Source organism: Dermacentor silvarum, chromosome 8, assembly GCF_013339745.2.
Source record: "Dermacentor silvarum isolate Dsil-2018 chromosome 8, BIME_Dsil_1.4, whole genome shotgun sequence".
NCBI lineage: Eukaryota > Metazoa > Arthropoda > Arachnida > Ixodida > Ixodidae > Dermacentor > Dermacentor silvarum.
In genome coordinates, this window is record NC_051161.1 from 148,185,459 (window position 1) to 148,329,637 (window position 144,179).

Consider the following 144,179-nt stretch of genomic DNA (forward strand, 5'->3'; position numbering starts at 1 on the left):
CCGCGTGGCTCACCATCGTCGGCGACGTCACCTGCAGCCGCGCACGATTTGCGCGTCCCAACGCGCAACCTCGTGTGTTCCCTGCGGGATTGCATCGTGCGACGAGTGGATTTGCTTCAGTGTTGTGCTCCGCGAGTGGCGTGCCCAACCCGACATCTGTGCCGCGTCCCCGGCTGTGCCGCCTCGTGCGCGCATCGCGTGGTCGGTGCTGTGCGCGCGACGTGCGTGTAGTGTGTTTGCCCCCTGTGCCGCGCGGTTCGCGTGTTGACTGCAGAGCCGAACGGCATGGAGGGCTTCCGCAGGCCAGGAGAGCGCCCGCCACACGCGGGCCATCGTCGAAGTGCGAGCGCGTCTCTCGCGACCCTTGTGCCCGTGACGCTACAAGCGCTACAAGCGTCGCGTGAGCGAGGCGAACTAGAGGTGCGCGCCGCCGAGATCGTGGACGCGTGGATAAAGAAACAGGCCACCACCACCCAAGCAGCTGCCGCCGCGGCCGCGCCCGCCGTCACCGAGACACACGTAGCGCCGGCGGCGCCTTCCCCCCAGGCGAGCTTTCTCCCCGCTGAGCAAGTCGCCGCCATTGCAGAGTTGGCCAGCGCCGCCCCGCTGCCCCCTTCGGACGACGAGGAGGCCATGGACTCCTCCTCCTCGCGCAAACGCACGCGCGAAGCAGAGAGCGAGGAGGAGGAGGAAACCGGTCGCCGCAAGCTGCCGCCGCCGACCGCCCCACCTTGCCCGGAGAGCAGGGACGACGGCGACGCCATCTCCCGGCGCCCGGGGGACTCAGCCGCCTCCTCGTCACCGCCCGCGGCAAGAGATGGCGCCCCCGCCGATCCGCCGCCTGCGCCGGCTCTCCTGCTCCCCTCGAGCACCAGCGCTGCCCCTCGTACGCCCGGCGAGTCGTCCGCTGCCTCCTTCGCGCTCTCCCCGAGGGAGGGCGCGCGCATCAACACGGTCGCTCCTCCGGCTGCCGGCGAGGCTGGCGCGAGCCCTGCTGCGTCGTCTGCTACGGCGGACGCTCGTGACGCGCCCGAGTCTGTGCCGTTGGGGCTCGCGCACGATCCCCGAGCAGACACAGCCCCAGCCGGTCCGACACAGCACGGCCTCGCCCACCCAGCGGCGAGGTTCCTAAAGGATCCCCCCCACCCCACTCTACCGAGGCAGGAGGGGAAAAACAAGAAGAAGAAGCAGAAGAAGGCGGGGAAAAGCTCTGCACCCAAACAGGCTTCCCCCCCTGCTGCCCCTCCGGCCCCGAGGCCCACTCTGGCGGGCTCCGGCACACCCACAGCCAAGGCTGCTGCACAGGAGGCCCCATCCACCCATGCACCACCAGCTGAGGGCTTCCAGCTGGTGCTGTCCAAGGCCGATCGCCGCCGCGCAAGGGCACCAGTGAGTGCTGCCATTCCGGTGGACCCCGCCGTCATTGGCACGGCCCTCTTCCGCCCATCTGTGGTGGGTGGCACCTTCAGAGGAGCACCACGCCTCTCTCTTGCGGCGGTGCTCTCAGCGCGGCCAGGTGTTGCCGCTGTGAGAGTTAATCACAGGCGCAACATCGTGGCCGCCGACGCCACCACCCAGAGGTGCTTGGAGGAGCTGCTGGCCACCACGGAGCTCCGGGGAATACCGGTGACTGCCCGGCAGCCTGCCGAGCGAGGCAGGAGCACTGGTTTTGTCCACGGCGCCGACGGCATCCCCGCAGACGCGGACCTGCTGGGGGCCATCGAGTCGGGAGTCCCAGTGCTGGCTGCTACCAGGGAGGCCGACACCATCACCATCCGGTTCGCGGGGCCGGTCCCCCCTGAGCATGTGAGCCTCTACAAGCTCCGGTTCAGGGTGCGGCCGTCCAGACCGCGTCCGCTGCAGTGCCAGCAGTGTGGCCGCTTTGGGCACGTGGCTGCCTCCTGCGACTCGCCATCCAGCTGCCGTCATTGTGGGAGGTCTCACGAGCAGGGTGACAGCTGCCCCAACGCGGCCCACTGCCGCAACTGCGGTGGCCACCACCCCGCAAATACTCCTGCCTGCCCCAGGTGGCAGGAGGAACGCAGGGTGGCCACCATCTTGGCAACTGCCCCTGCTCCCCTCTCCCGCCGGGCAGTCCGCGCTGGTGTCCGGGAGGAGAACCTGCAGGCCAAGGCCACCTCAACGCCTGTGCAGGGCCTGTCTTATGCACAGGCACTGGCCGGCCTACCACAGGCGCCCCAGCAGAAGGCAGCCCCCCCGGACGGCCCCCCACACCGGCCCCACGGAAGCAGCGACGCCAGCCGCCTGCCACCCCTGGGAGCGAGCCCACCACAGCCCCAGCATCACTGGCAATGCCTGGCCCGGACCCTCGGGACCAGATCATTGCCAGCCTGCAGCTCGCCCTGAAGGCCATCGGGGAGATGCTGCCTGCCGAGAGCCCCCTCCGAGCCATCTGCCTGCAGGCAGTGGCAGTCCCGACCACAGTCAACCAGCATGGCTGATCCCTCACCAGCCACAGCTGGGAAATGCCGTCGCCGCCCGAGTGTTCTCCAATGGAACACCAACTCACTGCGGCGGCGGCATGCAGAGCTGTGCGCGCACCTCCTGCGGTGTGATTTCGACGTCCTCGCACTGCAGGAGGTGTACACTGTGGCCGAGGACCTGCGGCTGCCGGGATACACGGGCTACTCTGGCGCCACCACCTGCTCGACGCAGAGCTGCACGGACGCTCCCTGCCTGGAGGGTGCCCACAAGAAGGGGAAGCCGAGGACTGCCATCTACGTCCGCAGCAGCCTGGCCCACTCGGTGACCCCAGTCTCGGACGTCGTAGGCGGCGCCATGGAGTGCTGTGCTGTCACGGTACGCCTTGACAGACAGGACACGACCGTGGCGAGCGTCTACGTTCGCCCTGGACAACAGTGGGACCCCTCCAGCCTGGTGCGGCTTGCAGCACGCCTCGGCGGACATGCAGTCCTGTGCGGTGACTTCAACGCCCACCACACCGACTGGGGCAGCCGCAGGTGCACCCGCCGAGGCAGGGACCTCTGCAACGCCATCAGCCGAGCAGGCCTGGTGGTACTCAACAAAGGAGGACCCACGTACGTCCGCCGTGGGGTAAGCACAGCCATCGACCTCTCCCTTACCACCGAGCAGCGCTCCTATGACTGGGCTACAACTCCCGACACTTGGGGATCTGATCACTTCCCCATCTTGATCACCCCTGGGTGTGGGAGAAGGCCGAGGTCACGAACATACCACGTCACAGACTGGTCCTTGTTCAGGAAGCGCTGCAGTGAGTTGGAGGATGGCTGTGACCTCCTGAGTGCCATCATGGAGTGCGCCCAGGCAGCCACAGTCCAGTGCTCTGCTCTGCCCGATACTCCTGCCCCGGATCTGCTCCTGCTCAACCTCCGTGCGTCCAGGCGACGCGTGGAGCGCCGAGCAATCCGGACGGGCAATGCAGAGCACTGGACCGAATACAGGAGAGCGGATGCCCGCTGCAGACGACAGGCCAGGCGCAGAAGGAGCCAGAGCTGGGGGAGCCTCTGCGCCACCATCGAGAACCGCTGCAAGGGCCCCCTGGCCTGGCGCCTCCTAAAGTCCCTGACCGGCAGGAAGGTCAACCGCCACCCCGTCCTCGCGGTGGCTATCTCGCTGGGCATCAGCGAGGCGGCCCTGGCGGAGTTGCTAGCGGACCACTTCGCCCCCCCGGCTGCCCTCGCTGCGGCCATCCTGCCGGTCGGACTTCCCCCTGCCAACCCGCCTACCTGCCTGCTGGAGCTGCATCCGGAGTGGGCGACCAGCCAGATCGCGGCCATCTGCCAGGACCCACTGACTCTCCACGAGCTGCAGACGGCCCTGAGGAGGGGCAAGCGTCGCAGTGCACCGGGAGCAGACGGAGTGACACTCCAGATGCTCCGCAACCTGGCCACCAGTGAACAACGACGCCTGCTCGACTGCTACAACAACATCTGGTGGTCAGGACAGGTGCCGGAGGCCTGGCGCACAGCCATCGTGGCCCCCATTCTGAAGAGCAATAAGCCGGCTAACGAGCTGTCCTCATACCGACCGGTCTCTCTCACCTCCGCTGCCTGCAAGGTGATGGAGGCCATTGCTCTGGCACGGCTCGAATGGGTGGCCCGCGCCTGCGGGTTCCTCGCGGACCAGCAGACAGGCTTCCGGCGCCGAAGGTGCACTGCGGACTCCATCGCAGACGTCGTCTCCACCCTGGAGGACGCCAGGGCCAGCGGAGACCTCGCCATGCTCCTCCTCATCGACGTCAAGGGGGCGTTCGATGGCCTCCCACATGCGGTCGTCCAGCAGGCTCTGGACCTCCTGGGCATTGGCGGCAACCTGCGGCGGTTCCTGTCATCGTTCCTGAACGACCGCACCCTCAGGGTCCGCGTGGGCCATGCAAGGAGCACTCCCCGTCCGGTCGCAGCAGGCGTACCACAAGGGTCAGTGGTGAGCCCGTTTCTCTTCAACCTCGCCCTGGCCCGGTTGCCTGCTGCACTGCCGACCGACCCTCACTACAAGGTGGAGTGCTCCATCTACGCGGATGACATCGCCCTGTGGGTGCGGGGACCGCCGCAGTCAAGCCGCCACGTGTGCCTGGCCCTACAGAGAGCCCTGGACACCACGGCCGCCTACCTGGGAAGCATCGGACTCTCGGTTTCGACGGGGAAGACGGTGGCCCTCCTCGTGCACCCGAGAGCAGCGGCACGGCGCTCAGCTCCCCGGCTGCAGCTGGAAGGCGTGCGCATCCCATGGAGTACGACTGTGTCGTACCTTGGGCTGCGCATCGACCACCGGCTAACCTGGCGACCGGCAGTCGGGGCCATGCAGACCCAGACCATCAGGGTCCGCAAGGCCGTGTCGCAGCTCCTTGCTCATGGAGAGGGCTGCTCGGTGAAGTGGGCCCTGCGGCTCTACGAGGCGGCGGCCACATCACGCCTGCGGTACGCCCTCCCGCTGGTGGCGCTGCCGCCACGCCGCCTCGAAAAGTTGGAGCTGCAGCACCGGGCGGCCATCCGACTCTGCCTGGGCGTCCCCCGGAGCTCCCAGATTGCCGCTACCCTTGCGGAGGCTGGAGCATGGCCCCTGTCGCTCCTCTTCCTGCAGCAGGGGCTGAGGCACGTCGACCGCCTCCACCATGCTCCTGATGGCAGAGGCCTGCTGCGTCGCCTCCAGTCCCGGCCTTCCTCAAGGATGGGTCAGCTGTGCCGCCTCTACGAGGAGGTGGTTGGCAACCCACCGCCGAATGCGGTACAGCTGCCCCCACCGCAGAGGCCTCCTGTCCCCATCGCCACGCAGCTGCCCGGGATTTCGAAGAGGCGCTCGCCCGCTTGCGCCCTGCAGCAGACGGCCGCCTGCCTCCTGGACGAGACCCTCAGAGACCACCTCCTGGTGTACGTCGACGGTTCGGTGGTACCGGACACCGGCTCTGCCACGGCGGCCTGCACGGCACCAGCCCTGCAGAAGAGCAGGCAGTGTCGACTGCCCAGACACGCCAGCTCGACTGCAGCGGAGGTGGCAGGCCTCCACCTGGCCGTCGACCTACTCTCCGAGGAGCTTCCTGGGGTACCAGCGGCCATCCTCTGCGACTCCAAGGCAGCCCTCCTCGGCCTGCAGAGGCCAGAAAGCGCCAGCCTTGGAGTCGCACTGCTGTCTACCCGGCTGACAGCGCTGCAGGACGCAGGCCACCCGGTGTCCCTGCACTGGATCCCCGCCCACGTAGGGATCCCGGGCAACGAGGCAGCCGACACCCTGGCGAAGGACGCCCACCACACCACTGTGCCCCTCAGTCGGGCCGTGACGGAGGGCGACTTCACTGGACTGAGGCTGCGGCGACACCTGGCGACCCACCACCCAGACAAACGGGTGGCACTGGGATGCCCCCCACGACCACTCCCCCAGCGAGGCCTGGCTCGCAGGGAGACCTCGCTCCTTCTCCGGCTCCGCATCGGCTGCAGCTGGACGGCAGCACGCAGCTACCGACTGGGACGAGCGACGTCCCCGGCCTGCAGCTCCTGCGGGGAGCCGGAGACGATCGAACATCTCCTGCTGGCCTGCCCGGCGTACCTCCAGCAGCGGGGCCCACTCCTGCAGGAGTTCCGCCGCCTGGGCCTCCCCTCTGGCAAGGAGGAAGATCTCCTCTTCCCCGGCCGACACCACCTTTCTGCACTTCGAGGCGTCGTGGAGTTCCTTGACTCGTCAGGGCTCTCCGCACGCCTCTAAGGACATTTCTACAAGCGGGAAGGCCTCACGGCCTCCCACCCCACCCCGGGCCTGACCGGCTTGGCACAACACCCCTGCAGACTCTGCAGCACACCAAGGCCTTCCATCTCGGCCTGATACGTGCCGCCTATGCCTGCCGGTTTTGCTTCGCCCAGCCATGGCGACTCCACTCTATCCCTTCTTTCGCTCCCACTTACCCCTCCCCGTTGGCGCTGAGCCGTGCTCCCTCAAGGGCTGCAGAAGATAGCGCCAACCTTTCCCTTTCCCTCAAGAACCACTTATCTATCTAAGGGAGCGCGGCGCAGAACGCGCGTTTGTTCTCCGCCGTGCGTTCACTCCCCATGAAAGCGCGCGCCCCTCGCACCCTTTCACTCGCACATACAGCGTTCGGCGCGCGGCGACGATTTCATCTCCATTGACGTCATACGGAACCTCACGGTGACGGCGACGATGACGGCGACGCCGACGGCAGAAATCTGCTTTTGAGTGTCCATATAATTGCTATCCCAATAAAAAGTTTAAATTAAATTAGGGGCTTTTGCGTTCCAAGACAACGATCCCATAATGAGGCACGCCGTAGTGGGTGTTTTCGCATGTCGAATCTCGGCCCATCGAATCTCGGCCGTGGCCGATATTCGATCTCGCAACCTGGAGCTTAGCAGGGTTTCGTACGGTTACGAGTGTCGAGCTGTAAATGTAAATCATCGAGCTGTAAATGGTCGAAGGATGGAATTATGCCGTCAATATACACAAACTTTCCACTAAATACACAGGACCGCAGCTTAGTGTTGTACAGCAAGTGTGTTTCACGCTTACCGACAAAATGCCTAGAACGAAGCATGTGGTTATTCTGAGGAACGTTATAAGGCTATAACAAGTGTCACTACTACAATTCATTCGAAGGTAAGGCGATGCCATTCATCGTTTGCATTCGCGATGTAAGCAAGCATTCAAAATTTCCCATAACGATACAGAATTGGTATATTGAATAATAATGGATCATATTGAGCACAGACGAAACTATGAACAGGAAAACAAACAGAAGGCTCCGTTGTCCTCAGGTTCCATCACCCCTGCTCAACATGTTCCATTTTGCTATTATTATTATTAATACTATTATTAATACTATTATTTGGTATGTACACATATACATACAAAGACACGAAGGAAATAGGGAGGGAGCAAGCTGACAACTGCCATCGAGAGGGGCACAACGGCTGCCTACTCTTTCAGGAGGAGGGAATAGAGGAAATGAAAATAACAGGAAAGAAAATTGGAAATAAAGAAAATGACGGAGAGACAGACAAACAAAACAGAAAAACACAGATAATGCCTATAAACGGGAGGCCGAGTCAGTATCCTTCAGAAATGTTAGGAGGGCTCGGTGGGTCTGGTCACGTTGAGCAGCGCACCGCCTTGGAAACAGGCAATCGTGAAGGGTCGCACATTGCAGTCCAATAAGTCTATATTCCTTAATTTGCAATGTGCGCTGCACAACGAGTGCAGGACAGTCTAAAACGACATGGAACAGTGTATCACAGGAGTAACAAAACGTACACGATGGGCTGTCCACGCGTCCTTGTCGGTATAGGCGTTCGCGCACCAACCCAGATCCAACCCTTAACTTAATTGTGTAAGAGTGCTCTATCACGAAGGGACAAGCCTCGACCACGAACACGGGGAGAGAACGATCCGTTTGCAACACGCTGGTCTGGGTGATGTAGGAGGTGTCCGCGTATCAGAAGACGAGCGTTTTCAAACATATACGAAATGTCAGGGCAGTCACGTTCGTGGTGGGCACAACTTGAAGCGAGGCGATCAGCCTCTTCCTTTCCAGCCTTGCCCACGTACGAGGGTATCCACTGGGCAATGAGGGACACTCCACGCGAAGTAATTTTGCCGGCAGTTTCTAGGATAATGCATACGAGTAGAATTGGGCTATCGGCATCTTGTCTCAGTCTGCTGGTGGCAGCACGGGAGTCTGTAAGAATGACGACCATCAGTGTGTTTAATTCCTCGTGTACGTACTTCAGAGCAACATCAATCGCGGCGAGTTCTGCAGTTGTTGATGAGGCTGGATGAAGTATTCTAAACACCCGTCTGATGTCAGTCGAAGGGCACAAGAAAGCTGCAGAAGCGCCGTGGGCACCGCTGCGTGCAGATGCGTCCGTGAATACATCATCATCATCATCATTTATTTTCCCTTAAGGAGCCCTGTCGGGGTATTACATAAGGGGGGGGGGGTTACATACTTTAATATAATATCCAATTTTTTCAGATAGTGCCGAAGCAGGCTGGCTAGACTTTTTGTGTATTTCGGGAATTGACTAATAAATGGGGAAGCAACATTTGTTGTGCTTTTTTGGAGCTGTCAATGAGGTAGTGTCTTCTGAACTGCGAGTGATGTCAACAAACAATGCCGCCATATTCCCCATGCGAGAGAACGCGTGGTGCTGAATCAGCCGATTATTGAGTGCTTAATTGGCCGTCTGATGCTCGGTACAAACGCTCGATGTGGTGTAGCGCTCTCTGGTCTGCTTGCAAGCTCAGCGGTAACTGGTGCGCTTCTGTGAGTAGTGGAACAGATTTCGCTTAACGAGGTAAGCCACTCATGACTCGGAAGGCAACACGATGGTCCCGTTCCAATTGAGACATCACATTTGGCGGCGCGTTCAAAACTGGCAAGGCATACGTCACGCCAGAGAGGAAAGATAATTGATATACCTGAAGGGCTGTCGTCTGGACGCAGCCAGCGCGCCTAGTAGTCAAGGCGGCCACATACTTGAGTAGCGACCGGGATTTGCACCGCCCAGAGGTAATGGCAGGGCGCCAGAGAGGCGATCATCGATAATTACGCCCAAGTAGCGGTCATGTTATAACCATTGTATTGGTGTCTCTCCGAGGTACAGCCGGCTCATGCTTCGACGAGCGCGTTGCCTTGGATACGCGATTGCAGCTGACTTAGCTGGTGAAATCTGCAGACCAACTTTCTCCAGGTACTCTGAAGTCGCATTCAGAGCTGCCTACAAGGTTCCACGAAGACGTGGACCGTTGTGTGAAGGACCACTGATCTACAGTGCAATGTCATCAGCATAGATTGCTATGCTTATTTGAAAGTCACGTTCCTGAGGCAATTGGCTTGGAAATGCAGCAAGTACGCTGTTGAAGAGAAGCGGCGACGAGACGCTGCCTTGCGGTACACCGCACTCAACAGGGCGAGATTCACTTGTTGCTCCTCCAACACGCACTTTCATGTTATGCTCCAATAGGAAGTTATGCACGGAATGAAGCAGTCGACCCGAAATTCCCGCATTCATAAGGGTGAAAATAATCACTTACGGGGAACCGAATTAAACGCTTGTTGTATGTCTAGGAAGAGCATATATGCAGAGTGCTTGTTTTCTCATGCAGACTCTAGAGATGATACTGTAGAAGGGACGTGATGGCGGCTGTACGAGCCGTGCCATCGTCCCTGGTCAGAAGGGCGAAGGCGGCGAGCCGAGCGACGGGGCTGCGACGACCAGCGTGGCTGGCTTTTGGAACGACACTGCGCATGCCGAGCTTGCGCCCCGAGCACGCGCTGCGCTTCTTTTATTTTCTCCTTCGACAGCCGGCGCCAAGGCACCAGCTGAGAGCGCCGAACGAAGCGCTCGGCGCTGCGGCGTCGGTGGGCGCTACAGGGCCCCCCGCCCAGACGGAACGTCGAAATGGCGAGCCAGTTGAGTACTGATTGAAAAATGTCCGTGGCCAGTCCGAGTCGTCAACGTGAAGGCATCGGGTCACTGCCACCATTCAGGCGGGCGGCACTGGGAGCTCCGCAAGGGTCGAGGGACTCGCTGAACGGACGCTGTTGGGAGGGCCGCGTCCAGCCGGCGATAGAATCGGCACATGCGTCTTGAGGAAGGAGGAACTAGTAGGCCTTTGAGGCGAATGGCGCGTCGACGGTACCAGTACGAGCGTTGCCGGTGTCGTATGACGGACCGCACCGCTGCATGGCGTGTAGGGTCCGCGCACGAGCGATGCAGTCGAAGCCCTGGACGGGCCACGACGCTTGCATTACATGTGGACGTGGCACAACCTGTTGGGAGGCGACAACGATCCCATGCGTCCGGCGATGGGGTGCTTTGCGAGGAAGCCACGGACTGGCCGGAAAAAGTGGGGTCAGGGCCTGCATGAGCGTCCGGTGGTTCTTTGAGGACGCCTGACGTGGGATGCAGCGGGGGTCGCAGAAGGTCGTCGTGACCCACGTCCGTGGTGACGTTAGCCGGCAGAGTCGTAGGCAGTGGGATCGCTGCGGTGCCGAGCTCGCGCGCCGCCTCGGAGACCGGCTCAGCGGACCGCGTGGATGGGTCGGGTGTCGTTGTTGGAGGAGCATTGACGTTGGAGACAGACCCGATGGCGTGGGGCACGGTAGCCGGCGTTGGGTCGGCGATGTCTCCACTGTCGCCTGCCATCGTTGGGGGCGAGAAAGGCGGTGACGTGGCAGGTGTCATGGTCGTGACGATACCTTCAGCGACAACATTGTGCGCGTACTCGCACGAAAGAGACCCCTGGAGAGAGCCGGAGGCCGGGGACTGTGCGGTAGCGCATCGGGTGGTCGCCGAGACGGTATCGGGGCAAGTCGAGGGAGGAAGGCTTGCCTGATAACGGGCGCAGGAGCAGACGCGTCTGGTGCTGGCGGTGAGGGCGCCGGCAGTGATGACTCGCGCACCGCGCGGACTACCTCTGGAAGATGGTGGTAGACAGCACCGAAGAAGTCGAGCACGCGCTGCCGCAGTTCGTCGTACGGGCGCGGGCTAGGCGATGGACCGCCGAGGTGGAGCTGGAGAGCAAGCGGCAGGACGTCGAGGAGTACCGCGTGCTTGAACTCCTGGATCCAGATGTGGTTAAGCTCCAAAGCCGCCTCGAACTGAGCGAACCATGCGCCGACGTAGCTGGACGAGAACGGCGGCAGTGGTAGGTCGAACTGCGGCTCCGGCCAGTGAGCCATGGCAGCGTGTCGCTCGATGGAACGCGCGTTCTCCCGGGTCACCAATGTAGGAGGGACGTGACGGCGGCTGTACGAGCCGTGCCGTCGTCCCTACTCAGAAGGGCGAAGGCGGCGAGCCGAGCGACGGGGCTGCGACGACCAGCGTGACTGGCTTTTGGAACGACACTGCGCGTGCCGAGCTTGCGCCCCGAGCACGCGCTGCGCTTCTTTTATTTTCTCCTTCGACAGCCGGCGCCAAGGCACCAGCTGAGAGCGCCGAACGAAGCGCTCCGCGCTGCGGCGTCGGTGGGCGCTACAATACGAGGTCTGCTGTGCTATCGAGGGCTGAACGGTGACAACGAAAGCCGCTTATGACATCAGGAAAGAAATTCAGCGCTTGTAGCCTGCCATCTAGACGAAACAATACAATTGGTTCCATCAGCTTCATAACATTAGAAGTTAGCGATATTGGCCGGTATGACTTTAGGTGGTTTGCAGAGCGTCCGTGCTTTAAGACTGGTATCACCACGTGCATATTCCCTCCTCCTCCGTTCCACTGTCACGCTCGGCGCTGCCAGCATGAAGTAACATACGGATTTCAAGAGTGGCCACTCTAGCCTAAAAGCGGCCGAGCTACGCAGCTTCATGCCGCCCGCTAGAGGGCATTACAACGCTCCCTGTCTCCAAGGGAACGCGCGTACTAGTTATCTACTGTACTAACTTTTCTAGTGCACTATACGTCTACTTGTCTGTGGCTGTAGACGTAGACGTTATCAACGGGATCAGCCGGCCGTGAGCGGTGGATGATAAGACTTGTATATAGAATAAAGCATATGCATCGCTACAAAATATCGGCCATGGTGTGATCAGGCAAGACGACGCTACAAAAGATGTGCTATAACGTCTGCGTGGTCTTTGCTGGGTTCGTCTCCCAGAACGTCTGTCTGCTTGGCTGCTGCTTGGTAAGAAGAGCTTCATTACGTTCTTTTTTCGCTTCATTACTTTGCAAATTGCTTATGTATTTGTCACTTCAGCCGTAAGTTGACATTTGTCGCATTGTGCTGTTGGGCGAAGAGCTTTTTAACACGAAAGTGTTTTATGCCGGGGTCCACCAAGACTTCACTGACGTATTTCCGTCACGGAAATACGTCATAGAACATAATACAAAGAAAGAAACCAGAAGAAAAAGTTCCACAAACATGCAAAATTTGGAAATCGAACCCACGACCTCTCGGTCCGCGACGATAGATCGCCGAGCGTTTAACCCATTGCGCCACAAACGCATTTGCAGAGAGCTACACAGACGCGCCTTATATATCTAATACTCCTCCGTGTACCCGCACTCTTGCTCGGGGCGGTGCCGCCGCCTACGAACAGAAAAGAGAAGTACTGCATTATGACACTAACGCGCACCGACAGTGAACGCTTCGGTGGTCTCAGCACTACGACGCCTCGATGCGAGCATTCGAAGGGACGCTGGCATCAAGAAGCACTACCAACGCCGTAACACGCTAGCACAAACGCGTTAGAAACGCGCTAGGTGGCGTTCACCGTACTCAGCACAGCGGAGCGTGGCCTCCGCAATTAGCTCTGAAAATGTTTCTGAAGTTGATCGCGGAGGCTGCAATTACGACGTGCTGTACGCGCTGATTTGACTCGGTGACGATTCAGTTACGTGCTTTGTCTTGCGCGTTGTATTAGTGTGTCAGTTACGTGCTTCGTCTTTCGCGTTGTGCTAGCGTGTGCAGCGTAGTGCAGCTTCCATATGCACGACGGTTGCTCATGGTCATTGACGTTGGTAGTCGTGATGGAGGAGACGTGCCACCAGGCGTCAGCGTGGGTGCATCAACGCCTAAGGGCGCTTTAGCCACAAAACACCAATAGACATTATATATCAATGTGCAATAAACATTACACTACTTCTGTGAAGACACGTTTCACTTTCGTGTTCTATACCGATTCCTATATAAGAGGGATCAACCACATTTTTTTGTGTTCTTCACTTCGCACATGATGTTCGTGGATTGATTCCCATTATGTAAGAAACAGCAATTTGGAATGCTGCGCAGCACGTTGGCGAGAAAATCTTTTCTTGGCGCGAGAAAGTGACTCGGCACACGCCGGTATACGTAATCTGAATTCAATGCACGTGTGTGCAATTGTGTGAAAGAATGCAGTTATGCTTAGGATCGTTATTTGTGGCGTGCGCAGATTGCTTGAAGCCTTTGTTACGAGCGCAATTAGAAAGAACTTTCGAATTGAGAAGAAACAATAAAACAACAAGGTGCTTATAAAATGGGAAAACAAGGTATCTGGGCCTATAGAGATACAGCAGGGGCTTAGGCAGGGGTGCCCTTTGTCACCTCTGTTGTTCATGCTGTATTTACAAGGATTAGAGAAAAAATTAGAGAGGAGCGGACTTGGCTTCAACCTTTCCTATTTCAAGCAAGGAGAATGGATTAAACAGTCATTACCAGGACTGATGTATGCACATGACATTGTACTTATGGCTGACAGCAAGGAAGACTTGCAGAGATTAATGGACATCTGTGGTAAAGAGGGAGATAGCTCAGGTTTGAAGTTTAGTAAAGAAAAATCGGCAGTCATGATTTTTAATGATAATCAGGGCAGCGAGCATAGGATACAGGAGGTTACGCTGGAGGTGGTGGATAAGTACAAATATCTTGGAGTGTGGATAAACAATGGGGCTGAGTACCTAACGGAACATGAAAAATATGTAACGGCTAAAGGTAGCAGAAATGCAGCTGTGATGAAAAATAGGGCACTGTGGAATTACAATAGACTTGACTCCAACCAAATAAGGAAATTTACTAGCGCGACGTTTCGGAACCAATTCGGCTCCTTCTTCAGGGGGTATTCTTCGGAGCTGGCGGGGTTCCGCTTTTAAAAGGTCTGTCGTAACAAAGGAGAGGAAGAGGGAGAGAGCGTAAGGTGCGGAGACACTTGGCAGGGCACCTGCTCTAGACAGACAAAATAGGTGGTGGAGGTGGGCTTCGGCGTAGCTGGTCGGCTGGGTTGACCGATGCTGGGCGCCCTTTAGTCGCGGGAATGCGTTGACGAGAGACATGGGGGGGGGGGACGAGTTGTTTTGGTGTTGCTGACCTAGAGCGGGGGGTCCTTTCTTCCCTTCGTCGCGTCTGCACGGCCATGAACAATGAACATACAAAGAAGGAATAATGCCCTTCACGCGGTTTATATTACCCGCCGTGTTCTGAATGTGCCAAGACTCGAGTAGTAGCCTTTTTCGCGAGTTTGTCTCTGTTTGAAGGATTTGGGTTTCTTGGAAAGAAATCTCGTGGTCGGCGTCTTCGGAATGTTCGGCGACGGCGCTGCGTATTCGGTTGAATGTTCTGACGTCGTTTTCATGTTGTCTGATTCTTTCTTTTAGATTTTTGGCTTCCCCGATGTACGACGCCGGACAGTCGGCACAGCTGATTTTATAGACGACGCCCTGAGCTTTTTCTTTTGGTGGACGACATGGTTTAGGAATGAGGATATTCAAAGTGTTCATCGGTTTATGCGCGACTTTGAGGCCTTCTTTTTTCAATATTCGGCTGAGAGCTTCGCACCTTACGCTCTCTCCCCCTTCCTCTCCTTTGTTACGACGGACCTTTTAAAAGCGGCACACCGCCACCTCCGAAGAATACCCCCTGAAGAAGGAGCCGAATTGGTTTCGAAACGTCGGGCTAGTAAATTTCCTTATTTGGTTGGAGTCAACCTCTAAGTCTTAATCAATTTTCCCAACCAGACAGGTAATTCTGTCGAAATGTTTAGCTTCAAGTCTATACGTCCGGAATTACAATAGGTACGGAGTGGTGAGAGGGATTTGGAAAGGGGTGATGGTCCCTAGTTTGACTTTCGGCAATGCGGTCCTGTGCATGAGATCAGAGGTTCGAGCAAGGTTGGAAGTAAAGCAGCGAGGGGGGGGGGGGTAGGTAGAATGGTTCTGGGAGCACACGGAAATACACCAAATCAGGGGGTACAGGGTGACATGGGATGGACGTCATTCGAGGGCAGGGAAGCCAGCAGCAAGATAGAATTTGAGGAGCGATTGAGAGAAATGGCAGAAAAGCGGTGGGCAAGGCGAGTTTTCAGTTATTTGTACATGAGGAATGTTGATACAAAATGGAGGAAGCTGACCAGAAAACTGTCAATCAAATATTTGGACTGCAGGAGGGGTGCAAACCAGGAAACAGCGGTTAAGAAAAAGGTTAAGGAAACAGAGAGGGGTTTGTGGAAAACAGGGATGCAGACGAAATCAGCACTGGGAACATACAGAACTTTCAAGCAAGAAATTGCCAAAGAAATTATCTATGATAATTCTATGGGAAGCTCTTTGTTGTTTGAAGCCAGGAAGGGAGTAATGCGGACTAAGATGTACCGAGTCAAGTACCAAGGTATAAAAACGGCTGAACACCTCATACTTTTCTGTAAAGGCCTTAACCCTACAGTGCAAAGCAACTGGGCTGATTTTTTCAAAGCATTGGGGCTTAGGGACAGTGAAGACAAAATAGACTTTAAGCGGGTAGAAATAACCAAACAGAGGTTATCTGATTGGTGGATAAAATCAAGGCAGGGGTGAAATTTCACCCACCACAAAGTACAAAATATGTTCATAGTCATGGCTAGGTGGCCTATGCCACCGCCTGATTTAAAGGGTTCAGCCTCATCCATTCATCCATCCATCCATCCTGCCTTAATAGACGATGGCTAACGCGCTACCAGAATAAATCCGCGGAAAACTTCGATCGTGCCCCGCGGAACAGTTTTTGAGGTGCGATTTTGCTTCGTCAGTCAGTAACTGGCGAAACCCCCCTCGAGTTGAACTCGTGAGCATGGCGGTGGCAGCAGCAGCCTGTGTCATCGCATCCAGCGGCAGTAAGCGTCAGTATGACCGTCTGGACCCGTTCCCCTACATGACCGACGTAGAGTTTCAGCGTCATTTTTGCCTTTACAAAACGTGAGTGCGCTGGCTGTGTGACGAGTTAGGCGAAGGCCCTCGTCTGCGGAGACAGCGTGGCGGGAAAATTATGCTTTCCGAGCACAGAGTGGTGTGACTAGGCTGCGGAGGAAACGTTCGTGCGACCGCTTCGGCTCTCTCCTGTTTCAAGCGCTGCTCGTTCACCACGCCCCAGCCTCAGGCTAGGTCCGGCGTCGTCATCGGAGTGCTGGGGCACCTGCGAGCAGCGGGGGTTCAACCCGGACCAACCAATCTGCGCAGGCGAAGTGGTCACATTATACTGGAAGACTCAGAATGGACGCCGGGCTGCCCTCCGATGCAAAAGCTGCCGAAATCAGAATTGGTAGTTACACGGTACCTATGCACTGCACGGGCAGAGAGGGGAAGGAAGTTACTTCGCCAACACGGACCGCTTCGGCTGTCCGAACGACCACCTCTCCAGGCGGCAAATATTTGGCTCACGTACTGCGTGAGCAAAATCGTAGACATGTGGCTGTTGAAGTAGATGACCGGTGACTTGTTTCCTCTATCGGAGCACGCCATCGCCGACTGGAGGAACTACCCCCGTAAGGTCGCGAGGGACGAGCTGCTGGCAAGACCTCCACTCGGTGGCCTCGGGTAGATAGCGCAAATTGACGAGTGCCTTCTTCGCGGCGAGCAAAAGTAAAATCAAGGCCACCTAATGACGGGCGACAACTTTCCGCCGAGCCGCCAAAATTACGGCGGTGTGAGAGATGGTGGCCCATGAATATTCGGCATGTTCTGCGCTACCAGAGGGGTGCTGCGACTTTCAAGGTCGACCGACGAAAGGCGGCGACCTTAGGCGCCATTATTGCAGCCAATGTTCAACCGGGGACCATTATTCATAGTGACGAATTGGCCGCATAAAAATGTATCCCAAATTTAGTGGAGGCTAACGGGGCTATGCCTCAATCTGCATTGGAAGATACTCAACCACAGCGTGAACTTTGTGGACCTCATCACTAGAGACCGGATTTTAGGCAAATGCCTTTTTTGTTCCTTACGTTCCTATCGCCCCACTTTGATATATCAGCATTAATTAGAGGTCAAGAAGGGCTTTTAGAGTGTTTTTATAGTGCCTAAAATGCCTATTTTTGCGTTTGTGCCTAAATGTCTATAAATGCCTATTTTCAATATCGGCGCCTATATGAACACTATTTAGCCTCAAGTTTCGCTTTCGAGTGCAGTTAGAGACCGTTATTCATGTTACCGGGCAACATTGACTGTTCGGAACCTTATGGGGTTCAACCTAGTCCTTTACCAACTCCCGGAAAACAACTGCTAGCAGCATTGAAATGGGACGCGCCGGCCAGCATACGCCGACGCGCTGACATTGCGCGAGCGGTTGGCGAATGCGAAACCTCGGAGAGCCGTCAGGCGAAAGGAGAGTGAAGAGCAAAAGAAGAAAGAAAAATGTGATGTGCACGCCGCTTTTGTTTTGCTTGTAATTTACTTTTTAAGGTGTTCACCGCCGTCGGGCGTTCCTTCTCAGCGTATGAGATCATTCTCAGTGACAAGAGGCACAATTTTGAATCCAAAATTCTGGAGTTGGTGGTAGTTTGCTATTGTTTCCACAATCTTCACATTGATTCTTAGACTACGTTCCGCGTGCTCTCCATACATATTTCTTCAAACATGTGCACTTCAAATGGGCCGAAGTGTATTTGGCAGTGTTGGGACATCTTGCCTGTACAATTCGGATAATGTCATTGTATATGAGAAAATTGCGAAGAGTTGTACCTAACAGTCCTCATGTAAGGACATGCTAATTTGTTAATAAATCGTAGTCTCTCTTGCATTTGTTATTTGTCTCTTTTTGTTGTGTCGTAATTTAATTGCGTCAGGCAGACATAAAGTATCGGCTTTTTTAAAATCAGTATTCCCAGATTTGAAGTATTCTTTTTCATGCCTGTTACACTATATGCGACGCTCGAGTACAGTGGCCATTGAACATGAATATGAGCAGTGTGCTATTGAATGAAGCCAATCGATCGTCATTAGTCCAGCAGCTTTATGGGACAATTACACGGCTGTGTTCAACTGTTGGCGCCTTTGTGCCATCATAGACAAAATTTATTGTTTTCCTGTCGTAGATATAGGCCACGCACGTCTTCGTTTGAAATTATTTGCATTTATGTAAAAATTTATTGCGCCTATATTTACGACGTGGGAGGCCTAAAAATGTTGTTTTTTGCCTGCCTATTTTTGGCGCCTAAAATGCGCTTTTTTAATGCCTAAAGATCCGGCCTCTACTCATCACGGGCGTTATCACGCAAAAAATAGAAAGTTATCGTCAAAAAGTGAAGCGCCACCTCGTCAGCAGTGGGTAGAGGGTAACTGCACCGATGCTGGAGTCCCAGCTGGGATGGATGTGGTGGCACTCAACGGCCACGTGCTCTGCAAGGACCCTCTCTTGCGTTTGTTAGAAGTCACGGATCGCTCGGGCTACTCAGTACAAAGACTCTTTCCTGCGGTTGTTAGAATCAGAGATCGACGCTTGCCAGTATGAAGGTGCATCGCAAAGTAAAAGAAAATAAAGCGTAGCTTTCTGACCCTTGTATGAGTGCTTTCCTGCAATACTCGTGCCACTCGGGCAAAGTGAAGTGCACTTTGAGAAAGTGCACTTCAGCGCGCTGAGTGTCACTTTGGCGGCGCGCTGCTACACGAGAAAGAAAAGTGTTCTTTCAAATTGATGGCCATGGCTACCGGGAGTCAGACGGGAATGCATATATTTGGTAATATTAAAATGTGTGCACAAAAACAGTTTATTATTTTGAGAAACAACATTTACAATCAACCTTTACAAGCGCCGGCAACGACGGGAACTTGACCAGCAATAGTGTGAAGAAAAAGGTGTGTAACATCCTTAATTCAACGTTGAAGCTTAACCTGGGTACTGATGACGAACGCATATCTCGTGCGCACAGGCTGGGGAAATTCACACCGGGAAAGTGCCGGCCTGTCATAATCAAAGTTGCGTCTTCCAAGCTACGTGAGGGCATTCTGGCCGCAAGAGCCAAACTGAGGGCTTGTGACGTGTCGGTTAATGAAGATTTCAGCAAGGCTACAAGAAGTGTGCGCAAAAAGCTTTTTGAATACGGAAAAGCTAGTAAGGAGCAGTTCATGGTACGTTACAACAAACTATACATACACAAAAAGTGCTTTGTATTGACACGTACACATGTTTATCTTTCACCGGTGGCCGCTTTCAACATTGGCTGACAAATGTTAAACGTTATCGCTCGGCGCAGGACGCGCCTGCATTGGAAGCTTCTCGGACGTTATCAATGCTTCTATCCGTCGTCTGTGGTCACCGACGCCCATGTAATCTGATTGTATGAGCGACGCGAATTGTCTAGAACTTTCTGGAAGACACGCGGGCATCAGGGATTAATCTGGAACCTTCGATGACTCAGGTATAAAAGCCGACGCGTTTCGCAGCTGATCAGATTTCGACGATCGCCGACTGTGTTCGCCGCTATCGTTGTGCTTCAAATGTAACTTGCTTTTGTGGGCACAGGTTCGCCCAATAAAGAATCAGTTTCGTCATTCCCAGTTTTACGACTGTTTGCTTCATCGTCACTACTACGTGACATCTGGTGGAGGTGCTTTTATGTCCTTGTACCGGACCCCCCCGTCCAGCCGTGAGCCAAGCCCACACCGTCTAGAAGACGTCGACGCCTACCCCGACCAGCGATCTAATCGCAGGCTACTGAACCTGCCACCGGAGTACGAACCCCTACCTGAGAAGACCAAGAGGACAAAAGTCATGACCTCGGCAGCAGCTACCATGACAGCCCCTGTGCCAACATCTGCGGTCGTGATGCAACAATCCAGGCAGCCGCCGACTTTCCGCGGTTCGCCATGTGAAGACGCCGAAAGCTGGCTGGAGGCATACGACCGGGTCGCTACGTTCAACAAGTGGGACTGCGACGAAAAGCTGCGCCATGTTTACTTCTCTCTTGAAGATGGCGCCAGAACCTGGTTCGAGAATAGGGAACGTTCACTAACAACCTGGGACCTCTTCCGAGCCGCCTTCCTGGACACCTTCACGAGCGTCGTCCGTAAAGAAAGAGCTGCAGCCTTGCTGGAAAACCGTGTACAGCTCCCGAATGAGGGCATCGGTATGTACACTGAAGAAATGACTCGATTGTTCCGGCACGCCGATCCAGCTATGCCCGAAGACAAGAAAGTTCGCTTGCTCATGCGGGGAGTTAAGCAGGAGCTATTCGCCGGACTGGTACGGAATCCACCAACAACAGTCCAAGACTCTCTCGGAGGCTACGACGATCGAGAAAGCACTGGACATGCGCAACCGGCAATACAATCGCCGTTCGACGCCACACTACGCCGAAGTCCAAGGACTTTCCGACGACCTGCGAGACACCATCAGGGCGATAGTACGCGAAGAGCTGCGGAAGTTGCTACCGTCGTCGCCGCCTCAAGTTGCTTCCATCGCCGATATCGTGCGGGAGGAAATCCAGCAATCGCTAGGACTTCCCGAATCGCCACAACCCCAGCCGGGAGCGATGACATACGCCGCCGTCGCCCGTCGTCAAGGCCCCCCTCCGCGCTCGCGCCAGGGCCCCGTAACGCCGCAGTTCCGTCGTCCACCGCCGCCGCCGCCAGCACGCCCGCCCGTCGCCCAGCGCAGCTACCAGAGGAAGACGGACATTTGGCGCGCCTCCGACCACCGCCCGCTCTGCTATCACTGCGGGGAAGCTGGTCATGTCTACCGCCGATGCCCATACCGCGAGATGGGCCTACGAGGGTTCCCCGTCAACGCGCCGCGTCCCGATCGAGGTGAACGACCGCGCGATATCGCCGACTACCTCGCCGGAGCCCAGTGGCAACGAAGACGATCTTCACGCTCGCCGTCACCAGGCCGCTACATCTCGCCGCATCGCCGTCAGTACAACGGTCCCACCCGGGGCCGATCTCCCAGCCCTTACCCGGGAAACTAAAGGCAGCAACCGATGGAGGTGCGGTTGCTGTACGACGCAATGCCGAAGATCCTCCGACGCCGCCGCCGACGACGACGATTCGCGATTCATCACGACGAGATATCAGCACGCCGCCTAGCAACAGCCTTGACAACACTTCGCCGCCGGAAGAAGACCTTCCGACGCGACGTAGCAGCAGCAGAGCAAGCCGACGCAGCCGTGATCCGACGCCACGAATTAACCGCAACGCCAGACGACGGTCTACCGACTTAGACGTGCTAATCGATGGTCATCACGTCACTGCTCTCGTCGACACTGGAGCCGACTATTCCGTCTTCAGTGGCCCGTTCGCCGCCAAGTTGAAGAAGGTGAAGACTGCCTGGCAAGGACCCGATATCCGTACAGCGGGAGGTCACCTAATAACGCCGGCTGGAATCTGCACAGCACGAGTCACTGTGAACAACCGCACTTACCCGGCGAGCTTCGTAATCCTGCAGCACTGCTCCAGGGATGTCATCCTAGGCATGGACTTTCTAAACCAACACGGTGCAGTCATCGACTTAAGGTCCAAGTCGGTAACGCTTTCAACGCACAACGCGATACCACCGGATACAGACATCAGTTACCATGCCTTGAATGTGCTAGAAGAACAAGTCACCGTTCCGCCTCGCTCCAGCGTAATGATTTCCGTCGGTACCGAAGTGCCTGCAGACATGGAGGGCGTCATCGAGGGCGATCATCACTTACTGCTCGACCGTGAAATTTGCGTCGCTAGAGGCATAGCTGAGCTACGCGCAGGGAAAGCAAGGGTGATGCTCACGAACTTCAGCCCCGAATACAAGCACATTAACAAAGGCACCACGGTCGCCTACATCGACGAAATAGTACAAGCCAGCAGTGCTTTCGCCTTCACGGATTCCAGTGCACCTGCAACGACGACTATAGTACCTGAACCAACTTTCGACGTCAATCTGAACCTTCCCAGGCATAGGAAAGAACAACTAAAAGCTCTGCTCCTGCAATACAAGGATTGCTTCTCGTCATCGTCAAAAGTTCGACAAACCCCTGTCGCCAAGCACCGCATCATAACCGACGAAAATTTCCGCCCACTGCGTCAGAGCCCGTACCGAGTTTCGGCGCGCGAACGCGAGGCCATAAGGCTAGAAGTCGACGAAATGCTACGCGACGACATCATCCAGCCGTCCAAGAGTCCGTGGGCGTCCCCCGTGGTGTTAGGGAAGAAGGATGGAACCCTACGTTTCTGCGTCGATTATCGTCGCCTCAACAAGATCACGAAGAAGGACGTATACCCCCTCCCACGGATTGACGACGCCTTGGATCGACTCTACAACGCAAAGTATTTTTCGTCGATGGACCTCAAAACCGGCTACCGGCAAATCGAAGTCGACGAGAGGGACCGGGAGAAGACTGCCTTTATAACACCAGACGGACTGTTCGAGTTCAAGGTCATGCCGTTTGGTCTTTGCTCGGCACCTGCGACTTTCCAACGCGTCATGGATACAGTACTGGCAGGCTTGAAGTGGCAGACTTGCCTCGTGTATTTGGACGACGTCGTTGTGTTTGCCTCAAGCTTCGAAGAACACCTGCGGCGCCTTGAAACAGTTCTTCGAGCTATCAAGACCTCCTGACTCACGTTGAAGCCAGAAAAGTGCCGCTTCGCATACGAGGAGCTCTTGTTTTTGGGCCATGTCATCAACAAGTCTGGAGTGTGCCCTGACCCACAGAAAACGGCGGCCATCACTGACTTTCCTCCGCCCGCCGACAAGAAGGCAGTGCGTAGATTTCTTGGCCTGTGCGCCTATTACAGGCGCTTCGTCATGGATTTTTCACGGATCGCCGAGCCACTGACGTACCTCACGAAGGCCGACGTCGAGTTCAAGTGGGAGACGCCGCAAATCGAAGCATTTGAAGAACTGAAGCGACGCCTACAATCGCCGCCCATCCTTGCGCATTTCGACGAAAACGCCGATACCGAAGTCCACACTGACGCAAGCAGCGTAGGACTCGGCGCCGTGCTTGTCGGACAAGAAAGGGTTGTAAGTTACGCTAGCCGGTCGCTATCGAAGGCGGAATCAAATTATTCCACAACAGAAAAGGAGTGCCTCGCCATCATCTGGGCTACATCAAAGTTTCGCCCCTACCTCTATGGCAGGCCCTTCAAAGTTGTGAGCGACCACCACGCCTTGTGTTGGCTAGCTAACTTGAAGGATCCTTCAGGTCGCCTCGCACGATGGAGTCTGAGACTTCAAGCATTCGACATCACCGTCGTTTACAAGTCCGGGCGAAAGCACTCTGACGCCGACTGCTTGTCTCGCGCCCCCGTCGAACCGCCGCCACAGGATGACCAGGATGACGACACTTTCTTGGGACCCATCAGTGCCGACGAATTCGCCGAACAACAGCGAGCCGACCCGGAACTAGGGAACTTTGTAGATTACCTGGAAGGCAAGACCGTCACTGTGCCGAAGGTGTTCAGGCGAGGATTGGCGTCGTTTTTCTTGCAAAACGACATTCTCCTAAAGAAGAACTTCTCGCCTCTCCGAGCCAACTACCTCCTCGTGGTACCCTCAGCATTGCGTCCAGAGGTTCTGCAAGCTCTCCATGACGACCCAACGGCTGGACACCTCGGTTTTTCCCGCACGCTCGCGAGGATACAAGAAAAATACTACTGGCCTCGCCTCTCTGCCGACGTCGCCCATTACGTAAGGACATGCCGAGACTGTCAGCGACGCAAAACACCGCCGACAAGGCCAGCCGGACTTCTACAGCCGATCGAGCCACCTCGCCGACCGTTCCAGCAGATTGGGATGGACTTACTGGGGCCTTTTCCGACGTCGACGTCCGGGAATAAATGGATCGTCGTAGCTACGGACTACCTCACCCGCTACGCCGAAACAAAAGCCTTGCCCAAAGGCAGTGCTGCCGAGGTAGCCCGATTCTTCGTTGAGAACATCCTCCTGCGTCACGGTGCCCCAGAAGTCCTCATCACCGACAGAGGTACTGCCTTTACGGCAGAACTAACTCAAGCCATCCTGCGATACAGCCACACAAGCCATCGCCGGACCACCGCCTACCACCCGCAGACGAATGGCCTCACCGAGCGCCTAAATAAGACCATCGCCGACATGCTGGCAATGTACGTCGACGTCGAACACAAGACGTGGGATGCCATCTTTCCGTACGTGACCTTCGCATACAACACGGCCGTGCAAGAAACGACGCACATGGCGCCGTTCAACCTGGTCTACGGAAGGAACCCGGCAACGACGCTTGACGCCATGCTACCGGACGTCACCGACGAAGAAAATCTCGACGTTGCCGCCTATTTGCAGCGTGCCGAAGAAGGTCGACAGCTCGCCCGACTGCGCATCAAGAACCAGCAGAGGACCGACAGCCGACACTACAACCTTCGACGACGCTACGTTGAGTACCAGCCCGGTGACCGTGTTTGGGTCTGGACTCCGATACGCCGACGAGGACTTAGCGAGAAGCTGTTACGTCGCTATTTCGGACCATATAAGATCACCCGACGTATTGGCGCACTGGACTATGAGGTCGTGCCAGACGGCATTTCGCAATCACAGCGGCGCCGGGCACGACCTGAAGTCATCCACGTGGTGCGTCTTAAGCCTTTCTACGCCCGCTGACAAACTTAGGTACTTTGTTACTTTGTTATTGTTTTTTTGTTATTTTGTTTATTACGCATGGTTTTGTTTTCGCTTTCGTGTTTGTTTGTAGCATCGGGACGATGCTTTTTAAGGGGAGGGTATTGACACGTACACATGTTTATCTTTCACCGGTGGCCGCTTTCAACATTGGCTGACAAATGTTAAACGTTATCGCTCGGCGCAGGACGCGCCTGCATTGGAAGCTTCTCGGACGTTATCAATGCTTCTATCCGTCGTCTGTGGTCACCGACGCCCATGTAATCTGATTGTATGAGCGACGCGAATTGTCTAGAACTTTCTGGAAGACACGCGGGCATCAGGGATTAATCTGGAACCTTCGATGACTCAGGTATAAAAGCCGACGCGTTTCGCAGCTGATCAGATTTCGACGATCGCCGACTGTGTTCGCCGCTATCGTTGTGCTTCAAGTGTAACTTGCTTTTGTGGGCACAGGTTCGCCCAATAAAGAATCAGTTTCGTCATTCCCAGTTTTACGACTGTTTGCTTCATCGTCACTACTACGTGACAGTATACTCGCGAGCAACTGGTAGTATTTGTGAACTAGAATCTGGAAGTGCCGTAAGTTCAAGCGATTTCTCGTCCGCTTCTACGTCTGCAGGTCGTGCCACTTGTCCTAGCACAACAAACGTAACGCCGCCTGTTCCACGAAGCATATCCTTGCTGCTTGCAAACGTGCGAAGCATAACCAATAAGAGAGACACTTTATCGGCTAACGTTGACTCATGCTCTGCTGACGTTATGGCGCTTACAGAAACATGGCTTTCTGCCGAAGTAGCAAGTAGCGAACTAGTTGACTGCGATAAAAAGTACAGTGTCTATCGATGTGATCGTCACACCGGAAAAGGGGGAGGTGTACTTATAGCAGTAGCCGATAACCTAGCGTCACATATGATACCAGTGAATTCTTCCTTAGAGCTTGTTTGTTCGAACATCCCTTTGCGTCATCAAAGTGCTTGTTTTTGTGTGTGCTACAGGCCGCCCAACGCGACACCTGATTTTTTTTTGAAATATTACATGACGCGTTGAACTCATTAGTTTTACAATTCCCGCATGCTCCTTTGTTTCTGTTAGGAGACTTTAACTTTCCCTAAAATTGATTGGTCAGGTACTGGCCCTATAAACACTGAAATGACCGTCGAGAATAAACTACTTGTTAATTTATGTTTAGATTTCACTTTCACTCAACTGGTCATCAAACCAAGAAGAGTAGGCCTTACGTCTGCTAACGTGTTGGATTTGATCCTGACCACGACACCAAACTTGGTGCACTCATTGACTTATTTCCCTGGTCTTAGTGACCATTTCTGCCTTGAATATTACCTTGAACGTCGACATTTCATCCCGAACTACTATTACCAAGACATTAAGAAACTACAAGAAAGGGGACAATGCAGCAATAAATAAGGAACTGGAACAGTTCATTGATAATTATATGCCTGGATTTTCTGACGGGTCCCTCGAGCAGAATTGGAGCCTCTTTAGAGACAAAGTCGCTTCATTGATCGACAGGCACGTACCAGTACAAGTTATATCCAAAAAGCAGCGAGCGCCATGGTTTACAACAAACCTAAAAAGGCTTCTTAATAAGAAAAAGCGGCTCTTCCGTTCTGCAAAGCTCGGCAGCAGTGTTTTTCGTTGGCACGCTAATCACGAAGCTCTTTCCGCATATCGCTCTTCTATCAAAAACGCCAGGAGTGACTATCTCAACATTAAGCTTCCCTCGCTATTGTCTACTGACCCATCCAAGTTGTGGAAAAGCGTTAAGCCAATGAAAGACACCGTAATAACACTTACTGATTCCGAGGGACGTCCACTGCGCAACGAAGAATGCTGTTCCGTTCTTAACAACGTTTTTTCGCAATGTTTTCCTATTCACGAGCAATTTCAGTACCGCAGCTATGCGACCGCGGGTTTTTTCCCAATGGATTTTCTCGTGATTGAATTTGAAGGAGTCATTAACTTAATCCGGAAACTTAAGCTGTCGTCTGCCTGTGGCACCGATGAGATAAAAACACTGAAGTGTACTCTTCCATAATTTTGTCACAGATTTTTATGCAGTCTCTTCAGTGCTCCACTTTGCCACCTGATTGGAAGGTGGGGAAGGTGATTCCCGTCTTTAAATACGGTAACCAGCACTCTGCCTTAAACTACCGACCAATTTCGTTAACAATTATCCCCTGTAAGATGCTTGAGCATGTAATCTATTCTAACCTTATAACATTTCTTGAAACCAACTCGTTCTTCACCAGGTTCCAACACGGCTTTCGTAAGCACCACTCGTGTGAAACTCAGCTTCTGTCTTTCACGCATGATGTTATCTTAGCACTAGATAATAAAATTCCAGTAGATTGCATGGTTTTAGACTTCGCAAAAGCCTTTGATAAAGTGTCGCACCAACTATTACTACTTAAGCTCAGCACGCTGAACATCGACCCCAATATCCTTCAATTGGATAGAATGCTTTCTGACGAACCGCACTCAGTACGTAACAGCTAATGATTGTTCCTGACATCCCTGCGCAGTTAAATCTGGCGTTCCACAAGGATCAGCTTTAGGCCCTTTGCTCTTTTTTAATATATATCAATCACCTTCCGTGTAACATCAAGTCATCCGTAAAATTGTTTGCAGATGACTGTGTCATGTACCGTAGAATAACTAACGAAAACGACAACTACCTTCTTCAAGCCGACCCTAATCGCGTCTCTGACTGGTGTAGTACATGGCTAATGACCCTTAACGTAAATAAATGTAAAAGTATGGCAATGTCGCGTTTTTCTAACACTTCTGAACCTTTTACCTACACCTTGAATGGAACTAAATTAGAGCAGGTTAGTACTTACAAATACCTTGGTGTTTACATATCGAATGATTTATCATGGCACTCTCACATTAACTACATTCATAACAATGCTTGTCGTAGTCTTGGTTACCTTCGCCGAAACTTTCGCCAAGCGCCAGCACACCTTAAACTACAGCTATATCAAACATTAATCCGTCCAAAGCTCGAGTACGCTTCAGCCGTATGGGACCCAGCTCAATCAACGCTAATTGACACCTTAGAATCAGTACAGAACCGTTCAGCTCGATTTATACGCAATAATTATGCTCGTGCTGCCAGTGTAACCTTGATGAAATCCACTCTTCACCTTCCAGACCTGGTAATGAGAAGAAGGATTTCCCGTCTCTTGCTTTTTCATAAAATTTTCTTTCATAATCAAGTACTTCGACAGGAATTCATCTCAGAACCTGCTTACTTTTCATCACGTGTTGACCACCCAAATAAGGTAGCCGTTCCTTTGTGGGGCACTAATCTCTTTCTACATTCTTTTCTTCCGAAGACAAGTAGAGAGTGGAATCACCTTCCCCCCTCCATCGCTGCCACTGAGGACCAAGCGTTGTACAAGTCTGCAGTTACTGAACACTGAACACTGAATTGAGTATCGCACTAATCCAGCCTTTAACTGGCTAGACAGCTTTGCTCAGTCGAAAAGAATCTTCACACATTTAGAATAGCCGAGCCTTCGAGCACTGATGAGTTTGCGAGGTGGCGTGCAAACGATCATATTTTTCAAGACGTCGTCTTGAAGTTATATATCAATATCAGATATGACGCCAGTTGCATCCGCGCCCTGTGGAATGTAAGCCCGCGTATTGACACCACAGAGTTGCGACAGATCAAGTAGAGTTTGCACCGTGTTCTCATCTGTTCTGTCCATGGCGATGATGTTTTCCGTGGGTTTACTCGAACCTCGTGAATAAGACCCGGGGCTAGTTTGAAAAAAAATCATGCAGTTTCTGTTTGGAGATGGCCTTCATGCTTACCATCACGTCGACCGGTACGAAGGCTATATACTGTCGTAGTTACAATGCTGCTGTATAAGATTGTTGCTTTGCTTGATGACGATGTCGAAGACTTCCCTCTTGAACGCCGATGCTTAGCAGAAGAAGGCACCCGAGTCAGTCCTACCTGGCGTCAGACTCGAAATCAATGCCACTGAGGAGCTGAGGCGCTTTCTCGCGACGGGAGATCTGTCCCTGCCGCTAGACGGGTCCACTACCATCTCCGGAGGAGATGGTAGTGGACCTCCCAGCAGGAGATGGTAGGGCCTCCCAGCAAAGCATAAGTATTGAAGGCCCGTACAAACAGCGCTGGGTGGCGCTGATGAGCGATTAAACGTAAGAAATAGAAAAATTCAGCATCAAAGGAACCACCAGCCGAACGCATCAACTTCGTCGTCGTCTCTCCTTTTTATACTTAAGTTTCCGCATTCAAAGCACTGTCACCTTTAATGTGCTCAAATGTGCAGTACGAATCTCCTAGTGCAGTGCGGCCCTCCACAGTGACATTCCATTGTGCGCTGTCCCGTGTCGTGGTTTACGCATTCGACGAGCTTTGTGCGCCGCGTACCTTACCGCGCCATTTTTATACTGCTCAAGGCAGGCAATCTAAAGTTCCAATAATGGAATGTGCGCAACTGCTTGCAGTAAGAAACCGAAAGTGCAGCTAGCTGGTCTATATACACTACGGACATAGGCCGCACTGTAGAACATACGCTTACAAATCACGCAATAGCGCGGATTCCACAGTTCGTAGCGTCGAGCAAGCCCTCTTGCACAATTTAAGGCTCAACGGAAGGTATGGGCCACGGGATAGTTTCACACAATAATTACTAGAGGGAACTCTGGCGCGAGTGTCTACGGCAGCTGAAAGCGGAGTGGTGCAGCCCGCATGGGAATGATGGGTAGGAACATGGATTTGCCTAAATTTCGTCCCTTCTGTCTTCGAACGGATTCATGAATATCTAAGCTCATCATTTTCCGCTAAGTACTACGAAATAAAAAAATACAGGAAAATTATTAAAATTGCACGACGGCAGGATTTGAACATAGGGCCTCAAGCACAGAAGTCAGATATGGAAACGTTTACGCCACGAACGCATGCACTAACAAGAGTAGGAACGCGCTTATGAATTTCTCGCAGGCAAGCCAGCGCGTCGATCGATGCTTGGCGCGTTTCGATTTGGCCACCTCGGCGAGCCTAACTGCTGCAATTAGTAGCGCAGAGCATTGCTCACTTAGAAAAGTATAGATTGTTACAAAATTTAGGACAATGAAGGGAGATGAAGTGTATCAAACAAAGCTCCAAGAACGTCTGAATCCACAAGCATGAAGATCAGACAAATCTATGAAATACCCATCGTTCGCCTGGTGGCTGCACGATTTCGGCGATAGAGTTCCCTCTAGTAATTATTTTAGGAAACTATAGTATGGGCATCGAGGTATGAACTTTGCTCTTCAGGTGGCTCGTAGAAACATTTAACTAAGGCTGCCCCAGAGAGTCATTGGAAAAACATTATGATTAGGTGACGTGGCGCAGATTATAATGGAGCTTAAAATATTAAAACCGCATAATGGGCCTACAAGAAACAGCGCACTGGAAAGCTTCACATTCATTCTGACCTACTACGATTCCTTGTTCAACGAAATAAAAGCACAAGGTCTTGTATTCCACCCTCTGGGAGAGGGGGCGACATGAAACCGCCGTCTATTTCAAGGTTTTGCGATGGATACAGGAAACAGATGTCCTCCAGTATACGCATCAACTTTCGGAAGAGCTTTACGATGCCAAAGACTGGAACCATACTTAGTTCCCCCTTTCCCTCCCTCCCTTCTACATTCCCCTCAGCTTAACAGGCAGGCTCTGGTAAACGGTCGCTTGGTGGGTGACAACATCGGCGGTGATAGTCACTGCCCACGCACTTTCCGACGCCACCGTCGGAGCACTACGCTTGACCCTTCGTAAGGCATTAGCTATGCGGCGAGTGAGCATTAAACACCTGCTGTCCCCCTCGGAGCTTCCTCGTATAGAAACAGCGCTCCTTGACTCAAACGTCAGAGCCAAAGTTAGCTCAAGTGGGCAATGAGCGGACAAAGCCGAGACGGCTGGAGCCATCGTAAGCGAGAAAGTGCACGCACAAATGAGCTACGTCACAGCCGGTTGAGTGATTAGCGATGCCAGGTTGAGAAAGGCAAATTTTTTTATTTCAAGCAGTAAATGCAAGAGGTAGAGTATCATTAGTCAAGCAGGGCAGTCCTCCACAAAAAAGAAGCATTCCGGTCACTCTACTGCATCACTCAGCAGTCGTCAGCGGGAGGCTTGTTGTGCGCCGCAAGAGCCTTGGCAAGGGGGCTCAAGAAAGGCCACGACTTGAAGCGGTCCGAGGCGAGGTACTCCTTGAGTCCTGGCAGGGCAGCGACGCGCTGACAGTACTCCTCGAGGGCAGGGAAGCCCTTGCGGAAGGTGCTTGGGCCCATGGTCTTAATCACCTGCGAGAAGAGCAGTGACAATACCTGCTTGACGCCACTGCACACTAAAAAAAAAAAAAAATCGTGGGGCCGCAACATTCATATGGGGACGGATTACCAGCTGTTTAGGCTGCATACATGGGTTGCATAGATGAGGCCGCATACATTATGAAATCATACATTTTGTTCATACGGCACCACACTACGCCGACACAAGCGCCGCCGCGGTCACCGCACTTATCATGCATCTGCCGCAACCGCTGCTGCAGCCGTGCTGGCACCTTTGACACCTGGGACGTTATATCCAGAGAAGCGCAGGCCACTTGCACAGGCGCCGTCACCACACTCTTTCCCCCTCTTCCCATACCCGTCTCCATTGCTGCAGTGCCGTCGCCACAGCCTCTTCCCCTCTCTCCTACTAATCTCCATTCCTGTTGATGCGCCGTGATACGGATGTAAGCCGCCCAAAATTACTCGCGGCGCACTTCCAAGTGCTTTGCCTTGATGAGGATTTTTTTTATCGGTATCGCATCTGCACATCTTTATAACCAATAGCCGTTAAATCGTCGAAGGTCGAAGACGTAAATGTATGGCGCCGGGAATCTGCCCCAAGTTGCCTAATTCAATCACATTTAATATGCCGTGTGCATGTTTGAAATACGCACTATTTTTTTTTTGCGCTTCGATGCTAGGTATATCAGGTTTGCGACCCCCTGTGTGTGGAAGTTTTTCTTTTTCGCTATATATTGAGGCGGAGCGCCGATCGGCGAGGACGGACTCGCACTACGCTCCGCCTTCTCAAAGGTTTTCAAGAGGAATTTTCGCTCAAACCCACCTGAAAATCGTATATTCTGCTTCGTGAAGCTGTGAACGACGGACCAGGAATGACTTTACGAGGAGAAACCGCTTTCGGAAGATTGGAAGCACAAGTAAGGACGCTAACCCTCACGACGACTACGGCCGGCGTCGCGCATCGCGGGAGACTCTCGCACGTGCGGGGTGCGACGGCTTTGTGTGTCTGTGTGGGCGCACGGACCAACAACCAGTGAATTTGGACACTTACCGACACGAACGAAGGACTCAAGCTGAGCGATATTTACCTAACCTTCGTTCCTTTCTGTGTGAAACGCTAAGAACACTAGCGGGAAACGCATAAGCCAACAGCATGCCTAGCTGGGCTTGATCGCCTTTTTCGCCATATGGACGTCGATGAAGAGCTTCCCGGCCCTTCTCAGGAGCCGATATGTCTAACCAATGAAACGGACGAGAGGAAAATCTCGTCTCCGCAGACAAGTTCGGATGAACAACCTGCGTCTGGCGACGCGTCTCTCGGAAACGAGAATTGCGACGATTCGGAACGCCGCACTTGGACTGAGGACGCTTGGCATACCGTCCTATCACGCAGGCAACAGAAGAAACAGTTAAAAAAGCAGAAATCCGACATGGAGAAGACTGCGAATACAAACGAGAAATAGAAAAGCGATCCACTCACCGAAAAAGAAAAAAAAAGTCACGCCAAACAGGGATTACGACGGATGAAACGCCGCGGCCCACCTCCTCTGCCAAAAGAGGATATCAAGATTATTCTGAGGCCACACAGGGGTCTTTTGGTGAAAAACATATTGGGACTGGAACTCTCCAGGGCGGTGATAGATGCCTGCCAACAAAGTTTCAACGGCAACGACATTTTGTGGCGGATCCACCCAGGATCAAACATTTTAATCTTATCCTCGCCAAGCGAAGACGTGGCGAGTAGGCTGCGAGAGATCAGCCAATTAAACATCAGGGGGACAACTCACTCCTTCAACCCCGAAGGCGTCCTGCGCGGAATAGTTCACGGAATACTAGCCGGAACTTCGCAGGCTGAGCTTATGGAGAACCTGCGTGTTCGGACACAAGGAGTGAAAATTGAGAGAGCAAGAATGTTGGGCTCGTCAAAGACGGCAATAATCACATTCACGGGCCGTGTACTGCCAAGGAGCGTATACATGATGGGAGCCGAGTTAATCTGCTACCCATACAAGCCAACAGTACAGGTATGCAAGATATGCCTCTTAACCGGACGCGTATTTCTATTTCAGCCCCCGTACAGCGCTCGACCGCTGGCGCCGCTCGCGCGTACCATGTTTCTAGCCGCCGCCGTTGGAACGGAGGAGGCATTTACGGAGAACACGCTGGGTTGGGGCTGACTAGCCTGCTGTTAGGGGATCGGTGGTATTCCTAAATAAACGCATCACTGTTTTGATGATCCAAATATAATCTCACTATCAGGGAGGGAGCAGTCTACCTGACTGGAGCAGTATTTTTTTATTTGGGGTGTTGCTACGCTGCGCTCCGCAACACCCCAACGACCGCCGCTTCGCGTCGGCGCCCGGCACCACGGCTTCCGCCGTGGCGCCGGGGTTCAAACGACCGCGCTGGCAAACAGACAGGAAAAGAAAAAAGTTGTCGCAGTTTCACCTGAAAGGCGAAGCATCAATTGCGATAGAAAATTTGTAAAGAGCTACACGGAGTAATGATATTAGCTTTATCAGCTGTATAAACTTGGACATGCAGCAGCACCGGCAACACGCAGAACTGTTGTCGACGCCGTCGGCGTTTTGTCCGCGTTCGCTCAAAATGCGTGCGGCGTTGGTGATGGTTGCCGGAGCCTCTGATATAAATAGGCACTTGGTGCCGCAGCTAAACGTCGCCTCATTTCCCTCCTTCCCCCCTCCCCCACGGCCTCTCGCGCGTCGGAAGAAGGCGCGTTTTCTCTACATGTATGGTGATTGTAAAGGAGGAAAGAGACGCCTACTTCTGCAGCCCTTAAGGGAGCACGGCGCAGAACGCGCGTTTGTTCTCCGCCGTGCGTTCATTCCCCGTAAAAGCGCGCGCCCCTCGCGCTCTTTCACTCGCACATACAGCGTTCGGGCGCTGAGCCGTGCTCCCTCAAGGGCTGCAGAAGATAGCGCCAACCTTTCCCTTTCCCTCAAGAACCACTTACCTGAGCCGTGCTCCCTCAAGGGCTGCAGAAGATAGCGCCAACCTTTCCCTTTCCCTCAAGAACCACTTATATATCGGCGCCGATCCGTGCTCCCTCAAGGGCTGCAGAAGATAGCGCCAACCTTTCCCTTTCCCTCAAGAACCACTTATGATCATCGGCGCCGATTTCATCTCTATTGACGTCATACGGAACCTCACGGCGACGGCGACGGCTACGGCGACGGCGACGCCGAAGGCAGAAATCTGCTTTTGAGTGTCCATATAATTGCTATCGCAATAAAAAAAAGCGTGATAGAATAAAAAAAATCGAGCCAGGGCGGGAATCGAACCCGCGTACGCATAATCCCGAAGCGAGCGCCGTAACCACTCAGTCATACAGCAACTTTTTTTTTTTCTTTATTGCCGGTCTTTGGCACACACAGAAATATATAAATTCACAGAGAATAACAAAACAGAATCACAATCATAATATTCGTTAAATACGACCGCTCAACTTGTGCGGACGCGTACACGCTAAAATTGTCTCATCGTCAGTAATAATTCCACCCGAGGCAACCATTCTGGGATACATTCTAGCAACTTTTGTTCTTCCACAAAGTCCCTTATGCTTTCTTTAAAATACTGGCGAGCCGCTCTTGCATCGAGATCAGCGTGCCTTACTGCCATTCTGCATTTCCAAATGCTATGCAGGGCCATGAGCATTACCATATCGAATGGGGTGCCGTCATCACTTTCTATTGGCAAGTAGCGAATGCCATACGCATCGAGGGGGAATTCTTTTTTGATTGTGCGCTGGAGCACATCCCAAAGAAAAACAGCATCCCAACAATCCAGGAATACATGCTCAATTGTCTCCTCCTTTCTGCATATTATACAATGGGTGCCCCAGGGAACAAAAAACCCCTTTCAGCCATCCATGGTTTGACAGTGAGCATGCCTGTGTGTAACTTAAAAAAGAAAGTCTTAACACCTGACGGTATTAGCATTGCCTTAACACGCTTTAGAACATTGTGCCCATGGCCTGCACCATAAAGGGATCGATATAGAGGCACGGGTAGAACAACATCACAAAGGTCCTTGTACAATTTTTTCCGATTGACTTCACTCAAGTATTCTAGTGAAAACCGCGCTGACAAAAACCTACAAGAAACCACAACTTCACGAAGAAAACCATAAACACCACCGGGCAAACTGCCGGTTGAGACAACCATGTTGGGCAAGTGTCTCCCCAGGCGAAGTTGACATACAGTGTATAGGAACGGGTTTTTTACGTCCCTGAAGAAAGAAAATCGATTGACTACCTGTCTCAAAAATAAATGTGACAAACCAAGTCCTCCATTTCGAACTCGAAGAAATAAATTGGTTCGACTTGATCTTTCCCAAGACGATGCCCACACGAACACAGCGAACACACGGTGAATTTTCTGAATGTTTACCCTTGAGCAGTGCAACACTTGGAGGATATGCCAAAGTTTGCTCACTAAAAAAATGTTACAAATTGTAGCTCTGGAAAACATAGACCAATTCCAGCCATTCCACTTGTTTACTTTGTCCCGCAGGTTATCGACTTCACTCCTCCAGTACGATTCACTGTCTTTGAAGCACTGGAGTGGAGCTCCCAAGTATTTAACCGGAGTCGTTACGAAACTCATGTTGGCAAAGGTGTCCGGGGCCTCCGGCCAGTCTCCGTGCCAGAATCCCAGGCACTTGCCCCAGTTTACTGCGCTGCCACTCACAGCACAGAAACGTTTAACACATTTGACAGCCTGTGCTCAGTCATACAGCAACACTTGCAAGGTCAGCAAGCATGCGAACCATATGATTGCGTTCGAGCGCCCTCGGCGAAAGCAACCACCTAGAAACGCGGTACGTGCGAGCGGCGCAGCGTGGCGCCAGCGGTCGAGCGCTGTACGGGGGCTGAAATAGGAATACGCTAACCGGACACCGAACGGATGTATGTCCAACTCCAAATGTCAACGTGTGCCCCAAGTGCGGGGCAAGAGAACCAACGCTAGGACACCACTGCACCCCCAAGTGTGCCATCTGTGACGGGGAGCACCCCACGGGAGACAGTCTATGCAAGAAAAAACTTAAAAGCGTTGCTCCTCCCAGAAAATCCAGGATGGAGCAGCCAAAAAAGAGGGGAGACCAACCTGAGTGGACCTGCGATGCCAACTCGGACAGCGAATTCCCTCAACTAGAACTGCACAAGCATCGATGGTTCAGCTCGGAACGGGAGGTACAGCACCAGTCGAGATCAAGATCCCAATCCTCATCGAGTTCCAGATCAAGATCTCAATCTAAGAACCAGTGGCAAATCAACAACGGCAGCACGGTATCTGCTCACCCTGGGTCATCCAGCCTAAAGAAACAGAACAAAAGCGGAGGACCCCAGACCAACACGGGCTCCCTCCAGGCCAAGGAATCAAAAGACCCGCAAGCCGCCGGTCAGACAAACAAAAATCAGGTGAGCTGGGCGATAGTAATATCTCCCAGTGCTCCGGTAACAGAAAATCCGCAATATAAAAATATTAGAAGAAAATAAGAGGCTGACGCAAGAGGTCAAGCAGCTCAGGAAACAAATGGCCGAGGAGCGTAATGATTTACAGGTGGCAATATCTTCATTAGAGAGAAGGCTAGAGGCTAAGCTGCAGCCACCACCGCAATTTCCGAAAGGGACAGCTGGAGGCTGTAGTGAGAGCACAAGCGATACACCGTCAATAAACCGCGTGAATTCAAGGGGAACCGCGACATCGGGTGAAGGAGGGGAAGGGGGGATGGACGAAAGTGCCACCACCGCCCCGAACGTTATACTAAATAACAACGATCAATTAACGCAGCAAATACAGGCATAGTTACAGGAAAACAGGCAGGGTATCGCTAACTGTTAATAAACTCCTACAAGATTTCATGATGGAAATCAAACTTTTCGTCGGAGAGGAATTGAGAACTCAACGACAGTACGTAAACGAAGCCGTGGGAAGTTTGCAGAGGGCGATAAACAAGCGCCCTCGCTCGGCCTCCGCGGGCAGGAGCAAATAATCAAAGGCGGAGCGCGACGACACGGAAGCGCCCATACATCATGGCCAAAATAATTTAAGAAGTGCGGAACAATTAGAGATCTGGCAGTGGAATTGCCGCACTTTTCACAAGCGCGCAGCTGCACTCCAGAATTATATAAACTCGGCACCAATTCAACCGGACGTAGTATGCTTGCAAGAAATTGGCACCAAAATGGTCAAGCTGCGCGGATACTACGCCCTGCAAAATCCTAATTATCCCCGCATAGCCACGCTGGTGAGCAAGACGATTGCGGAAAAGGCAGAGTATATAGAAAGTCTTAAATTCAATCATCAAATAATCAGCTTATTCCCCGAAAAGAGGGGCAAAGCGAGGACTGTAATAGTGAACTTATACAGTCCTCCAAAAGAGAGAGATGTGGATTTAGCGAGCTCCTCGCGCAAGCGGTTAATATCACGGGCACCAAGGACCGCCTATTGGCGTTGGGCGATTTTAACGCACCTAACAGCGCATGGGGTTATATAAAAGACTCACCCAAGGGAACGCGTCTCGCGCACGCTGCGTCTAGGCTGGGTCTGACCTTAATAACGCTTCCCACCGCGGCCCACAAGAGTGTCCCTACTTACACAACAGTGTAAGTAGGGACACGTTCCCAGACCTCACTTTCACCTTCAACATCAAAGACGCTTCCTGGACAAATCTGGAGGAAAATCTAGGAAGCGACCATTATATCATCAGCGTCTCCCTATCGACACCCAAATTGCGCAGAGTCATAGGGGACGCGAGGATCACAGATTGGGCGGAATTAAGAAAATGGGATCCCCCACCCGAATCCGTACGGGAATCAATTGAGGCTTGGTCTGAGTACATAAAATCGGTACACGCAAACAAAACGAAGAAAATAGCAAGAACCATAGAGGCACCGGCAGTAGATAGCCACCTGTTACGCCTATGGGAGATCAGGCGAAGCCTCCTGAAGCGATGGAGAAGTCAACGACTGAATAGGAAACTCTTGCGCAGGATCGCGGCTCTGGCAGAGGAAGAAAACGAACACGCAAGCAAATTGGCAACTGAGGGATGGGTCAGCTTTTGCAGCTCGCTTCAGGGCACACTAAGCACTGCTAAAACTTGGACCATCCTGAGGAACATCTTTGACCCAGATAAGTCCAAATCCGCGACCAACAGAACAATGCAGAAAATCGCGGAAGACTTCCCGGGCACGGATGACGACCTCATAAGGCTCTCAAGGCCAGATACATTGGCGAGAGTGCAACCACAACAAATTCGACCAATCAAATCAGTTACACGGGAGCAAAAAATGAAAACCTAGACGCGCCGATAACAAAGTCTTTGCGGCAGCCCAGGCGGCCAAGAGGAACACAGCCCCGGTGAGGACCAAATTACAAATGCCATGATCAGGAACCCTAGTGACAAAGTCATAGAGGACCTAACAAATAAATTTAATGAACACTATTGGCTTAAAGGAAAGATCCCTGAAGAATGGAAAAAGGCCAAAATTATAACCATTCCAAAACCCGGGAAGAAGCCTTCCCTGCAGGCACTCAGACCCATATCACTGACGTCATGCATGGGAAAGCTTTTCGAACAGGTCATTCACACCAGACTTCAAAATTTCATAGAGGACAGGGGCCTGTTCCCAGCTACCATGCTGGGCTTCAGCAGTCGCCTCTCGACACAGGACGCTTTCCTCCTGTTACAGGAAGAGGTCCTAAAAGGCGTTCCCACGGTTGGGGAGCATTTGCTGCTTGCTTTCGACCTGAAGGGGGCTTTTGATAATATATCTCACGAGGCTATACTCTCAGAGTTAAATATAATTGGTTGCAGGCGAAAACATATTCAACTATATAAGGGCTTTCCTCACGGAGAGGACGGCAACAATTGGTATCTCACAAGTAAAGTCTGAACCTTTCCAAATGCCAAACAAGGGCACGCCTCAGGGAGCCATCATATCTTTGTTGTTTAACATGGCCATGCGTAGACTCGCGCGGGCCTTGGACGGTGTCCCGCAGCTAGGTTACACTCTCTACGCGGATGACATCACGCGCGGGTCTCTGGCCAGCAAGGAGCAGACCCTGCAGGAGGCGGCCCTGGTCGTAGAAAACTTTGCCAGAGCCAGCGGTCTCAGCTGCGCCCCCGAAAAGTCGGAGGTGATCCGTACACATGGAAAACGTTACAAAAGTAACGGACAAGTAGAAATCCAAATCGAAAATCAGAAAATTAAAGAGGTCACCGTTGCTCGTATCCTGGGTTTCTGGGTTCAGAGCAACGGTAGGGCAGATTACACAATTGGTCTCCTAAAATCGGGAACCAAACAGGCGGCTAGGATGATTCAGAGGATTACCTTCCACAAAAAGGGGATGAAGGAAACCGACACTCTACGTTTAGTGCAGGCGCTCGTAATAAGTAAGTTGAGATACAGCTTGCCCTTCCACACGCTCAACAAGAGCGAGGAAGGGCAAGTAGACTCTATCATTAGAGGGATCTACAAGGCGGCATGAGCTTTACCGGTAGCCACTGCGACAGACAGGCTCCTCGGGATCGGCGTGCATAACACGTACGCCGAGCTCAAGGCTGCTACATTAATCTCTCAAAGGAACCGTCTCAGCCAGACGAGGTGGGGAAGGGAGATTCTGATAAGGACGGGCTTTCCACCGCATCCCCAAAACTTGGACGAGGTGCTAGTGGACATGCCAGAATCCGTTCGACGCAACATCTCGGTAGCCGCTATCCCGAAGAATATGGCCAAAGAAAGGCATAAAAAAAGGAGAGAGGAACGAATAAAATGGCTCCGAAAACTAGTCAGAGGCAATGACAACGTACTCTACGCAGACGCTTCGAGATATAATTGGAAGCGCGCAGTAGTTACAGTAATCAATAGCGACACGAGTAGCATGGTATCAAGCGCCTCCCTGTACACGTCCTCGATCGCCAAGGCCGAGTGTTTCGCCATCGCCTTGGCAATTAAACGTGAGGAGCGAAAAGTCGGGAAGGCCTACATCACCATCATCTCGGATTCCCAGGAGGCGTGCTGACTCTTTACGAATGGCCGCCTCCCATTAAAAATACGCAACTTATTAGGAAGGGAACTAAAAAACACTTATAGGCTGGTCTGGTGCCCGGGACATGCTGGCCTAGAGGGTAACGAGAGGGCGGACGCTCTAGCTCGAGAGCTCACGAACCGAGCGGAGCACCAGCCGCCCTCCCAATTACAACCACCCCACACGACACTGGATGGCCTTCGCGGGGAGGAAGACAGTGATCCTGCTCGGTTGGATCCGCGCGAGATTCTTGCTCATCAGCGAGGCGCACGGCAAAAGTATGGCGTCCCCCACAAATCTCTTGAAGTGGAAGACGCAATGGACCTCCGTAGAATTCAAACGGGGGTCTATCCAAATTTATTGCGACTGCACAAAATTTTTCCAACCTTGTACGGGCACGATTGTCCGTGGTGTCGCGAATCGCCACCGACCCTCTACCACGTCTCATGGGGATGTAGTAAAAGGCCAGAGAAACTAAATTCTTTACAGGATAGGTACAGACTAGAAAGCTCTCCGGAGCAATGGGAGGCACTCCTCGCTAGCTCAGACCCGGAAGTGCAACTAGCGCTTCTGGGCCACGTCCGGCTGGCGGCAGAAGCCAGTGGAGCCCTGGACTTGGGGCCCCACCCATCTAGGTCCTAAACCCCTTCCCTTTTACCTCAATAAATGTTAGTCTTGTATTTTGGTTTACACGTCACGCCTTCTTTACCGTAGCCAGCCACTCGCGCACGGCGGTTAGTTTCCCTTGCGTTGCGCGTGTTCTTCGCGTTCGTTACAATTATTTGACGATATCTACGCGCAATTTTGCGTTTTTTGCCCACAAAACTGTGTGCTGACAGGATTAAGCTGGTGTAAAAATAACTGCGATGTGAAAATAAGGTTTAGTTAGTGCTGTAAAGAAAAATGTAACGTAACTTGTCGGTGTCAATCTTGCGTAGTACACACAAGAAACCAAATGATGAACAAAATACATTTACTTAGTAATGTCTAGTGCAGTCAGTCATGAAAGAGATATGTACATGAAAAATTATATGTACTGTGTGGCGCCTGAAGGTTATGTTGAAAGACGAGATAAAAAAAATTCGCAAGGTAGGCTCGACACACACAATTCGGGATAGGGAGAGTTTTTTTTTTTAAATTTATTGATTACATGGGGAGGATTTCAAGTGAGTACATCAACCTTATTACACACAATATAAATCGAAAACAAGAATACAAACAAGAAAACGCCACCGCGGGTAATATTAATCAAGATATCCAGCCAGAATACATCAGATACCATCGAATACGTCGCATCAGCCAAACACATCGATGGCGAGTACAGAACATTTTATAAATAGCCATTAGAACACTGATAACTACATTGAAAAAATAAACACTGCATACATATCGCGTACAAAAACCGTAAATGAAACTAAGACAGTCAAATACAGATTAGCAATGTTTTTCACTTCGAAAATATAGTCCATGATGATGTAGGGCTGTTGACTTTAACAGACGGCGCCTATCCTGACGATTCCCCTCATACAGGTCCTCTTCAAAGTGTTTCTAAGTACAAGTAAAACAACAAAAGTGATTATTGATATGAAAAGTTGCCTTTTAAATACAGAGAACCCATTACAGTGCTTAAAAATAAATTTTCGCAGAAGTAATGCTGTATTACCTCGCTTCACACGTTTCGAAGAAATGCACAGGCTACAACAGACACCAAGCCAGAAAGCGCCGAAACATTTTGGTCCCATGATGCCCCTTAACTCTACTACACCTGGGCATACCGTGCACAGGCATTTAAAGACCGTCACAGTACCCACTACGATCGGGAATGAGCACGAATGACCATCGGCTTACGAACACCACGCTACAAATATATTCGTCTAAAAAATCATCTATATAACGTAACAACCTAAGATCCGCAAGATATCTGCTGAGAAATCAGAGAAAATCACAATGCTCCGCTTGCCACGTACACAACAGCCGCTCTCCCCAGAAGAAGCACTGCGTTCTTTAGTCCCAAATAACCAGTAGCGAAAAAAGAAACTGAGGGAAAAAAAAAGAAACAAGAGACACACACGATGTGTGCTTCCCGTGCAAAAGTAAAATAGATGGTTTACATGCCGATTTGTAGCTATTGTAAGACTATTTCGCGGCGAAGCATTTTCGTCAGTCCTTAAAATAAGGGTACTACTCGCATAGACTGCGCTGATCAAAACGGCAAAAGCCTATGCGACGCGCGCTCGCAAACCATAGGCTACTCAGACAGCATCGGTGCAGTGCGTAGTTCGTGAGCGAACGTAGGTACGTGAGCGAGGATCAGAGAATACTTTCTTATTTAAATGAAAAACACGATGCGATAGTCTAAACTTTCTTGACACTTACGTCGGAAGTGTAGGAGCTATCCGTTGCCTTCCAGTGATACCACTTTACTTGGGCTTCCCATCTCTTCCTTCGCTCTGGGTCCCGGGGGAAGCGTAAACAACGAAGCCGTTTACGCGTCGATCCGGTGCACTTGGGAACACAACAGCCCGTCATATGGACTCGATGCACTTGACAAGCTTGTCATTCATGCGGCTGAACACTATCCAGCAAGTAGAAGCGTCAGCGAAGCATCCGCGCGCACTGTGTCTCGAACTAAGCACCGGCACCAAGCAATCGCAATCGCTCGCTGTGATTCAAGATGGCGTCGCAGCGAGAAAGCGGCGGCGCGGGGATGGTCAAAGGATGGCACCACCCTGAACGGCGGCACTGGCATCGAGGCACCCTATTCAACAACAAACAGCAGCGCCGTGCCGCGGAACTACCGGCAGATAAGGCCACGCCGGTCCAAGAAAGGTCCACCGCTGGGAATGCATACGTTGACTTAGCATGTACAGTCGCAATTTGGCAAAAAAAAAAAAAAAAAAATAACGGCATTGGCTTTCTGCTTCGCCCTCCTATCTCTATGGATATTCTCATTTTTTGTTTAAATTGTTCATTACCGCTTATAAAGCCTACAATCATCTACAATTTACACTATTATCGCAATTAAATGTCTTGAATTCACAAATTACGCATTTTGGTGCAGATACAAGCCATTATACATGCTTCGCGTGACGGGGCTGGGGTACTCGGCAAAGAATGCTTACGCATTAAAGTTAGGTCACCTAGCGCAAGAGAAAGGTAGTGGAGATCGCTGGGAGAGGTCCTGGTCGTAGAGGAGAAATTAGGCTGCTTCTGATATGCACGATGACTTAAGGCCGACCTGTCAGCTTTTATTGCGATCACAATTATACGGACTCTCGTGGCACGTTCGCGCCGCCGTGCTGTATCCTTGGCGCACGCCTGGTCAGCGCGTGGAAGGACAGAAGATCTTCGCAGACCCGCAGTGAGCTTGGTTGCCAAAACGACGAAGCCAATTGGACACACCCCGCTCCGCTCACTCGGGCATGCCAGTATAGCCCAAGGATCTACGTCTACACTCGGGCAAGGGAACACAGGGCAGCGTTCTGGCTTCCGCTGATGGCACGAGGTTTACGCGCACACACATCAGCTTTATTGCTGAGGAGCTGTGTCCAGTGGTCTTAGCTGAATAAGCGATGGTAAGCGTCAATCTAACTGTATACAATCGTTTTACTGGGCGGTACGCCGCCGATTTTCGTTAGGCTTATCTCGCGCACCATCGAGGTGTGACGCTGGTAGCGTGGCGTTCCTTATCGAGCCAGCGTTGTGACACGCCTGGTATGTGCCTGGGAGCTATGTCTGCCGTGTAGCAGCACTTGCCTCGCTCGTTCCGTCGTGCCATGTCGCCTCCGTGTATTAGAACGCCGTGCCAGGAGCTCGAGTGCCATGCCATGCCTCGCTATCACTCAACGGACCTTTTTGTTTGTAATAAGAAACTACATAAAATATTGTGAAAAGTGTTGTATCCCAGTACTGTACTATACTTGAATGCTGTTATAGTGCTCCTTACTACCTATCGTGCACCGTAGGTCGCAAAAGTTTCTAGGCCAAATTGGTTGCAGTGCACCGCCGGGCAGAGATTGCAGCACTGAACGTTGAAAATTTTGTGTGTAGACGTGTGACACATAGTGAAGTCGTTGCAACGCCGACAACTGCCAGGCCGTTATGTGCGCACACTGCTGCGATATTGTAAACGTGCGCGTTTCCGTGACATAGCACACACGTATTATACAATCCGATTGAGCGCCTTCCCTTTAGCCTGCCAGGGCGGGAGAGATGGTTGTAAATGGGGCTTAGCGCACTCTTTCTATCCAGCTGTGTTGAAACTATGTGTGAGCATTAGCTTTAATTTAGCGTGTTTAGCGTAATAGCAGGCTTAGCGGAATCGAAATGCGCATGCGCAGAACGATAATCGACCCATTGCGTTTAGCGTGCACATGCTATTTCTAAGATATAACGTCACAGTCTTTGCGCGGTTTACGTAGCCTACGTAAAACATGGCGGCGGTCCCGGCCGCCCGCTTCGAACAGAATTTGGCGTTGCTTTTGCATAATTCACATCGTTGGTAGCAAATGGAAAGCGCAAATACAACGCCCTCCCAGCTTCCCTTCCACTGCCTCTCGCAATTTCCGGACGCACACACGAAGCTTGGCGTGCACTTAGGTGCACTATGTATGCGAAATTCAAAGCGTAATGGAACAGCGTCCCGCTCGTAAAGTACGTTATCACGCTATACTAAAACTCGCTTTCTGCAAGGCTCATTTGCGGAACGGTAACGACATTTGTCTTAACACCGCTATTACGCCAAAGTTTAACTAAATCTGTCTATTAACGTACAACAAACACTGGCCTTGTTACGGTAAAGCGCCGAAATAGATAACCGTAAAATCCGATACGTTTCACCGATATACATCTTTGCTGCGATTTGTTGGATTTTGGGAGTTGAGAGAAGCAAGAGACCTTTGGAGTATTGGTGAAAAAAGAAAAAGCCGGCAGATCCCACGCCCTGAGGCATCTGCCGATGTTATGCGAAGCAGTGTGCGGGGAGCCTACCAAGTTAACGAAACCACCATGAGAGCACCAAGACGTAGGCGGCTCTTTCATGACTTGCGTGACACGCATGTCATGACATTCATGTCATGAGTCCTCGGGAGTTTCTTTAGCTACACCTAAGAGACCTTAGGGCGAAAGCCTTAATCATACTCGTGACTATGATTTCTACCACCATACTTTAGTGTTTCCTTCACTTAAGACCCACGTCCGCACACATTTTAGTGTTTCCGAGTGTTAATGTTTTTTCGCTGAGTCATTGTCATTTTTGCTCAGTCATGGTCATGACTATGACTTCGACCAACAACCTTTGCCTTTTTCTTCACCTCGTACCCCATCCGAACCCATTCCAGCGATTTTTGAGTAAATATTTTTTCGATGAGTCAATCTGATTTTTGCTGAGTCATGCTGATGACTGAGTTCTACCATCATCATTTAGTGTTTCCTCCACTTAGTGCCCACGTCCGAACCTATTCCAGTGGTTTTTGAGTGTTAATCTTTTTTGGCTGAGTCATTGTCATTTTGCTGAGTCATACTCATGACTGACTTCTACAGCATCCTTTAGTGTTTTCTTCCCTTAGTACGCCGTCCGACCCCATTTCAGTGGTTTTTGAGTGGTATACTTCTTTTGCTGATTCATTGTCATTTTTGCTAAGTTATGCTAGTGACTATGACTTCTATCATCATGGTTTAGTGTTTCCATCCCTTAGTAACCACGTCCAAACCCATTTCAGAGGTTTTTGAGTGTTAATCTTTTTCGCTGGGTCATTGTCATGACATACATGAGACGCATGTCATGACATTTATGTCATGATCTATGACTTATGTTCGTCACACACTCCTGTCATACTATACCAATTTTGGTACCTACCTAGTTAACGAAACAACCACGAGAGCACCAAGACATAGGCGGCTATTTCATGACCTACATGACACGCATGTCATGACATATCACTTATGTTCGTCATATACTCTTGTCATAGTATGCCAGTTTTGGTACATACCAAGTTAAAGAAACGACCATGAGAGCACGAAGTCGTAGGCGGCTAGATAGATGGGTAGATAGATAGATAGATAGATAGATACTGTCAAAGAAGCAAATGTTCGCCAAGAAATGCTTCGCATTTAAAAGGCGTAGAAGACATTGATACGACCGTATCCGTTACAGGCATAGTAGTGTTACAAGGTAGATAAAGAAGTTTTAAGGAAGAGAAAAAAGTCGCAGTTTCGCCCGAAAGGCGAAGCATCGATTGTGATAGCAAATCAGTGCACAGCTATACGAAGTAAAGATAGTAGATTTATCGGCCGTATAAGTTTGTAAACATTGGCATAGTAAATTAAAAAGCATGGTGTCACGCGCCCACCAGCAAACATGAACGAATCTCACTCAATGACCGCGGAAACTGGCTGTTAATACATTGGAGTGAGTCAGCGCAGCAGCAGTAGCGAGCGAATTGAGCTTCGTGCCAGCGCTCGCATCAACGCGATCTTAGCCGCGAAAGCACAGTGAAGGGCGGATTCTGCCTCCGCGGCAGATGGCTTTCAGGATAGAGCCGCGCAGGCGGGCGCCGCGGCGCCCGGCGACGACGACGGCGGAGGTGGAATTTCACCTAGAGTGTCCACATAATTGCTATATGAATAAAAAGATTAGGCAAATATATACAAAAACGCTGCAATGAAAAGCACGTATAATGACACGTGTACTTTTTCTTGTCTCGGGGACTTTATTTCACCCACTAACAACATAAAGTTATCGCTGAGCGCAGGACGCACCTGCCTGATCGGAACTTACTGGAACGTTATTGATGGTTCTATCCGTTGTCTGTTACAGAAACTTGTGTAATATGATTGTACGCGCGACGTGAATTGTGTATTACTTTCTTGAAGACACGCGGGCACCAGCGATCACTCTGGAAACTTCGGTGACTCATGTATAAAAGCCGACGTGCCTGACCGGCCGATCAGATTTTCGATGATCGCCGACAGTGTTCGCCGCTATCGCTGTGCTGTGAATGTAGCCTGTTTTCCTGGGCACAGGTTCGCCCGATAAAGAGATAATTTTGCAATTCACAGTTTTCTGAGTGTGTTCTTGACCGTCACTACCACGTGACATCTGGTGGATTAGCCTTGCGTTCATGTATGGACGCCCCTGACAAGCTGCGATCGAAGCCCCGACCGCGAAGACAACACCAACGTTGTCCCAGACCATCGAGTAAGCCGCAGGCTAGAACACTTGCCCCCGGAACACGGCTTCTACCTGAGACAACCAAGAATATCGTCGCCAACTCAACAAAACCAATGGTAGCCCTAGCGTCCCCCATCCTGCTGCAACAGCCCAGGGAGTCACCGACCTTCCGTGGATCATTGTATGAAGATCCATATAACTCGCTGGAAACATACGAAAGGGTCGCTGCATTCAACAACTGGAACTCCAACGACAAGCTGTGGCATGTGTACTTCGCCATAGAAGGACACCAGTGGGGTCCCGTACTACGGATTGTACCTAGTGTTTGTAAGGGGCGGCCTCTTCAGGGTCTTTCCGAGCATACCTCCTTGTACTTTTTGTACGATCAATAAAAGTTTTTCGCCACCACCACAAGGACGTCGTTTGAAAACCAAAAATCGACCCCGACTACATGGGACCTGTTCCGCAACAGCTTCCTGCCGGCCTTCCCGAGAGTCCTGCGCAAGGAGCGAGCCCAAGCTCTACTGCAAACCCACATGCAGCTGCCGAACGAGATCATCGCGATCTTTCTGGAGGCGATGAATCGCCTATTCCGCCACGCCGGCCTTGACATGTCCGAAGAAAGGAAAGTTCGGTTCTTGATGCGGGGTGTGAAAGAACAACTATTCACCGGATTGATACGCAACCCGTCCAAGACTGTCGCAGACTTTGTTTTGAAGATCACAACGATCGAGAAGATGCTTGAAATGCGCGCCAGGCAATACAATCGCCGTGTGCTGTCAACTACGCCGAAACTCAAGCGCTAGGCGCCGATGATCTGCGCGAGACGACCAGTGAGGTCGTACAGGACGAGCTGCAGAAGTTGTGCCCAAAGTCGCCGCCCCAGGAGACCTCGATTGCTGACATAGTAGCGAAGAGCTTGCGCGGTCACCGGAACTATCAGAAGTTCCGGGATTGCCGCAACCCCAGCCGGCAGCGATTACCTACGCCTCCATCGCCCGCCGTCAAGGTCCGCTTCCGCGACCGCGCAAAGGGCCCGTAACGCTGCAATTCCGTCGTTCACCGCCGCCGCCGCCAGCCCGTCGCCCAGCACAGCTACCCAAGGAAGACGGACATTTCCCGTGCCCCCGACCACCACTCGCTCTGCTTTCATTGCGGGGAACCCGGCCATGTCTACCGCCGATGCCCATTCCGCGACTTGGGACTGCGAGGGTTCGCCGTCCATGCACCGTGCCCACAGCAAGGTGAACGGCCATGTTATATCGCCGACTACCTCGCCGCCACTCAGTGGAGCCCTCCATGACCATTCCGTTCACCGGATACGTGCTGCCCCGACGCTGACCTTACACTATCCCAGCCTGGGGCCAGTCTGCAAGAAAATATCCCGAAAACTAAGAGCAGCAACCTATGCAAGTGCGGTTGCTGTTCGTGGAACTGACGAAGATCCTCCGCCGCCAACGAATACACCGAAAAGGCTATCTCGACGCCAAATAAACGAGACGCCACCATGCAAAAAATACGCCGACAAAAGAAGCCCTGACGACGCGACGTACCAGCCACCGGTCAGCAAGACGCAGCCTTTATCCAACGCCAAGACCAAGCTGCAACGCAAAACAAAGAACCACCGACCTCGACGTGCTTCTCGACGGCCACGCAGTCACCGCTTTAGTCGACACAGGAGCCGACTACTTCGTCGTGAGTGGACCCATCGCTGCCCAGTTGAAGAAAGTTTAGACTGCATAGGAAGGTCCTCAAGTTCGGACCGCTGGAGTACTCCTAATAACGCCGACTGGAATCTGCACAGCAAGAATTACCGGTCATGACCGGACCTACCCTGCTACCTTCGTTATCCTCCAACAGTGTTCTTGAGACGTCAGTCTCGGCATGAACTTCCTGAATCAACGCGGCGCAATCATCTACCTGAAGTCGAAGTAAAAAATTCAAAACCCCTCCCCTACCGGTAACAGGGGGGGGGGGGGAAGCTTGTCCTGTGAAGTCGTAAACCCCTCCCTTGTGAAATGTTGGGTTGTGGTTGGTCAACGTTTGGGCATTAGGTTTGTTGTTTCGCTTCTGCTTCCCCTTGTGAAACTCGTTCACAGGTCCGGCGTTGGTGTTTCACTTCCGCTTCGGCTTGCCGAAACTAAGATTTCCTCGGCGAGCTTGCGCTCATTCACGGGCCCGCTCCCGTTGTCGTTCTTTGAAGGCTACCTCCTCTTCGGCGGAACGAACCAAGCGCAGCCCAACGATAGCCAAATCGCCTTGCACTGATGATAAACGGTGCGGGCGTAGGCGCCAGGTGTGGGTAAGGAGGGTTTCCAACCGCCAGCTGCGGTGAGGAGGAGAACCTGTCAAGCGCCGGCGCCGGCACGCAGCTGTGGAGTTCTCGCGTACGACAGCTGTACCGATGGCAACATGACTGAGGAATTACAACCTTAGCTTGAATAACGCTATCCGAAGATCAAGTGAAATCGTCGGAGAGCTCTCGCAGTCGCTATGCCTTGAGTGTGCTCGAAGATCAAGTCAGCATCCCGCTTCGCTCCAGCATTGTCATTTCCGTCGGCACAGAAACACCCGCATACGTTGAAAGCATCATCAATGGCGACCAACGTCTACTGCTCGACCGCGAAAGTTGCGCAGCAAGAGGGATCGCTCGACTGCACGGAGGGAAAGCGCAAGTGATGCTGACAAACATCAGCCAGGAGTTCACACACCAACAAGGGCACGACGATATGATGCATGGAGGAAATTGTGGAAACCAGCAATGAATTTGTCCTCTCGGATCCTGCCGCCTTTACCTCGACGAACATAGTCTCCGAACCACACTTCGACATAAATCCAAGTCTCCCAATGATTAAGCAGCAATGGCTCAATGTCTCCGACAATACAAAGACTGCTTTTCGACGTCATCGAATATTCAACAAACACAAGTTGCAAAACATATCATAATAACCGAAGAATGCGCTCGACCACTCCGCCAGAGCCCTCACAGAATTTCGACGCGAGAACGTGAAGCTATCGGCCAACAAATCGACGAAATGCGGGGCGACGACATCATCTAACCGTCGAAAAGCCCGTGATATCTCCTATAGTCTTGGGGAAGAGAAAGGACGGAAGCCGACGTTTCTGCGTCAATGATCGTCGACGGCTCTGCAACGCTAAATACTTCTCTTCGATGGATCTCAAAACTTCGTACTGGCATACAGAAGTCGACGAGAGGGATTGCGGAAACAGCGCTTTCATTTTGCCGGACGGCCTCGGAGTTCAAGGTCATACCATTCGATCTGTGTTTGGTGCCTGCAACGTTCCAGCGCGTGATGGAGACGGTGTTGGCAGGGTTGAAGTGGCAGACCTGTCTCGGTCTGCTCAGATGATGTCCTCGCCGGGAATTTCGACGATCACCTTAGGCGGCTTGCGACAGTATACTAAAGACCATCAAGTCATCAGGGCTCACTTTAAAGCCGGAAAAATGCCATTTCGCTTACGACGAGCTTCTGTTCCTGGGCCACGTCATCAGCAAATCTGGAGTCCGCCCTGATCTGCAGAAGATATCTGCCATCGTTAACTTCCCACAGCCCACCAACAAGAAGGGAGTGCGCAGACTCCTTGGTTTGTCTGCCCATTACAGGCACTTCGTCAAGAACTTTTCGTGCATCGCCGAGCCATTAACCACTCACAAAATCAAGCGTCGATTTGAAGTGGCAAGCGCCGCAAGCCAAAGCCTTCCAAGAGGTTAAACCGCGCCTGAAGGCACCACCAGTGCTCGCCAACTTCAACAAAGACGGTGACACCCAAATCCACATCGACGCAAGCAGCCTAGGCGTCGATGCAGTCCTAGCCCAAAGAAACGACGGATTTGAAAGGGTCATATCTTACGCTAGCCGGTCGCTGTCGAAAGCAGAAGCCAAAGCAGAAGCTACGGAAAAAGAATGCCTGGCCATCATTTGGACTACCAAGAAATTCCGTCCTTACCTATACGGCTGGCCCTCCAAACTCGTAAGCGACTACCATGCCTTGTGTTGGCTGGCAAATTTAAAGGACCCTTCAGTACGCCCCGCACGATGGAGTCTGAGACTGCAGGAGTTTGACATCACCGTCGTCTATAAATCGGGACGGAAACACTCTGATGCCGACTGCCTATCACGCGCCCCCATTGACCCGCCACTTCAAGACGATGAGGATGACGATGCCTTCCTAAGAAGAATAGGTGCGGAAGACTTTGCTGAACAGCAACGAGCATACTTGGAGCTAAAGAGCTTCGTCGAGTATTTGGAAGTCAACACTGACGTTGTCCCTAGGGCATTTAGGCGAGGATTTTCTTCATTTTCGTAACAAAACGACGTCCTTGTAGGGGAGAACTTTTCACCAGTCCGCAATCAACTACCTTCTTGTTCACTCAGCCCTGCTTCCATAACTACTGCATGCACTACATGACGATCCGACCGCTGCGCACCTGGGACTCTCCTGGACGCTACTGAGGATACAGGAAAGGTATGAGTGGCCGCGCCTGCCCGCCGACGTCGCCGTTACGTCAAGACATGCCGAGACTGTCAGCGACGCAAGGCACGACCGACAAGGCCAGCGGGATTATTAGAGCCGATTGAGCCTCCTTGCCGACCCTTCCAGCAGATTGGGACGGATTTGTTGGGACCCTTTCCGACGTCAACATCCGGAAATAAGTGGATCGTCGTTGTGACGGACTACCTAACCCGCTTCACTCATCACCGACAGAGGAACGTCCTTCACAGCAGAGCTCACCAAAGCACTTCCACAGCAGTTAAACAAGTCACAGGAGGACAACTGCCTACCAACCACAGACGAATGGTCTTAAGGAGCGGCTGAACAAGACCCTCTTCGACATACTTGCAATGTACGCCGACCACACGACGTGGGATGCCGTCCTGCAAAGCTAACCTTCGCTCATAACACGGCGGTGCAAGAAACAACACAGATCACTCCATTTAAGCTGGTTGACGGCAGGAACCCGATGACGACTCTCGACGCCATGCTGCCGCACGTCATCGACAAAGAGAATCTCGACGTCGCCGCCAATCTCCAGCACGCCGAAGAAGCCCGACAGCACGCCCGCCTGCGCATAAAGAACCAGCAGAGGACCGACAGCCGACACTACAATCTTTGACGACGCTACGTCTAGTACCAGCCTGGCGATCGTGTTTGAGTTTGGACCCCAATACGTCGACCGGGACTTAGCGAGAAACATTTGCGACGCTATTTCGGACCCTACAAGATCATCCAACGTGCACTGGACAACGCGGTCGTGCCAGACGGCATTTGGCAATCACAGCGGGCCCGCTCACGGTGCCGCTCACGTCCATGTACGCCTTAAGCCCTTCTACCAGCGCTAACTCTGGGACTTTGTTATTCACTGCATGTTTTTTATTTTCTTGCGACCGTGTTTGCAGCATCGGAACCATGCTATTGAGGAGGAGGGCATTGACGCGTTTACGTATCCTTTTCTCGGGGGCTGCATTTGAACCACTAACTGATTAAAGTTATCGCTGAGCGCAAGACGCGCCTGCATGAATGAAACTTACTGGCATGTTATCGAAGGTTCTGTGCACTGACTGTTGTGTCCAAAGCTTGTGTAATCTGATTGTATGCGCGACGCGAATTTTGTAGTACAATATGGAAGACGCGCGGATATCAGCGATTACTCTGGGAACTTCGACGACTCATGTATAAAAGCCGACGCGCTTGACCGGCTGATCAGAATTTCGACGATCGCCGACTGTGTTCGCCACTATGGTTGTGCTTTGAGTGTATCCTGTTTTTCTAGGCACACATTCGCCCAATTTTGCCATTCACAGTTTTGATACTCTGTTCTTCACCGTCAGTGCCACGTGACAATAGCACACCTGATCAACTCAAGCAGGCTACCCGGCTATCTGTCACCGCCCTATTTCAAAGGGGATGCCTGTAAATTATCATCATCATAGATATAGATAAAATGCAACTAAGGTCCCGCAATTTTCGTTGGTGGCTCCGATTGTTTCACGATTATCGTGTTCGCTTCCCCTTCTTATCACAATCTGAATTACTTCTGCTTTCGCTTTTGTGTTGTCAGCCAATCCAACCATTTCTTGCTCAAGGAAACCAGCATAAGTGCACCCGTTACTCAGCGACATGTTGCTCAAGTTCATTCGCGTATGGTCCTAGCTACGCCATAATGCGTCCAGTCCGTGGACATTACGGCAGCACACCCTCTCATGAAAAATAATTATATCAGTTTAATATCATATTACTGCTGGAAGAGGCGCCGACTCCTCTTGTGCGTGTGAAAAAATTAACGCACCAATGAAAGTAATTAAATAGCGCTAGGTTGACTGCGACCATCGCTTTTGTGCCTAGCTAAAACACGCAGTCGAGGTCGCTCGCGGCAGTGCAGGCTCGCCTAGATGAACGGCCACTTTCGGAGTAGGTCATCCTGGAGTTCTGGCTTACACGGGCGTCACACGTCAAGGCGATCATGGCGCTAATGTGCTTCCCAAGCTCATGTGATCTATTCAAACTGCTGCGAGCCTGCCATGCTTTCTTTCATGCATGTGCTTTAATTTTTCCTATGATAGTTGGGCGAGTCGATACAATTGAATCTTAACCTGCAGCGCGAAGAAACCAGACTGGACACTAAGCAAGGACGCCCGTGTCGCTGTGCAGCGCTCATGTCTTAATTCATTGCGTCCCGTCTGCGTTGTTCGCGCTCTAGGTAAAGGTCGATTTCTTCGTTTTAGGTGCGAAGCACTTTATGCTCTCGGGCTGTGGGCGTCTCCTGTCATCGTCGTCACGGTAAAACAAGCGGGTCGTGCTCGCGCTCGGCACGCGCCCGTGCCCCTGCTCCCGCGTTCGTCGTCGTCATCTTCCAAATCAAGCAGCTCGTGCTCGCGCTCGGCACGCGTTCGTGCCCCTGCTCCCGCGTTCATCGTCGTCCTCTTCCACAGCTGGCTGTGTTGCCGCTCATCATTCGAGCGTAGAATTTCCCTTCTCTCCTATCGTTGTAATGGGGACGCCGCGTTTCCGGGGTTATGAGTCATTGCTTAAGGTAGTATGAGCCCATTAGCGGTGCATAACTGCATGCTTCGCACCTCCCCAGGTTTCACGTTAGTGGAGCTGTATTTCACTCGATGGGTCATTTGACACTTACGTATAAAAGTTAATTCACCGCTCACACCGACCCTAGGACTTAAGTCGTGCTAACTGTAATGACTAATAAAAACTAAAACAGTAACAAAGGCGTCCATAATGGCCAAACTGCAGAGGGAGTTAAAGAAAACAATGATGGCTTCGCTAATACTTCATGGTAAAAGACATCATCAAGCTTGTCCTAAAATAATACTAGTGACGGCTTGGCCCCACGGCGACATTTTTTTTTCATTATCTCTCGCTTTAACCCATCCTCAGCGTACGATAACAAAGCTAACGTTTCTTTTCCGGTAGACCTTCCTATACCTAACCCCGCCATTTATCTCCGATTCACTGGGAAGCATCATAATGATCCAAAGTTATCAGATATGCTTCCTTTCCGTGTAAATCTTCATTCAAGCCTCGGTGCTTATCTTGCAGACACGTACCTGGAGAGCCTCATAGAGGAAGAAGTCCACGTATGTGACGTTCTTCCCAGCGCCGAATGGCCCGTGCTTGGCCAGGTACGTGTCGACCTGGCGCAGCTTGTCGGCGATGTCCACAAGGAACTGGGCCCGCTTCTCGTCAGTGTAGTCAGGACTGTGGCAGACGCGAAATGCAGCCCACCCGATGTCAGACGCCTGCGATCCGGAGGAGAACAATGTGTGGAACAAAGAGAAAAAGAAAAGTTCATCAGAGAACAGTTTCCGTTGTATTCTTGAAGTGCTAAAATATAACCAAACTGAACTATCAACGAAAGCTGGACGCTAAGCACACACATTAATGCATCGGCATTATGACCTTTTAGTCCACTGGAGGATGAAGGCGCCTGCCGGAGCGGAGGTCTCCAGGTACTTCTGTGGGGTTTATGGTGTGAGACCGGGCTAGTTCATAATCCGTGTGCACAGCGGGACAACAAATGATGGAGATAAGTGCTGGTCTCTGTCGTACGTTTCCGTTCTTTCTGTACAAATCGTGCTGTTTAAACCAGTTCTATCTAATGGCTACGCATTTATTGATCTTACCTCACCACTTAAATGTTTGCCGCTTTCTGTCGTGTTTCCCTTACCTTAGCGCGCATTGTTACTGTATATACCAATCTAGTATATGCTCTACGTGTTGCACAGTCAATCCAACTGCAGTCATTGCTCTTAATCGCAAGATGACATTGAATTATTTGACATTAAGAAATAGAGTTGGAATGCATAGAACCGATAACACGAGGCACTGGTGTACCATATCAGGGCAATTCTAGAGCTATGTCGGCTTAGGACTAATTGTTAAAGATGCCGAATTTTTCACTTCAACTCTACTAATATTTGAGATACGCCTGTCCGCTCTCTTACGCACATTGCCATCTTCACGTTTCTTAACGTAACGTTTACAGTTAGTTGCTCCAAATGCCAATTGTATTGCTTAGAGCTTACAGTATGCACCCATTGTGTACTTTTTAATAAGGCTATTGTACCCTGCCTCCCTAATGCGTGCTCGCTATATGTGCTCCAGCCCATTTCTATTCTTCTGCGACTTACTGCACCACTGTACACAATTTCGACGCATTCATAAACTACTCTGCCTTGATTGTGAATATCGCATCCACTTGTTCCTTTTTTTCTTGTGGCACGAGCACCGAGTGTCAGTTTTGTTTCTTGCACAGCAACTTCCGGTTAGGGACCGACTTCCGGTTTGTCACAGAGGTGGGACGAAATTACAAATAAACAATAACAACAGGTAGATATCGATGGTTCTACTTATGGTTGATTATATATATGACATCAGAGCACTGGTTTATTACAGTAATTAGCTAATTTAGTGTCAGGAAATTAGAAACAATTAAGGAAAGTCTAATTGCCAAACACGACAGCACACAATCGTACACTTTAGATAGCCACCGAGTCAGTACAGGTTCCCCTGAAATTGCAAGAGCAGAAGCGACGTAATCAGTGACGTCGCATTTAAACCAGTGGTACCCGCTCATTACTACTTAAAATAAAAACAAGCTAATTAGAGCTACACACCACCTGACACAGTGCACGTCGGCTGCAAAAAACAGCGGTGGGGTGACGTCCCTCCCTCCTCTCTCGCTTCTCTCCTGGCACGCACCGGGGGAGCGATCGGAGATCTTTGTTCGTTTCCCGTTCTGTTCACTTGCCGCAACGTGACAAAGTGGCAGTATGCAAAATTTGTGACAACGGGAGGCAGAGAGCGGCCAATCGGCAAGCGGCGAACTCTTCGGACGGCAAACGTCCGGGGAGAGCGTCCTTTTGGTGACGTCAAAATAACGGCACGCTCCTGTCATTCATTTTAATTACGAGCACGTCGTCTGCTAGGAGCAGACCGGCTTCGCATGGCACTAGTCGTAGATTGGATTGCATCCAAACGTCCGCTGCCCCTACGGAATGGTTTACTGCTTGCGGATTGGCTGCTCTCTCCCTCCCGTTCTCATAAAATTTTGCATACCGCCACTTTGTGACGTCGCGGCAACTGAACAGAAAGCGAAACGAACAATATCTGATCGCGACCCTGCTCGGTCACTCGCTCGCGCGTGCCAGCTGCGCGCCGGCGTTTGTTACATGCTCTCAGGTCCGCGGTTGAGGGGCGCGTAAGGTACGCTTCGTGCGCCTTCCACTAGGAGGCTACGCATTGCGCCCTCCACGCCTTCCTTCGCTCCCTGACCCGCTCCTCTGTGCGCTGCTATTTCCCGCCAATTCCGTTCGCTCGCTCCTGCGAGTTCGGTTTCCCGCCTAGGGTTGGTAATATCGATGAACGATTAATCGATTATAGGTATCCTGCAAAACGATTAATCTTCATCAATGTCCACCTTTCATTTAATCGGCTTAATCGATTAGACACGTTCGATTAATCGTTGTCGAGAGTTTGACAGGAGCTGCGCGAAAATTTTGAAATCGTACTAGAATGGCGGAGCACGAGCGGTGACTGTGCGGCTGTGGTAGAGCTAGCGACTGTCGACTGTTTTTCCGAGTCCTGAGTGATTTCAAGCCGAATGCTTCTCTCTTCACCCACACCGCACACGCCACCCGAAGCCGGAGGCTTGGAATGCCCTTGTATTCAAAGCATACTATAGCAACCGAGTCGTTGATCGTCGTGCCACTCCCAGTCCACTAATGCCGCGACACAGGGCGCTCGCCGGTTTGGAGCACGCGTATTTGACGTAACGATGAACTTCATGTCAATTCCAGCAAATTTGTAGCTTCCGAACGTCAATTCTTGCAAGCTGGTTGTGCGGACATTCAAAGAAGGCACTGGTTTCACCCGAACATCCCAGCCAATCGACATTCCTTCGCTCTGTAGAAAAGAGCACGTTGCTTAAAATCCTAAGCCATGGTTTTGGAGGTGATGGTGGTGGTGTTGCAGAAGGCAGAGTTAGCCTGACCTACATAGCCGGCAATCGCAATTGTTCCAGAGCGGGGAAGCGCAGCGTCCAGTCTTGAATGACCAAGCCAGGGTGTACGCGGGATCGGTTCTCATGCGGAACAACAGCGTCGCTTCCTCGCTAGTAATGTCCATGGATCACACAAGTTTGGCGCGGCGTCTTGTTGATAGCCCTAAAGTGATTACGGATTGGAAAAATGCTTAGCGCTCTCACTTTTGGGACACATGTCAGCGCTTGGCGTGCAAGAGCGTCAGCTTTTCGTTTCCTTCAATTCCTACGTGGGATGATATCCACTGAAATTTTGCGTTAAATTCCTTGCTCATTAGATATTTGATCAGTGCTAGAGATTGCCTTGTAAACTTCTCTCGAGGTAGGTCAAGATGTAGTCGCTGTAACACTGACTTTGAGTCGGTCAGGACCACGATATCTCGTGCAGAATAGCCCCATAGTTTTCGCAAGGCCGCGGTAATTGCGGCGCTTTGTACTGTTGTAGACGAAACTACGCGATCCAGGCGGCCAGACCATGATACGTCAAGGGAGGGTATGCGGAATGCCACTGCGCAGCTATCTGTTTGTGCACACACCGACCCGTCTGTGTACGCTTGTAGGTGGCTTTGATACGCTGTGCTCAAGTGGTCCAGTACAAGGAACTTAGCTTCGGCAGTTGGAATGGTGCGTTTCGCCAGTAGCCTGGAGTACATTGAGGCTGCAGGTAACGTCCAAAAAAAGACCATGGCGGGTCGAGACTACTCCGTTTATGCCATTCCGATCCTGAAAATCAGAAGGTGTTAAGCGCAGCAGGGAAATCGGAGCGAGTTCTTGTTCTTAGCCGCAGGAGAAGCACCGTGCCTTGGAGGACTCGCCCAGCCTTAATAGCTGTGTGAACAAAGCGCGAGATACCAAAAGGCGGACAGTGGGAGAGACTGCTTCATTAGTAACCTTGTTTGAAGCTGCCCGAGGAACTCCCATCGCCAAGCGAAGTCCCTTTCTATATACTGTCTCCAAGCACTCGAAATGACTCGGTGACTGTGATACGAGCGACAGTTGATAGAGAATACGGCTTGTTATCAGTGCAACGTTCAGTGTAAGCATGAATATTGGATCGCTTCCCCAACGTACACCAGCCAAGTGACGAAGTGCGTTGACTCTTTGCACTGATGCAGCCAGAACACTTTCAACTACGTGTCGCCGCAGTAGCTTGCTGTCTATGGTGACGCCCAGGAAACGAGCACTAGTTGCACGGCGAACTGGATGGCCTCTGATATCCAGCGTCAGACGGGTTGACTCTGCCTCATTCTAGTAATTTTCTTCTGCCCTGTGCATATTGCAATTCCTTGCATGTTTTAGTTGGACTTCACCTTTCACTTCTGCCATTTTATAACATAATAATGTTTATGTTTTCAACGGCCACTATAGTGCCAACTCTATTTAGTCTTTAACAAATGAAAGATTAAACTTTATACACCTTGTATTTCTAACTTATTTCTAGTGTAATTGTGATAACTACTTAGTGAAGCATTTGAATTTCTCGTAGAACTAATGGCTGCATCATCGAGTAATTTAGATCAAGGGTTAGAATTGTGCGACCTTGCCACAGGCAATTAAAAAACGGTATAATAACTGAGCCTAAATCGAGAGTAATAAGTAGGCAACCTAAAAGCGAAGCATTCTTATTGAATGACTGGAAATTGTAATGCATCTGCCCCGCGCAGCCTCTGAGCGACTGGTGTCTGCGCAAGAACTGTGGCTTTCGTCGAGCACAGACATTCGGAATAGTGCCCACTTGCATTTGCGTTTTCCTCCCCGGGAGCCCAATAAATGTTACAAAGTTATTTAAAGAGAAACGGAAATGTCGACAGTTTCGAATAGTGAATTCTCCTGCCGAGCACGAGTCGAACTAATAAAATTTTATTCGTATCTATTTATGCACCTCTATATTTATTCTTCAAACGTCGGATACTCTCTTTTAACCATTTGTAATCGCTATAAAGCCAATATCCTATCCCTTGACATATATTTTCCAGTAATTATTCATTAGTCCCAAACATATCAGTAGCCTTTCCTACGGTATGCTCGGAGCAATCACTGGTTCCCAGAGGCAACCGTCGCGCCCCGGGGTACACAGCTCAGATTGAGAACCGCCAAGTCGGCACCGGTGCCGTCCTCAGTTTTCAAAACAAGTGACTCTCCACTGAGTATTCCCCGACTGTGCCTGGGATCAGCCGCCGGTGTAAATAGTCACCATGAACAGAATTTGCACGACACCGCCGTTAACGTAAACGGCGCCTCGTGGAGGCCATGACGGCCACACACGTCAGCCCTTCCAAACACCACGGTGGCGAACGTCCTTCCCTCGGTCAGAGCCGCTCTGCCCTTGAAAACGAGGCACCAGCCGAAAGGTATGCACCAAGACGGTGTGTTGAATTTGACTGCTCTTCGCTGGCGCGCTGAGTTGCCGACTTTTGTTGCAGCAACTCTATACCGCAACCGACTCTTCTGTCCCACCGGCGCTACAGTGTTTGGATCGCACACGTGAGTCAACGCCGTCGTAAGCCCGTCCTTTTAGTACACCGTTCTATTAACACAAGCTCGATCGACATTGGGAAGCTTAATGTGCGATGTATGAGGCCCTTTCAATTTGGTTGGCATTAAATATGTTTCACCAAGAAAGCGTTTATCGGTGGTTTATGCACTGCACACATCACCTGGTGCTCGAGCATTTCAACCCTGCGCACTGTTTCTTCGTCCTTCGGTGCCAGGCCGTGCTTGCGTCCCAGGTAGCGCAGGATGGCCTGGCTCTGAGTCATCCGCACGTCGCCATCGATGATGTACGGCAGGTTGGGGAAGTCCAGGTCCAGCTTGTACTTCACCGCCAGCCACTCGTCCCGGCTGGGTTCCGGGCCGTCACCAAAGCCATACCTGCATGCCAGAGGAAAGATGCTTAGGATGGTTTTCCTTTTGTTTAAATGAATGTCTCATGGGCTCCTACAACAATCTAGATCGCGCTCACAACTGCTGCTTAAGCGCGACGTGGTTCTTTTTTTTCTTCAATGCCCTTGTAACAGTCGCAAAATATTTTGAAGTAGCGATAGGCTATAGCAGTGCAAGCGTATTCATTTTATCGCGATGTCCTGGTTAGCGCAAAGTTGGGTTCAATGTATGGTTTTCGTAACGGTTTCCAGAAACACAAAATTGTCAGATGTGGCTAAAGGCGACCCCTTAGAACGAAACCTTTGCAATTTATCAACAAGCTTCGAAGCTGCATAACGACTTTCTCTTCAACTTTGCCCACCTTGAGGGTTTCCGTAGAACTAATTCGTTCAGGGCAGGAAAGCTGATAGCTATTGCGCTAGCACTATCACAGACCGAAGCGGACGTAATAGTTTGTGACTCTCAGGCGGCAGTACGAAATTTCGCTAATGGCCGAATCTCTCCTGAAGCACTACGAATCCTAATGGCAGGTACCAAAAGTCAAGAAAATGATGTTTATTTAATATGGACACCCGCTCACACCTCCACCTCGCCAGGAGACAGCAATAATAATAAAACGACTTATGACGTGGCTCGAGGGCTTACGGACCGAGTCACGGCCGATAATAGGGCCGGCACCTTAGCGTCTCCTGAGAACGAGGATGGAGTGAAGTGGGAATGGAAGGATCGTATGACCAGATTTAATGACATCACACAACACTACAAGTTGCAAAGGTGAATTTTCCCACCACCTCACCAAAAGCTCAGCAAAAAGCAGTCTGTCTAATGGCGGCAATTACAGACCAGAACTTATCCGGACCCAGCGATCTCACATCTCATTTACCCAGACATAGTGCAAGACAGATAAATGCAAAAACTGTGGTTCTAGAGCCATTCTGGAACATATGCTGTGGGAATTGATTGAAGAGAGTACAAATATTGGAAAAGAGCTTGGTAAACGTTTAGGGGGTTGCTTTCAACTTCACACCATTTTGTCTTGTTTAATAAATGTCACTAAATGGCAAGCTTTGGTACTAAAGATGTGCAATATACTTGAATATGGTAGCTAAAAAAACACTGAAAGAAAAAAAAATATCTAGCGCTCTACAATTTGCTAATACCGCTGAAGTGGCCTTGATGCGCTTCGTGTCTGGTTGCCAGTCAAAACTAGAGTCATCAGTTTCTCCAAGGAACGTGCGAAGACGCTGCGGCACCGGATCTGCACGGAGCGCCGTAACCCCACCACGCGGGCAGTATGCTTTGTGGATAGCATGTGATCTCGCTCGCCTGTAGGGCGTATTACGTTTCTTCAAGCGATCAGCGCGGACTTCCATGGAACGATCATCACAATCATCATCACCAGCCTATATTTATGTCCACTGCAGGACGAAGGCCTCTCCCTGTGATGTCCAATTGCACGTGTCTTGCGCTAGCTGATTTCAACTTGCGCCCGCAAATTTCCTAATTTCATCACCCCACCTAGTTTTCTGCCGTCCTCGACTGCGCTTCCCCTCTCTTGGTACTCTCTTGGTCTCCATTCTGTAACTCTAATGGTCCCCCGGTTATCCATCCTACGCATTACATGGCCTGCCCAGCTCCATTTTTTCCGCTTAATGTCAACTAGAATATCGGATATCCCCGTTTGTTCTCTGATCCACACCGCTCTCTTCCCGTATCTTAATGTTAGGCCTAATATTTTTCGTTCCGTCGCTCTTTGTGCGGTCCTTAACTTGTTCTCGAGCTTCTTTGTTAACCTCCAAGTTTCCGCCCCATATGTTAGCACCGGTAGAATGCAATGATTGTACACTTTTCTCTTCAACGACAGTGGTAAGCTCTCAGTCAGGATTTGGTAATGCCTGCCGTATGCACTCTAACCAAATTTTATTCTTCTGTAAATTTCTTTCTCGTGATCAGGGTCCCCTGTGAGTAATTTGACCTAGATAAACATACTCCTTTACAGATTCTAGAGGCTGATTGCCGATCCTGAATTTTTGTTTCCTTGCCAGGATATTGAATATTATCTTTGTCTTCTGTATATTAATCTTCAACCCCACTATTACACTTTCTCAGTTAAGATCCTCAATCATTTGCTGCAATTCGTCCCCATTGTTGCTGAATAGGACAATGTCATCTGCAGACCGAAGGTTGCTGATATATTAGCCGTTGATCCTCACTCCTAAGCCTTCCCAGTCCAAGAGCTTGAAAACTTCTAAGCATACAGTGAATAGCATTGAAGAGATTGTGTCTGCTTGCCTGACCCCTTTCTTGATAGGTATCTTTCTACTTTTCTTGTGGAGAAATAAGGTTGCTGTGTAATCCTTGTAGATATTTGCCAAGATATTCACGTATGCCTCCGGTACTCCTTGATGTGATGCTGAAAAGAAACTGGAGGAGAATTAGGATCCTACATTGATATCGCTGATAGCCATCTAGATGAAAGATATTACAGACTCGCTAAAGAAAGCGGACGAGCAGACGGAGCAGTTAAAAACACCCAAAACAGCTCACTCGGAATCTGCAAAAACCACTGAGTACGAGTTAAAGATAATAAGTGCTCTGCACAGCGTCAGCGCATACCTTTCTCGACAAGTACGGGAAACAGCGAGGGAGCAATCCAACGTTAATGTCGAAGCTATACAACCGCAGCAAGCAACAATACTGAAGCTACCGAAGATATAAATATTGTAGTTGGACGGTGATAAAATGAAATGGCAGATATTTTGGCGGCAATTTGAAATAGCTGTACACGAAAGAACCGAGTTGATCGAAAGTCAGAAATTTACCTACCTTAAATTATGGCAGTTTTGCGTGCCAAAACCACGATCTGATTATGAGGCAAGCCGTAGTGGGGGACTCCGGAAATTTGGACCACCTGGGGTTCTTTAACGCGCACCTAAATCTGAGCACACGGGTGTTTTCGCATTTCGCCCGCATCCGAATGCGGCCGCCGTGGCCGGGATTCGATCCCGCAACCTCGTGCTCAGCAGCGCTACACCATAGCCACTGAGCAACCACGACGGGTAAATTTACCTACCTTCTGTCATCACTAACAGGAAAAGCAGCAGCTGCCTGGGAGGGACTACAATTTCTAACAGCAATTATGGGAAAGCTATCGATCTACTAAAGCAGCGTTAAGAAGATGACGTGCTGGTAGAAATACACATGAAGGTAATAACTTGAATACAGTAGCAAGCTGCAACGACCATGACGGTTTAAGAAAGCTGTCACAAAAGGTGCAAGTGCACATACGTGGATTGGAATACTTAGGCTTGAAGAGCGAGTCCTATGCATCAATGCTGCTTCAGATCCTGTATATATCCAGTGGATATATACATTGGATCCCAGTTAAAACAAAAAGAATTGATCAGTAGATCTTCAACAGAAGATGAGAATGTGGCTTCACGTCAAGAAGATATTCTTAGGCACTGGATTAAATACATAGAAGATCAAGCAGATCGCAGAGAGGAATTGTCGACAGAAAGGAAAGAAAGCTACGGCAATAGAACTCAGAGTAAGCAGCAGACAAGAACGGTTAATTTTCGAAGTGCAGCTGTAACGCTCTGCATATTTTGCGAGAATAATAATCATAATACTCATGATTGTAGGAAAACGATGCCTTATGAAGATAAACTGAAGCTCAAACAGGCAAACAGATGTTTCCGCTGTACCAGGCCTCGCCATACTGCTAAAATATGTAAAGCAAACATTAGGTGGAAGACGTGTCAATATAGCATGCGACGTCTATGTGTCGAAGAAAAGAACTAACACCGCAGTTTGCAGCAGATACTCAAGTCAAAATCAGGAAGAGAAATCGTCTACTTGTCAGGAGGAGATAACGTCTACTTGCCACTTTATGAAGATCTAATCAAGCGTTTTTGTGCAGACTGAAGTTGCAATAGCAAAAGGTAGAAGACGGACATGCTATTGTCACGCCCGGCTGGATACTGGCAGCCAAAAATCATTTATACTGAAAAGCCTACCTGAGAAACTTGGCTGTAAAGTTACAGGAAAAGAAAGACTTACGATAGGCTCATTTGAAGGAGGTCAAAACGAAAGAGTCGTGAATTCGGTTGAAGGTAAACTGAAATGTGCCTACAGTAGTGAAAAAGCGTTACTGGAAGCACTGGAGGTAGACATAATTTCAAAAGAAAGATTACCGTTCCTGCCTATCTCGCTGAAAAAGAAGTATATGAAGAGGACGAATTAAAGCTGGCTAACGGTTTATGTAAAAGCACAGCCTGCATGAAAATCGGAATACTTATTGAATCAGGCCAGTATTAGCAAATAATGACAGGTGGGATCCGAAAAGTAGAAGAGAGGATGACAGCAGCCGAAATTATATTCGGCTGGACAGTACAGGGTCAAGCTAAGATATCAGCAACAACAATGGAGAAGTCAACCATGACGGTACTTCATGTAAACGGATAATTCTGACATACAGGCGGAACTCAGACATTTCTGGGATATTGAAACACTATATATAGCATAAAGTGCACTGAGAAAGGAGCCAAAAGAGAAGAGGAAGTGATTCCGTACTTCAAGAGGCACTTAGAATTTGAAGAGAAGCGAAATGTAGTCAGACTTCAATGGAAAGATAACGTGGAGCTTGATGAAAACAATAACGTAGCTGTGAACAGATTGTGACGACTCACTCGACGTTTACAAAAGGACGAAAGTATACTCCGGCGTTAGGACGGTGCCATTAGAGATTGGAATTTAGGCTGTTTTACGTGCCAAAACCACGATCTTATTATGAGGCACGCCGTGGCGGGGGACTTCGGGGCAACTTGAACCACCTGGGGTTCTTTAACGTGAACCTAAATCTAAGTACACGTTTGTTTTCTGCATTTCGCCCCCATCGAAATGCGGCCGCCATGGTCGGGATTCGATCCCGCGACCTCATGCTCAGCAGCCCAACACCATAACCACTGACAAACCATGGAGTCTGCCATTAGAGATTATTTAAATAGTGCAGTAACAGAAGTGGCCGAGGAACAAAGTAGACCGATGACACACTGCTACTACATGCCGCATATGGCAGTAATAAGGGAAGATCGACCAACCACAAAGATAAGAATAGCATTTGATGCGTCTTCATCATGGACAAAAAGGGTTTTCTTTAAACGATAACCTCCGAACAGAATCGAATCTCAATTGCTGATCTGGCGCATATGCTGATGAACTGCTGACGCCATCGCATAGCAATGACAGCTGATCTAGAGAAAGCATTTCTACAGATTTCGATACATGAAGAGGATAGAGACGCATTGTGGTTTTTTGGTGGGACAGAATTACAAGTGGTAGTGATGCAAAAGTTGTGACATGGAGAATGTGAAGAGTAACGTTTGGCACAGCTCCGAGTACTTTCTTACTGGCAGCAACAGTACAAGACCACCTAAGCAAGTTGGAATATAGCTTTCCGGAAACAATTAAGTAGCTTAAGAACAACATTTAAGTCGCAGACGTGATACTGGGAGCCGACTCACCAGAAGCAGCCGAAAAACTTTATAAAGGGTCAGGACATTTTCAAGAGGCGTCAATGACACTAATTTCAAGACGAATGAGCCTCAATTGCAGCGAACTATAAACATGAAAGAGAAAAACACAGACATCGAAACCTTCACCCAGATAAAAGTGTTTGGCATCAGATGGAATTTCAAGGAAGATAGACTGTACCTCCCATCTTTTACATAAACAACATCGATACAAGCGGTCTGATTACGAAAAGACAAATGTTACAGCTCACAGCAAGAATATATGATGCACTGGAAGTCTTCACTCTATTCACAGTGACAGCTGAACGCGAAATACAAAACATGTGGAGGAAGGGAACATCTTGGGACGACCCACTACCAGAAGATCAAACGGCGTCGCGGAGGAACTGGATTCAAGAGCTACGAATAATTCAAGACTTCAGCATACCTAGCTGGTTTGATATTAACCAAGGCAATCAGCCACACGGATTTGCATTTGTTTTCCGATGCAAGCCAGTACGCTTATGGAACATCAGCCTACTTGATAAATACCTACATAGGGAGAACTTATTTGAAGGAAGGTAAAGAGGTCAGCCTGAGCTAGCGTGCTCTAGCGTGCTGCTCTAGACGGGAGAGGGGGGAACGGGGACGTAAAGGCTGGATGAGGAGGGATGTTGACATAGAAGAAAGATGCACAACAATAAAGGCAAGTTGAGCCCTCTGGCTATCAACAAAGTCCAAAATGGACATTCAAAATTGTCATTCACCTTCCAGAGTATGGATGGAGTCACGAATCCAATTTAAAGTTCACAGAAACTTCACAACGTAGAAGCTTGTGTGTGGGCTTCTCCTGCGTGAGCAGCACAGGTGCCAAGAAATGTCCTTAATTACCGTAGCTTTGTGTGGGCTTCTCCTGCGTGAGCAGCACAGGTGCCAAGAAATGTCCTTAAATTATGTAAAGAGCAGCGATAAGGTGCTCTACTACGGCGAGGACAGGCACGGCCCCTTTAGCAGCCAGAGTCTGTAGACTACAGAGAATCACACGCCTTGATTCTAGCAGGTGCTTCAGCATTTTTTCAACGCTCTCCTTGTTATTCGTTTCTACTCCTTGCTTACATATAGGGCCGTCGGCTTTACTAGCCCCAGCATTAGAAAACCAAAAACAGGCTGAGCAACTCATCGCAAAAGGACGAATAGCTGCAATGAAAGAAATGGCTTTGCCAAGACTCGAGCTAATGGCGGCTATGCTATATACACGCCTCTCTGAATATATCAGAAGTGCAATTGTAAGAAAACTAAATGAAATAAGATATTGGACAGACTCGACCATTGTTCTAAGTTGGTTACGCGAAAAAAAAAAAGATCTTTGTCGACGATGGAGTGAAGGACATAAAAGAAAAAAAAATTGTTAGTGTGGAAATACGTTGAAAGTGAAGAAAACCCAGTTGATTTGATGACTACAGGTGTAAGCGCAGAGCGTTTGATAAACTCGTAACTTGCTGGTATGGTCCAAAATGGTTTGGTATGAAAAAGAAAACTACGCAGCAAACCGAAACAGGAAAAGACACCGAGAATGGTGAAAGTTATGCGACTAACACAAGCACGTAAAATGCGGCAGTGATTGACGCGGGGAAGTGACAGCTTGCGTTTTCAGGTATATCCGGAATATACGAAAACAAGGGCGCGATCATCGGACATCTGAGTTTTGAAGAACTGAAGAATGCTGAGAGACAATAATAAATATAGAACAACGGCACATATGAGAAGATATCGTACAGAGCAGGAACATTCCTACGAAGACAACAAGTATGTGCCTTCATGGTACGGAAGTCTTTGAAGACGGGCAAGGTCTGATAGGACACAAATGTCGCCTACTTCAAAGTGGGTTAACATACAACGAAATACATTCTATTGCGCTACCAAAGTGGACGACTGGTAGAATGCTGCTGGTAAGCCATATTCATCAACTGACGCTGCATGGAGGAATAAGCGTCACATTATCACAGCCTCGAACTAAGTACTGGAAATTACAAGGAATAGTACTGGTGAAGAAGGTAATTCATGGATTCTAAAGTGCCAACGATTTGACGCCAGACCACTGCACCAAGAAACAGTCCCACTTCCTGCTGACAGAAGTCAACGAGCGACAACTATTTCATGCGATCGGTGTGGATTTCGCGGATCCATTGCTTATAAAAGACGCGATGAAAGGCACTGCAAAACAGTATGTTGCAATTTTTATATGTGCTACTACACGAGCGGTACATCTGGAAGTTGTGGACAACACAACAACAGAAGCATTCTTACATGCATTCCGAAGATTTACAGCGAGACGAGGCCTATGTTGCACAATATACAGTGGCAACTCAAGGGCGTTGTCACTGTATATATACTGTCACCAACAGAGACATCAATCGTATGATTAAAGAACTACAGGAAGAAGTCTCCAGAAGAGCAAGCCAAGGAGATATCAGCTGGAAGTACAGCGCAGAACAATCACCTTGGGGGGGGGGGGGAGGCTTTCATGAAAAGATGGTACGAAGCTTGAAATAAGCAATGAAGAAAGTTATCGGAGAAATACGTATCAAGAGAAGAGTTGCACAAAATCACAACTGGAGTGGAAGCTGTCCTTAATACCAGACCGATTACCTATGCATACAGCGAACCGGATGAGCCTCTATTGTCCCGGTTGATATAATAGGTAGGAAGCATAGGCGCAAAGACAGTACCGAAGGTGAAAAAAAGGTCACCATAGAAGAAATGTGGAGGAATAAACAAATAATCACGAAATATTGGCGGAAAAGATAAAACAGGGAATATCTTAAAGAATTGAGACAGCAATGTAACGCAAGAAACGACAATAACGACAGCGAAGAGAGGAGATATCGTTGTGCTCGGTGCACGCACTCCTAGATCCTTCTGGAACCTGGTTAAGGTCATGGAAGTTTATACTGGAGTCGGCGGGAAGCCGCGCTCCTGTCTGATAAAAACCAAAAGAAAAATCATTCGGAGACCTGTACAACATCTTTACACACTTGAAGGTGGCTTCCATTGATGACACAAAAACCTTTCACGGCCGGAAGCTGTTGAAACTCAAGAGAGCGGACAAGACGAGAAAGAAGAACACGGCGGGCACCAAAGGCGCGTGAAGTAAAAAAGCAATAAAAAAGAAGACGGGAATCTTGATTTCATTCGCATCGAACGCAGCTGTTTCGTCTCGTTCCTATAAATGGCTCTTACAGCGTTAACATGCTGCATGCCTGGGTTCTTAATGTTACAATATTTTTATTTGAAATGTTCTTACCCAATTGTCCGAGCCTAACTGCCATATCTAGAAAGTTTGTATATTTCACACAAGCATGGTATGATGAAAATCACGCTAGGATATTACTTGGGCGCCAAATAATAGTATGACGACTGCTATGTTATGGGCACAAAATATTACAAAAAAATGGAGGGTGCTCAAGCTTCGCCTTTAACCCCCGTATTCAGAAATGCATCTTAATTTGAAGCCCATGCTTGACTTGATTTAAACGACGCCTGTCGTGAACGCGTCGGAGGAAACGCAATGAGCGTCTTAGGCACGTTCACACCCGGCGTCACTTTAATCTAGTTAAGCATGGGCGTCAACTTGAGATGCATTTCTGAATACAGGGGTTAGTGGAACACGATAGCGTTCAAATATCCCTGACTGCTTCTCACACTTCCCGGCAACTGCAGCCTATGTAACCGTGATGTTCACCGGGAAACGCTGGTGACATACGCTATGTACAAAGGCGAGCTTTCTGGTAGAAACGCGGCCTCTTGCGTGGGCCAATCTTCTGTTATTGTTTCGCACTTTTAATATTTTAGTCCGAGAAGATGTAACATAAAAGACGTGCGCTGTCGGTGTTTTGTGTCTTGAAATTTGTTTGTAGGCTGGTCATTCTGGAAATTCCGGGGAATAACCTTGTAAAGAGTATAAGACACGGTATGCGGAACTTTGGTGATAGATGAATTTTAGTGCCTATGAATATATACGCTAACTTTAGCTCACGGCACGCCAACGTCGGCGACGGCGCCGATGCAGACACCAGATTTTCTGCGACACAGTGCCCTTAACGCAATCGCGTCAAGAGTTATCTTACGCTCAAAGAAGGCGCCAACTGACGCCTCTATTACAGTTTTTCAGTGTAGTGACGCCGGTTTTGTCACGTACTCCTACGTCGGCAGCCACTATCGCTATATACCTGCAACGCCCCTCACAGAATAGGAGCACACTACGTGTCCTACCATGCACACCGAAGATAAGGCAAGTCCCTTTGCTCGAAGGGCGCCGTTTACGTGTTTGCACAAAGCTCGAGTGCCCTTTCATGAAGGCTGTATCAGCGTCGTTTGTACTTGGATTCGCAAAGAACGTCCCAAAGCAGGACGAAGACCATAGGCGCCGACTGCGGGAGGGGGGGGGGGGGGGGGCTCTGGAGCTCGAGACCCCCCCTCCCCCCCCCCCCCGGAGATCCGTAGCCCTACCCCCCTCCCCCCGCCCCTAAAATGGTATTACTGGAGTTTTGTGACCCACTTAATTTGCGGATTCTCTTGCATTGCCTCCACATTTTCACTTTTGTTGTGGCTGACAGCTTACGGCAATATTGTTGGGGCGGACATGCACGGCTTTTAATTTCTACTTTCGCTTTATTTCGGCAAATCCTGACAAAAGGAGGACAAGCGCATTAGAAGCACCAGCGGCGGCTACCTCAGCCGTGTTTCCTCGCTTTAACATTTTTTGAAATTTCCCACTGAGAACACCAGGCACAGACACAATATATTTAAATATATACGAAGCACAAAGCTTATTATATTTTTTAAAGAGAGAGAGGTAGTCAACTAAATGGATGGCCTATACCTAGATGTTTAATATGTTGATGTATGTTCACCTTACTTCAAATTACTTTGCGTGCTTTTTTGACCCCGAAAAAAAAAAAAAACCTGCAGAATTCAGTGACACCTTCGGCAGAATCTTCTATCAACGGTGAGTGAAAAGCACGCGAGTGATATGTGCCTCAATATTGATTATCTTTCCAGTAGGCAATGCTAACGACTGGCGACAAAATAAAAGAAAAAAAAAAGCTCTTCTAATTATTTATAACATTTACGCATTAGGGATAGAGACATCGCCTCTTGCATGCAGAGGCCATAAATACGGGGTGTTCCAGCAAACACTTTCAAAACATTTTTAAAGGCTGCCTGTGGCAGATAGCACAATTCTAGTCCATGAGCTGGTCTTCATGAGCTGGACATTACTTGCACAAAACTTGAAATGCATAATCGAGTAATTAAAAAATCGCCAATTAGGTTTTTAACATATTAACTTATGGCCCGTGTTGCAATTTACAAATTATAGCCGTGGAATTCGCAAGGCGGATGCACTAGGAACTAATTCTCAGGATGGCACCAGTTTCGAGATATTGATTCCCGAACATTGCGGTGAAATGCATTGGCGTTCCAGTTACTTTTGCGCTTACCCGCCGTGGTTGTTTAGTGGCTATGGTGTTGGACTGCTAAGCATGAGGTCGCGGGATCAAATCACGGCCACGGCGGCTGCATTTAGATGGGGCGAAATGCTAGAACACCCGTATACTTAGATTTAGGTGCACGTTAAAGAACCCCAAATGGTCTAAATTATTCCAGAGTCCTCCACTACGGCGTGCCTCATAATCAGATCGTGGTTTTGGCACGTAAAATCCCATAATTTGTTCTTTTCATACGTTTGTGCTTTGATGCATAAAACGACGTTTTGTTGAGAAAGTGACTGGCACGCTAATGTATTTCTCCGAAAAGTTAGAGAATCAATATCTCGACACTGGTGTCCATCGGGCCCGCGACTCAGCAGAGAGGCTGGGCCTTTCTGTACCGACGTGGGAGCGGCCCGCTGCGTGCTGACGCGCGTTCCGAGGGACCGTAATAAAGTTTTATCACACCATACCATACTGGTGTCAGCCTGAGATGTAGTTCAATGTGGATCCACACTCCACGGCTAGAATTTGTAAATTGCAACATGGGACATAAGGTAATTAGCTAAGAACTTAATTGGTTAATTTTGTTAATTAGCCATTATGCATTTCAATTTTTTGTGGAAGTAATGCCCGCATCTTCGAGTAGATGAGCTAATGAACTAGAATTGTACTATCTGCCTCAGGCCACCTTTAAAAATTTTGGAAACTGTTCGCTGAAACACCTTGTATATAGAATTCACTCAGTAACCGAAATGATACCAAGCCGGATTCACTCAAAATCAGAATAAATAGAAGTCTAGAAGTCATGCGCAGCAGCTCTTATACTCGGACTCAAAGTACTAAAAAAATAAAAGAGTGCAGTTTGGCCGGGAAGGCGAAGCAGTATTAGTGATAGCGAAGTAGAAGACAATTAATTACACGAAGGAAGATTCTTACCGTGTGAAACCGTGTAAGGATCGCACCCGTGTAATAAGGGCCGCACCCATAACTTCACAGCCAATATTAAAAAAAAAAAACATCCAGCCGAGAAGCAATCGCATTCCGTGCGCTGATTCTGATCGGGCTCAACAGGGAATTGTAGCGCGTAGCATACTTTCGCGCGTCGCTACTGGATGTCGAGTGGAGGGGATCGCGGAGGTTTACGGCGGATTTCATACTCGTAGTTGGAAAAAGGAGGTCAAATGGCTCGGTCCCATGAAAGCGTCGTCAAAATGGCGACAGAAAAGTGTGGCCCTTATACGAGTCTATACGTTAGTTATAGTGGCTATACAGGGTGTTTCAGCGAACACTTTCAAAATTTATTTAAGGTGGCCTGTGGCAATAGCCCAATTCTAGTTAATGAGCTGGTCTACTCGAAGCGGCGGACATTACTTGCGCAAAAAATTAAAATGCATAATCGACTAATTAATAAAAATTTACTAATTAACTTTTCAACTAATTACCTGATGGCCCATATTGTAGCCGTGGAGTTCGCGAGACGGATCCACTTGGAACGAATTCTCGGGATGACACCAGTTTCGAGATAATTCCCAAACTTTGCGAAGAAATACATTGGCGTTGCAGTTAGTTTCTTAACAAAACGTCGCTTTATGCATTGAAGCACAAAATTAAATTGGAACGCCAATGCATTTCTCCGCAAAGTTCTGGAATATACATATATTCCAGAATTTATATATATATATATATATATATATATATATATATATATATGTATATATGGGCAGGTTTCGGAAAGCTGGTCGGGCCCCAGCTCCCTCCCCGCAAAAATGAAAACGTTCCGCCTGTGACGAAGACAATGGTCCGCAGTCGATGTATCGCCCATTGTACACGAGTTATTGTGGCAGTGTACTTGACCTAAGTGGTTGCACAACTGCAGCAAAATGAGGCGACGCTTTGCACCTGTGTGTGATCGACGTCGAGATGGGGCGCGCCTATAAACGTGTCCCCAGCATTTTTCAGAGAGCGACCTGGGATCGTGACAATGCGCTGTTTGTGAAGGGAGAAAGTAGGCATATCTGGAAAAGGAGCCGTCTCCCTTAAATAAACTGAGAGAAAGCTTGCAAATTTTATTGCGATAGCAATTATATGGACACTTCAACCGGATTTCTGCCGTCGGCGTCGCCGTCGTCGTCATCGACGCCATGAGGTTCCGTATAGATAAAATCGTCGCCGCACGCCGTATGCCCAAGCGGAAGCTATCACGGAGAGCGAACGCATGGCGGATAGCAAACGCGACCATCACGCGAAAGGCCGTGAGGGTATGGGAGGGAGGGAGGCGGGGCGACGCTGCGCTCCGGCACCAAAGGCTTATCTTGCAACCGGGCGCAAGGGGAACTTGCCACTCAATCTCCCACGTGAAACAAGAAAGCGGGAAGGCAGCGCGGGAGAGAGCGGGGGGGGGGGGGCGCAGCTCTGCCAACAACCGCGTTCGTACTTTGCCCAGCTGTGTCGCTCGCCCGCACCGTCTCTTATCTCCACACGGCTCTGACCTTTGTATGCGCTGTGTATTCGCCGCTCGGTTTCCGTTGAAGCGATAGGCAGCACGTACCTTCGCCCGCTGCGGCGGATGCGCTTGCTGCCAGCGTTTTGAGAGTCGTTGTCTGCAGTCATTCAGTGTGATCTATTCATGTTTGCTTGTGCGCGCTGACACCACGCTTGTTAATTCAGTTAGTAATAGTCGGGCCACATTTTCCAACGCACGCTACACATGTAATGCTGCCCGGATCGGCAGTGCAGCGCTACAGGTGTGTCCCTTCGCACGCGCTGCCCACGGGAAGCGCTTCTCATCAACACCACCGTTTCACACGCGCCTTGTCGTGGTCATCGAGTCTCTCTTCATGTCGGTCTACTTACGCCGCAGCATACCTGCTTACTTAATAAGCTCATGTTTGCTACAATTCATATTGCTACCAACGCCGCTCACCTTACTTCGTATGACATTGCTGTGTTGCTATCGCATTCATTGCTTCGCCCTTAGGGTGAAACTGTGACATTTTTTTTACAGCGAAGCTGCATAGACGTTTTCACGAGGGCGCTTCTGACTGTATGGCGTGGAGAGTATGTGTCAGTGTTGCCTGTTCGGTCTGGACTGTGAGCTTGCCTTGCGCTTGCGTTGCGGAGTGGTAGCTTTCCTTCGATGTTTCCGTTTATTTTTGTCGCGAATGACTTACGCTCGTAAACAATGGCATATATAGTGAAAAGTTTACAGGCCGAGTACTGTGCAGTTTATGGGCGCACAAACAACCAGCGAAAAAAAAAACGATTTTGGGGAATATAGTGTGTCCACAACACAGCACTCCGCGAGAGCACTGCCGATGTGGTATGTTCACGTTGCACCGGTTTCCTGCATCACCTGAGAACTTAGCATTTCAGTCTAATATGAACACATGAGCTAAATAATGCATTTTGGTAAACCCATTTCGGCACATTTCCCAATAGGTTGGGAGAATTTTCAGCTCTTCAATGCAATATATTCTCGTATGTAGTGGCAGAGGCTAGGTTTGTTATTCTTTCAAACACGACTTCATTCCAGTGCCTAATACGGGGGACTCGCGGCACACTTTTGCTCGTGCTCGAGCTCCATCTGGATCGAATTTCTCGGTCGCGATTGGCTTCTTTGCTGAATCTGCGGAAAGGAGCCAATCGCGGTCGAACATTCCGATCCAGATCGGACTCAATCGCGATCAAAAGTGGCCGTGTGACACCAGTATAAGACAAATTGAAGCATTCCGCGAGCGAACTAGTCGGTAAATACACTTCGCAACAATCTGCAAAAATCGTGTCCTATGGAAGATGTATGCAGCCTCTGTGTCCGCCAAAACATTGTCTCGGAGTACCCTGCGCGGCCCTGCACATAAAGGTAATTTCGAAATCTAGCACCTGGGCTGTACCAGTTACGCTGGCATCTGTGATCACTGTCGCGCGCCTGTTCGCTGCAGGTACCGCGCTGCTCGAGCGCCGCGCTTCTGCTTTGACAATTGGTTAGGAGCACCCTGTGATGCACCAGATTCAATAAATTTTGCATGATTGAGCTGCTGAGTAGCGTCGGAAGCGTATGGAGTAACCACCGCATATCTAGCAACCGCTCACACGCGTCGACGGGCCGCCGGCGCCTGGTTCTAAGCATTGCCCGACAGCTACGTACGTGCCTGCTTTCGCTAAATGAGGTAACCCTCAACCGCGAAACGTAATCGTGATCACATTCTATCGACGACTACAGTCACATGTACCCCGCAATAACAATAAAAAATACCGCTGATTAGCAAGCCAGGGCCGGTATTTTGTAGCGATGCGTTATGCTTAATCCTATACTAGTCTTATCATCCACCGCTCACGGCCGGCTGATCCCGTTGATAACGTGAGCGGAGCGTCGCTATGACCGCTGACCAAGCGCGAAAAGCGCCAAAAGGCATTAGCATCGGAAAGGCATCGCTACAAAATACCGGCCCAGGTCTCGACGAAGCAGACGCTACCGACGACGAAACCCCACGTCCACTGGCCGGGCTTGATGTTGTCATTGCACTTCACACTGAGCGGTCAGGCGATCACGTGAAACATGTAACAAGTCAAGCGGCAGAAGGCAAGCGCAGCGGAAAAATACTGTCGAAATAATGCTCGGCGAAGATCACACAACTGAAGTGCGGCCGGCCTGCTCTCGCAAGGCTCACAGTCCGAAATGGTGGCATAACATGTTCTGACGATAGACGTCGCCCGTGTCGGGCAATGGCGCTACTGAAACGTTGGTTTGTGAAAAGGTCTATCTACCTAGGTTCCGACCAAAACTGCGTGCGTCGACAGGGATTCAAAAAAAAAAAAAGTCGCGTCGACAAAATTGAATTCACAGTAGCCTACGTATGTAGGTTCCTTAACATAAGTGTAAAAACCAGTGATGGATGACCATTACGTCCCAGTCTACCCACCAAGCCACCAATTAAGGTGGATGAAGGAGGATTAGGGTGAATTAAATCGGATTATAGTTTATTAGGGAGGATTAGGGGCGATTAAGGTCAATTAAGGTGGATTAGGATGTCTTTGTCTTGATGTTTTAATTCCACACACACACACACACATTATATAATATATATATATATATATATATATATATATATATATATATATATATATATATATATATATATATTTCTTCACTTTAGAAGAACACATAACAGCAAATAAAGTTTATTCCTATCCTATCCTAACAGCTTAGCTGGTCGTCCTTCACAGAGTGGAAGGTCATTATGTTTTTGTTTCTGATCTCTTCAATATACCGAATAATTAAATATTTCGGAATTTTGTTACAGAACATCTTTTAAGAAACAAAGTAACATCTTCTTACATGTAAATTCGTTCTAGCATAAAAGATGACCTGCATTTTTGTATGACAGTCAAAAATAATAGTTATGAGAAATCAGATTCGACACTTGAATAGTCGGGCTGGAGTTCGAGCGACAATATGAGTTCAATTTGATGAACTTATTTCACGATACGTAACGCGCCTATGCAACGGCTGAACTAGGTATATTGGACAGAGGGCCACAGGAGGAGCGGCCGGGGATTTCGAAAATATTTTAGTCTTTGGGGCTCATCTTGTCAAACAATAGTCTGGAGTCCTGGAATGGGAAACCCAGCCTTGACATTTACCCCTTCTAATATTTATTGTGTTCAATAAACATTATCCATCCGTCAATATCCATCCGTACCTTCCATTAACGCTGCACCCCCGATACTTACCTTTCAAGAACGCTGTATATCGCATTGACGCGAGCGTGCTGTTCGTGACATGAACGCAAAGGGAGTTGCATTGTTAAAAGAAAGGCACGTCAGTTGCATTATTGTTTGGGGACAAGATTTGTCTCCAAAGGGTGCAAGTGTTTGTAAGAGAAATAAGACTTGGTGCTACGACAGGCTTTTCCCCACTACTTGTCCTAACTTTCTTTCATGATCCAAATCCCTAAAAGTACCTCGTCAAAGTCTGAAGATAATGAAGGAATGACAATCTCTAAAAGTGATTTACTTAGTACGGTGATTTAAGCACAAGGAACCTTGAAGCCAAGAAATGCACTGGAGAAGCGCTAGCTCGCTGTTAGTTTACTTGAGTTCACACTACAACAGGTATCCTACAGCCGCCAACCGCGAGACAGAAATGACACCAATGTGGTTGCCTTCTATGGCGGCGCTGTTCACTGGAAGTACAGTCCAACTTACGTTGGACAGACCAGTAAATGCTTATATGCACGGCGCATTATCACCCAAAAAGGAGCTTTCTCATCGCACCGTGCGTGGGGGCATAAGGCAAAATTTACCAAGTAGTCATTCACACAACATGGAGTCGATTACAACCGAATCGATACAGCCACAAGTGGCACCAGCACCAGCGAACAGTGTTCCGCCCACTCGCTGAGTAAATTGTGAACGTCTGTAAATAAATGTGCGTTGACATCTGGAAAGGAGTAATGGTGCCAGCGCTAACATTCGCAAATGCCATTATATGCTTAAAATCGGATATATTGGCGGGTTTGGAAGTTAACCAAAGATCAGTAGGCCGGTTGGCTTTGGGAGCACACGGTAATACGACAAATGAGGCAGTGCATGGAGACATGGGTTGGGCCTCTTTTGAAGTCAGAGAAGCACAAAGCAAAATTAGTTTTGAAGAAAGGCTCAGGAACATGGATGAAAATAAATGGGCAGCTAAAGTGCACAAGTATCTCTACATGAAAAGCGTGGACACAGAATGGAGGAAGAGGTCAAGGAAGTTGGCAACCAAGTACAGGATAATCGAAACTGTAAATAGACAACCAGGGGTCATCAGAAAGAAAGTGAGAGAAATAGAGACCGTGAATTGGATGCAAAGAATGGAAACGAAAAGGACAATGGAGATTTACAAGAATGAGAAGAAAGAAATTAGAAGGGAAAATCTGTACGATAACACAAAGGGCAGTGCCTTGCTATTTGAGGCTCGAGCCGGTTGCCTAAGGACGAAAACATATCGGAACAAATATTCGGAATTAGATGAGACATGTGTATGCTGCAGTAAAGATCCAGAGACCACTCAGCACATCCTAATGGAATGTGACGGGATCCACCCAGTGAGAACCGTAGGTAACGTGCAACTCCCAGAAGCGCTTGGGTTTAAAGTGGAAGGGAACATAAACAGATCAGCCGTAGAGATCAGCAAGAGACGATTAGAGTACTGGTGGAAAAAAAGTAGGGAAAAGATGGATGCGACCTGATCTCTTAGAATCATAGGCAGCGGTACAAGGTAAATTTACCAAGTAGTCATTCACACAACATGGAGTCGATTACAACCGAATCGATACAGCCACAAGTGGCACCAGCACCAGCGAACAGTGTTCCGCCCACTCGCTGAGTAAATTGTGAACGTCTGTAAATACATGTGCGTTGACAGCCGTGTTGATCTTTCCTTTTCTGTCGTCCTAGTGCAAAGTTATGCTGGCCGAACGTTGAGAAACTCTACAGCGAATATGTAGTGGGTGCAGCTGCAGACGTTCAAAAATAATTTTTAGCGATGACAGACAAATAATCCGATAAAATGAAGCATTCGGTGATGTGCTGTATGCGCTGTGACATTGCAATGTTAATATCTCGGAAAGTATCCCAAAACTATCGCGGCATACTCGGCGACAGTGCGAATTAAGGAAATGTACGCTCGCATCTTGACGTTATAAGGGCACCCTTTCATCTTTGTTCTAGTAAAACGAAGTTTATAAAATGCTTCAGAGCAGTTGCGATTCCTTCATAGAGAGCGGAGTAAAGGCCAGCTAAGATTTGACTGATGGGGTGCACCGCCTCAAAGTAGCAGCTGGACTACATACGCGGGAGGCAGCAGCGGCTAGAGCACTACACGGGCCGATTTTTTCAGCCCGGCCCGGGCCCGTTTTTACGTTGGGCGGCCCGCCCGAGCCCGATCAAAACTTTTATGGCGAGACCCGGGCCCGGCCCGGGCCCGGAAATAATCTACGTTACCCGCCTGGCCCGGCCCGCCACCCCTCTACCTTAGGCCCGAGCCCGGCCCGAGCCCGACTCGAAACCGGCCCGAACCCGGCCCGAGACCGAAAATTAATGTTTTTAAGAGTTGAGACGCCCGAGAATAACTCGCTGCATGTTACATGCACACCACCAGAAAGCCCGAACCCGGCCTGGGCCCGCGTCAAAAAACCCGAGCCCGGCCCGGGTCAAAAAGCACACGCCGTGCCCGAGCCCGGCCCGAGCCCGTGAAAAAAGAGTTCTACCCGGCCCGGCCCGGCCCAGCCCACGGGCCGGGCCGGGCCCGGGCTTTCGGGTAAGCGCGAGCCCGTGCAGTGGTCTAGCAGCGGCAGGATCGGGAATGTGATCTAAACATGGCAGCGCCCATTTATACTCAGCGTTCGCATAATTTTGACCAATTGCACCGACAACTCGGTACATAAGCATTTTCGTATTCTGCCCCCAAAGAGAATGCAGACGGGGTGTCGAACCTGCGACGCTTACAACTGCGAACGCGAAAAGTGCCGAGCGTGCTGAAGGAACATTCCGCTCAGCCAGCGCCCATTCGCCTGTGTTCAGTGGGTAACAGGCACCGTAAGGCCTCTGAGCTACCGAGCGGGCCGAAAATGTGCCGGAAAACAAGAGATGACATGAGTATATTAAAAACAGAAAATGTCACCATTCATTTCTGATCGAAGTCACGCGAGTGAAGCCGAAAGGCAAGTGCAAGCACGCCATTGAACAGCGTATTTCGAAACACTACAACGCAAGTCCGTAAATGTCAAACTAGCTATGTCATTGGACGATGCTGGTTAAATAGCAATGAAATCTCGGTATCACGGGCCTCCTATTCCACGCCGATTGGAATGCTGCCAGCATGACGGAGTGAAGAAGCTGGAATAATTATAGAAGACAAAAGGTGTGGCTTGCAATTTTCTTCGTAATGCCACCTATATACAGCATTTCCTCCGAGTATCGCCATGCCGACGGAAACCTAGAGAGGAGTTCTGCACAACGGGAACACGTCGCCCTGTTCTGGCACGGCGCCATATAGGAATGCTCAGAGTCCCCGCCCCTACTTCGGGTCGCCGTTACAACGTGTGGCGCAAGCCGTGTAACCGGACGAGGCGGGAAACCGGCATGCGCTGCCGCTGCAAACCGAGGATGCCGGAGTCAGTGAGAGCCGCATACCTTTTGTCCTCGAAGGGGACTCCGGCGTGGGCCAGCAAGTAGCGGATGGGCTGGCCGAGACCTCGCATGTCCCAGTAGCCGAGCACGAGGGGTGCCATGTCTCTCTTCTGCGCTGACAGCTCGATAGACGCTCACGCCCACTTCTGTCAACAGCCGGGCGGACGGCGACTCTGCGCTTCTTTCAACTACTTTGGAAGCGCCGACTCTGCCACCTATGTGCAACACGCCAGCAGCGACCGAAGTGGCCCCAAGGAGATTAGCGGCCCCTCGCCAACGGGCGGGCGCCGGATTGCGCAATGGCGGGCCTCCGGGTTGCCGCCGACGGGGAGCGCGTCAACCGGTTTCCTCTTTGTAACTCATTTTGACCGAGACTCGAAAGATGCTTTGAATGGGAAGCGCTGTGGGGGATCCTCCCCGAGTGCCGTTTGTGCGCGCTTTTGCGCAATCGCCGTGGCAGATTGCGAGTGCGCATTCGATGTGTTAATCAGGGATGTCTGAAGAGGCACGCAGGTGATAAGAAAAAAGTCGCGGTTTCGCCCGAAAGGCATCGATTGCAATAGCAAATTATTGGACAGCTATACGAAGGAAGGATTGTTTTATCGGCCGTATAAACTTGTAATCATAGGCATACTAAATGAACAAGCATAGTGTCACGCGCGCACAGACATGAATACATCCCACCAGTGGCGCACCGATGGCGGGGGGGGGGGGGGGGTTGGTTTCGGGGGTTCTAAGCTCCCCCCCCCCTGAGGCCGAGTTACCCCCCCCCCCTCCTTTTGTTTGACCCCTTTTCTTTCCTTGCGCCTTTGAGTACTGCAACTAAGATGTGAGACGCGCAATCGTGTGCACACTCGCAAAAAGCACATTTTTGACAATTTCCCGTAAAGACCTTTTAGTTAGTGCTGTTTAGATGGTATTGGCAAACTAAGGCAAACTGTCAACCCCCCCCCCCCCCCCCCCCCCTGGCAGGGATCTTGGGTGCGCCACTGTATCCCACTCGATGATCGCGGTAAGTCGCCACCAAAACGCTGGATTGAGGAAGCGCGGCGGCAGCAGCGAGCGAATTGACCTTCGTGCTGCGACTCGCATTGATGCGAACTAAGCTGCGAAAAGACAGCGCACGGTGGGCTGTGTCCCCGACGCAGATGGCTTTCAAAAAATTGGAGGGCGCTTCAGCTTTGCCTTTAGGAGTGGAACGCGACAGCGTTATCGGGGCCCGTTCGCATCGCATTTTTGTTTGAGTGGGCTTCACCGCAACACAGAACGTGGGAAAACCAGCTTACAAAGACCAATCTTACACCGAACCCCTTAAAGTCGGCTTCACTTTTAAACAGAAATGCGTTGCTGGGAAGACATTATTCCAGGGGCAATATAAGTCGTCTTTATTAAAATGTAAAAGCCCTAGCAAGTTTTTTTATGATTTTATTAATTGTGTGCTATTGCCCCGACGCGCTCGCGTGTCCAAAACGCATTAGGCAGGCGAAGTCCCAATTTGACCTGCCGAGGATGCGAGCGCCATCTGGACAGCATTTTCGCAATTATATTACCCGAGCGTGCCGTGTTGGTATGGTGGAAATGCTGGAAAAGGGGTTGGTGTTTGAGTATCGTCGTAACAGAATTATGTTTTCTCGTACATTAAAATTACAATCCGACGCCACCATGTCTGTAGTTTGTGGTCGAGTCGTACTTTACCATTTCTCTAACGAATTTCACTGTGAGAAATTCAATTTCAGTTCGCTAACACCTTGCGCCACGCCGAGGGCCTGCGCCGTCGGGGTGGTTGGGGATGATTTTTTCCGCCACGGATGCCGACATCGAAGCCTACGCCGGATTTTCTGCGACACGAGGCCCGTAACGCTGTCTCGTTAAAATACAGCAGCCCGAGCCCGCGCGCGCGGCCGCCGGAGCCACTCGGAGTAGAACGGGCCACCCTTAGCTCTCCCCGGAACTTTGCGGCGTGGGTCGACCGGAGTAGAACGCGCCCCTCCACCCTCCCTTCCCTCCCCTCGGAGCGATGTGTGTGACGGTAGACGGCGCGCTTCCTCCCCGCTTTCCTCCCTCGCACGCTTCCACTCGCACATTCAGCATACGGCGCGGCGACGATTTTATCACCCTTGGACTTATGCGGCAGCTCACGGCGACGCCGCTAAATACGTAGACAAACCCTACTTTGTGGCTGCGGCGGTCGCCCCTGACGGGACAGCCCTCAATGCACTTACCATACAAAGAAAGAAAGCCTGCGAGGCCGAACAAATGGCCATTGCCCTTGCTCTAGCCCTCCCTCAGCGCGACACAATATTTACCGACTCCAAACCCGCTGCACTGGCATACCGCCGCGGTACACTATGCCAGGCGGCCTTAAGCATTCTAGCATCCGCTCAAATAAACGTAGACAGGCACATCCACTGGTTCCCGGGGCATGAAGGCCTCAATGTTCAACCAGGGGTCCCCAACGGTAATGAGCTGGCCCATAACCTCGCACGAGATCTTACGCGCCGCGCGGGGACACGGGCCGGTTCACCGGCCGGGAGCCCCAACACGAACCGGAAACTACTCTTCTCCTATCATGAGATTTGCTCGCACTATAAGTTATCGAGAAAGGAATTCCCCCACCCGCCGCGGTGGCTTAGTCAGCGAAGGCATTGCGCTGCTGAGCACGAGATCGCGGGATCGAATCCCAGCCGCTGCGGCCGCATTTCGATGGAGGCGAAATGCAAAAACGCCCGTGTGCTTGCGTTGTAGTGCACGTTAAAGAACCCCAGGTGGTCAAAATTAATCCGGAGCTCTCCACTACGGCGTGCCTCATAATCAGAACTGGTTTTGGCACGTAAAACCCCAGAAAAGAAGAAGAAGAAGGAATTACCCTCGCCTCACGCAACACTCAATAAAGCACAGCAATTAACGCTTAGACTGCTGCAAACTCACAGTTACCCAACCCCCATATATGCAGTAAATACCTCCCAGATATAAGGCAGGAATGCCCTAAATGCCAAAATCCAAAGTGCGACTTAAATCACATGCTGTGCAGTGTCCCGCGCTAAACGCTAGCTTCGGGTCTCCTGCCACCGAGGACGACTGGATCAACCACCTCAGGAGCCCCGACAGGGCCCTTCAACACCAGGCCGTCCAGAAGGGCCAACAGGTGGCCGGCGAGCTCAGACTCCCAGTCACCACATGGGCGGAGCCACCGGGCCGGCCCTCGTAAGGGGTGCCCAGGCCCCTTCAGGACCTTTAATAAAGTTAATTCTCTCTCTCTCTCAGGGCGACGGCGACAGCAGAAATGCGCCAGGAGTGTCCATATAATTGCAATCGCAATAGAATGCATGTATTAGCACAATTGCGCTGGGTGTCTTTTTGCTTGCGTTGGCCAGGTGATAGGATTAATCGGTCTCCTCGTGGGTGGCGGTGTGAATCGCTACAAAGGAAACAAAATAAAACAGAAAACGCAGAGCGCTGGCTCGAGCAAGGCCACACATCGTTTAATGAGCACTTGCAAACCACGCACGTTTCAACTATGTAGAATGGTACTAAGGACTGTGGGTATAGTAAGGTTGAGATAATAAATAACTAATTAATAAAAATGCATGAACATGCATAACAGCAAAACATTATTCTAGTAAGAATCTGCCGTAGCTAATTGTTTCGATGTTGCCCAGATATAGAGTAATAAATATTTAATAAGAGAAAGGTTGTGTCGACCCATCCGCGCAAGAGGGCAGTCTGAGGTCATACAACGCTTGCTGGAGATACACCGTCCATGGGCGTCTTGCGCTGGAGTTTGAGGTATAGTAGCGGCGCTTGGTGGCGGCGAAAAACGTCATCTGGGTAGTACCAGCTTGGATAGTATTGAGCCCTGGCTGTGGCGAAGCACGTTTCTAGCCCGCGTTTTGCGTCGATTCGCACTTTTTTCTGCCCTGTTTCGAGTGCGAAAAGGCTCGTCACTTCTCACAGACCATGGCGACCAGGCTGCGAGCTGGCCGCAGCCTACAGTTTTACGAAAACGGACTCTCCGTGTGCCGTGGGACGTAGGAGGAAGCAGAAGACATCGGCGACGCCGATCCGGGGAGACCTAGCTCAGCCTCGAAAAAGCGTCACCGTCGTTACTGCTGCGTCGTGGGCTGCCATGAACAAGAAGGCCTGAACCGCAACATCAGATTCTACCGTTTTCCTTCAAGGCCTGACGCTGCGGAGCGTCGGGCGCGCTGGATAACTGCAGTTCGTCGCGCTGGGTAAGCGAAATGGAAGACCGACATAGCAGCAGGCATGGATGGTGATTCACGATTCGAGACGCGGCCACAGCGACAATTAACAATTCGACCGCGGTGCGAAGTGGTGAAGTGACCAGGTGTGTGCAAATGACCACAAATGATCGGGATTATTTCGGTGACAATTCACTACCCCACTACGAGCAGCACAGGTTAGAGAGTTGAATGTGCTCATCCTTGACCTCAAGCCAACACGTTGAGGCAGCACAGCAAGGTAGTATTGATTACAGCACATCGATGTTCGAGCGCTGTCATTAAAAGCTACATCAAGCGAGCAGTGCATGACGAGCGCGCGCTGCAGCGCGATTCGCACGTACGCACGTGACTGCGAGCTTATATGCATTGCATCAGTTATTTATCAATTGCTAGACAGATGGCCGCTACTGCAGCGCAGGCATAACTACTTGTCTAGCGGCATGCAGTCAACAAAGATTGCAGGAGACCCGCCGTTTCGCGGCATGTCGAAAGACCGCTGCCGTCGCGGCGCGTACGATGGTGCGCTCGAGCAGTTCGTACACCGCGGCATGCTGAAAGACCGCTGCCGTCGCGGCGCGTACCGTCGTGCGCTTGAGCAGTTCCGTACACATGTCTGCTTATCGCTGCTGTGAATTCATTTATAGAAAGCATTTCCTCGCGCCTGAATCTAGCAGCGTGCAAACCTTACCTGAAGTTCAACTTCGCACGTGCGTGACTCGCTTCACTTGATATCGGCACGTACCGCGCGAAAACTTCGCCGCTTAATTCTTGAACGGCGTACACGTATTCGGCGTTGCATAATTTCTTGCCTTTACGCAGCATGCCACCCACGGAAAAATCTTCGGCGCCCTATATTCGCTGCAAGCCGTGGTACAACACAACCGAAAGTGGCGTGTCCATATTGTAAACGTGCTTCCCGAAGCAGACGACCGAGCTTGGTACTACCCAGTTTCGGATTGAGGGCGCTTTTTAGCACCATTTTTGCAGCGCCCCCTGGGCAACGAAAGAGCCCCATAGCGTTTCATTGATTCACCTGTTCCTGTTTCTTAAACTGTAACCCGGCCGCGCCACCTGATGTCTTTTTACCGTTTCTATAGTATATAGTAATTATCACCATTTCTATCTGGCATACCTAAGTGTTTTCCTGTTGTAGACCTATGAGTTCTAACAATTGAGTCGCTGATGTTACAGACCTTTAATACTTGGCCGCATTGACACCATGCAATCAAGTGCGCGAAATTAACGCAACACTGGTACAAAAAAAAATGAAAGAAAAAAGGCAAAATAAAGAAAGGAAAGCTTGCTGATACAGCGACCTTGTATGAAGTCGGGCATTACCTTTCGGTGAAAGGAAGAAAGATCCACAGCGATGACGGTGGTGGTCATGTGGTGGGTGGCCGTACTTCCGTATGATATGCCGTATTGCCTCCATAGGTTAAGCAGGTCATATTGATGCTTGTCCTCACTAAACGAACCCTCTGTGGGATGCCGGAAGCCGGCGATTCATGGGCACGGGAGTGGCTGCTCGTTTCCTCCCAAAAAAGTCGCGGTTTCGTTCGAAAGGTGATTCATCAATTGCGACAGCAAAAAAAAAAAAAATATTGGCATGAATTATAGGCACTAAGGCCTGTATTCACAAACGGAACTTAAGTAGGGCGTCAATAAGTGTGGGAAAAGTACAAGGCTTAGGAAAGTTTTAGGAGAGTACTTCAGAAACGGCAGTTAAATATCACTTTCGAAAGTAACACTTTTCGGGTCAAGTATGTCGTCTGGTGTCGAGGGTACGTAAATAATTTACGTGTACGATCGGTTCAATCATAAAAAAAATAATTTTTGCAGCAGATTACTGCGGATATAAATGTTGCAGTGCGTGCACGCGCATTCTTCCGAGTAAGATACAAAGAACTATTTGGTTTGAGTGTTTTACTCAAACTCGTCTGGCCACAAGTTCACATTGGTTCTCGCAGACACTGCTGCTACAGTGTACTGTGTTCCACTGCGGCTGTGTGTGTCGCCATCCCGACTTTTTTTTTTTTTTTTTGCTGAAAACGAGCGGTACGTATTTGTGCGTAGTGTGTATGTGTGTGTGTGTGTGTGTGTGTGTGTGTGTGTGTGTGTGTGTGTGTGTGTGTTTTGTGTTTTCAACCCGCGTGGACGATAGAAAAAAAAAATTTTCCGAAGACGAATGCGCCGTGCCCCTGGAGCTCGTTTCACACATTAATTAACTAATTGAAATTAATTAAACGTTGATTGATTGATTGATGTGGTTTATTGGCGCAAGGGCCAGTTGTGGCCAACGAGCGCGAAGGCGAATTAATTTCAATAAGGAATTAATTAAACATTAACGAGATCCCCGGTGACAACCTGAAAGGTTCCGGCGCCGTAGAATCGCAGTGCAATCAGAAGCGGCGGCACGGGGTGACCGCGTTCGTTGTTTTTTGGGGCCAGTGGCAGCATTTCCAACAGCCGTAGCACCACTTGCTTGGAAAAGCGGTACCACCACGAGAATTCGGCGTCGTTGTATACTTCCATGGTATTCTGTCGATCCCTAAGCCGTGGCCGTACTGGCGGTGCGTATCGGTATGCCTCATTCTCCGTAATATCGTGCACACGTCCGGCGAAATCGGCAAAGTCGGCGAAGCTACCGTAGCAGTCGGCCATCTTGCTTGCTAGGCCGAAAGTCGCACTTCAGGTTGCTAATGGCTGTACTTTACTTTCCGGCACTCGAGTGTCGATTAAAGTTTACCTTAAGTACAAGATTTGTCTATGAAACGCGTTAAGCATCGACTGGCTACTGAAGTCATAAGTTAAGGGTAAGTTCTGTTTGTGAATACGGGCCTAAGGTTAGTGGTTCTATCAGCTGCATATACTGCTGTGAAGATTCGCTTAGTAACTAAATAAAGAATAAATAAATAACTAAAAAACAAGCGAATTGTCACACACGCTCAAGGAAACACGAACACATTACACTAGATTACCGCGGACACTCGCTCTCAAAACGCTGGCGTGAGAAAGAGCCGCAGCAGCAGCGAGCGAATTGACCTTCGGCCTCCTCGTAGAAGCTCTTCCGTCCTAGCGAACTTGAGGAGAAGGCATTTTTTACGAAGCTCAAGAAACTGCAGGCATTGAAAGCTAAATTTATTCTTTCTTGTATTACACGCCTCGGCCGGTAACAGCCGTTAAACGTTGGCAGGAAAGTCCACCGGTGTCTTTGTGTGAAATAAGGGGGAGAAAAACGTTGTTTTACGCTATGCTTGTGCGTTTCAGTCAACAATTACTGGGATAGGATCAATAAATTCATGGCATAGCAGGCCCGCCGCGGTGGCTTAGTGGCTATGCTGTCGCGCTGCTGAGCACGAGGTCACGGGATCAAATCCCCGCTGCGGGATTTCGATGGGTTCGAAATGCCAAAACGGCTGTTTCCCGTGAATTGGGAGCACGTTAAAGAACCCGTGCTGGTCAAAATCCGGAGTCCCTCACTATGGCGTGCCTCATAATGAAATCGTGGTTTTGGCACGTAAAATTCCAGAATTCAATTCAATTCATTGCATAGCAGTGCTGCGGAGTGGAGCCACGCATTCCATCCCGTTCTCATCACTTCGCAGGAGCGAATATTCCACTAGAGTTAACTCCCCATAGCGTAATAGATTTGGCAAATTTCCACTTTTAAAATGACCACGTGATTTGATTTCAATCGCTTCACTACAACAAATGAAACTGGGTGCTTAACTCCTCTTCCTAGAAGATGTATTTCATGGAACGCACAACGAAAGTAAGTCGCCGTGATAACTAAGAAAAAAAAAAGCGACAGAAATAGTATGCTATTTGCTATAGCCCGGAACATTGAAGCGAAAAAATTGCAATTTTCGCTCAGTACTTCTTATTTTCTAGTGGGCAGATCTCTAAGCGCACCGGTAGAAACGCCAAAACAGGACTAAAAAAGCAGACAGAAAAGCGCTTCACTCACAAACGGAAATTTTTATTGGACACGTTCATCAGACACGGCACATTAATTTCACACGACATAAAATGCATCTATACCTAGACAATTGGCAGTTGCATTTGTTTTGTTTCTATTGTAAGTTATGTTCGGTCAACCGTGGTTCTGACTATATAACCTGCTTTTTTTTTCTACTCTCTACTGCGCGTGCGCGAGAGAATGTGTAACTCTCGTGTATTCTTTTAAACAAATGTATCTGTAGGAGAGGGTGTCATCCTGGTTCGTGTCCGCTACACCGCTTAATATGAATTCTGAGTTGTGAATGAAGCGATCTCCTGCCTGCTTTTTCCGTTCTCTTTTTGGGTGCTTTTGGGTCACCACCATCTTGTTAGTTCCTATTTTGTTTTGCTTTTGAAAATCAAAGACCATAGCGGTTCATGAACAGGGTCGCAGCATCTATCTGGCTCACGAACCGATTGGGCGCAGTCGTGTTGAGCTTCGGCATCCCAGGTTGTAGTCATGGGAACCATTGCACACGTGCTCTCAGGGATCGACTGCTCCGCATGTTCAAGCTTTTAATTGGGAAGTAGTTGAGATGACTGCGTGTCACGCCCTGATTGGCCGTCAAGAGCCTTGCGGGCATCTCAAAACTATTTTCCCGCAGTCTGTCTTATTGACATGCTGAGAAATTAGGGGCATTTCAGCGCACCATTACCAAGCGGCTAATTAGCTCAAGCAGATAAGGTGACTATTTGTCGCCTCCTCGTTTCGAAAGGGATGCCAATAAAATCATTATCATCATGTTCAAAATTCCCGCGATGATGCAAGCAGTGACGCATAGCACCATGTGCCACCGAATCACTATGCTGAGCCGAGTTAAAGAAAAAAAAATAACACGTGCAGCTGTGGAATGTGCCTTCTCAGGTTCGTGTTATGAGCGAATTCCTCATACGCTCATAGAAATTGATCGGCCAGGGCACAACTGGACGTGTTCTGTTAGTAGCACCTTTACATATATAAATGTGGGCTTCATCTTGTGGCTGTGTTCTGAAGACATCTATTTTGGAACAAATTTCCGATTATTTTAAGGCGCGCCCTTAGAACGAGCATAAAGAGGGGTCTTTGGAGTTTGGAAAATCCCTGGAGTATTACAATCGACATCACAGCCTTTTTGAAAATTTATTTGGACTGCGCAAAATTGTCTCGAAATTTCGAAAGCTTCCATGGACTCCCATACTTCTTAACATTGCACACGACTTGGAATGCATTTTCGTCCACGGAAAACAGTGCCGCCAACTTATGATGTGGGGCTAGGCATGTCTTTTTTTTATAAATGTGTCTTTACGATGGGTTGGCATCCTGGTTGATTCGCACTACTCTTTCATTTTTAGACAAAAACTGCATTGCAAATATAGGCCGGCTCAAACAAGCACACAAACTAATTACAATTACAAAATAAAATGCTAATAAAAATTGGCACTACTAACGCATAGCTCAAATAAAGTTCTAATTATTCCACTGTATGTCACAACACTCACAATTTGCACACCAATTAATACGAATGAAGATAACAAAACAGTCATTTGCAGTTCGCTTGTATTTCAAGGAAGCACAGTCTACAATACAATATATAGAAGGTCACATCACAGGTTGCTACAAGGTCAACATCAAGGGATACTTCGCCGAAATCTTAAACTGCAGCACAGTGATATTTCCGCAAAACATAATTCATGTAGAACATGTTATATCGCCCAAGTAATTGTCCGCAACTCTGGACACTTCCCAAAATGTTTAAGGCAGTTTAATTGTTGGATACGGCCCCAAAGTTTCGTTCAGTGAGAGATGCCTTGCGTTGAGAGCGCTGTTTGACCCTTATTTTTCTTTTTTTTTTGTCGACGTGGAGCCTCAATACTGCAGTGCAAGAAGATATGTGCTCAAAATCTTCCAATTCTGAGCTAGAGCACGCAGAACTTAAGCTCGTCCTATTCTATGTAAAACACGTTTGCATACGCAGAGCATAGGAGTAATCTCCTGCACTACTAACAGCTGTTTCGACAGAACGGCTGACTGCTGCGGTAATATTGCAATGTATTCTTGGATCAATCCGATATACAACTGAGCTTAGGCCCCGCCATTTTCAGAAAAAACCAACTCTCTCTTGACAGTCGAACTGACATTTGACGTAAATCGTTGCGTGTGTCGCTTGGTATTGGAGGTATCACTTTCAGTGTGCACCGCGTGTGCTGACTGTCAGCGACTGTGTTGCCGGGAATGCTAAAGTGACTAGGAATCCACTAAATGAAATTTCACGATGGAGGTATATCGCCTTCGTTTATATATTGTGTAGTTCATATATTAGAGCATGTTCAGGTTTGTGGAATTAATGCTTAACAGAGACGCCTGAAAATCGCTTAGCGTGACCCATCTGAGTGGTTGTGGTGTTGAGCACATGAAGGCCAAGGCAGACGTTATGGCACAATGTTCTGCTGTCCTAGTACTGACATTTGATAGTTTGATCATTCTCTGTTGTCTCGTTTAGGGTATGTAGAAGGGCGATGTTGAACTTTAAATTTGACACGAGCCATATATGTAAATCTGAATGAGATACCTGTAGGTATAGCAGATATGGTGCAGTGCCATTTGTTTGACAGCTATTTCTGGTAGGTCACATTTACGAGAGATGCCCCGTAGTTTGGTTCAAAACTCTGGAATGGAAAGAAGCCATGGAGGACACTCAGTTTCTGCTGGCCAAATCTTATCTGGAACAATGCCTCTGCAGTGTTGTATCGTCGCGTGTACATGTGCGCCATTTATATTATTTAATGCCTGCAGAAGCGGGTGATCTGCATCCTGTGTTGCCAGGTGATGCAATGGCGACACGCCTCCACAAATCTCAGTACCCGACAGGAAGATTTTCGTGTCTTTGCAATTACCAAAGCACCTGCCATTGCACGTGGTACTACTGGACACATGCGCAAACTTCTGTCCAGAAAGCAGCCAACAGCTTCCTCCAAAGAGCGGGATATGTTGTGAAAGAGAGGCACAGAGTATGCTGTTTGCTTTGTGATTGCACAGTGCAAATGTAGCAATGATGACGCTGAATAGCCCGATTTTACTCGTGCGATGCGTTGCAGAACATTTATCACCACGTTAATGTTCTGCTCCATACATTTTACTAGCGATGCTAATGTTAGTCCTGTTTAAAGAACAACGCATAAGAACTTATGTTGGCGTACATGATTCAGAGGCTCGCCATCTACACTAGACTAAACGTTTAACGCGATGTGTTGAGGGCCGCGTGTCGCAGAAAATCCGGCGTTGGTGTCGGTGTCGGCGCCGGCACTAAGCATCAGCGTCCGTGGGGGAGAAATTCATCCCGAACCACCCCGACCACACAGGCCCTCCGCGTAGCACAAGGCGTTAGTGAACAAAAATTGAATTTTTCAAAGTAAAATCCGTCACAAAAATCGTAAAGTATGACCTAACTACAACCTACAGACATGATTGTACGAGACAACATAATTCTGTTGCAAGGCAACTCAAACACAAACCCCTTTTCCAGCATTTCTACCATAACAACATCGGCGCGCTCAGGTAGGTTACTTGCGAAAACCCCATCCAGGTGGCGCTCGCATCCTCGGCAACGTAAAACGTACGGTAGCGGCGCGCAGAGACGAAGGTAGAGAAAAAAATCTGCAGTTGCCGGGAAGCCTGAAAAGCATTCAGGGATCTTTGAATGATATCGCGGTCCACTCTTAAAGGCGAAGCTAAAGCGTCTTCCAATTTTTTCTAGTTTTTTTCTTGGGAATGAGAGAACAGCAACATTTTTTAATGTGAGAAAGCCATGCCTCGACTAATTAAAAATTCGCAATGGCATCCAGGCCTTGTTGCAGATTCTGTGGTATGAACTGGATGCTTGAGCTTGAAATCTATATGCATAGATTGTCCGCGTCAATAGAGTAGCTCAGGGAGGCATGCAAGACACAGGGGAACTGAGAGTTAAAACAAATGAACAGAAAACGACTTAAAGGGACACTAAACTCAAATAAAAAGTCAAGTTGAAGTGATAGAGCAATTCTCTAGAACGTCGAAGGCAGCAATATAATCGCGAACAGAGCTTTAGTAATCGAGAAATTGAGTTAAATGCTGGACACGATAAGAGACTCCCCAGGGACATTCCGGTACTTACCCGATGAAGAAGGTACTCCTCATAGAAAAAAAAAAGGTCACTAGTACTCAACCACTCGTATTCAGAAGTTTGTTCGTTGGATTATAAGTCGGAAGAAAATGCTACTTGTATACTTCTATTAGATTCTTAGAAAAAATACCTTTTTGGCGTTACACTTGATAACGACGCGGGCGGTCAAAAGGTTTCGTGTTCACTCGACTCTGCGCCGTGCGCGCTTTCGAGTTTCAGAAGTTTCGTTATCGCGTAGTCCTGCGCTGGTGTTGTTGGCTCGCTAAACTCGCACTTGAATTTGCTAGCAGCTTGAGAGTCGCCACCGCACGTCCAGACGGTGACCAGCTTGGTCGGCCGACGTCCTCGCTGGTTTCGCGCTCGGAAGAGCCGGTGTCCAGGCCGCCGTCGTAGTTGGCAACGACGTCGGCAGCGCGAGCCCTCAGCAGTATGTCACGCTCATCGGAGCTTAAATCGCTAAAATCGAACCCAGCATCGCGAGCCAATGTGTCGGTGTCAGGGTCGTCAACTAGTTGGTCCATTGCGGCGAGCGTCGACGATCACCGTGTTCACAATTCGGAACGCGGTTTGCCTTCCGCTATGGTGGCTAGCCACCATACTTCCGCTACATAATCCAGAGTTCGACGGAAACCCGTCTGGCGAGGAATGAGCATAGTGAAATAAAACGAACACTCGCCAAGGAAATAGATGTATTGGAAAATAAAACTTGACGTTTCGAGTGCGCGTAAAAGACCCCTTGGAACGATCGAGGTACCCCGGTGTTGTGTATAAAATACCGTGCAGGGTTGTGACGCAACCTATGTCGGCGAGACCGGTAACTTCAAAAAACGCATAAAACAGCATCAGTACGATGAGGCCAAGGGCAACTCATCTTCAAACGCTTTATCAGAACACCACGAAAACACAGGTCACTGCATAGACTGGGAATCGGCATCCATAATCGCCACAGAGAAGAAACTGCCTGCAAGACTAATGCTTGAATCGCTACACATTCAGACGATGCAACATGCAATAAACAGGACACGTGGGAATCTGCCAGAAATCTATATATACACACACGCACTACGCCATATATCCCATATTTAAACAAGAGCCACCACGTTTGCTTTCATTGTGATCAAGGGTCCCGTACGGGACTCGAAACGTCAAGTTTTATTTTATTTTCCATTACATGTATTTCCTCGGCAAGTGTTCGTTTTATTTCACTATACTTCCGCTACAGTGTACTAGAATAGGGGCTGTACTTCCGCTTTCGCACTGCCGTCGGCTCTGTCTTGGCTCTGTTTCTGGCCGCGCGTTTGCGCTTTCCGCAAAAAAAAAAAAAAAAAAAAAAAACGCTGTAGCGCCGTCTGCGGGCGCTGTTTTACTCGCCGGCGGCACATAGTCACTATATGGCCATGACATCACCACCCCTTGCTCGGTGGGCGATTTTAATTGCGTTAGAGGTACGCGGAGGCTTCAGACGCAATTTTCGCTTAAAATAAGTCTTTTCTTGGCACGATACAAGCGTTTCGAGGTTTCTGGTATTATATTTTAACAGTCCACGTTGAAATAATATTTGCCTTTGGTGTCCCTTTAAACACTTCCTTGCGGAACACCATTGTTGTTTTTTAAAGATATGTGAGATCGACCGCAAATTCCGGCCAGGGATAAAGAGATCAAAACTAGGCCATGTAGAACATGGATGTTACTTGCTGTATTAAAAGCTTTCTTAACATCGCAAAATACCGCAACGATAATTTTGCTATGTTGCAGTTAGCGCTCTACATGCGTGACCAGATGCATGATCATGTTCCTGGTGCAACGTCACTGGCGGACAGCCTCTAGGTGTTTTCAAACCAGCACTAAAGCCTGGCGTCAATAATTTTTTTATTATTGTTTTGCGGAGGCATCTTGTAAGGCTGTCAGAACGGAATGAATCCGGAGAACAAATTGTCTTGCCAGGCTTAAAAATTGGAACTACTCTTGCTGCTTTTCAGGAATTCGGGAGGCCTTCTGAAATGCGAAGGTAATTGAGCACTTGCAATACGGTATATGTTGCAAACGGATCGACGTTTCTTAAAGCGCCATAGGTGATGCCATCTAAGCCCGCGGAAAGTTTCAAGCGCCCATTTCAGTTCCGCAATAGAAAATGGCGGAGAGAGTTTAGGGCCATGTTCATTGCTCTGTGAGGTGACTAGTGTTTCGACTTCTGCGGCTGAGTTGTAAAATTTGTTTGTGGACTGTTTTTGAAATTTTCCTTGCTAAGGCTTGTGTTCCATAACTTCACTTGTAGAGTTAATGAGGGGCATAACTCTCTCCATGGCTTTTTGCTTAGCTTCTGAAGTTCACGGCGCATCTTAGAGTCTGTTTTTGAGCATCTCGGTACAAATGAAGGAGTCATGCCCGATGGTACTCCCGCTGCGCTCTTCGTCGAATAACTCTGAGTAGTTTCTGAGTAGTTTCTGAGTGTGAGTAGTAATCTACAGTCGAATAATAATCTTCTTGAATGGAAGGTCTATGTTGTCTTGAATAAAGGAAAGAAAAAATACTGCGTGACTTATTGTGTCTGCTTGCTGAGTCACATGCAACCTGAATGTTAGTTTGTCATTTTAGTAGTGCGCCATGCGGCCGGGGAACCGCGGAAATGACGATGTCCGATAACTATTGGGAAGTGCTCACTTCCTCTTGTCACATCTGTACTCAACTCTGTGCCGTCTGCGAGGTCACTCGAACATCGCTTAAGCTCTAGACAGCTGAAGTAACGTGCCCGCGTGAGGATGTTACAGCGCATTTAACAGACACATAAGCCACTTTTCGCGATAACCTTCCGCAGTATGTGGCGGTCACAGTGATTGCATCCCCACATGAGGTTATGCGCTGTAAAATTGCCACATGTGATAACAGTGCCCTCACACGCGTAAATTCTGCTTTAGGGCATAAAAAGAAACTTTTACGAATGACAGAAAATGTGCGCTGACTACTGATAATCTCATATTCCTGATTTTGACTTGAATTGTCACGTACAGTAATACCCGTTGAGTCGAAGTAGTAAGAACTGGAAAACATTTGGAGATAAGCGGAGTTTCTAGATAGTAGAATTCACGAAAATATTGCGCCGGTAATCGCCGACTTCCTCACAAAAGCCCAACGTAGCAGGAGCGGTACTTTTAGTAGATCATTTTTGCGATATTTTGTGCGACCCAGAAACCGACCAGTCGGTTGTATATAGGCAACGGCGAATCTCGCACATATAAGGGCAAACGCAGATGCATGTTTACACCGTGTTCGAAACTGAGTCACCCTACAAATCTCGCGAACGTGCTCGGTTCCCCCGAGTTTTTGACTGAGAAGAACCTCCACAGAGCGTCGCTCGCCGCCGCCGTGCCTAGTGACGTGACCACTGCCAGCGCAGCCACGCACAACGGCTGCCTCCGAGCACCGGGCATCGAGGCACCGCCGTGCGTGGCTGGCGCGTTTACAAGCGGCGGCGCGCTCGCCTGTGGCCGACGCTACTCCACTCTTTGCGCGCGGCAGCGGTCGTAGCGAGGCTCCGCCCGCGTAATCAATGGAATCAGCCGTCTGAGAACTGTAGATAAGGGTGAAGTAGAGGGCACTGGGGACAAAATTGCAGGCCTGAGCCGGTATTTTGTAGCGATGCGTTATGCTTTATTTTATGCTCGTCTTATCATCCACCACTGACAGCCGGGTGATCCCGTTGATAACGTGAGCGGACCGTCGTCGCTGTGACCGCTGAACGAGCGCGATAAGCACGAAAAGGCATTATCATCGGAAAATGCATCGCTACAAGATACCGGCCCTATAGTTTCACTTTTTGGCGATACCATAGGTCCGTAAAAAAAGTACAAAATAAAACACGTTTAGGTACTGCCTTTTTTTCAGCGTTGTCGCAGTCTAGGTTTCGAGATATCCGGAGTCCGGCGCAGTGGCGTTCCGAGATTAGTGGTGAAAAACACATTGAGTTAACACCGTTCCAGGGAAAAAATTCGACTTATCCGATATTTCGAGATATCAGAGTTCGAGTTAACGAGGATTTACTGTAATTTAGAACAACAGAAGTAGACGCTCTTAATTTGAATGATGGTAGATCTGCAAGCGCATAAAAGTTGACACTAACGAGGGTGAAGCCGAAGGCCTGCGCGCTCACGAGACATTAAAAAACTTCACTCTCATTTGATTGCGTCGTTATTTCATATTACTTGTTTTCTCCCACCAAAGGTTCGAGTGCCTTAATGAACTATATCTTCATTAACTTCGCATTATTTACACCAGAGGTCGTGGGTTTGACTCCCACCAAAGGTCGTGGGTTCGAGTGCACTAGCTGTATCACAACTGTGCCTTAATTGACTTTATTCCTAACCACCTGCTTATTATTATCGCCGTGACGGTTTCCAACGATTACTGGCAATGAGTGCTTGCCTTGTTTACTGTGTGCTAAAAGGTGCAAGCTTTGTTGAAATGAGCACCTTTTTTGTGAGCTTTTACAGCGAAGCTGTTAAGTGCTGACTCTTCGATGGCCGCGTCCGGTCATAGAAAAAAAAAAAACAAACTCTCATTGGCCGTATGCTGTATGTGCGAGTGAAAGCGCGCGAGGGCGACGGACGCGCCCTTTTACGGGGAGCGAACGCACGGCGGAGAGCAAACGCGACTTATGTGCGAGTGAAAGCGTGCGAGAGTGACGGAGGCGCGCTTTCACGGTGAGCGAACGCACGGAGGAGAGCAAACGCGACTTCCCAGTGGAAGGGAAGCGGTGGGCGAGGAGGGCATCGAGGCACCCTAGACTGTGCGTGTGCGTGCCCGCTCTCCCACTGCGGCGCATGCGCGCAGCCCAGCCGACCTCTGCCGCCTGTGCCGTCGACTCTCTCTGGGCTCTCGCCCGCCTCTTGCCTAACAGTGTCGACAATGGCGTTTAGCTATTCCCTCACCTTGCCAGCGATTTGACACCGGTTGCGTGCGGTAACACAAACAACGCGCACAACTGTTGTCGACGGCGGCGGCGTCTTGCCCGCGTTCGCACCGAACGCGCGCGGCGTTGGTGACGAGTTTATGAAGAACGTGCCAACTTTAGCCGTACACCCAACGGCGGTGTACCGTAGCGACCTTAGGACCATGGTCCCTGTGGTTACTAATAAATGAAAACCACCAGCTCATATATATTTCTCATTCTTTAGTAGTTGAAATAACCAAATACACCATCACATCTTAATAGTCATAATTGGAAATACATAATTCCCACCATAGTACAGCTTCGCTGGTCTTCCATCTCCACCCCAGTGGAAGGGCTGACAGTTTTTTGTGTTATACAGGCACTGCAAACATCTACATGGTGAGGCTTTTACCTGCAGAATTTATTCCTCGAACACCTAACCCTATACTTCAATAAGCAGTGTGTATCCCCCGTAGCGTCAGTTTATCCTGCATTCTACTGCTTCAGTAAGTCATCTCTAGGCCTCTTAGTTTCTGCAACCTGGATAGTCCAAGTACCTGCCTTGGCATCCGGCGTATTCACCATGTTCTCAGTGTTTTTCTCCACCCAACGTTCTCAATGAAGCCTGGAAACTGACGCTCTCCGCGTATTTCCTCCCCCCTCTTGTCTCTCTATCTCATCTTTATACCATCTATCTATGTCATCTAAATAATCATTATTAAAATTGTCCGATGGCAGGATTCGAACACAGGAGCGCAAGCACACAAGCAAGATATTGAAAACATTACGCCACGAACGCATGCACCGACAAGAGTCATAGAACACCCTTATGAATTTCCCGCGCGCAAGCTAGCGTGCTGAGATGCTCGGCGCGTTTCAATTTGGCCACCTCGACAAGCCGACCTGCTACAGTTAGTAGCGATTGTGTGTATTCTCCGAGACATGTTCACTTGGAAAAGTATAGATTTTTCTCATGGAGGAAGAAAAAAGATAGGAGGGAGCATACTGCAACGCGATTTAAGCCGAGTGTGGTGGCCCAACACGTGGTGAAAACGTTAGAGCACGGAGGACACGTCAGAGCACGCGAATGGTTTTAGTATTCCCGGTTAATTTTTTTAGATGCGAAGCATCTTATGGTCGGGGCTATGTCACTCCCTCCCTCCCTCCATCCATCCGCAGTGCGGAGTCCACACCCCTACTGCGCTAGAGTTACTGTATATGCTCCCTCCCGTAGGGAGCATATACAGTAACTATACGCATCCTCCTCCCCCTCCTCTCCTCTCCTTGTTTCATCTCCTCTCCTCTCGGCATTCATGCGCATCCTCCCCCCCCCCCCCCCTCATCACCTACAAAGCAGCATTACAAAGAAATGCTTCATGTTTCTCAAGAGGAAATAACACAGCTCAAGAAGAAGATCAAAATTATGCAGCAGAGCAAGCGTAAATTGACCAAAATGAACGAGACTGCTCAAGAGATAATAAGGGAAATCAAGGACCTACACTTCATGTCTGAGGAGGGCACGGAGGTGTTCACTGCAGCCTTTTCCTCTGATATACAGCAGCTCCTCAACAGGGCAGGAAAAGATTGGAACGGCACGTAGCCATCCTAGCTGCGTGCATTTGCGTTAACCCTGGACTTCTATTCTCCGTCAGCTTATGAACATGTACGCTCGAAGTTTAATGGAGCGTTACCAACAGAGCGCACTATACGACAATGGTACAGTTCCATCAACGGGGATCCTGGCTTCAGAGCTGGGTCACTGTCATTCTTGAAAAAGCTTGTCCAATGCCTCACGGAGACTCTGTACTGTACTTTGATTGTCATGATATGTCAATCAGGAAACTTGATGAACTTGCGGGCGCAAAGTAGTTGGCTATGTGGACTTTTTGGGACTGGAATGCATCGATGACAATCTGCCTGAAGCCAAGAATGCATGTGTGTATATGCTCGTTGGCTTGAACTTACGACTTATGTTGCCAGTTGGGTATTTTTAATTGATTCGAGAGCCGAGCTAACGAAACAATGTATTCAAATGCTAACGTCAATAGGCATTGAGGTTATTTCACTGGCATTTGATGGCGCTGCATCAAACATCAACATGGCGAAGTCGCCGAATTCTACATAAGCATCAGACTCCATTGCATGACGAAAGAAAGAAACAGGGAAATGAGTGCCGAAAACGTGGCGGGAAGGCTCTTACGAGGCTGATTATTTTGAAAGACCAGTGATACAGACCCTTCACCGGTGTTAATGCTTGCATGGAGAACGCCAAAAGAAACAAAATAAAGTGAATTGCATTGTTATCTGCCATTTGACCTTCGAATTATTGACTACTCCCCCTTTAGTGCTTGCCATAACCCTTAAAAACCACGGCGGGGAGACGCAGTCAGCGCGGCGGGCGCACTGCTTATACCGATTAGTGCCTATGGCAAGATGGCCGCCGCACGCGTGGCGCGGCTTCACTGCCGCCCATTGGTAGGTAAAGGCGGCCTCCGCTCCAGCAGTCTTATATAAACGTCCTTGGGCCGAGCGCGCACCAAATAAAAACTACCGGTAACCGAACGGCACGGCAAATCTCGATTCTCCATGATCTCGACCTAAGAGGTCATGTGTTGGGCCACCACTGCTGGCTACACGGAGCGTTCGCTTGCCAAAGCTGGCTGTGTGACGTAATGCAACCTCCTATATTTTTCCTTCGTCCATGATTTTTCTAAAATTTAGGACAGCGAGGCACATAAGGTGTATAAAATTGTCGCAGGTTCACTCGAAAGGCGAAGCATCAATTGCGATAGCAATTTAGTAGATAGCTATACGGAGTAAGGATAGTAGTTTTATCAGCTGTATAAACTTGGACATGCAGCAGCACCAAGAACGCGCAGAACTGTTGTCGACGCAGTCGGCGTTTTGCCCGCGTTCGCACCGAACGCGCGCGGCGTTGGTGACTGCAGCCGGTGCCTCTGGGGGCGGCTCGGAGGTTTTCGACGAGATCAGAACGGGACATGCGTCGAGCAGCGTCAGAAGTCTTTACCACCTTCTCGCTTCGCAACGTTTTTATATAAATACGCATTTGGTGCCGCAGATAAATGTCGCCTTCCCTTCCTCCCTCCCGTTCCCCCACGGCTTTTCGCGCGACGGGAGAAGTGTTTGCGGTCCGCCGTACGTTCGCTCCCCGTGAAAGCGCGCGTTCCTCGCGCACATAGAGCATACGGAGCGCGGCGACGACTTCATCGTTGTTGGATTCTACAGAACCTCACGGCGACGGTGACGGCAGAAATCCGCTTGGAGTGTCCATATAATTGCTATCGCAATAAAACAGCCAGAAGAACGTCCGAACTCACAAGCACGAAGATCATAAATTATGTACTGCCCATCATTTTCGTGGCGGCTGAACGATTCCAGTCCCTCCAGTAATTATTGTAGGAAACTACGGTATGGGCATCGGGGGATGGACGTTGCTCTTCAAGTGGCTTTTAGAAACATTTAACCAAGGCAGCCCCAGAGACCTATTGGAAACGCCTAATGAATTCGCCACGTGGCACAGATTATGGAGCTTAAAATACGGAAGCTGCATAATGTCCACAAAAAACAGCGCACTGAAGCATCACATTCCTTTCGACCCCCTACTACGATTCCTTATTTTCCAACGAACCAAGAACACGAGCTCTTGTATTCCGCCCTCTCGGAGACATGGAAGCGCCGTTTATTTCGAAGTTTCGCGATGGATATAGGCCACATATGTCCGCCAGTAACCGCGAGAACTCTTGTAAGAGCTTTACCGTCAGACAGCTCCCCAAGACTGGAGCCATACCTTGTAATCCCACAACCCCCCCTTCTCCTCCCTCCATTCTACATTCTTTCCGTTTAACAGGCGTTGGTAAACGGTCGCTTGGCCATGTGACATAACATCGGCACCGACAGCTACTGCCCACCCACTTTCCGCCACCACTGTCGGAGCCCTACACGTGTCCATTCATAAGGCTTATGCAGCGAGTGAGCACTAACAATATCTCCTGCTGAGCTGCCTCGTGGAGAAACAGCGCTCCTCGACTGAAGCGCCTAAGCCAAAGTGAGCTCGATTGGGCAAAGAACCGATACACCCGGGAATGCTGGCACCATCGTCAGCGAGTAAGTGCAGGCACAAAATGAGCTACGTCGGAGCCTGTTGAGTAATTCTTGATGCCAGGTTGAGAAAAGCAAAGTTGTTTTATTTTAAGCTGTAAACGCAACAGGTAAAGCATCATTGGTCAAGCAAGACAGTCCACAGCAAGAAAAAAAAATCTCCGGTCGCGCGACTCAATCGCTCAGCAGTCGTCAGCGGGAGGCTTGTTCTGCGCCGCAAGAGCCTTGGCGAAGGGGCTCCAGAAGGGCCAGGACTTGAAGCGGTCAGAGGCCAGGTACTCCTTGAGTCCTGGCAGGGCAGCGACGCGCTGGCAGTACTCCTCGAGGGCAGGGAAGCCCTTGCGGAAGGTGCTTGGGCCCATGGTCTTAATCACCTGCGAGAAGAGCAGTGGCAATGCCTGCTTGACGCCCCCGCACACTAAAAACAATTGTGTACGATCATTGAATTCGGCCAGTACTAATCTACGGGCCAGAAATTTGAAGGATAACAATGAAGATGGAGAAAATGCGAAGAGCCCCGCCATTTCATATATCATTTTTAAATTTAAGTGTTCTTCCCTTTTATACCCACTGCCACCCGATTCATGGCAGATCCCCCGTAGTGGGCTGGGCAATACCAAACCAACCAGACACCAAACCAGACCAAACCCGTCATCGAAGAAGCAACGGTAGGCGTTACTTAGAGAGGGACACAACGGTGTAGTTTAAGGAACAAGCAGGGGTAGCCGATATTTTCCTGACAGAGGAAGAAGTGGAGTTCAGCAGGCCACGTAATAGGCGGCGGTATATTGGAGTTCCACAATGGGTGCCAAGGGAAACGCAGTCGCGGACGGCAGAGACGGTGTGATGAAATGAGGAAATTCACGGGGATCAAATGAGGCCATCTTGCGCAAGAGAACGGTAACGGATAGCTGGGAGAGGTCCTGGTCGTATAGAGGAGAAATTAAGCTGCCTCTGACATCCTGGATGACTGAGGGCCGACCGGCCAGCTTTAATAGCGATAACAAATATACGGACACTCGTGACACGTTCGCGCAATTGTGCCGTCCAGGTAGTGAGAGGGGGGGGGGGGGGGAGGTATTCTCTAAGAGTCCACTCAGTTAACTGTCCGTTTCGGCTGTCGCGAATGGCTCCAGCTGCATGAGCGAGAAGGACCCAGTCATTCTTCTTGCTCGTGCAGCTGGAGCCATCGCTGAAAGCCGAAATGGACAATCCACTAGGTGGACTCGTACAGAATACCCCCAGATGTCCATGGTGCACGCGCGGCTAGCGCGTGGAAAGATCGAATGTCTTCACAGACGTGCAGTTTGTTTGGCTGCAAAAACGACGAAGTCAATTGGACACACCCCGCTCCGCTCACTTTGGCGCAACGCAGGGCAGCGTTCTGGCTTCCGCTGCTGGCACGAGGTGTACGCGCTCACGCCAGCTTTCCTGTTGAAGAGCTGTGCCCATATTACGCCGTGGTGCTCACAGTGGTCTTAGCGGAAGCGTCAGCCAACGTCAAGCTATCTACATATATACGGGTTTTACTAGGCGTTGACAAACGTCGACGGTTTTCCGTTAGGCTTATCTCGGGCACGGTCGCGATGTGATGCTGGTAGCGTGGCGTTCCTTATCGAGCCAGCGTTGTGACACGCCTGGTATGCGCCAGGAATCTATTCCTGCCGTGTAGCAGTAGTTTCCTCGCTTGTTGCGTCGTGCCGTGTCGCCTCCGTCCCAGGAGCGCGAGCGCCACGCCATACCTCACCATCACTTTCAACCGATGTTTTGCGTCTTAAGAAACTACATAAAATACTGTAAAATAGTTGTATTCCAGAATTGTAATATCTTCAAATGCTGCTGCTTCTTACTTGGCATCGTGTAAGGTATGTCGCAAAGGTTTCTAGGCTTAGTTTGTTGGAGTACACCGCCGGGCAGAGATTTCAGCGCTGAGCCACAGAACGTAGAAAATTATGCGTGTAGGCGTCCGATACATAGTGAAGTCGTCACAACGCCGACAACCGCCAGGCCGTTATCTGCGCACGTTCGCTGCGATATTAGAGACTTTTAGTATTGCGGAAAATGCTTGTGTTAGCGTGTTACGCACGCTAAATCTTTGCGGAACGCTGTTCGATAGAGTTTTATTAAAGCGCAAGACCACGATGCGCCGCTAAGCGCAAAACCAGCTAGCTGCGAGTAGTCAAAGCAGCAAACTGAGCAGCTCGACAACCAAACTAGCCGTGTGGATCCACGCCAAGCCTTGAAAAGAGCCTGCATGGTCAAGCAAAAGGGCCGAGGGTGCCACCATGTTTGCAACGCTAAAAAACTTTGCGAGCGTTGAGCGTCTCCGCGATATTTGAAAAATAGCGGACGCACGGTACCCGCAAAACTGAAATAGCGTTCTGAGCATACGCAGTCGGACCCCGCTATTTGATTGCGTATAGCGTGGTGCCATTTGCGCAATACTAAAACTGTCTATTGTGAACGTGCGGGTTTCTGTGACTGATAGCACACCCGCACCACGGCCGCTGGATAAAAAAGAAAAAAAAAAAAAAAGAAAAAAAAAAAGAAGAGCGTACCCGACGCGGCAAGCCGCACTTTTTTTTTATCCAACGGCCGTGCCCGTGCTTATTGAACACTTTCCATTTATGCTGGCATGCAGGGCCGCCAAGATGGGTGTAAATGGGTTCTGACTTAGCTCTGGCTTAGCTTGCTGTTTGTCTAGCATGCAGTGCTGAAACTATGGGTCAGCATTAACGTACAACAAATATTGGTCTTGTTACGGTAAAGCGCCAAAAATATATAATCGTACAAACTGAAGCGTTTCAGCGATACACGTCATGTGCTGCGATTTCCTTTTTTTATTTTGGCAGTCGACATAAGCAAGAGACGTTTGGAGTACAAGTGGAAAAAGTCTGGAAGAGAGTGATACGAACGGATCTGTTACAGGCATAGGTAGCGGTACAAGGTAGATGAAGCTCTGGGAAAGAAAAGATTAAGGAGATGCATACAAGAATGCTCGCATGAAAAGCTTGTGTAGCATACCTATTTAACTCAAGCAGGCTAGGTGATTATATTTCACCGCCCCGTTTCAAAGGGGACGCCAATAAACCATGATCATGGAAATAGATAAAAGGCAACTAAGGTCACGCAATTCTTGTTGGCACCTCCGATTGTTTCACGATTATGGTGTTCGCTTCCCCTTGTTATCACAATATGAATTAGTTCTGCTTTCGCTTTTGTGTTGTTAGCCAATGCAACCATTTCTTGCTCAAGGAAAGAAGCATAATTGTTCAAGCGCATACGATACTCAGCGACAAGTTGCTCAAGTTCATTCGTGAATGGCCCTAGTTACGTCGCAATGCGCTCAGTCCGTGGACATGCGGCAGCACACCAACCCTCATGAAAAAGAATCATCTGTGCAATCTCGTAAAACTGCTGGAAGAGGCGCCGACTACACTGACGTCTAAAAATTTAACGCGCAAATGAAAAAAGAAATAAAGAAAGGTCGCAAGAGAAATGAAAGGGCGCTAGGTTGACTGCAACCATAGCTTTCGTTTCTAGCTAAAACACGCAGTAGAGGTCACTCGCAGTAGTGTAGGCTTTTTTTTTTATAGGGTTTTACGTGCCAAAACCAGTTCTGATTATGAGGCACGCCGTAGTGGGGGACTCCGGAAATTTGGACCACCTGGGGTTCTTTAACGTGCACCTAAATCTAAGTACACGGGTGTTTTCGCATTTCGCCCCCATCGAAATGCGGCCGCCGTGGCCGGGAATTAATTTTTCCGACGAACCATATAGCTGGTTGGGCGAGTCGGTAGAATTGCATCTTTACCTGCAGCGCGGAAAGATCAGACTGGACACTAAGCAAGAACGCCCGTGTCGCTGTACAGCGCTCATGTCATGTCGTCCTGTGCGTCCCGTCTGTGTTCGCGTTCTACGTAAAGGACAATTTCAAAGCTTTTTTTCCCCACTATCTCATCAATCAGGTAATGAAGAAATCTGGAGTAAAATGAACCTCTATATGGCTTTCATTGATTATGAAAATATATTTGAGTAGAGATATCGGCAGTCATAGAGACATTGCGTAATCAAGGAGTACAAAAGGCATACGTGAATATCTTGGCAAATATCTACAAATACTCGAAAGCTACCTTGGGTATCCATAAAAAAAGTAGAAAGTTACCTATTAAGTGTTCAGGCAAGAAGACAATCTCTCCAATGCTAATTACTGCATGCTTAGAAGAAGTATTCAAGTTCTTAGACAGGGAAGGCTTAGGAGTGATGATCAACGGCGAATATCGCAGCAACCTTCGGTTTGCAGATTGCATTGTCCTATTCAGCAACAATGGGGACCAATTACAACAAATGATTGATGACCTTAACCGAGAAAGTGTAAGAGTGGGGATAAAGATTTATATGCAGAAGACAAAGGTAATGCGTGTATATTTTTGATGCTGTAACAACTTTTTGGAACTAATGAAATCTGAATCACAACAGCCTGACAGGGAAACTAGAATTCAGGATCTCCAGTCAGCCTCTAGAGTCTAAAGGAGCACCCGTTTACCTAGGTAAATTACTCACAGGGCACCCAGATCATGAAAACGAAGTTTACAGAAAAATAAAATTGGGTTGGCGTGCATACGGCAGGCATTGCCAAATCCTGACTGGGATCTTACCACTGTCGTTGAAAAGAAAATTGTACAAGCATTGCATTCTACCAGTGCTAACATACGGGGCAGGAACATTGAGATAAACAAAGCCTGAGAACGAGTTAAGGACCGCACAAAGAGGGATGGAACGAAAAATGTTAGGCGTAACGTTAAGAGACGGGAAGAGAGCGGTGTGGATCAGAGAGCAAACGGGCATAGCCGATATTCTAATTGACATTAGGAGAAAAAACATGGAGCTGGGCAGGCCATTCAATGCATAGGATGGATAACCGGTGGATCATTCGAATTACAGAATAGATACAAAGAGAAGGGAAGCGTAGTCGAGGACGGCAGGAAACTAGGTGGGGTCATGAAGTTGTGAAATTTGCAGGCGAAAGTTGGAATCTGCTAGCGCATGACACGGGTAATTGGAGATCGCAGGGAGAGACTTTCGTCTTGCAGTGGATATAAATGTATGCTGATGATGATGATATCTCCCTTTATCCCTTTTCCAGCGTATGGTAAAAAGCGGATGTTTCTGTTCCGGTAGACCTTCCTATACCTTACCCCGCCATTTATCTGCGAATAACTGGGAAGCATCTCAATAAACCTAAATCAAATGCGTAAATCTCCATTCAAGGCTCGGTGCTCATCGTGCAGCCACGTACCTGGAGAGCCTCGTAGAGGAAGAAATCCACGTATGTGACGCTCTTCCCAGCGCCGAATGGCCCGTGCTTGGCCAGGTAGTTGTCGACCTGGCGCAGCTTCTCAGCAATGTCAACCAGGAATTGAACTCGCTTCTCCTCAGTGTAGTCGGGACTATAGCAGACGCGCACGGCAGCCCAAAAGATGTCAGAGGCCTGCGATCCGGAGGAGGACAATGTGTGGAACAAAAAGAAAAATTGATCAGAATAACATATTCCTTTGTACTGAACAGCCAGTAACCTATCACTTGACAGTTCTTTTGTATTAATTGTGCATTGATCCGAAACATAGCAGGAGTCTTTCCCGAAGCATGCTCGGAGTAATCACTTGTTGCCGAAGGTCACCGTGCGCCCCAGAGTAAACAGCTCGGACTGAGAACCACCAAATCGGTACCGGTGCCGTCCCCAGTTTTCAAAAGTGACTCCACTGAATAGTCCCCGCCTGTGCCTGGGATCATTCGCTGGTGCAAACAGTCGCGATGTACAGAATGCGCATGACGTCGAATTAACTCTTTCCGTACCGCGCCAATTGGGCATGGTTAGCCGTCAACTGATGGTTTGAAACGCCACTTTCGAGAACTTCCGCGCCGCTCACGGACATACTGCGCTATCGGACGTGAAGGAGGGGAAACTTTCTAAGCAGTTCGCTTTTTTCCCACCAGGCGGTGATTTTTAAACGCGCGCCAAAATTTCGTGATCGTCAATTCAGAACGGCAGGAAACAGCGCCCGCGCGCTTCGGGAGATCGCAGATATCGCGATTCCGCTGCCTCTGCGGCTGATCTTATCAATACATCAAATAGAGTCAGAGGACGCTGAATTTTCGTCTGACTGTGAGTCTGGAAGCAACGACGACACAAACCAGCCCGGAACATCGGCGGCCGCAGCCCGGCGCGCCCAACTGTAGTGTTTGCAGTTAAAGTTTTGGTAGCGAAAGCCTGTTCTGTGAAAAATTTATTTTTTTCTGAGATAGTGCCTAATAGACCGCAATACATTTTGTGTATCATTTTTGTTACATTTTTTTCTTAGAAGATTCGAACGTGTCCTTACAAACTTTGTTCAATTTTATCGCACAATCTTGATTTTAATTTACATATAATTTATTACATACATCTCGTTAATAAAACATGCGTGAAAAGTGCATTCATTTTGCTTTCCATTTCTGTTTTACATTTAATATTGAGTGCAGTAGTTGCCTCAGAAAAAAAAAAAACCATCTGCCTTAACATAGCAATAAACACCGATTGTCCCCATGGTAGGGAATGAGTTAACGTAAACGGCGCCTCGTGGAGGCAATGACGGTCACACAAGTCACCTCCCAAACACGGTGGTGGTGAACGCTCTTCCCTCAAAGACGAGACACCAGCCGGAAGGTATGAACAGGGACGGTGCGTTGAGAGATTTGACAGTTCTGTGCTGGCAGGCTGAGCTGCCGACTTTTGTTGCAGCCACTGTATGCCGCAACCGATTGTTCTGTCCCTGCGGTGCTACGGATCGCAGACGTGAGCCGCCGCTGCCGTCGTAAGCCCGTCCTTTTCAAAAGCTCGATCGACATTTGTATGAGGCCCTTTAAATTTGGGTGGCATTAAATATGTTTCACCAAGAAAGCGTTTATCGGTGGTTTATGCACGCACACATCACCTGGTGCTCGAGCATTTCAACCCTGCGCACTGTTTCTTCGTCCTTCGGTGCAAGGCCGTGCTTGCGTCCCAGGTAGCGCAGGATGGCCTGGCTCTGAGTCATCCGCACGTCACCATCGATGATGTACGGCAGGTTGGGGAAGTCCAGGTCCAGCTTGTACTTCACCGCCAACCACTCGTCCCGGTTGGGTTCCGGGCCGTCACCAAAGCCATACCTGCATGCCAGAGGAAAAATGCTTAGGATGTTTTTCCTTTTGTTTAAATGAATGTTTTACGAGCTCCTACAGGTGCCGACGTGTTCGTGCACACATCGTTCGCTGCGTCTCGAAACAAAATCGCTTTCACAACATCCGCAGTTATGATTAAGTACGACGTAGTTACTTTTTTATTGATCAAAGCGCCTTGTGTAACAGTCGCTAAACATTTAAAGTAGCGATATACTATTCCAGTGAAAGCATATTCATTTTAACGCGATGTCTTGGTTAGCGCAAAGTTAGGTTCTATGTTCGAAATTGTGAGGAGCATCTTCATTGTCAATGCAAACCCGTCAATACGTAGGGAGACTAAGGTGCACTTCCAAGCAAAATTAAAAAAAAAAGAATTACGGAAGCGAAAGTATGTGTTAGTTTGCTTATTAAGCCGGGAGACTACACCAAATTTAACTTGAGGAGTAGATTAACTGAACCACATACCTGCATTATTTTAAGTTACATTGAAAAAAAATGATTCATTACATTTTGGAATCTATGCAGCGGAGCTTTAGGGAATCTTAAATGCCGCACAACTAAATACTAAACACACAACTGTGTTGATTGCTGTCCCATGCAACATACAAGCTTCCTCAATGTTTACGCAAATGCAGCGCACATGTCCAAACCTTAATTTCACTCAATGTCCCAACCTGCCACGCATTCCTAATCCTACCGTAGGCCCCTGGGAAGCTGCACGATCGAGATCAAGCTTGCGAGGCCAGCTGCTGCTGGACTTTTGAACTGAAGAGTCGGCGTGTGAAGAAGCAAGGCCTGTTTTCTCCACCCACTTCCTCATCCCTTGAGGCTGTAATGAAGTTGCATGCCACTAACCGACACCACTACAATACTACCCATAGCCCCAAAGTGTGAGACAGGCCCACAGAGAAATAAACTATTTTGTAAGCAGGGGCGCGTTGCCTTCACCCAGGGATTGGCGACCTTGTTTGATGTAGCCATTGATAACAAGAAATTAAACAAAATCAGAATTCGTTGAATAACCGGCGCTGTTCCACTAAGACGCCTGTGAGCTTCAGAGATTCTTCGAGCTGACATACGAAAATGTTTTGTGTCGTGAATTTATGCTAGAATACGCAGAACAAAAGTGTGGTTTTGGAAGTACCTTGTCGGTTGAAATTCCATGGTGTAACCACAACCTACTCGAGACGACACATCAACGAACGAAACTCGGGGGGACGGGGCAAAGAAAGCTCTGCGTTAAACATTACAAAGCTGCACATCAATAAAACCTTGATCCCACTGTTAACAGTGGCAACTGTATTTACATGTTTACTAGCTACGCCAAAGGTTACCATAACAACGTGATCACTAGAAAAAGTCAGAAAACGAGGCACAAAAACATGGTTGCAAAAGGCAGTTGGGGCACCAGCTAGCACTGCTAACGGTAGCAACGAGATTTTAGTGCTACGGCTTGTAATTAATTACCAATATGAAAAAAATACCCTATAGTGAAAAGAAGCATATGACATACCTGATAATTCACCCGTAAAGGACACGGTCTTTTCACCCCCTTTCATTGTGAATCAAACTAGAATGCTTGTATGCGGTCTGTGGGCACACTAATAAACAATTAAATTCAACAGTACAGGGAGATAGATGTAGGCGATAATGGAATGAAAGCAAAATGAAGTTTAATAAATTGTGGCCGATTGAGCGGGCTCGTTGTGGAGCATTCCTAAAGTGCCTTTGACCGTGACAACTTTTCGCTGGTTCGGAGCATGGTGGATTCTTGACTAGATTTGAGGCATATAATCGAATCGAACAGTGAAATATGCGATTAACAAATAAATTCGATGGAAAACCACAACGTGGAAAGGTTTCAAGAAACACAGTTGTCAGACGCTTTAAAGGAGAGCCTGCAAATTCATCAACAAGCTTCGAAGCTGCATAACAACTTTCTCTTCAACAAGACTTCGTTCACCTTGATGGTTTCGCAGAACTGGGCCGAGATTTTGTGGCGATGCCTTATGACTTATTCTGTACTAGTCTTATCATCCACCGCTCACGGCCGGCTGATCCCGTTGATAACGCGAGTTGACCGTCGCTCTGACCACTGACAAAGCACGGTAAGCGCGAAAAAGGCATTACCAGAAAGGCATCGCTACAAAATACCGGCCCTGATTCGTTCAGGGCAAGAAAGTTGATTACAACGTTCCTGCTCCTAATTCGATCTTCATGTGCCATCTGGAAGCCTCTCGGTTATCAGTTGCCCCGGAAAGAGTTTGCTGCCGGGTTTGATTCTCAGTCCAAAACGCAAACTGCACTGCGAGGCTTTCTTTACAGGGAGCCACATGCGTTTCCTTGGAAAACACGGGGAATGCGGGAGAAGGAAATTCAAGACAATGAGCAACAGGAGAACAAGGTGAGAGCAGAAGCCAATATTTCCACAAGTTGACTTGTCTTCAAGGCCTTGAAGAAGACAAGTACAATTGTCGAAACGTTGGCTCCTGCTCTGGTCTTGTTCTCGTGTTGCTCATGTTTCCTTTGTAGCTTTGATATACCTTTGGGTGGAAGACACTGCTATTTTTTTTAATGCGGTATAGCACCGGTAGCAACGGTTACGGGTAGAGCAGTAAAATAAAGAGGCGCTGTAATGTGACACAGTGCGATGTTGTACAAGAAACTACAGCGCGAAATTACGCAATGTGAAAAGAAAGACAGGACCGACGCAGCACTGAGGTGGCATGTCACACTAGAAAAGAACAGCGAATATGCGAAATTTTGCATACTTTGATTCGGCTAAAAGCAGAAAGTTGGAATTCTAGGAAACTACGTAAAAAATCGAGACGCGTGCAGCGAATCTGCAGCGATCTTGAACAACACTGCAAGGCTTCACATATTTCGGTGACGTCGAGTGGAGTCTTCTTAATCGCTGAAGAGAATACAAATGCGGGCAAAGTGCTCGGAAACCATGATGCTTACGCCTTCAAGCCATTTTGTCTTGTTTATTAAAGCGACAAAATGGGAAGCTTGGGTACTACTTAGAGGGGAATATAACTCAACATCGTAGCTAAAAACAGAAAGAAAAAAAATATAAGCCTTATAGGCGTGCTATAAACCGGGAAGCAGTAATTTGTTTTTCATCGGAGAGGTTCGTTGCTGGATTTACGTCACCGCGTAAAGTATCAATTGGCTTTGGTGCCTGTGTTTGGTTCTTTCTTCCCCGTACTCCATATTACTGTTGAAATAGAAAGCGCATCTGGAACAACACGACGTTGGAATCGCATCGGTAGTCACAAAATGTGTGAAAACTAATCAAAATGTAGCATTTGGGTAACTACGTGTTATAATATTGCCAAATTGTGTTTACAGTCGATATAACACGAAACCGGTATCGACAAGACGCCCCGAGTCCTTCGCCATCTACACGCCATGTGCCACGAAGCTCCCCTTTTATTAAAAAGCACAATCTAATCGGTATGGCCAAATATCCTCGCCTCGGGCGACAAGCATGCACAAATATCCAGTATCCAAAGTTAAATACAGGATTCCTACTGAGTCTTCAAGATTGGAGCACTGACAGGATTCAGTTCAGCAAGTAATGGTCACGTTAATCAAAGAGGCAAATTAAGCCATGGTAACTAGAAATGGTTAACCGTTCAGTTATTAGATAAGCAGTGATTATTGTAGTTTTACTAATGTGTGCCGCCGGCAGTAATGAGTAGCTGGAAAGAAAACTACGTGCAATTGACCGTCTCTAAATTTGGCTCATGCCAATTGAAGCAGGCAGTATAATTTCATTTCAGTTGACGTCAGTTACAGCTAACGTCTCCAAATTTTGCAAATGTATGAAATAAGCCTTCCTGTTCTGGACAATGTTGGATTGCGGATCAACTGGGCCGCTTTAAATCTCTGGCAAAATTACTCTCGCGTTTGCAGGGATACCAGTGAGCAGCAATGAACCAGTTTAAGCTGCTAAAATAGTCTGACAAGTATTTTAATAATTTCAAATATTTTTATTCGTTGAATCCGAAGGTACCACTTCACCTCCCCTCAGTTTAGCTCCGAAACACCTTCAAGTCTATACAACTTCTATGAATTTTCGCACATTTTACCCGTTTTATCGCAAAAAACTATCAAAACTTGCTAGTTTGCGTTCTGGTCATCCTACAACGCAGTGTAGTCCTTTGGCAATAAACGTATAACTGCACTTGGAGTAAGTACTGTCAAGGTACATTAAGTTACGGTAAGCTAGTGCAAGAATCACCACCTGCATTTAGTTGCGTCTTTTTCGGCACATCGAGCATCACGGTAGGCGAAAATTTGCTATTCAAACGTGATTTGTTGATGCCGCTGTACTGTCCTTGATGCGCTTCGCGTCTGGTCAAAACCAGAGTCATCAGTTTATCCAAGGGACGTGCGAAGACGCAGCGGCACCGGATCTGCACGGAGCGCAGTAACCCGACTACACTGGCAGTATGCTTTGTGGACAGCATGTGATCTCGCTCGCCTGTAGGGCGTATTACGTTTCTTCAAGCGATCAGCGCGGACTCTGCCATGGAACGAGATATATGCCGGTACTTCGATCCATGCAGATGCGCTTCGTCACGACTGCACGTGCGGTTGCAAGGACACGACGAAGTGCCGCGAAAAGCGCTTTGCATTTTCTACACGTTACAGATCACCGATTTTAGAAGCACGCGAACAGGCTCCGAGTCAACATTTATCAGTATAGTACTAATTGTACTTTTGAACGGATTGGGTAGTGAGGGATTGTCAAGCAAACCACACTTCTTAGGAATGCAAGACGAAGGTCCTCACTCAAGTTGTCCGAATCACTCAAGTTGTCCGAATCACTCAAGTTGTCCGAATCACTCAAGTTGTCCGAATCACTCAAGTTGTCCGAATCACTCAAGTTGTCCGAATCACTCAAGTTGTCCGAATCACTCAAGTTGTCCGAATCACTCAAGTTGTCCGAATTATCTGTGCTTGCTGGGTTTTTGATGTTACATTTTATTTAAAATGCTACCTAGTTATTATCCAAGCGTAAGTGCATATTCAGAAAATTTACATTCCAGACGAGCATCGCACGATGAAAATCGCGTTAGGAGATTACTTGTGCGCCAGATAAGCAGTATGGCGATTGCTATGTTATGGGCAGAAAATATTGCAAGAAGAGTACGTTGCCCTTGAACGTCTCAAGTGACGCCTGTAATAAGTTTCTTTCAGTGTAGTGACGCCGGTTTGGTTAAGTACTCCTACGTCCGGTGGCCTTATCGCTATACGGGCAACGCCCCTCACAGAATAGGAGCACACTGCATAGCTCCTATCACGCACACCGAAGATAAGGCAACTTTCCTTGCTCCAAGGGCACCGTTTACTTGTTTGCGCAGAGCTCGAGTGCCCTTTCATGAAGGCAGTTCGCACTTAGATTCGTAAAGAACGTCAGAAAGCAAGAAGAGTCCACGAATGCCCATTGTGCACAATACGTCCGACTTATTGCGCCACTGCACTTGACCTTAGAGTTTGATCAACTGCAGCAAAATGAGGCTACGCTTTGTAACTGCGTGTATTCGACGCCGAGAAGAGACGTCTACAAACGTGTCCCCAGCGTAGAGGCTGACCTGGGATCATGACAATGCGCTGTTCGTAGAGGGAGAATATGCAAATCTAGGAAAAGCCTTCTCCCTTAAACAAAACGAGAAAAGCGAGCAATTTTGTTTTGTTGCCGATCTCTTCAGTATACCGGCTACTTGCATATTTCAGAATTTTGCTACAGAACATTTATGAACCAACGTAACATGTTCTTACATGTATATTTGTTCTAGCAGAAAAGACGACTCCGCATTTGTGTATGACTAAGTAATAGTAAAGAGCCATCAAATTCGTCAATCCAATGGTCGGGCTGTAGTTAGAGCGACAATACGAGTCCAATTTGATAAACTTGTTTCGCGACACGGAACGCGTCGATGCAACGGCTGAAACATTCGACAGACGGACACAGGAGGAGCGGCTGGGGATTTCGAAAATATTTTACAGTCTTTGGGGCTCATCCTGTCAAGCAATAGTCATCCTGCGCACCTTTCCTAAATGCTGCCCGGCTAATGCTTTCCTTTCAATAACCCTATATGGCATTGATACGAGCATGCCGTTCGTGACATGAACGTACAGTGAGTGCAGTGTACAACATACAGGGAGCGCAAAGGGAAGCCATATAGAACATTGCTTGGCGATAAGATAGGCCTCCCCAAGGGTGCCAAGTTTTTGTAAGAAAAATAAATCTTGGTGCTACGGCGTTTTTTCACTACTTGTCCGAACCTTCGTTCATGCTCCATATCCGTATACAAGTGCGTCGTCAAAGTGTGTAGATAATGAAAGAATGACAATCTCTAGGAGTTTGGTTTATTCAGTATGGTACTTTAAGAGCAAGAAACCTGGAAGCCACGAAATGCACCGGAAAAACGCCATCTCGCTGTTGGTTTAGTGGAAGCGACACTAGGACATACACATGACCCTAAGAGTGCCTAACCCATAAATCCTACAGCCACCAACTGCAAGACATAAGTGACACCAGTATTGTTGCGCCCTATGGCAGCGCTGTTCGCAGGAAGTGTAGTTTAAACGCAGTCACGCTTATTTTGGACACACCAGTAAATACTTAAATGCACGGCGCATTAGGGCGCAAAAAGAGGCTCTCATAGCACCGTGCGTGTGGGCATAAGGCATAATTTAACAAGAAAAGCCGTCATTCACGCAACATGGCGTCGATAACAACCGAATCGATACAGCCACAAGTGACACCAGCGAACAGTGCCGCGCCCACTGGTTGAGTAGAGCGCGGACGTCTGTAAATACATGTGCGTCGACAGCGGTGTTCTTTCCATTGCTGTCGTCCGAGTGCAAAGTTATGCCGGCCGAACCTGTCAAAATACATGTGCATCGATTTGAGAACTTACGGTACTGCTTCTTGCCGTCGTCTCGATTTCTTCTTGTGTTTAAAGCAGTTTCAGGATTGCTGTGGTTTAACGTCCCGAAACAGCACAGTGGGTTAAGAGACACGCCGTATAGTTAAGGGCTCGGGATTAATTTTGACCACCTGGGATTCTTTAACGTGCACCCAATGCACGGTATACGACCGTTCTTTTTTTCAATTAGCCCCCATCTAAATGCGACCACCACGGTCTGGAATCTAACCCGCTAGTTGCTGCTTAACAGCACAACGCCGGAGAGCTGTACATCTTGTCGTTCCCTTTGATAAACAGGTTGTGGGAAATCGACGGTCCTGTGTCAACTTGCGCTTTGCATCTGCTACCACGAGTCCATGGAAAGTTGAAAAGGGAGCCATTGTTCGGCTACCTGCTGTAATTAAAGTCGGTGCAAAGGAAAAAAGTAGGTGTTCTAAAATGAAAGGGGGCGCCTGCAGGATAAATTTCCGCAGTTCTCGCACGTCCCCGAATCGATGAACTGCAAATTGCGGCTTCATTTGTGTGTATGTGTGTGTGGGGGGGGGGGGGAGGGGGGGGCAACGAGTCAAATTCGTTTAGCCAGCTGCCATGGAAATTTATGGGACCACAGTGAAGCATATCCCAGGAAAAGAAAAACTGCAGCTGAATTCGTTGTCGCCAAAGGAATCATGGATAAACACAGACTCGGAGTGGCACTACTTGATTTGCGTGCTGTACATGGGGTATTCACTAACAGCGAGGGCGCCACATTGTTATGCAGACAGCAACGTGAAAAGCTCCACTATCGATTCGCTTATGGCCAGCCGCCCAGTGGAAGCTGAATAGGACTCCGAAATTATGTATGTGACGTCACGGAAGCCGATTAAATGTTCCTTTTCCGCCGCTCAATGAATGTAATAGTATAGTAACGCCTCACTGCTACGAAATCGCGCATAAGTGTAGAGGAGTTTGAATTTTAACTGCGTTCTCATGCCATAACCTTGGAATAGTGAGGCGGCACGTGCTGTTCGGCACATCAACAGTGAGGGGGACCCTTAGGTTGTTGACGCGCTTATGTTGGACAAATTGGCCAGTGCTTCAACGACACGGCTAGACAGCACAATTATGAAATGGCTACAGTAGCCACTTGGCCGAACGCTGCAAAAAGCGCAAGTGCAGACCCATGCTTGGCAACACAACCTTTTTGAGGAAAAAAAAAACGCGAAATAGTTGGAGCGCATTTTATAAGGAAACCAGGTGATGCAAGTGGTCGGCTATCAGTCTTTGGCGTTGCATGAACAAAATATATGGCATTTTTTTGAAACACGTGAACTGGTTTACTTATACAATCTCTTGTATTATGATGCGTGCACGGTGCATCTGATGCGCAGAACGTAACAGCCGATCGTTTGAAATAAACGCTAGCTGGAAGTTCAGCGCCTCTCTTGTATGCGTTCCCTTTGTCTTCGTCTCTGGCGCGTTTTATGGACACTGTCAAATCAACACTTCTGTGCCCCCCCGCGGTAGCCTTTCAGCTGTGGCATTGCTTGAAATCGCGGGTTTGATCCCGACCGCAGCAGCCGCATTCGGTTGAGGGCGAAATACGAAAACGCTCGTATACTTAGATTTAGGTGCACATTAAAGAACCACAGGGGTTCAAAATTAATCCAGAGTCCGCCACAAGAGCGTGCCTCATAATCAGATTGCTTGGGCGTCCCATTATTGGAACACTTCCGCCTCAATGCGATGCGTCGCGTGCGGCAATGACAATAACCTTCTCAGAAGTTATGAACAATGGCGCACGACAACGCCTCAAACAAACACGTCTCGCTACTACGCATACAAACAGTAGCGGTACACGCAAGGTGACGTTTAACATCAACTCACCACTCTCGTGTTGGACTAAACGTTGCAGAAATTAAACATTCGCCGTCAAAATCACCGATGGCATTAAGCGAGTCTCAAGAAGCTTTTTTCAAGAAACGCTTGAGCTTACCATATATGGTATTGAAAGATGCCACAGGATTGCATCGAAACGCCCAAATATAACAAGGGCCATTATTAAGTTGCTCGATTACAGGGAAAAAGTCCTAGTTATAAATAACCCTGGCAAACTAAAAAAAAATCACGTATGTGACAGAATACTCGCAAAAAGTACGAGGCATAAGGATTATGGGAGCGTACCAGTGAAAACAGAACGCAATGATCGGGTGGAACTTGTTCATGACAAGGTATCAGTCAAGGGGACTTCGTACGCCTGAGATGAAGCCGCGAATGACCAGATTGCCGTGTCTAAAAATGCAGAAACGAAATGACCCGATTGTTCTTCACTGAAACTTCTGAATAGGTGTGTCGTGCACAACGGACTTGACTTAGAGCACTAATCTTCAATCTACGAGCATGACGTTATCGCGCTCACCGAAACTTCGCTCTATGATGGTGTCTTTCATAGTGAATTCATGCCTCCCAAATTTGGCGGCCACAGGCGCGATATGAATTCTACGATTAGGGACGTACCCCTGCTTTAGGGAGGGCCTGAAAATTCTACGCATTGCTGAGCCACCTGGAGTAGATGCCATGTTTTGCAAGTTTTTGGAAAGCCAATGTATAGTAATAGGAGTGGTATACAGACCGCCGGGTGAAGGTGTGGAAGTGTTGCAAGAACTGAAAGCCCGCGAATGCACGCAAAGTGCCTCGAGCGGCCAGTCGCGCGGCAATTCTGCGTGTATTCGCGGGCGTCTTTTACACTCGGAAAAACACATATACGCAGAAGTACTGCGGATTGGGCAAGTTGGTGCATCGTATTCGTGACTTCCTTTAGCGCAACTCAGTTTGAGTATGAAGGGAAAAAGGGACAGGTGACAGGGTGAGCGCTTTTCAAAGTGTCCGACGAAATGCATGGACGTTCCAGTTAACGTTGTGCTTCAATGCATAAAACAGCGTTTTTCTCGAAAAGTTAACTGGAACGCCCATGCATTTCGTCGGACACTTTGAAAATTAATATCTCGAAACTGGTTCAGTCCTGAGAATTTGTTCCAAGTTGATACGCCTTGCGAACTCGGCGGCTATAATTCGTAGATTGAAGAATGTGCCGTGAAATTATTTAAAAAGTTAGCGTAATTATGTCAATAATTCAATTAGGCGTTTCGGTTTCTCGTGGAAGTAATGGCCGCCTCATCGAATAGTTTAGATCAAGGATTATAATTATGCTATCTGCCACAGGCAATCTTTAAAAAAATTGGTGCAGCTAAAATGAAACACCCTGTATACTCTTATACCATTAACAGTTACATCCTATGCCGCTCCCCATCTTTGTACACAATTAGAAACTAGTCACCTCCCCTCCCCTCGGGACTTCGCACAGAAGGGATGCCTTTGTCCAAACGGCTCTGCTCAGAGGGTTCCTTGTCAGGCTTCGGGACACATCTAGGTAGAGTACTAACCCATCTGCTCACCTGTAAAAATTTTCTCCATATGTGCATCTAGAAACTTTGTCCAGTTCGGGTGAATTTGCCGACTACCACCAGCATGCCCCATAGCGCCACAGCATTCACTATTGCAATTACACCGAGTTCAATATCTCTTTTTCAGGAAAACATGACATACACATCATTTTGTTTCAGTTACCTATTAGTAAAGTAGCATTAAAATATATAAGCATAGCTTAAAATATAATTTCTATACGTTTTATAGCAATAATTTCTAATCTCTGGCAGAAATAATGGCATTTTTCAGCGGTTACCATGCGTCAAAAGGATTTTGACTGAGCTACCGAGCGGGTGGCAAATGTGCCGGAAAACAACAGACGAAATCTAGTATATTAAAGACAGAAGATGTTACCATCGCTTCTTGAGCGAAGTCTTGCTAGCGAAGCCCAAGGACAAGTGTATGTGCACTGGGCCCTTTTCGACGCCTTTCAGCAGCGTCTTTCTAAACATCACAACGGAAGTCCGTAAATGTCAAACTTCACTGAGGTACTACGCTTCGGCTATAACAGTGAATGATTTCGAGGAGCTGGAGCTTGTTAATTAGCCATAAAATGTCCACACCGGGGACCCTCTATTCTATGCCGATCGGAATGCTGCCAACATAGCGGAGTAAAGAAGGCTCTAATAATTATAGAAGACAAACGGTGTGGCTTGCAATTTTCTTCGTAATGCCACCTATAGCACTTCCTCCGAGTATCGCATGCCGACGGAAACATTCTAGAGAGGAGTTCTGCACAGCCGGAACACGTCGCCCTGTTCTGGCACGGCGCCATATAGGAATGCTCAGAGTCGCCGCCCCTACTTCGGGTCGCCGTTACAACGTGTGGCGCAAGCCGCATTACCGGACGAGGCGGGAAACCGGCAAACGCTGCCGCGGCAAACCGAGGATGCCGGAGTGAAGCGCCGCATACCTCCTGTCCTCGTAGGGGACTCCGGCGTGGGCCAGCAAGTAGCGGATGGGCTGGCCGAGGCCTCGGATGTCCCAGTAGCCGAGCACGAGGGGTGCCATGTCTCTCTTCTGCGCTGACAGCTCAACACACGTTCACGCCCACTTCTGCCAACAGCGGGACTGGTCGACGACTCCGCGCTTCTTTCAACTACTTTAAATAAGCGCCGACTCCGCCACCTATGAGCAACACGCCAGCAGCGACCGAAGCGGCCCCACGCCAGCGCGCGCCGAATTGCGCAACGATAGGTTGTCGCCGACAGGGAGCGCGGCAGCCGGCTTCCTGCGAATACTTCCTGTTGGTAACTCGTTTTGACCGAGCCTCGAACGACGCTTTGAATGGGAAGCGCCGTGGGGGATGCTGACTCGAATGTCCGTTTGTACGCGCTTTTGCGCAATCGCCGTGACGGACAGCGAGCACGCGTTCGACGTATTTACCAGCAGGGGTGTCTGAAGAGGAGCGCCGGTGATAAGGAAAATGCAAGCGGTGGCAGATTTGCGCCGAATGTGTCTTTTTGCTGGCGTTGGTCAGTTTGCAGGATTCATCGACCTCCGCGTGGGTGTCGGTGTGAATTGCTACAAAAGAAGATAAACAAAATGGAACGCCGATAACGCAAAGCGCTGGCTCCAGCAACGGCCTAGCTGAATACCACGCATCGTTCAATGAACACATGCAAAGGCACGCAGGTTTCTACTATGTAGAATGGCCCGAAGGAATGACGATATAGTAAAGTTTAAAGAAGAAATAACGTATAAATATATGCATACGAGACAAACACTAGCAAGAATCTGCTCTCGCCAATTGTTTCGTTGTTGACCAGATATAGAGTAATAAATATTTAATAAGCGAGAGGTCGTGTCGAACCATGTGCACATGAGGACACTATAAGGTCATACAACACTTCCTGGGCATACACCATTCTTTGCTTTTCATTGATTCACCTATTTCTGTAAAAAAAATTAAATTCTGGGGTTTTACGTGCCAAAACCAGTTCTGATTATGAGGCACGCCGTGGGACTCCGGAAAATTGGACCACCAGGGGTTCTTTAACGTGCACCTAAATCTAAGTACACGGGTGTTTTCGCATTCCGCCCCCATCGAAATGCGGCCGCCGTGGCCGGGACCTATTTCTGTATCTTAAACTGTAACTGGTTGAAACCAGCTAGTGTTTTTTGCCGCTCTACAGGTGATTATTATGACCGTTTCTATCTTGTATACCAAAGTGTTTTTCTGTTAGTTGTATACTTATTAGTTAAAACTATTCAGTTGCTGATGTTAGTGACCTTTAATACTTGGATGCATTGGCGCTGTACACTCAGGTGTACAAAATGAACGCAACACTGCCACCCACATACAGAAAAAAAAGAACAAAGGAAAAATAAACATAGAAAAACTTGATGACGGAGCGACCTTGCAAGAAATCGGCATTACATTTAGGGGAAAGGAAGAAAAACAAGGCTGATCCAAATAGGTCGCGAAGCTTCGGGCGGAAAGTGGTTCAGAACGAATTGTTACCGACATCAGCAAGGGTGGTTAAGGGGGCTGCCACGATTGAAGCGCGACTATGTTTGGAGGGAAGAAACATTGGGAAAGAAAAAAAAAGCATTTTTAATTAAAGCGAGACACAGATTCATTTAACAAAAATAACATTCCTAGTCATCTTTATATACACGTGGCGAGAAATGAACTCTATTTTAGTTGATCATTATCAATACATACATTTTTTTCAACGCCCACCATAGGAACGCCCACCGATAGCGGCGGGCGTTGACGCCGCTATCACTTGCAAAGCAATGCAGTTCTTAAAAGTGGGCAGAAAGGCGTGCTCGTAAAGTTCAAATGTCCCAATACGCCCCCCTCACATGTTTTTTTTATTACTCATTTATTACGATACTACAAATCGCCCGATGGCATTGCTATAGGGGAGATGATACAAAGGAAGGGGGGGGGGGGGACGCGAATAATGGTTGCAAGGTGAACACACCAAGAAACATAGCAAAAGCAAAGAAACCAAAAGCAAACATACCAAGAACGTAGTTTCTGCAAGTCAAGATAAGCGCTACGCGCTATCAGAAATATGTCGTCTTAGCACATACACAAAATCTTTGTCATGTGTGGACACCACAGCCTGAGGTGTTCCATTTTTTCAGGCTGCGGGGAAAGAAAGACGACTGAAATATTTTTGTTCGGCAAGAAATTGCGCGAATTTTTCTGTTATGGTAACGTCTTTGTGATACGAAGATAGGTGGTTTTAGCAAAACGCGGCGATTGATGATGGAATTATTCCCTTCAATTTGATTTAATAGTGAACACCTAGATACGGTACGGCGGATATTAATAGTGTCCCAATTGAGCATGTTTTTCAGGGTGGTGACGCTAGTGTTAAACTGATACGGGTTAGCTACAAACCACACTGAATTATTTTGGATATCTTCTAACTTATTATCACGAGTCCCACACTACAGCAGCATATTCGAAGATAGGGCAAAAATGAAAAATATGAGACCTCTTTGACCTGACGCGATGCGTTCCTGATGTTTCTTGCCAAAAGTTATGTACGCGGCTAGCTTTTATGGTTACGTAGTTTATATGGCTGTTCTAAGTTAAGTTCGATAAAAATATAACTCTTAGGTACTTCACTTTCTCAGTTATTGGTATTTGTTGATCATTTAAGTAGTAGTAGTTTCCTATGGCTTCCCTATTCTACAAAACCAGACATGATAACACTTGGAAATATTTAATGTCATATGCCATCTGCGGCACCACGAACCTATTTGGTCGATATCTCTCTGTAAGGTAGTGGTGCCTACGTGAATGTTAATGTCCGTTTAAATCGCACTGTCATCGGCATATAATCCAATCTTGGATGTAATGTCTAAACTTATATCATAATATATACTAAAAATAAAAGGACCCCTGTGGAACGCCTGAAGATACTAAGACCGAGTCTTATCCGTTAATCACTACTTTATGGTATCGGTTCGTCAGATAATCTTCTAAAAATTTGAGAATGCCTTGTGGTAGGCCAGGGTAGGATAGTTTGAAAAAGAATAAATAATATGGAACTGTATTCAAAGCCTTTTGAAAATTCAACGTGGTGCAGTCTATCTGTGAGCCGGAGTCAAATGAAAAGAAGAGATCGTGGGAAAATTCAATCAGTTGAGTCACGCAGAAGTGGCCGGCCCTGAAGCCATGCTGCTTAGAGGTCAGTAAACTGTTTTCCGGTAAGTGATGGTAAATGCTGGATTATATTATCTGTTCTAATGTCTTGCAGCCTACATTAGTTAGTGAAATGGGCCTACAATTCTAAATAAATATCCGAAGACCATTTTTATGAACTGGGATTACGTTAGACATTTTCGAATATGATGGTAGCTCTTTCGATGACAGTGACAACTGAAATATTATAACAAGAATGTTTGCGACAATAGGTACGCAAGCTTTTAACGCAACACATGGAATACCATCTGGTGTTTCTTTGCTTGTCGACGTTTGTCTGAATTTCGTGACGTGGGTAGTTCCATTGTTTCTTAACCTGTTCAGTCAAAAGTAGTGAGTTGCGACTGCCAGATAATTGTTTACCTTAGTTGTTTTCGTGGGATAGCACTGGCCGATGGGCTTGGCGTCCGACGAAAGGACGAGCACTCTACGCCCAAAGCGTTCGTCGGCCTCGAAAGAAAGTAGGTTCTGTGCAGCGATGCGATTTCGACGCCCGTGCGGCTGAACTTTTCCCGCATAGCTTTCCGCGCTGAAAACTCGGAACGCCCGGCAAATCGAATGGCGGGGCATCTGAATATAGAGCTCTAATGGCAGGCCTCCGAAAACAAATGTTGCGCCTTTGAGAACAAAACGACGTCACTTCTGCTTTTAACGGATATGACGTCAAATTATTTTAACACGAAAGTGTTTTATGCCGGGGTCCACCAAGACTTCACTGACGTATTTCCGTCACGGAAATACGTCATAGAACATAATACAAATGAAGAAACCAGAAGAAAAAGTTCCACAAACATGCAAAATTTGGAAATCGAACCCACGACCTCTCGGTCCGCGACGATAGATCGCCGAGCGTTTAACCCATTGCGCCACAAACGCATTTGCAGAGAGCTACACAGACGCGCCTTATATATCTAACACTCCTCCGTGTACCCGCGCTCTTGCTCGGGGCGGTGCCGCCGCCTACGAGCAGAAAAGAGAAGTACTGCATTATGACACTAACGCGCACCGACAGTGAACGCTTCGGTGGTCTCAGCACTACGACGCCTCGATGCCAGCATTCGAAGGGACGCTGGCATCAAGAAGCACTACCAACGCCACCTAGGTGGCGTTCACCGTACTCAGCACAGCGGAGCGTGGCCTCCGCAATTAGCTCTGAAAATGTTTCTGAAGTTGATCGCGGAGGCTGCAATTACGACGCGCTGTACCCGCTGATTTGACTCGGTGACGATTCAGTTACGTGCTTTGTCTTGCGCGTTGTATTAGTGTGTCAGTTACGTGCTTCGTCTTTCGCGTTGTGCTAGCGTGTGCAGCGTAGTGCAGCTTCCATATGCACGACGGTTGCTCATGGTCATCGACGTTGGTAGTCGTGATGGAGGAGACGTGCCACCAGGCGTCAGCGTGGGTGCATCAACGCCTAAGGGCGCTTTAGCCACAAAACACCAATAGACATTATATATCAATGTGCAATAAACATTACACTACGTCTGTGAAGACACGTTTCACTTTCGTGTTCTATACCGATTCCTATATAAGAGGGATCAACCACATTTTTTACTTCCGCCGGAAGTGTTCCCTCCTCACACAGATGGCGCTAAGCCCCATGAACCGCCGATTAAGCGCCATGTTTTGCACATATGGGCTTCTATGGAAGCTTCGCTACCAGGTATATTTACCTTGAGAAAAATACACAGCGATGAGGGCGGTGGTCTTGTGGTGGGTGGCCCTATTGCCTCCATAACTTTTGCTGTATAACTTTACATGCCGTATTGACTCCATAACTATTGCCTCATTGGAGTCGGCATGGATGCATCGGCCGAAACATGTACGTATTCATGTTCGCCTATGCTTTGCAGTTTCTCATCGAGTCCTTGAGCACAGCCAGGGCCGGTACCTTTCTGCAGCTTAGCGTGGATCATTGCGACGCTGTCTCTGCGACTGGGAACCACACTTACTTGGCTACAACCCAGCCACCAATCCCCTGCGGTTTGCTTCGTCACTGCTTGCTCATAAAGAAACGGATTTGAACGCCGTCGAAGCCAAAACAGCATCAACCATGACGACAGCGACACTAACGGGCCCGTTAAAACCACGTTGCTCGCATAACGCAGGCAGTGCGCATGGAAGCATCGGCCGAAGCAGGTACTTATCTATGCTCTCCTATGTTTTGCAGGTTAGTTATTTCCACAAACTACCCTATGTGAGCTTTCGGTGTGACAACCGTTTTATCGCGGTGACCATGCCTAGAAGCCTTATTAATGCCTTTTTTGAATTGCAGCTGTTAATATGCGGTTATTTTGAGCCGAATCCGGGTCCCCTGGGTGATCAGCTTACTGAGATGCACAAATTGATGAAAGGCATGCATGAACGCTCCATTCGCATTGAATCCGCACAGATGATCATGTCAAGTGACATCCTAGAGCTTAAGAGTCAGCAACAATCATTTACTAAAAATAGCTGTAACCTAGTTAAGCGCCTACAAACTGTCGAAAAGCAGACATCAAATTTGGATAATGTACATTGCGAATTAACATCAACGCGTCAACTGAGCAAGTGCAAAGCGAGGCACTTAGGCTGCACGCGCATCGTGATGAAGCTGAAAACCGCTCTCCGAGGGACAATTAAGTGTTTCTTGGAATCGTCGATAACGCTTATAATGCAGCCTTGCCGCGAGAGGAACATGATTCAAATTTAATACGCCACTCTCTCGAATTAACATTATCTGGCGATAACATTGCGCGCGCGCATAGAATTGGACAATTTTCCACTAACAAAGGTCGATCAATTAAAGGTTTCCACCTACAAAACAAACGTTTCTTTTCCAAGCGTCACATGCTCAAAGGAAGTAGGGTGGTCATGTGAGAGGATTTCTCAGCCCACAATCGTCGTCCTAGAGAAAAACTAACAAATTATGCCAATGAACTTAACTGCCCTTTCAAACCGCGGTATAACAAATTATGAATATAACAATATAACAAAATATGCAGTATAACATAGATTATGAAAAGGCATTTGATTCAGTAGAGATACCAGCAGTCATAGAGGCATTGCGTAATCAAGGGGTACAGGAGGCATACATGAATATCTTAGCAAATATCTGCAAGGATTCCACCGTTACCTTGGTTCTCCACAATAAAAGTAGAAAGATACCTACGAAGAAAGGGGTGAGGCAAGGAGACACAATCTCTCCAATACTATTCACTGCATACTTAGAAGAAGTATTCAAGCTCTTAGACTGGGAATGCTTAGGAGTGAGGATCAACGGCGAATATCTCAGCAACCTTCGGTTTGCAGATGACATTGTCCTATTCAGCAACAATGGAGACGAATTACTACAAACGATTGAGGACCTTAACCGAGAAAGTGTAAGAGTGGGGTTGAAGATTAATATACAGAAGACAAAGATAATATTCAATATCCTGGCAGGGAAACAAGAATTCAGGACCGGCAATCAGCCTCTAGAATCTGTAAAGGAGTATGTTTATCTAGGTCAAATTACTCACAGGGGACCCTGATCACGAGAAAGAAATTTACAGAAGAATAAAATTGCGTTGGAGTGCATACGGCAGGCATTGCCAAATCCTGACTGGGAGCTTACCACTGTCGTTGAGAAGAAAAGTGTACAATCATTGCATTCTACCAGTGCTAAGATACGCGGCAGAAACTTGGAGGCTAACAAAGAAGCTCGAGAACAAGTTAAGGACCGCACAAAGAGGGATGGAACGAAAACTCTTAGGAGTAACGTTAAAGGACAGGAAGCGAGCAATGTAGATCAGAGAACAAACGGGGATAGCCGATATTATAGTTCACATTAAGCGAAAGAAATGGAGCTTGGCAGGCCATGTAATGTGTAGGATGGATAACCGGTGGACCATTAGGGTTACAGGGAGGCAATACGGCAACGTAATTTGGTGAGAGACCTCAAACATCTTTGTGTTACAGGATTCGCTACGCCAGGGAAATGTCAGGTGCTTATAATCTGGAGAAGCAGTCAGAACTGGGTTTGATAAGGCTTTTCTAATTGATCACATCTGAAATCTAGCCGCTGTGATGTGTGCTGTCACTGGTAGAATGGAAAGAACAGGGCCGGAAAGTGAGGTCTTTGCCAGTGAATCGGCAGTTGCATTAAAAAACAAACCTTTATGACCAGGTACCTAAATCAAATGAACACATTGCACATGGGCTGGAACTAGCAGGTGAAAGAGCTTTAGCATGGGAGAATCATTAGTGGCGGTAAGGGAAGAGCATACAGAAAGGGAGTGAGTAAGAATAGCAGCTGTTGTAGTCGTTTGGTCTAATTTACGTAAAGCTAGGATTACTGCTAAAAACTCGGCCAGAAAAATAGGCACAAAATCGGGCAATCTCAAAGAAAAAGACCAGTCGAGTGCAGGACAAAATATCCCAATGCTAGTCTTTTCCTCGCTCTGTGATGCATCTGCTGCAATGATAATATTGGTTCCTAGGGAGCTTAGGTGGTCTTGTAACATGGCATTTAAGAGGCCGTAAGGTAGTAGTTTCGCGTGGTTTGGGAAAATGTCATCGAACCTGATCTCCAGGCAATTTGAATGCGTATTGTTGTAAAGCACATCGCGAATTTGCACATTTAGTGGTTCAAGTATTTTTTGCAGACATATAATCTGTGGTGTATGAAGCCCGGGCCAATGAACGGAAAAAATAATTGTGGATCAGAGATGGAAATTATTTGAGGACGGCTTAATCGTGATTCATATAGTAGCAAGAAAGTCTGAACGGTCAGAAGGTGAAATCGGCATAAAATGGGTGGGATTCTCGCTTCCAGATATAATAAGGCATTTGCAACGTATTTTGGAAAGCCTAAGCACTGACGCAGCGCCTCTCGCTCTAATAAAACTAGCGGTCGAAGCTTCTATGACGAAACAACTGAGAATAAAACACAGCCAAATTCTAAAACCAGATGAACGTACATTTTATATATTATCAAAAAGAATTTTCTTCGCATACGTGTTCTTCGATTGCTCAACTTGCTCAAAATGCCCAGTGTACGAGCTCCTTTTGTTGCAAGATATTCAATATGCGGCCGCCAGTTAAGATTTCCGTTATAAATAACTCCAAGGTACTTCAGTGACTCTACTTGTGGGATATCTTCGAGATTATAGTTAAACGATATGTATACTGGGTCTTTAACGGTAAAAACAAGGATATCACACTTATTATCATTCAGGTTTAAGTGTAAGCTATCCAGCCAGCCTTCCAGTTTCCTTAGATACGACTGCAAAATTTCGTAAAGGAAGTATATGTCACTAGCCATACCAAAAAAGGCAATGTCGTCAGCATAAACGTAGGTACTGACACCTGGGTTCTGCTCAGTAAAATATTAAATAATATTGGTCAAAGTACCGATCCCTGATGTTTGCTTGTGTTTATCAAAGGAATAGCCGCTTCGAAAACAAAAGAATTTCTTGTCTTTTAAAAATTCATGCACCCATGCTACAATATACCCTGAAAAGCCATGACCCTGTAACCGATTTGTTAACATTGTATGTGCAATACTGTCATAGGCTTTACATATATCTAAGGTAACTAAAGCCGCATATTGTTTTTTCTGTCTGGCGATGTTAATGCGACTTTCAAGGTCTACATGCGCGTGCCATACTGAATAGCCAGATCTAAATCCAATTTGACAGGGACTCAACAATTGATTTTCGTCAATAAACTTTATTATATGCCCGTGAAGCAATCTTTCAATAAGTTTTGCTATGTTTGATGTCAACGCAATTGGTCTGGTGTTGTTGATAGTATACCCTGCCCCTTGTTTTTAAAGTAACGGAATAATTTTGGCGATCTTCCATTCATGTGGAATCCATGCATTGCTAATAGAGTAGTTTAGCAACTTCAGAAGCTCACGTGGGGCTTCTTGAAAGAAAATTTTTAACATTGCATTTGTTATTCCGTTCGGGCCAGGTGCTGTAGTTGGTAACCGTAACATGACATGTGCTACTTCCTCCTGCAGTGGACATAAATATAGGCTGATGATGATGATAACAAAGTAATTGCTAATGAAAAATGCTACGGCTATGACTGCAGTGCTGACGCAGTATATGAAACAGGACCATCCAGGCGCGCAGAAAGATTAAATGTGTGCAGTGATCAACGATTCCAACGCTGATATGGTCACGTTAACCGAAACTTGGTTTTCTGGTAAAATACTAAACAAAGAGCGGGTTTGCTTTGAAATCAAATACAAAACATTACGCTGTGGTAGGCCTAATCGATGTGATGGTGGTGTTCTGGCTGTGAACGTGGAAATTGAAAGCTACGCTGTTATAGGGCGTGTACACGCTCGAGCCGCTCATCGCCGCAAGCCGCACCGCATGCTGGCGGTTCAGTGCCGTGGACGGTTGAAGCAACCGAGCACAAAATTCGATTCACGCTGGGACCGGCGCGAGCGGTGCCGTACGCATGCGCCCTCTGGCTGGCAAAACAGATAACAGCGACTGGCAACTTGCAACAGCGCGGTCGCAGCGTTTGTGTGCTGGCGACCAGCAAAATTTTGGCCCGAGCCAGGATTTTGTTATTACGTTTGTTTTCTTATTAGGTAATTTTCTGATTAGTGAGCTCGAGCGGTTCGCATGTGCCGGCATCCGCACTCCGATTTGGGGACGCGACGTATGTTAAGAGCCGGCAACCGAGAGGCGGGCCAAAGATGTTCTAAGTCGGCAACTATCGTCAACAGCAGACGACACTGGCATATTTTTGTCGGCGTGGGTGGAAGCTTCCGCGTCACGGCGAAAACGCACTCTTGCACTGTCATACTCTGTTGACTGCATGTGTTGCATTGGCGCGCTGAGCCACCTCTCGAACACTATGCAGTGATCTTACCTGCGCCTTCTTTTTTCTTTTTTTTCGTTTTCCTTTCTTTTTTTTAAATCATTGCTACCGCGTACTGTTGTAACAACATACATCGCTATGTACTCGGTTGTGTGCGGCGTGACGGCACATTTTTGTAGATGTGCTAGTGAAAGCTTGCAAGACCGCGCGTGCGTTTTTAAGCCAATGAACAAGGGATTTGTCGCAGCAACAGCGTAGCACGCTGAAGCGCCGCAGCGTTATACAGGGTGTTCATTTATAAGTTAAAAAATTTTTAGAAATCCTCTGTGGCAGGTAGCATAATTCTTATCGTTGAGCTGGGTTATTCGATGAGGCGGACATTAGTAACACGAGAAATCCCATATTGAACTAATTAAAAAATGACTAATCAACTTCTTAGTTAATTATTGTACAGCACATATTGTGATTTACGAATTGGAGCCGGTGAGCTTGGCAGGCGTATCCACTTGGGATGAATTTCCAGAATGACGCCAGTTTGGAGATATGTGCCATCAAACTCGCCCTAAAAATGCACTGTTGTTCCACTTACTTTTTTACTAAAATGCTGTTTTATACATTGAAGCACTAAAGTAACTGGAACGCCCATGTATTTCGTCCCACACTTCGGAAATCTCAAAGCTGGCGTTATCCTGGAAATTCATTTCAAGTGGATGCGTCTTGCAAGCTCACCGGCTATAATTCGTAAATTGCAATATGTGTCAAAGTAATTAACTAAGAAGTTCATTAGTGAATTTTTGTAACTTGAATATCCCTACTAAAAATCCTATTTGATTTCAAACGGGTTTCATCAAATAGGATTATGGAACGGGACCCCGTTTGAACCCATTTAGCCCAGACCTGTTTGTCCCCGTTTGAACCCATTTAGCCCAGACCTGTTTGTCCCCGTTTAGTCCACTCCCCGTTTGACCCTGTTCGAACCTATTTATTTCCCTATTTGAGACAGGTTTCTTTAGACTGGTCCGTTGTCACTTAACATAAGTCACTCTTTAAATCTATTTGGTGCACTTATAAGATTTGAGATCAGCCTTGAACGAGTTTTGTGTGACCTATGAGTGCGTTTGACATGTATAACCTATAAGAGTATGCAACCTGAAAAAGATCGGTAGCTCATTTTCATATGTACTACAAGTATGCAAATGTAATTCTTGCAGGTGTACTGCATGCTTTATCATTTGTACTCATTTTACTGCAGTGTTGTGTTGCTGTAATGGTTTGTGCATAAAACAAATGTACAGCAAAGCGTAATTTTAAGTTGGAAAAACGTTGGGTGAAGAGGACTTGTAAAAGAAAGTCATAAGTATACTTTACGTGTGTTTTTATGTACACCCATTCAAACATTATTACTGAAGCGCTCTGATTTTAAGACGGGGCATGTCGCACATCTGACAAGCATAGTTTATTCGAAATTCTACAATGGTACTCTGACAGAAAACCAGTGGAATGTGTTGCTTTGGTGAGAGCTTGCAGGGCACCTGAAAAAGTAAAGAAAAGCCAACAATTTCTTTTCACTTATGCAACAGGTTCACACAAAGGCAAAAGCAGTTTTGCGTATGTTCACACAGATAAGAATGGGTAAGAATTCAGAATATAGGAGATACTAACAAATCTCATTCAAAGGTAACTGGTTTCAGGCAATTTGGCTATGATTCTAAGGGAACATGTATTACTGTGGTAGAATAAACTGTCACAATTAGCGGGCCACTGAAACAAGTGTTATAATCAAAAAGACATTACTTATTCGATTAACAATAGTATTGAAGCAACAGAAGTAGTACAAGCATAAAATACACATTTAAAAAGCAGCATGGACACGTCACGCTAATAAATTACTCGGAAGCTACCTTTCTGCCAGCAAAGTAAATACCGTTGTGGAATAGTGGCTTTAGCATCCGTGTTTGGCTGATTTATCCCATACTGATAATTATGAGACTTAGATGGCCTAGTTGGTTGCTGGCTTGATGGAACATGTTATGATGGTGTTTGTAGTAAATTCTGCTTCTTTCTACGCCACGATTTCATTGGTAATCCGGACAGAGTGTTCCTCTAACCCCTGACAAAGTGCAATGAGCATGAGAAGGTACCGCCTCCTGCTTTTTAACTATATTGCACGAGAACACTATAATATGGTTGTGCGTCGTCCTGAAGGGAACATTACCTTAAACGACTCTTGCACAGGAGGGTGCTTGGTGCACCTGAGTAGTTCTGCCGGTCTCACTGATTATTGTCCCTTAAAGGCACTAAAATGACGCGTGATGGACGCTCGCACGATATAGCTAGAAATGGGGAGGCTGTACACCTGGCCTCCAAAACATGCATGTTCATGTGTATGCATAGAGTTGTCAGCTTGCTTATTTCCTGTGCTCTGTGTTTCTGTGTGGACCTGCGTGCTAGGCCATGCCACGGGCTGTGCCGAATGTTTGGTATGTTATTGGTACTTTCTTCATTAACAAGTTCAGGGCCACGATCTTGTAGCAATGCATTTTCTGACGCCGTTTCTAATAGTGCTTCGTCAGTTGTCATAGTGACAATGTGCCAATGTTGTCAGTATGGATTTGATGGAACATGTTATAACGGTGCATGTGAGGACGGGACATAGAAACATAGAGCACTGAGGACAATCGCCGAGCTTCAACTGAGGTTTACTGCAGCAGTTCCTGCACAGAAACATTGGACAAAACACCACCATGGCGCACATTGTCAGCGCGATCATAACAGAAAGTCATCATGTCATACAGCACTACAAACGTTCTCATCTGCACAAGATTAAAGAGACATTTGTACTACACGTTATACCCCATCAATTTACGCTCTTCAAACCCGCGAAATTGAAAACATTTTCTTGCAAATATATGTCTTTTCTTTTTGATAAATTAAATGACGCGATGTTAATGCAACTTTCTCCATTCTTTTTATATGAAATGCCCCAAACAATTCTCTCTCTCTTTGATCCTTAAAACTTCCAAGTATACAAGTGTCGTCGTACACTGGAGTGCAAATACACCTTTGCAATGGTCAGCCAAGCGACCCCCCCCCCCCGCTACAAAAGCCTGCACGGATGCTCGATGCTCCCTCAAATGGTCATTAACGCATCTACCAGTTTGGCTGACATAACTGACACAGGAGAGCGGTATGTGGTAAACCACCTCTGTCTCGCAGCGTACGAAGCCCTTAACATGCTGTTTTGCACTCTTTTGTGAAGTGCATGCACTGTTCACAGCATAGCACATTCGTGCCAGTTTTTCCGAGCGGAGGAGACTATGGGACTATTGGAACTCAAAACTTGTTAAGAGAGACATCGCATTGAACAGTATCAGATCCGCGCTTGAATGGTGATGCGAGCATCAGAAAGCTCGGAGTGCAAACCAAGAGGCTCAAGCAGGTGGGTTTCCCTGGTGAAACAATCGCTTCTGTTGTTGAAAGCCTATTTGGTGAAGTAAGGTCTGGTGTGGGGAGCAGGGGAGCCGATAAAGAATGGTCAAGGAAGCTGTTATTGGTGCCTTATTTGCCCAACCTCTCCCACCACTTGAAGAAAGTGGCCGGAAAGTGCGGCCTTCCCATAGTGTTCTCCGCTCAGAAAAACTGGGGTGAATTTGCCGTGCAGTGAACAGTGCACGCACTTCACATAAGTGTGCGAAACTGCATGCTAAGGGCTTCGTACGCTGCCAGATGGAGGTGGTTTACCACAACCCGCTCTCTTGTGGCAGGTGTTATGTCAGCCAAACTGGTAGATGTTTTAATGACCATTTGAGGGAGCATCGAGCATCCGTGCAGGCTTTCGTAGCAGGGGGTCATTCGGCTGACCATTGGAAAAGGTGTCCTTGCACTCCAGTGTACGACGACACTTGTATACTAGGAAGTTTTAAGGATCAAAAAGAGAGAGAATTGCTTGAGGCATTTCACACGAAAAAAGGAAGGAGAAGGTTGCATTAGCACCGCATCACTTAATTTGTCAAAAAGAGAAGATATATATTTGCAAAAGGTTTCCAAGTTGGCGGGCTTGAAGAGCGTAACTTGATTGTATAACGTGTAGTACAAATGTGTCTTTGATCTTGCGCAAATCAGGATGTTCCGTAGAGTTGTATGACATGACCATCTGTTGTGATCGCGCGGACACAATGTGCGCCATGGCGGTATTTTGTCCAATGTTTCTGCGCAGAAACTGCTGCTTGTGTAATTTTTCTGCTGTAAACCTCAGCTGAAGTTCGGCGATTGTCCTCTGTGCATTCTTTCTGTGATCCGTTCTCACACAGCGCCGTTATACGATGTTCCATCAAACCCGTACTGATAACGTAGGCACAGTGTCACTATGACAACTGACGAAGCACGATTAGAAATGGCATCAGACAATGCATTGCTACAAGATCATGGCCCTGAACTTGTTAATGAAAAAAAATACCAATAACGTGCCAAACATTCGGCGCAGCACACGGTATGGCCTAGCGAGCAGATCCACACAGAAACACAGAGCACAGGAAATAAGCAAGCTGACAACTCTATGCGTACACATGAGCATGTATGTTGTGGTGCTCATGTGTACAGCCTCCCGCATTTTTATCCATATTGTGCGAGCGTCCATCCCGCATCATTTTAGCACCTTTAAGCGCAATAATCAGCGAGACACATAGAAGAACTCTCAGGTGCACCAAGCACTATCCTGTGCAAAAGTCGTCTAATGCGATGTCCCGTTCAGGATGATGCACAACCATATTATAATGTTCTCATGTAATATAGTTAAAAAGCGGGAGGCCTTATCATGCTCATTGCATTTTGTCAGGGGTCAGAGAAACACTCTGCCCGTATTACCAATGAGATCTCTGCCGGTCGTGAACAGTGGATGACAAGAGTGGCATGGAATGAAGCAGATTTTGCTACAAACTTGCGATCTTGCAACTTTTGGAGATATCGCAGCTGCGTACAACATATGGAAACCTTTGGGTGATAACATTTTCCCTACAGTGTTGCAGTCAAGATTTCGAGATACCCGGAGCACAGCACAGAAGCATTGCTAGATAAGAAGTCAAATATACATAAAGTCGATACTGAGCCACGAAAAAATTTTCGACTTCACTGATATGTTCAGATATCAGAGTTTGAGTTAACAAGGGTTCAAGGGATAATCCGGAGTCCCCTACTACAGCATGCCTCATAATCATATCGTGGTTTTAGCATGTGAAACTCAAGAATTTAATTTTTTAGAGCAAACAGTATATGCATAAGACCAAATGATAATATAGAATATGCTGACAGCAGCTACATAAACAAAATTTCATACTTTCAAGAAATTGTCAGATGGTCTGAGCAAAGATCTACTAATGCCAAAATTATGGCCATTAGTTATAAAAGGCCTATTCTGCAATACCTTCCTTACATTTAACTCAAATTATATGTGCAGTGTACACACATGGTGCTAACTACAGCTGAAAAAGATTGGCACTATTCCTTGAAGTAAGAAGTGCATGGTACTTTTTCACAGAATAGCAGCAGTTTGCCTTGCGATTGTTAGCCTATGCAAATGGATTTAAAACTTCTTGACATCCCTGTCCCCTGGACAGATTCAATAGTCGCATTGCGCCTCCTTTCATCAGTTTTTGGCCACAAAGTCATGCAGATAAAAACATTAACCTGAGTTTGAACCTGTTAATGCATTCCGTTTCATAATAATGCAATTGTGGTCACTGAAAAAAATAAGCTCAAGTTGCGGAGCAGAAATAGATTCCAGGGTTACACCATGGCAGCTACGCCACGTGGACCTTTTCTTTTACTTCAGAAGGAGCTGACTGCAGGCATGTTCCACGGTGCAGGTTACTCTCGCCAAGATATCGTGAAGTATCCTGCAGTGTCGAAGTTCAGTCCTTAGCACAAAATGGCAGTTTCAGGTTTAGTGGGCTTGCAGGAAGACAAGCTGAAGTTAACTTCTTGGTTTAAACAGGCTTTTTTTGTTTTAATATGTCAAGTTTTCTTGCGACAGTTTGCACAGGTGGTCCCTTAGCGTCGCTATGAAGTGGACATAGAGCTGCTCTAGTTGGCATCTTGCAAATGTGTCAGTTTTCAAGCCCTTGATTTTCTGTCAGCATTCTTGAACTCTTGCTATTAGTAATTTCTGCCCAGCTGGCCGAATTATCCGGAGGCTCCACACTGACGCTACTGATGTCTTAAAGTGCTGACTTTTCAGGACAAGGTTCTTAGCTTTGTAAGTCTGGTTGAAGGAAAGGTGGCACTTATAGATTTCTAATCTGGACACGAGTAAGACGAACCAATGTGCCTTGGCTAAAATGTGTTAACCATAACTTCTGTAGGCAATTTTGTCAAAGCTTCAACGAAAATTCATCTAATCAGGTAACATGATGATGAGCATGTGGTCAATGACCAAGTTACTGCCAGCATGCTACCACTGAGAGCAATTTTCTCAACCCTTGACGTTATGCTATACACTATGGACAAGACGTAACCAAGATTCGCTGGCTTGTTTCAATAATGTCTAGAATAGGCACCTGTAAGTGCCACCTTTCCTACAACTACATGTGCAAAGCGAAGAACCTTATCCTAAAAAGTCTGCACTTGAAGACATAGATAGCGTCAGTGTGGGGCCTCAAGATAATTCGGCAAGCCCAGAAATTACTGACAGCACGATTACAAGTACACCAACAGAAAACCAAAGGCTTGGTAGACGATGCAATCTTCACAGCGCTAACTACAGCAGGTCATTGTTCAGAAGTTCTTGAATGCACAACTCTATGCCAACTTCACACCAATGCTACTGAAGCACCCATGCAGACAGTTGCAAAAAAAAAGCTTGATGCCCCACGAGAAATGCGCCCACTCAAACCATGGAAGTTATGTGTAACTTGTCTTCCTACAACTACAATGAACCTAAAGCTGCTGTTTTGCACAAGGGAACAAACACCAACACTGGTGCCTCACTCAACCCGAGTCACCTGCTCCGTGGAAGGTGCAGTCAGTCAGCTTCTTTGTGAAGATGAGGCCCGCACCTGCAAGTGAGCTGTACAAATTACAGAAGCACAGCCTACAAGCTTATGTGTCTTAGTGTGAGCAAAGAACCCGTATGGGCTCCAAAACCCATCGAACCATTTAACCCAACCCAACGAGCCAAGCTACTTTCGTTCCGAGAAAAGTTGCAGCACGTAGGCTTTTCCTAGAATTCTTTCTCGGCCCAGAACAAGCTTGGCTTGTTGTGTAGGCACATAAATAATGAAAAGGCATGCATCACTACCTGTGAAAAAAAAGAACGTAAAAAATGCATGTAGAGTACACAGGTGCAGTGTCTATCACATACCATTATTGTGCAGTAGATGCTACATTGGCTAAACAAGCCAAATGTATAAATGACAGGCTGCGTAACCACGCAAACTTGATGTGTGGGTCAGTTGACATTAGTATTGCACTGCTCTCAGTGCAATGTGCACCCATATTTAAAACCACTTGATTGTGGCAAAATATAAGGACCAGAGTGCTTCAGAGATATGTGAATCTTTCCTTATTCAAATGATGGGGAACCAGTGCGTTAGCTCCCTATCAATAGAATTATTAGACATTGAGACTGCTTATCATAATGCAAAACAAATCGCGCTAGCCATGCCATGCGCCCTTTTTGTATTTGTGTGAGCAACATGCATTCAGATTGATCTATTCCACCCCTTTCGTCCTTGGCACCATATCGCTGTGCGAGTAAAAACTGGACTTTTTCTTAGTGAAAGAGTGTTAGTTTAACACACAAACTAGCTCCATGCAGTTTGTAATAAAGGAGTATAAGCATCCTCTGAAAACATGCCCATAAGAACAGTGCTAAAAGAGCTCTTTAAAAAAGAACATGAGTGTATCTGTCATAAAGGCAAACTCTTGTGTATTTTACTTGACATATTTTTCAATACCAATATTGAGGTGCAAGCTCACCATAGTATATTACCTTGCCAATGAAGCAAATCACAGTAGTGCTTGACTGTCGTGGGAACAACTCGGATGTGAAGATTGGCACCAATTCGCAGCATAGCATGTTCTGCTTACACTTCATCACCAGGCCGAGCCATACCTATAGCAGCATTAAAACAAGTGAGCTTAGTGCCATAAGAGAAACAATATAGAAAGTGACACTGTGAACAAAGCAACCTTCATTAGGCATAAACAGTAATAAGATGTAGACATTGTACCCATAGCTAACTTGACTTTGAGCAACATAGCATGCACAGTAAGAAAGATCTGATGTATGAGCCATCTACTTGTCCCGTTCTCCCTAGTATTATGGAATCAATAACCCCGCTCCCCCCCCCCCCCAATTTTTTAAAAATGTAATACACAATTAGGTCAACTTACAGAAATATAATTAAGAACACAGAATTTGCGCATGCACACATGTTAGAAGAGAGAGAAACGGAAGTCTACAAGAATGCGTAATAACAAGGCAACCAAAGCCCTGCTGCTTTTGTTGGGCAAATCATAGCAAGACATGAAAGGATATGCATGCCTCACAAGATGGTCCCTAAAAAAAATTGCCACAATGCAGTCAGTAGGGAGCACATCATGCATTTCTACAATAGCCTCCAATTACATTTAACTCAGAGGAGGCTACTAAATGAATTCATTAAACTGAAGGTAGGCCAGATTCAAAATATGCAATTCAAGTAGACCGAAACTGCAAGTATGAATATAGCATATTCATAGCAACAGTGCTGTACATTATGTCATACATGCCAACCTGTGAACTTTATATTTTGTAAAAATTCTGCAGAAAAATTTTTTATTGGCGAGGTAGCACACATTTTTTTAAAGCTTCCTCTCAGCACCCAGACTGTTGCATTGATACACACATAATTGACCATTATTTAACAGCACACAAAGCAGCAGCGAACTGAAACACCAGAACTGACAACACTGTTTTATATCACCAGAGCACATTTGCAGTGTTCTTGCTGCTGCTGATTTAGCCTGTTTAAGAAATTTATCTGAACAAACTGGCCTAAAGCAAGTGCCCCCTCTGGTATGCTCGTTAGAGATCACGAAAAATACGAAAAATTCAGGAGAGTTGACAGGTATCAATTATACCAACAAAACCTACAGCTTGTGTAAGTGGCAGGACCATTTTGTACACACCTTGTCGCAGCATGCAGATCAGATGATTTGCCGTGCTGTACCGGCTGCAGAAATGTCTTAGGTTCCTATGCGGTGTAGAGATGCCTCTGGTTCACGAAATCTTGACATCCCTAAATAATAAGAAATGTTCAATTTACTGTAATCCCTGCTGAAAAGGCAAGCTTGCAAGTTAACAAGATCATGTTACATTCTGAAAAGTCTCACACAACCAAACTACACGAAGCTGCATCTGGTTGTGCAAACATCTGATTGTTACACCACAAGCGGTTATTTAACATGAAATGAAACTGCAGCAAACATAAATTTACTATCAAAAGCTTCACACAAATGCAATCTGTAGGAAGTGAAATGTGAATTGTACTACGAAGAAAATCCATAGCACATGAAAAGTGTTCCAAAATCGAATTTCTTTATGCGGTGGAACAAAGCATTGTCTCGAAGGACGATGCACTGAAATTACCAAAAGCAAACGCCCCATTCTTCAGCAGAAAAAAAATTCGATGAAAAGAAACACGGCTGTTGTAATCTCGGCTTCTCTGAAATAAACATTTACAAGCACACGAAAACACACAGGACACCCAACACAAGAAATACAGCCTGTCTGGCGACACTATATGTAGTAGAATTCGCATACAAGCTAAAATCTGGCCATGCGTCAGACACAACAATCTAGTACCATCTCGCGCAGCCGTTAGCTGACGTACAGCCTCCCGCATTTTTAACTATATCGCACCAGCATACTATGAAATGGGTGTGCGTCGTCCTGAGAATAGCAGCTAGCAGATGACGCTTGCGCTGGAGAGTGCTTTATGCGCCTCTGCTTACTTTTGTCGGTCTCGCTAAGTATCGCCGTTGAAGGCGCTAAAATGGCCCATGATCGACGCTCGCGCAATATAGTTACAAATGCGGAAGGCTGTACTTCTAGAAATACCTTATACAGAAATTACGTACACAAGCAGTAACTTTCCCTGCTTGATTTTTTTCTTTACCATTCAGGTCAAACAATCACCGTTAGCATACGTTATAGCAGAAAGCAAATACATGATAAAGCTCCTGGCAACGTCCAATACGTTTCAGGACATTTTTTGCGAGACTGTTCGCTAAATGTGCACTGCGACATGAACGAACATTCGAAAAACACATTTATCATTGTGGTCGCTTTACTAATCATCTCGTGATCCGTATAACAATTCACACTTCACGAACCATTGACTACAAAACTGCGCGCAATTAAGCGCCGGACTTACCTTTCTAGGCGTAGTCGGCAAACGCTCCTTCATGTCAGTCGCGGCGTCGACTGCACGACGATCCTTCCGACGTAACACTGTTGAATTGCGGATGAACTACAGCACGTAATAGCTCAACAATTCTTCCGTGCACTGTGATCCGATGCGATATTATCAGAGGCCGGGAACAAAGAAAGCGCAAGCGGGCCATAACTACGATAATCGACATCGGCGAACCACGCGAAAGGTACTGCGAGCTACGTTACGCGGTCCCAGGGGTTAGGTGACATCAAAGCACTCAAGGGCACGACATTTTCTCTCGCACAGCGTACACACGATTAAACATTCACATCGACCTGCCTCAATGCAGCGCGCACGCACAGCAACAGGCCGCAACAGCACCGATGATGATGATGATTTATTGGCATCCCCTTTGAAACGGGGTGGCGACAAATAGTCACCTAGCCTGCTTGATTTAATCAGGTATACTACACATGTTCTTTATCTAGCATTTTTAACACGAAAGTGTTTTATGCCGGGGTCCACCAAGACTTCACTGACGTATTTCCGTCACGGAATACGTCATAGAACATAATACAAGAAAGAAACCAGAAGAAAAATTTCCACAAACATGCAAAATTGGGAATCGAACCCACGACCTCTCGGTCCGCGACGATAATCGCCGAGCGTTAACCCATTGCGCCACAACGCCTTTGCAGAGAGCTACACAGACGCGCCTTATATATCTAACACTCCTCCGTGTACCCGCGCTCTTGCTTCGGGGCGGTGCCGCCGCCTCGAGCAGAAAAGAGAAGTAACTGCATTATGACACTAACGCGCACCGACAGTGACGCTTCGGTGGTCTCACCACTACGACGCCTCGATGCCAGCATTCGAAGGGACGCTGGCATCAAGAAGCACTACCACGCCACCTAGGTGGCGTGGTAGTGGCGTTCACCGTACTCAGCACAGGCGAGGCGTGGCCTCCGCAATTAGCTCTGAAAATGTTTCTGAAGTTGATCGCGGAGGCTGCAAATACGACGCGCTGTACGCGCTGATTTGACTCGGTGACGATTCAGTTACGTGCTTTGTCTTGCGCGTTGCTATTAGTGTGTCAGTTACGTGCTTCGTCTTTCGCGTTGTGCTAGCGTGTGCAGCGTAGTGCAGCTTCCATATGCACGACGGTTGCTCATGGTCATCGACGTTGGTAGTCGTGATGGAGGAAGACGTGCCACCAGGCGTCAGCGTGGGTGCATCAACGCCTAAGGGCGCTTTAGCCACAAAACACCAACATTTTTGTAACCTTTTCAAAAATTTAAGCTTGTACCGCTGCCTATGATTTTTAAGAGATCAGGTCGTATCCATCTTTTCCCTGCTTTTTTTTCCACCAGTACTCTAATCGTCTCTTGCTGATCTCTACGGCTGATCTGTTTATGTTTCCTTCCACTTTAAACCCAAGCGCTTCTGGGAGTTGCACGTTACCTACGGTTCTCGCTGGGTGGATCCCGTCGCATTCCATTAGGATGTGCTGAGTGGTCTCTGGATCTTTACTGCAGCATACACATATCTCATCTAGTTCCGATAATTGTTCCGATATGTTTTCGTCCTTAGGCAACCGGCTCGAGCCTCAAATAGCAAGGCACTGCCCTTCGTGTTATCGTACAGATTTTCCCTTCTAATTTCTTTCTTCTCATTCTTGTAAATCTCCATTGTCCTTTTCGTTTCCATTCTTTGCATCCAATTCACGGTCTCTATTTCTCTCACTTTCTTTCTGATGACCCCTGGTTGTCTATTTACAGTTTCGATTATTCCTGTACTTGGTTGCCAACTTCCTTGACCTCTTCCTCCATTCTGTGTCCACGCTTTTTATGTAGAGATACTTGTGCACTTAAGCCGCCCATTTATTTTCATCCATGTTCCTGAGCCTTTCTTCAAAACTAATTTTGCTTTGTGCTTCTCTGACTTCAAAAGAGGCCCAACCCATGTCTCCATGCACTGCCTCACTTGTCGTATTACCGTGTGCTCCCAAAGCCAACCGGCCTACTGATCTTTGGTTAACTTCCAAACCCGCCAATATATCCGATTTTAAGCATATAATGGCATTTGCGAATGTTAGCGCTGGCACCATTACTCCTTTCCAGATTCCACGCACCACCTCATACTTATTATGGCCCCACAGTGCTCTGTGTTTCATTAATGCTGCATTCCGCTTCCCCTTTATTTTCAGATTATCTTGGTGGTTGCTTGAGTAATTCTTTCCTTCGTTTATGTGTACGCCGAGGTACTTATATTGCTTCACTATGGGTATTACTTGCTGTTGAATTGACACCACGAAGTTACTCGTGTGTTCATTAAAGATCATAATCCCTGATTTCTCTGTGCTAAACTTAAGGCCTATATTTGTCGCTGCGTTCCCACAGATATTCGCAAGTATCTGTAAATCTTTTTTATTGTCCGCTAGTAGCACAATGTCGTCTGCGTACATCAATCCAGGGACCTTCTGTTGCACCATTTGTCCATTACGCATGTAGGATAAATCAAAACCTAGTTCGCTGTTTTCCAGTCGTCTTTCTATGCCCTTGACGTAAAGCGTGAACAACAATGGTGACAGAGGGCATCCTTGCTTCAATCCTTGGTGAATTCCCACCATTTGATTTCCTTTCGGCCTTCCCATGCCACTTGTACTTGGTTGTCTCGATATATCTCCCTCAGCAGCTCCACGAAATCGTCATCTATGCCTTCGTATTGAAGAATATCCCACAACAATTCCCTGTCTA

The 144,179-nt window shown here is 48.4% G+C and overlaps 1 protein-coding gene across 3 annotated transcripts; it reads right to left on the reverse strand.

Moving 5' to 3' along the window:
• Positions 1–30,894: 30,894 nt before the first annotated feature.
• LOC119461761 (glutathione S-transferase Mu 1) lies at positions 30,895–121,206 on the reverse strand. Of its 3 annotated transcripts, none has more exons than XM_049672122.1 (4): positions 120,953–121,206; positions 60,598–60,811; positions 54,948–55,139; positions 30,895–31,149 (listed from the first exon to the last, which is right to left on the reverse strand). In XM_049672122.1, the coding sequence occupies exons 1-4, from the start codon at positions 121,048–121,050 to the stop codon at positions 30,958–30,960; spliced, it is 696 nt and encodes a 231-aa protein (XP_049528079.1). In that variant the 5' UTR covers positions 121,051–121,206; the 3' UTR covers positions 30,895–30,957. The 3 variants fall into 3 exon arrangements, with proteins under 3 accessions (XP_049528079.1, XP_049528078.1, XP_037579067.1); XM_049672121.1 differs by lacking the exons at positions 54,948–55,139; positions 60,598–60,811 and adding exons at positions 107,727–107,918; positions 109,402–109,615 and having other exon boundaries at positions 30,913–31,149; positions 120,953–121,176; XM_037723139.2 differs by lacking the exons at positions 30,895–31,149; positions 54,948–55,139; positions 60,598–60,811 and adding exons at positions 102,493–102,801; positions 107,727–107,918; positions 109,402–109,615 and having other exon boundaries at positions 120,953–121,167.
• Between the last annotated feature and the right edge of the window lie 22,973 nt (positions 121,207–144,179).

Coding starts and splice junctions, on each gene's coding strand:
- LOC119461761 (XM_049672122.1), bottom strand. CDS start 121,050: ATGGCACCCCTCGTGCTCGGCTACTGGGACATCCGAGGCCTCGGCCAG. Junction 60,812..120,952: donor GTCCCCTACGAGGACAGGAG/GTATGCGGCGCT, acceptor TCTGGCATGCAG/GTATGGCTTTGGTGACGGCC. Junction 31,150..54,947: donor TCCTCTATGAGGCTCTCCAG/GTACGTGTCTGC, acceptor CTCTTCTCGCAG/GTGATTAAGACCATGGGCCC.